The following is a 144,179-nucleotide window of genomic DNA, read 5'->3' on the forward strand; positions in this document are numbered from 1 at the left end:
ATGACCATCACTTTCGCGCGGGTTGCAATTATTCCTGTTATAGAATGTAAAGACTGTTGCATTTTTATTGTATTTTATGCTTCAGGCGTTGACTTCTGAGGCCGTAGCTATTCGAAGTGGTGGAAGAACGCCATAGAGTGAAGCGTAGGTTGCCCGGAACGTAGAAATGTCCATATCTTTCTCACTGTTTGCAATTGTTCATTTTATACGATGGCAAAGCTGTTGTATTTATATTGTATTTTATGCTTCTGGCGTTGACTTCTTAGGCCCTAACTATTCGACCTGGTGGAACAACGCCCTAGGCTGAAGCCTAGGTTGCCCGGAACGTAGAAATGACCATAACTTTTACACTGGTAGCAATTATTCGTTTTATACAATGGAAAAACTGTTGTATTTATATTGTATTTTATGCTTCTGGCGTTGACTTCTTAGGCCCTAACTATTCGATCTGGTGAAGCAATGCCTCAGAGTTAAGTCTAGGATGCTCGAAACGCCCAAATGATCATTACTTTCACGCTTGTTGCAATTATTCCTGTTATACGATGAAAAGACCGTTGAATTTTTATTGTATTTTATGCTTCAGGCGTAGGCTTCTAAGGCCGTAGCTATTCGATATGGTGCAGCACCGCCCTAGAGTGAAGCATAGGTTGCCCGGAACGTAGAAATGACCATCACTTTGAAACTGGTTGCAATTAATCCTGTTATACGATGGAAAAACTGTTGTATTTTTATTGCATTTTATGCTTCGGGCGTTGACTTCTAAGGCCCTAACTATTCAATCTGTTGGTGCAACGCCCTAGAGTGAAGCCTAGGTTGCTCGGAATGCAGATATGACCATTACTTTCACACTGGTCTCAATTATTCGTTTTATACGATGGAAAAACTGTTGTATTTATATTGTATTTTATGCTTCTGGCGTTCACTTGTTAGGCCCTAACTATTCGATCTGGTGGAACAACGCCCTAGGGTGAAGCCTAGGCTGCCCGGAACGTAGAAATGACCATCACTTTCGCGCGGGTTGCAATTATTCCTGTTATAGAATGTAAAGACTGTTGCATTTTTATTGTATTTTATGCTTCAGGCGTTGACTTCTGAGGCCGTAGCTATTCGAAGTGGTGGAAGAACGCCATAGAGTGAAGCGTAGGTTGCCCGGAACGTAGAAATGTCCATATCTTTCTCACTGTTTGCAATTGTTCATTTTATACGATGGCAAAGCTGTTGTATTTATATTGTATTTTATGCTTCTGGCGTTGACTTCTTAGGCCCTAACTATTCGATCTGGTGGAGCAATTCCTCAGAGTTAAGTCTAGGATGCCCGAAACGCCGAAATGATCATTACTTTCACGCTTGATGCAATTATTCCTGTTATACGATGAAAAGACCGTTGTATTTTTATTGTATTTTATGCTTCAGGCGTAGGCTTCAAAGGCCGTAGCTATTCGATATGGTGGAGCACCGCCCTAGATTGAGGCCTAGGTTGCTCGGAACGTAGAAATGACCACTACTTTCACACTGTTTGCAATTATTCATTTTATACGATGGAAAAGCTGTTGTATTTATATCGTATTTTATGCTTCGGGCGTTGACTTCTTAGGCCCTAACATTTCGATCTGGTGGAGCAACGCCCTACAGTGAAGCCTAGGTTGCCCGTAACGTAGATATGACCATAACCTTCACACAGGTTGCAATTATTCGTTTTATACGGTGTAAAGGCTGTTGTACTTATTTTGTATTTTATTCTTCTGCTGTTGACTTCTTAGGCCCTAACATTCCGATCTGGTGTAGCAACGACCTACAGTGAAGCCTAGGTTGCCCGGAACGTAGAAATGACCATAAGTTTCATAATGGTTGCTATTATTCGTTTTATACGATGGAAAAACTGTTATATATATATTGTATTTTATGCTTCAGGCGTTGACTTCTGAGGCAGTAGCTATTCGATGTGGTAGAAGAACGCCATAGAGTGAAGCCTAGGTTGCCCGGAACGTGGAAATGTCCATATCCTTCACACTGTTTGCAATTATTCATTTTATACGGTGGCAAAGCTGTTGAATTTATATTGTATTTTATGCTTCTGGCGTTGACTCCTTAGGCCCTAACTATTCGATCTGGTGGAGCAATGCCTCAGAGTTAAGTCTAGGATGCCCGAAACGCCGAAATGATCATTACTTTCACGCTTGTTGCAATTATTCCTGTTATACGATGAAAAGACCGCTGTATTTTTATTGTATTTTATGCTTCAGGCGTAGGCTTCTAAGGCCATAGCTATTCGATATGGTGGAGCACCGCCCTAGAGTGTAGCCTAGGTTGCCCGGAACGTAGAAATGACCATCACTATCAAACTGGTTGCCATTATTTGTTTTATACGATGGAAAAGCTGTTGTATTTATATCGTATTTTATGCTTCTGGCGTTGACTTCTTAGGCCCTAACTATTCCATCTGGTGGAACAACGCCCTAGGGTGAAGCCTAGGTTGCCCGGGACGTAGAAATGACCATAACTTTTACACTGGCAGCAATTATTCGTTTTATACAATGGAAAAACCGTTCTATTTATTTTGTATTTTATGCTTCGGGCGTTGACTTCTAAGGCGCTAACTGTTTGATCTGGTGGAGCATCGCCGTAGAGTGAAGCCTATGTTGCCCGGAACGTAGAAATGACCATAACTTTCACACTGGTTGCTATTATTCGTTTTATAGGATGGAAAAACTGTTCTATTTATTTTGTACTTTATGCTTCGGGCGTTGACTTCTAAGCCCCTAACTATTCGATCTGGAGGAGCAACGCCCTAGAGTGAAACCTAGGTTGCTCGGAAAGTACAAATGACCATAACTTTCACACTGGTAGCAATTATTCGTTTTATACGATGGAAAAACTGTTGTATTTTTATTGCATTTTATGCTTCGGGCGTTGACTTCTAAGGCCCTAACTATTCAATCTGTTGGAGCAACGCCCTAGAGTGAAGCCTAGGTTGCTCGGAATGTAGAAGTGACCATAACTTTCACACTGGTTGCAATTATTCGTTTTATACGATGGAAAAACTGTTGTATTTATATTGTATTTTATGCTTCTGGCGTTCACTTCTTAGGCCCTAACTATTCAATCTGGTGGAACAACGCCCTAGGGTGAAGCCTAGGTTGACCGGAACGTAGAAATGACCATAACTTTTACACTGGTAGCAATTATTCGTTTGATACAATGGAAAAACTGTTGTATTTATATGGTATTTTATGCTTCTGGCGTTGACTTCTTAGGCCCTAACTATTCGATCTGGTGGAGCAATGCCTCAGAGTTAAGTCTAGGATGCCCGAAACGCCGAAATGATCATTACTTTCACGCTTGTTGCAATTATTCCTGTTATACGATGAAAAGACCGTTGAATTTTTATTGTATTTTATGCTTCAGGCGTAGGCTTCTAAGGCGGTAACTATTCGATATGGTGGAGCACCGCCCTAGAGTGAAGCCTAGGTTGCCCGGAACGTAGAAATGACCATAACTTTTACACTGGTAGCAATTATTCGTTTTATACGATGGAAAAGCTGTTGTATTTATATTGTATTTTATGCTTCTGGCGTTCACTTCTTAGGCCCTAACTATTCGATCTGGTGGAACAACGCCCTAGGGTGAAGCCAAGGTTTCCGGGAACGTAGAAATGACCATCACTTTCAAACTGGTTGCAATTAATCCTGTTATACGATGGAAAAACTGTTGTATTTATATTGTATTTTATGCTACTGGCGTTGACTTCTAAGGACCTAACTATTCGATCTGGTGGAGCAACGCCCTAGAGTGAAGACTAGGTTGCCCGGTACGTAGAAGTGACCATCACTATCAAACTGGTTGCAATTATTTGTTTCATACGATGGAAAAGCTGTTGTATTTATATCGTATTTTATGCTTCTGGCGTTGACTTCTTAGGCCCTAACTATTCCATCTGGTGGAACAACGCCCTAGGGTGAAGCCTAGGTTGCCCGGAAAGTAGAAATGACCATAACTTTCACACTGGTAGCAATTATTCGTTTTATACGATGGAAAAACTGTTGTATTTTTATTGCATTTTATTCTTCGGGCGTTGACTTCTAAGGCCCTAACTATTCAATCTGTTGGAGCAACGCCCTAGAGTGAAGCCTAGGTTGCCCGGAACGTAGAAATGACCATAACTTTTACACTGGTAGCAATTATTCGTTTTATACAATGGAAAAACTGTTGTATTTATATGGTATTTTATGCTTCTGGCGTTGACTTCTTAGGCCCTAACTATTCGATCTGGTGGAGCAATTCCTCAGAGTTAAGTCTAGGATGCCCGAAACGCCGAAATGATCATTACTTTCACGCTTGTTGCAATTATTCCTGTTATACGATGAAAAGACCGTTGTATTTTTATTGTATTTTATGCTTCAGGCGTGGGCTCCTAAGGCCGTAGCTATCCGATATGGTGGAGCACCGCCCTAGAGTGAAGCCTAGGTCGCCCGGAACGTAGAAATGACCATAACTTTTACACTGGTAGCAATTATTCGTTTTATACGATGGAAAAGCTGTTGTATTTATATTGTATTTTATGCTTCTGGCGTTCACTTCTTAGGCCCTAACTGTTTGATCTGGTGGAGCAACGCCCTAGAGTGAAGCCTAGGTTGCCCGGAACGTAGAAATGACCATTACTTTCACACTGTTTGCAATTATTCCTTTTATACGATGGAAATGCTGTTGTACTTTTATTGCATTTTATGCTTCGGGCGATGACTTCTAAGGCCCTAGCTATTCAATCTGTTGGAGCATCGCCGTAGAGTGAAGCCTATGTTGCCCGGAACGTAGAAATGACCATAACTTTCACACTGGTTGCTATTATTCGTTTACTAGGATGGAAAAACTGTTGTATTTATTTTGTACTTTATGCTTCGGGCGTTGACTTCTAAGGCCCTAACTATTCGATCTGGTGGAGCAACGCCCTAGAGTGAAACCTAGGTTGCTCGGAAAGTATAAATGACCATAACTATCACACTGGTAGCAATTATTCGTTTTATACGATGGAAAAACTGTTGTATTTTTATTGCATTTTATGCTTCGGGCGTTGACTTCTAAGGCCCTAACTATTCAAGCTGTTGGAGCAACGCCCTAGAGTGAAGCCTAGGTTGCTCGGAATGTAGAAATGACCATAACTTTCACACTGGTTGCAATTATTCGTTTTATACGATGGAAAAACTGTTGTATTTATATTGTATTTTATGCTTCTGGCGTTCACTTCTTAGGCCCTAACTATTCAATCTGGTGGAACAAGGCCCTAGGGTGAAGCCTAGGTTGACCGGAACGTAGAAATGACCATAAGTTTTACACTGGTAGCAATTATTCGTCTGATACAATGGAAAAACTGTTGTATTTATATGGTATTTTATGTTTCTGGCGTTGACTTCTTAGGCCCTAACTATTCGATCTGGTGGAGCAATGCCTCAGAGTTAAGTCTAGGATGCCCGAAACGCCGAAATGATCATTACTTTCACGCTTGTTGCAATTATTCCTGTTATACGATGAAAAGACCGTTGTATTTTTATTGTATTTTATGCTTCAGGCGTAGGCTTCTAAGGCCGTAGCTATTCGATATGGTGGAGCACCGCCCTAGAGTGAAGCCTAGGTTGCACGGAACGTAGAAATGACCATAACTTTTACACTGGTAGCAATTATTCGTTTTATACCATGGAAAAACTGTTCTATTTATTGTGTGTTTTATGCTTCGGGCGTTGACTTCTAAGGCCCTAACTGTTTGATCTGGTGGAGTAACGCCCTAGAGTGAAGCCTAGGTTGCCCGGAACGTAGAAATGATCATTACTTTGACACTGGGTACAATTATTCCTTTTATGCGGTGGAAAGGCTGTTGTATTTATATTGTATTTTATGCTTCTGGCGTTCACTTCTTAGGCCCTAACTATTCGATTTGGTGGAACAACGCCCTAGGGTGAAGCCTAGGTTGCCCGGAACGTAGAAATGATCATAACTTTTACACTGGTAGCAATTATCCGTTTTATACAATGGAAAAACTGTTCTATTTATTTTGTATTTTATGCTTCGGGCGTTGACTTCTAAGGCCCTAACTGTTTGATCTGGTGGAGCAACGCCCTAGAGTGAAGCCTAGGTTGCCCGGAACGTAGAAATGACCATTACTTTCACACTGTTTGCAATTATTCCTTTTATACGATGGAAATGCTGTTGTATTTATATCGTATTTTATGCTTCTGGCGTCGTCTTCTAAGGCCCTAGCTATTCGATCTAGTGAAGCAACGCCTTAGAGTGAAGCCTAGGCTGCCCGGAACGTAGAAATGACCATTACTTTCACACTGGTTGCAATTATTCGATTTATACGATGGACAAACTGTTGTATTTATATTGTATTTTATGCTTCTGGCGATCACTTGTTAGTCCCTAACTATTCGATCTGGTGGAACAACGCCCTAGGGTGAAGCCTAGGTTACCCGGAACGTAGAAATGACCATCACTCTCACACGGGTTGCAATTATTCCTGTTATAGGATGGAAAAGCTGTTGTATTGATATCGTATTTTATGCTTCTGGCGTTGACTTCTAAGGCCCTAGCTACTCGATCTAGTGGAGCAGCGCCCTAGAGTGAAGCCTAGGTTGCTCGGAATGTAGAAATAACCATAACTTTCACACTGGTTGCAATTATTCGTTTTATACGATGGAAGAACTGTTGTATTTATATTGTATTTTATGCTTCTGGCGTTCACTTCTTAGGCCCTAACTATTCGATCTGGTGGAACAACGCCCTAGGGTGAAGCCTAGGTTGACTGGAACGTAGAAATGACCATAACCTTTACACTGGTAGCAATTATTCGTTTTATACAGTGGAAAAACTGTTCTATTTATTTTGTATTTTATGCTTCTGGCGTTGACTTCTATGGCCCTAACTATTCGATCTAGTGGAGCAACGCCCTAGAGTGAAGCCTAGGTTGCCCGGAACGTAGAAATGACCATCGCTTTCAAACTGGTTGCAATTAATCCTGTTATACGATGGTAAAACTGTTGTAATTTTATTGCATTTTATGCTTCGGGCGTTGACTTCTATGGCCCTAACTATTCAATCTGTTGGAGCAACGACCTAGAGTGAAGCCTAGGTTCCTCGGAATGTAGAAATGTCCATAACTTTCACACTGGTTGCAATTATTAGTTTCATACGATGGAAAAACTGTTGTATTTATATTGTATTTAATGCTTCTGGCGTTGACTTCTTAGGCCCTAACACTTCGATCTGGTGGATCAACGCCCTACAGTGAAGCCTAGGTTGCCCGGAACGTAGGTATGACCATAACCTTCACACAGGTTGCAATTATTCGTTTTATACGGTGTAAAGGCTGTTGTATTTATTTTGTATTTTATTCTTCTGGAGTTGACTTCTTAGGCCCTAGCTATTCGATCTGGTAGAACAACGCCGTAGAGTGAAGCCTAGGTTGCCCGGAACGCAGAAATGACCATTACTTTCACACTGTTTGCAATTATCCCTTTTATACGATCGAAATGCTGCTGTATTTATATCGTATTTTATGCTTCTGGCGTTGACTTCTAAGGACGTAACTATTCGATCTGGTGGAGCAACGACCTAGAGTGAAGCCTAGGTTGCTCGGAATGTAGAAATGACCATAACTTTCACACTGGTTGCAATTATTCGTTTTATACGATGGAAAAGCTGTTGTATATATATTGTATTTTATGCTTCTGGCGTTCACTTCTTAGGCCCTACCTATTCGACCTGGTGGAACAACGCCCTAGGCTGAAGCCTAGGTTGCCCGGAACGTAGAAATGACCATAACTTTTACACTGGTAGCAATTATTCGTTTTATACAATGGAAAAACTGTTGTATTTATATGGTATTTTATGCTCCTGGCGTTGACTTCCTAGGCCCTAACTATTCGATCTGGTGGAGCAATGCCTCAGAGTTAAGCCTAGGATGCCCGAAACGCCGAAATGATCATTACTTTCACGCTTGTTGCAATTATTCCTGTTATACGATGAAAAGACCGTTGTATTTTTATTGTATTTTATGCTTCAGGCGTAGGCTTCTAAGGCCGCAGCTATTCGATATGGTGGAGCACCGCCCTAGAGTGTAGCCTAGGTTGCCCGGAACGTAGAAATGACCGTCACTATCATACTGGTTGCCATTATTTGTTTTATACGATGGAAAAGCTGTTGTATTTATATCGTATTTTATGCTTCTGGCGTTGACTTCTTAGGCCCTAACTATTCCATCTGGTGGAACAACGCCCTAGGGTGAAGCCTAGGTTGCCCGGAACGTAGAAATGACCATAACTTTTACACTGGCAGCAATTATTCGTTTTATACAATGGAAAAGCCGTTCTATTTATTTTGTATTTTATGCTTCGGGCGTTGACTTCTAAGGCGCTAACTGTTTGATCTGGTGGAGCATCGCCGTAGAGTGAAGCCTATGTTGCCCGGAACGTAGAAATGACCATAACTTTCACACTGGTTGCTATTATTCGTTTTATAGGATGGAAAAACTGTTGTATTTATTTTGTACTTTATGCTTCGGGCGTTGACTTCTAAGGCCCTAACTATTCGATCTGGTGGAGCAACGCCCTAGAGTGAAACCTAGGTTGCTCGGAAAGTATAAATGACCATAACTATCACACTGGTAGCAATTATTCGTTTTATACGATGGAAAAACTGTTGTACTTTTATTGCATTTTATGCTTCGGGCGTTGACTTCTAAGGCCCTAACTATTCAAGCTGTTGGAGCAACGCCCTAGAGTGAAGCCTAGGTTGCTCGGAATGTAGAAATGACCATAACTTTCACACTGGTTGCAATTATTCGTTTTATACGATGGAAAAACTGTTGTATTTATATTGTATTTTATGCTTCTGGCGTTCACTTCTTAGGCCCTAACTATTCAATCTGGTGGAACAAGGCCCTAGGGTGAAGCCTAGGTTGACCGGAACGTAGAAATGACCATCACTTTGAAACTGGTTGCAATTAATCCTGTTATACGATGGAAAAACTGTTGTATTTTTATTGCATTTTATGCTTCGGGCGTTGACTTCTAAGGCCCTAACTATTCAATCTGTTGGTGCAACGCCCTAGAGTGAAGCCTAGGTTGCTCGGAATGCAGATATGACCATTACTTTCACACTGGTTGCAATTATTCGTTTTATACGATGGAAAAACTGTTGTATTTATATTGTATTTTATGCTTCTGGCGTTCACTTGTTAGGCCCTAACTATTCGATCTGGTGGAACAACGCCCTAGGGTGAAGCCTAGGCTGCCCGGAACGTAGAAATGACCATCACTTTCGCGCGGGTTGCAATTATTCCTGTTATAGAATGTAAAGACTGTTGCATTTTTATTGTATTTTATGCTTCAGGCGTTGACTTCTGAGGCCGTAGCTATTCGAAGTGGTGGAAGAACGCCATAGAGTGAAGCGTAGGTTGCCCGGAACGTAGAAATGTCCATATCTTTCTCACTGTTTGCAATTGTTCATTTTATACGATGGCAAAGCTGTTGTATTTATATTGTATTTTATGCTTCTGGCGTTGACTTCTTAGGCCCTAACTATTCGATCTGGTGGAGCAATTCCTCAGAGTTAAGTCTAGGATGCCCGAAACGCCGAAATGATCATTACTTTCACGCTTGTTGCAATTATTCCTGTTATACGATGAAAAGACCGTTGTATTTTTATTGTATTTTATGCTTCAGGCGTAGGCTCCTAAGGCCGTAGCTATCCGATATGGTGGATCACCGCCCTAGAGTGAAGCCTAGGTTGCCCGGAACGTAGAAATGACCATAACTTTTACACTGGTAGCAATTATTCGTTTTATACGATGGAAAAGCTGTTGTATTTATATTGTATTTTATGCTTCTGGCGTTCACTTCTTAGGCCCTAACTGTTTGATCTGGTGGAGCAACGCCCTAGAGTGAAGCCTAGGTTGCCCGGAACGTAGAAATGACCATTACTTTCACACTGTTTGCAATTATTCCTTTTATACGATGGAAAAGCTGTTGTATTTTTATTGCATTTTATGCTTCGGGCGATGACTTCTAAGGCCCTAGCTATTCAATCTGTTGGAGCAACGCCCTAGAGTGAAGCCTAGGTTGCTCGGAATGTAGAAATGACCATAACTTTCACACTGGTTGCAATTATTCGTTTTATACGATGGAAAAACTGTTGTATTTATATTGTATTTTATGCTTCTGGCGTTCACTTCTTAGGCCCTAACTATTAAATCTGGTGCAACAACGCCCTAGGGTGAAGCCTAGGTTGCCCGGAACGTAGAAATGACCATAACTTTTACACTGGTAGCAATTATTCGTTTTATACAATGGAAAAACTGTTGTATTTATATGGTATTTTATGCTCCTGGCGTTGACTTCCTAGGCCCTAACTATTCGATCTGGTGGAGCAATGCCTCAGAGTTAAGCCTAGGATGCCCGAAACGCCGAAATGATCATTACTTTCACGCTTGTTGCAATTATTCCTGTTATACGATGAAAAGACCGTTGTATTTTTATTGTATTTTATGCTTCAGGCGTAGGCTTCTAAGGCCGCAGCTATTCGATATGGTGGAGCACCGCCCTAGAGTGTAGCCTAGGTTGCCCGGAACGTAGAAATGACCGTCACTATCATACTGGTTGCCATTATTTGTTTTATACGATGGAAAAGCTGTTGTATTTATATCGTATTTTATGCTTCTGGCGTTGACTTCTTAGGCCCTAACTATTCCATCTGGTGGAACAACGCCCTAGGGTGAAGCCTAGGTTGCCCGGAACGTAGAAATGACCATAACTTTTACACTGGCAGCAATTATTCGTTTTATACAATGGAAAAGCCGTTCTATTTATTTTGTATTTTATGCTTCGGGCGTTGACTTCTAAGGCGCTAACTGTTTGATCTGGTGGAGCATCGCCGTAGAGTGAAGCCTATGTTGCCCGGAACGTAGAAATGACCATAACTTTCACACTGGTTGCTATTATTCGTTTTATAGGATGGAAAAACTGTTGTATTTATTTTGTACTTTATGCTTCGGGCGTTGACTTCTAAGGCCCTAACTATTCGATCTGGTGGAGCAACGCCCTAGAGTGAAACCTAGGTTGCTCGGAAAGTATAAATGACCATAACTATCACACTGGTAGCAATTATTCGTTTTATACGATGGAAAAACTGTTGTACTTTTATTGCATTTTATGCTTCGGGCGTTGACTTCTAAGGCCCTAACTATTCAAGCTGTTGGAGCAACGCCCTAGAGTGAAGCCTAGGTTGCTCGGAATGTAGAAATGACCATAACTTTCACACTGGTTGCAATTATTCGTTTTATACGATGGAAAAACTGTTGTATTTATATTGTATTTTATGCTTCTGGCGTTCACTTCTTAGGCCCTAACTATTCAATCTGGTGGAACAAGGCCCTAGGGTGAAGCCTAGGTTGACCGGAACGTAGAAATGACCATAACTTTTACACTGGTAGCAATTATTCGTCTGATACAATGGAAAAACTGTTGTATTTATATGGTATTTTATGTTTCTGGCGTTGACTTCTTAGGCCCTAACTATTCGATCTGGTAGAGCAATGCCTCAGAGTTAAGTCTAGGATGCCCGAAACGCCGAAATGATCATTACTTTCACGCTTGTTGCAATTATTCCTGTTATACGATGAAAAGACCGTTGTATTTTTATTGTATTTTATACTTCAGGCGTAGGCTTCTAAGGCCGTAACTATTCCATATGGTGGAGCACCGCCCTAGAGTGAAGCCTAGGTTGCCCGGAACGTAGAAATGACCATAACTTTTACACTGGTAGCAATTATTCGTTTTATACGATGGAAAAGCTGTTGTATTTATATTGTATTTTATGCTTCTGGCGTTCACTTCTTAGGCCGTAACTGTTTGATCTGGTGGAGCAACGCCCTAGAGTGAAGCCTAGGTTGCCCGGAACGTAGAAATGACCATTACTTTCACACTGTTTGCAATTATACCTTTTATACGATGGAAAAGCTGTTGTATTTATATTGTATTTTATGCTTCTGGCGTTCACTTCTTAGGCCCTAACTATTCGATCTGGTGGAACAACGCCCTAGGGTGAAGCCAAGGTTTCCCGGAACGTAGAAATGACCATAACTTTTACACTGGTAGCAATTATTCGTTTTATACAATGGAAAAACTGTTGTATTTATATTGTATTTTATGCTTCTGGCGTTGACTTCTTAGGCCCTAACTATTCGATCTGGTGGAGCAATGCCTCAGAGTTAAGTCTAGGATGCTCGAAACGCCCAAATGATCATTACTTTCACGCTTGTTGCAATTATTCCTGTTATACGATGAAAAGACCGTTGAATTTTTATTGTATTTTATGCTTCAGGCGTAGGCTTCTAAGGCCGTAGCTATTCGATATGGTGCAGCACCGCCCTAGAGTGAAGCATAGGTTGCCCGGAACGTAGAAATGACCATCACTTTGAAACTGGTTGCAATTAATCCTGTTATACGATGGAAAAACTGTTGTATTTTTATTGCATTTTATGCTTCGGGCGTTGACTTCTAAGGCCCTAACTATTCAATCTGTTGGTGCAACGCCCTAGAGTGAAGCCTAGGTTGCTCGGAATGCAGATATGACCATTACTTTCACACTGGTCTCAATTATTCGTTTTATACGATGGAAAAACTGTTGTATTTATATTGTATTTTATGCTTCTGGCGTTCACTTGTTAGGCCCTAACTATTCGATCTGGTGGAACAACGCCCTAGGGTGAAGCCTAGGCTGCCCGGAACGTAGAAATGACCATCACTTTCGCGCGGGTTGCAATTATTCCTGTTATAGAATGTAAAGACTGTTGCATTTTTATTGTATTTTATGCTTCAGGCGTTGACTTCTGAGGCCGTAGCTATTCGAAGTGGTGGAAGAACGCCATAGAGTGAAGCGTAGGTTGCCCGGAACGTAGAAATGTCCATATCTTTCTCACTGTTTGCAATTGTTCATTTTATACGATGGCAAAGCTGTTGTATTTATATTGTATTTTATGCTTCTGGCGTTGACTTCTTAGGCCCTAACTATTCGATCTGGTGGAGCAATTCCTCAGAGTTAAGTCTAGGATGCCCGAAACGCCGAAATGATCATTACTTTCACGCTTGATGCAATTATTCCTGTTATACGATGAAAAGACCGTTGTATTTTTATTGTATTTTATGCTTCAGGCGTAGGCTTCAAAGGCCGTAGCTATTCGATATGGTGGAGCACCGCCCTAGATTGAGGCCTAGGTTGCTCGGAACGTAGAAATGACCACTACTTTCACACTGTTTGCAATTATTCATTTTATACGATGGAAAAGCTGTTGTATTTATATCGTATTTTATGCTTCGGGCGTTGACTTCTTAGGCCCTAACATTTCGATCTGGTGGAGCAACGCCCTACAGTGAAGCCTAGGTTGCCCGTAACGTAGATATGACCATAACCTTCACACAGGTTGCAATTATTCGTTTTATACGGTGTAAAGGCTGTTGTACTTATTTTGTATTTTATTCTTCTGCTGTTGACTTCTTAGGCCCTAACATTCCGATCTGGTGTAGCAACGACCTACAGTGAAGCCTAGGTTGCCCGGAACGTAGAAATGACCATAAGTTTCATAATGGTTGCTATTATTCGTTTTATACGATGGAAAAACTGTTATATATATATTGTATTTTATGCTTCAGGCGTTGACTTCTGAGGCAGTAGCTATTCGATGTGGTAGAAGAACGCCATAGAGTGAAGCCTAGGTTGCCCGGAACGTGGAAATGTCCATATCCTTCACACTGTTTGCAATTATTCATTTTATACGGTGGCAAAGCTGTTGAATTTATATTGTATTTTATGCTTCTGGCGTTGACTCCTTAGGCCCTAACTATTCGATCTGGTGGAGCAATGCCTCAGAGTTAAGTCTAGGATGCCCGAAACGCCGAAATGATCATTACTTTCACGCTTGTTGCAATTATTCCTGTTATACGATGAAAAGACGGCTGTATTTTTATTGTATTTTATGCTTCAGGCGTAGGCTTCTAAGGCCATAGCTATTCGATATGGTGGAGCACCGCCCTAGAGTGTAGCCTAGGTTGCCCGGAACGTAGAAATGACCATCACTATCAAACTGGTTGCCATTATTTGTTTTATACGATGGAAAAGCTGTTGTATTTATATCGTATTTTATGCTTCTGGCGTTGACTTCTTAGGCCCTAACTATTCCATCTGGTGGAACAACGCCCTAGGGTGAAGCCTAGGTTGCCCGGGACGTAGAAATGACCATAACTTTTACACTGGCAGCAATTATTCGTTTTATACAATGGAAAAACCGTTCTATTTATTTTGTATTTTATGCTTCGGGCGTTGACTTCTAAGGCGCTAACTGTTTGATCTGGTGGAGCATCGTCGTAGAGTGAAGCCTATGTTGCCCGGAACGTAGAAATGACCATAACTTTCACACTGGTTGCTATTATTCGTTTTATAGGATGGAAAAACTGTTCTATTTATTTTGTACTTTATGCTTCGGGCGTTGACTTCTAAGCCCCTAACTATTCGATCTGGTGGAGCAACGCCCTAGAGTGAAACCTAGGTTGCTCGGAAAGTACAAATGACCATAACTTTCACACTGGTAGCAATTATTCGTTTTATACGATGGAAAAACTGTTGTATTTTTATTGCATTTTATGCTTCGGGCGTTGACTTCTAAGGCCCTAACTATTCAATCTGTTGGAGCAACGCCCTAGAGTGAAGCCTAGGTTGCTCGGAATGTAGAAGTGACCATAACTTTCACACTGGTTGCAATTATTCGTTTTATACGATGGAAAAACTGTTGTATTTATATTGTATTTTATGCTTCTGGCGTTCACTTCTTAGGCCCTAACTATTCAATCTGGTGGAACAACGCCCTAGGGTGAAGCCTAGGTTGACCGGAACGTAGAAATGACCATAACTTTTACACTGGTAGCAATTATTCGTTTGATACAATGGAAAAACTGTTGTATTTATATGGTATTTTATGCTTCTGGCGTTGACTTCTTAGGCCCTAACTATTCGATCTGGTGGAGCAATGCCTCAGAGTTAAGTCTAGGATGCCCGAAACGCCGAAATGATCATTACTTTCACGCTTGTTGCAATTATTCCTGTTATACGATGAAAAGACCGTTGAATTTTTATTGTATTTTATGCTTCAGGCGTAGGCTTCTAAGGCGGTAACTATTCGATATGGTGGAGCACCGCCCTAGAGTGAAGCCTAGGTTGCCCGGAACGTAGAAATGACCATAACTTTTACACTGGTAGCAATTATTCGTTTTATACGATGGAAAAGCTGTTGTATTTATATTGTATTTTATGCTTCTGGCGTTCACTTCTTAGGCCCTAACTATTCGATCTGGTGGAACAACGCCCTAGGGTGAAGCCAAGGTTTCCGGGAACGTAGAAATGACCATCACTTTCAAACTGGTTGCAATTAATCCTGTTATACGATGGAAAAACTGTTGTATTTATATTGTATTTTATGCTACTGGCGTTGACTTCTAAGGACCTAACTATTCGATCTGGTGGAGCAACGCCCTAGAGTGAAGACTAGGTTGCCCGGTACGTAGAAGTGACCATCACTATCAAACTGGTTGCAATTATTTGTTTCATACGATGGAAAAGCTGTTGTATTTATATCGTATTTTATGCTTCTGGCGTTGACTTCTTAGGCCCTAACTATTCCATCTGGTGGAACAACGCCCTAGGGTGAAGCCTAGGTTGCCCGGAAAGTAGAAATGACCATAACTTTCACACTGGTAGCAATTATTCGTTTTATACGATGGAAAAACTGTTGTATTTTTATTGCATTTTATGCTTCGGGCGTTGACTTCTAAGGCCCTAACTATTCAATCTGTTGGAGCAACGCCCTAGAGTGAAGCCTAGGTTGCCCGAAACGTAGAAATGACCATAACTTTTACACTGGTAGCAATTATTCGTTTTATACAATGGAAAAACTGTTGTATTTATATGGTATTTTATGCTTCTGGCGTTGACTTCTTAGGCCCTAACTATTCGATCTGGTGGAGCAATGCCTCAGAGTTAAGTCTAGGATGCCCGAAACGCCGAAATGATCATTACTTTCACGCTTGTTGCAATTATTCCTGTTATACGATGAAAAGACCGTTGTATTTTTATTGTATTTTATGCTTCAGGCGTAGGCTTCTAAGGCCGTAGCTATTCGATATGGTGGAGCACCGCCCTAGAGTGAAGCCTAGGTTGCACGGAACGTAGAAATGACCATAACTTTTACACTGGTAGCAATTATTCGTTTTATACCATGGAAAAACTGTTCTATTTATTGTGTGTTTTATGGTTCGGGCGTTGACTTCTAAGGCCCTAACTGTTTGATCTGGTGGAGTAACGCCCTAGAGTGAAGCCTAGGTTGCCCGGAACGTAGAAATGATCATTACTTTGACACTGGGTACAATTATTCCTTTTATGCGGTGGAAAGGCTGTTGTATTTATATTGTATTTTATGCTTCTGGCGTTCACTTCTTAGGCCCTAACTATTCGATTTGGTGGAACAACGCCCTAGGGTGAAGCCTAGGTTGCCCGGAACGTAGAAATGATCATAACTTTTACACTGGTAGCAATTATCCGTTTTATACAATGGAAAAACTGTTCTATTTATTTTGTATTTTATGCTTCGGGCGTTGACTTCTAAGGCCCTAACTGTTTGATCTGGTGGAGCAACGCCCTAGAGTGAAGCCTAGGTTGCCCGGAACGTAGAAATGACCATTACTTTCACACTGTTTGCAATTATTCCTTTTATACGATGGAAATGCTGTTGTATTTATATCGTATTTTATGCTTCTGGCGTCGTCTTCTAAGGCCCTAGCTATTCGATCTAGTGAGGCAACGCCTTAGAGTGAAGCCTAGGCTGCCCGGAACGTAGAAATGACCATTACTTTCACACTGGTTGCAATTATTCGATTTATACGATGGACAAACTGTTGTATTTATATTGTATTTTATGCTTCTGGCGATCACTTGTTAGTCCCTAACTATTCGATCTGGTGGAACAACGCCCTAGGGTGAAGCCTAGGTTACCCGGAACGTAGAAATGACCATCACTCTCACACGGGTTGCAATTATTCCTGTTATAGGATGGAAAAGCTGTTGTATTGATATCGTATTTTATGCTTCTGGCGTTGACTTCTAAGGCCCTAGCTACTCGATCTAGTGGAGCAGCGCCCTAGAGTGAAGCCTAGGTTGCTCGGAATGTAGAAATAACCATAACTTTCACACTGGTTGCAATTATTCGTTTTATACGATGGAAGAACTGTTGTATTTATATTGTATTTTATGCTTCTGGCGTTCACTTCTTAGGCCCTAACTATTCGATCTGGTGGAACAACGCCCTAGGGTGAAGCCTAGGTTGACTGGAACGTAGAAATGACCATAACCTTTACACTGGTAGCAATTATTCGTTTTATACAGTGGAAAAACTGTTCTATTTATTTTGTATTTTATGCTTCTGGCGTTGACTTCTATGGCCCTAACTATTCGATCTAGTGGAGCAACGCCCTAGAGTGAAGCCTAGGTTGCCCGGAACGTAGAAATGACCATCGCTTTCAAACTGGTTGCAATTAATCCTGTTATACGATGGTAAAACTGTTGTAATTTTATTGCATTTTATGCTTCGGGCGTTGACTTCTATGGCCCTAACTATTCAATCTGTTGGAGCAACGACCTAGAGTGAAGCCTAGGTTCCTCGGAATGTAGAAATGTCCATAACTTTCACACTGGTTGCAATTATTAGTTTCATACGATGGAAAAACTGTTGTATTTATATTGTATTTAATGCTTCTGGCGTTGACTTCTTAGGCCCTAACACTTCGATCTGGTGGATCAACGCCCTACAGTGAAGCCTAGGTTGCCCGGAACGTAGGTATGACCATAACCTTCACACAGGTTGCAATTATTCGTTTTATACGGTGTAAAGGCTGTTGTATTTATTTTGGATTTTATTCTTCTGGAGTTGACTTCTTAGGCCCTAGCTATTCGATCTGGTAGAACAACGCCGTAGAGTGAAGCCTAGGTTGCCCGGAACGCAGAAATGACCATTACTTTCACACTGTTTGCAATTATCCCTTTTATACGATCGAAATGCTGCTGTATTTATATCGTATTTTATGCTTCTGGCGTTGACTTCTAAGGACGTAACTATTCGATCTGGTGGAGCAACGACCTAGAGTGAAGCCTAGGTTGCTCGGAATGTAGAAATGACCATAACTTTCACACTGGTTGCAATTATTCGTTTTATACGATGGAAAAGCTGTTGTATATATATTGTATTTTATGCTTCTGGCGTTCACTTCTTAGGCCCTACCTATTCGACCTGGTGGAACAACGCCCTAGGCTGAAGCCTAGGTTGCCCGGAACGTAGAAATGACCATAACTTTTACACTGGTAGCAATTATTCGTTTTATACAATGGAAAAACTGTTGTATTTATATTGTATTTTATGCTTCTGGCGTTGACTTCTTAGGCCCTAACTATTCGATCTGGTGGAGCAATGCCTCAGAGTTAAGTCTAGGATGCTCGAAACGCCCAGATGATCATTACTTTCACGCTTGTTGCAATTATTCCTGTTATACGATGAAAAGACCGTTGAATTTTTATTGTATTTTATGCTTCAGGCGTAGGCTTCTAACGCCGTAGCTATTCGATATGGTGCAGCACCGCCCTAGAGTGAAGCCTAGGTGGCCCGGAACGTAGAAATGACCATCACTTTGAAACTGGTTGCAATTAATCCTGTTATACGATGGAAAAACTGTTGTATTTTTATTGCATTTTATGCTTCGGGCGTTGACTTCTAAGGCCCTAACTATTCAATCTGTTGGTGCAACGCCCTAGAGTGAAGCCTAGGTTGCTCGGAATGCAGATATGACCATTACTTTCACACTGGTTGCAATTATTCGTTTTATACGATGGAAAAACTGTTGTATTTATATTGTATTTTATGCTTCTGGCGTTCACTTGTTAGGCCCTAACTATTCGATCTGGTGGAACAACGCCCTAGGGTGAAGCCTAGGCTGCCCGGAACGTAGAAATGACCATCACTTTCGCGCGGGTTGCAATTATTCCTGTTATAGAATGTAAAGACTGTTGCATTTTTATTGTATTTTATGCTTCAGGTGTTAACTTCTGAGGCCGTAGCTATTCGAAGTGGTGGAAGAACGCCATAGAGTGAAGCGTAGGTTGCCCGGAACGTAGAAATGTCCATATCTTTCTCACTGTTTGCAATTGTTCATTTTATACGATGGCAAAGCTGTTGTATTTATATTGTATTTTATGCTTCTGGCGTTGACTTCTTAGGCCCTAACTATTCGATCTGGTGGAGCAATTCCTCAGAGTTAAGTCTAGGATGCCCGAAACGCCGAAATGATCATTACTTTCACGCTTGTTGCAATTATTCCTGTTATGCGATGAAAAGACCGTTGTATTTTTATTGTATTTTATGCTTCAGGCGTAGGCTCCTAAGGCCGTAGCTATCCGATATGGTGGATCACCGCCCTAGAGTGAAGCCTAGGTTGCCCGGAACGTAGAAATGACCATAACTTTTACACTGGTAGCAATTATTCGTTTTATACGATGGAAAAGCTGTTGTATTTATATTGTATTTTATGCTTCTGGCGTTCACTTCTTAGGTCCTAACTGTTTGATCTGGTGGAGCAACGCCCTAGAGTGAAGCCTAGGTTGCCCGGAACGTAGAAATGACCATTACTTTCACACTGTTTGCAATTATTCCTTTTATACGATGGAAAAGCTGTTGTATTTTTATTGCATTTTATGCTTCGGGCGATGACTTCTAAGGCCCTAGCTATTCAATCTGTTGGAGCAACGCCCTAGAGTGAAGCCTAGGTTGCTCGGAATGTAGAAATGACCATAACTTTCACACTGGTTGCAATTATTCGTTTTATACGATGGAAAAACTGTTGTATTTATATTGTATTTTATGCTTCTGGCGTTCACTTCTTAGGCCCTAACTATTAAATCTGGTGCAACAACGCCCTAGGGTGAAGCCTAGGTTGCCCGGAACGTAGAAATGACCATAACTTTTACACTGGTAGCAATTATTCGTTTTATACAATGGAAAAACTGTTGTATTTATATGGTATTTTATGCTCCTGGCGTTGACTTCCTAGGCCCTAACTATTCGATCTGGTGGAGCAATGCCTCAGAGTTAAGCCTAGGATGCCCGAAACGCCGAAATGATCATTACTTTCACGCTTGTTGCAATTATTCCTGTTATACGATGAAAAGACCGTTGTATTTTTATTGTATTTTATGCTTCAGGCGTAGGCTTCTAAGGCCGCAGCTATTCGATATGGTGGAGCACCGCCCTAGAGTGTAGCCTAGGTTGCCCGGAACGTAGAAATGACCGTCACTATCATACTGGTTGCCATTATTTGTTTTATACGATGGAAAAGCTGTTGTATTTATATCGTATTTTATGCTTCTGGCGTTGACTTCTTAGGCCCTAACTATTCCATCTGGTGGAACAACGCCCTAGGGTGAAGCCTAGGTTGCCCGGAACGTAGAAATGACCATAACTTTTACACTGGCAGCAATTATTCGTTTTATACAATGGAAAAGCCGTTCTATTTATTTTGTATTTTATGCTTCGGGCGTTGACTTCTAAGGCGCTAACTGTTTGATCTGGTGGAGCATCGCCGTAGAGTGAAGCCTATGTTGCCCGGAACGTAGAAATGACCATAACTTTCACACTGGTTGCTATTATTCGTTTTATAGGATGGAAAAACTGTTGTATTTATTTTGTACTTTATGCTTCGGGCGTTGACTTCTAAGGCCCTAACTATTCGATCTGGTGGAGCAACGCCCTAGAGTGAAACCTAGGTTGCTCGGAAAGTATAAATGACCATAACTATCACACTGGTAGCAATTATTCGTTTTATACGATGGAAAAACTGTTGTACTTTTATTGCATTTTATGCTTCGGGCGTTGACTTCTAAGGCCCTAACTATTCAAGCTGTTGGAGCAACGCCCTAGAGTGAAGCCTAGGTTGCTCGGAATGTAGAAATGACCATAACTTTCACACTGGTTGCAATTATTCGTTTTATACGATGGAAAAACTGTTGTATTTATATTGTATTTTATGCTTCTGGCGTTCACTTCTTAGGCCCTAACTATTCAATCTGGTGGAACAAGGCCCTAGGGTGAAGCCTAGGTTGACCGGAACGTAGAAATGACCATCACTTTGAAACTGGTTGCAATTAATCCTGTTATACGATGGAAAAACTGTTGTATTTTTATTGCATTTTATGCTTCGGGCGTTGACTTCTAAGGCCCTAACTATTCAATCTGTTGGTGCAACGCCCTAGAGTGAAGCCTAGGTTGCTCGGAATGCAGATATGACCATTACTTTCACACTGGTTGCAATTATTCGTTTTATACGATGGAAAAACTGTTGTATTTATATTGTATTTTATGCTTCTGGCGTTCACTTGTTAGGCCCTAACTATTCGATCTGGTGGAACAACGCCCTAGGGTGAAGCCTAGGCTGCCCGGAACGTAGAAATGACCATCACTTTCGCGCGGGTTGCAATTATTCCTGTTATAGAATGTAAAGACTGTTGCATTTTTATTGTATTTTATGCTTCAGGCGTTGACTTCTGAGGCCGTAGCTATTCGAAGTGGTGGAAGAACGCCATAGAGTGAAGCATAGGTTGCCCGGAACGTAGAAATGTCCATATCTTTCTCACTGTTTGCAATTGTTCATTTTATACGATGGCAAAGCTGTTGTATTTATATTGTATTTTATGCTTCTGGCGTTGACTTCTTAGGCCCTAACTATTCGATCTGGTGGAGCAATTCCTCAGAGTTAAGTCTAGGATGCCCGAAACGCCGAAATGATCATTACTTTCACGCTTGTTGCAATTATTCCTGTTATACGATGAAAAGACCGTTGTATTTTTATTGTATTTTATGCTTCAGGCGTAGGCTCCTAAGGCCGTAGCTATCCGATATGGTGGATCACCGCCCTAGAGTGAAGCCTAGGTTGCCCGGAACGTAGAAATGACCATAACTTTTACACTGGTAGCAATTATTCGTTTTATACGATGGAAAAGCTGTTGTATTTATATTGTATTTTATGCTTCTGGCGTTCACTTCTTAGGCCCTAACTGTTTGATCTGGTGGAGCAACGCCCTAGAGTGAAGCCTAGGTTGCCCGGAACGTAGAAATGACCATTACTTTCACACTGTTTGCAATTATTCCTTTTATACGATGGAAAAGCTGTTGTATTTTTATTGCATTTTATGCTTCGGGCGATGACTTCTAAGGCCCTAGCTATTCAATCTGTTGGAGCAACGCCCTAGAGTGAAGCCTAGGTTGCTCGGAATGTAGAAATGACCATAACTTTCACACTGGTTGCAATTATTCGTTTTATACGATGGAAAAACTGTTGTATTTATATTGTATTTTATGCTTCTGGCGTTCACTTCTTAGGCCCTAACTATTAAATCTGGTGCAACAACGCCCTAGGGTGAAGCCTAGGTTGCCCGGAACGTAGAAATGACCATAACTTTTACACTGGTAGCAATTATTCGTTTTATACAATGGAAAAACTGTTGTATTTATATGGTATTTTATGCTCCTGGCGTTGACTTCCTAGGCCCTAACTATTCGATCTGGTGGAGCAATGCCTCAGAGTTAAGCCTAGGATGCCCGAAACGCCGAAATGATCATTGCTTTCACGCTTGTTGCAATTATTCCTGTTATACGATGAAAAGACCGTTGTATTTTTATTGTATTTTATGCTTCAGGCGTAGGCTTCTAAGGCCGCAGCTATTCGATATGGTGGAGCACCGCCCTAGAGTGTAGCCTAGGTTGCCCGGAACGTAGAAATGACCGTCACTATCATACTGGTTGCCATTATTTGTTTTATACGATGGAAAAGCTGTTGGATTTATATCGTATTTTATGCTTCTGGCGTTGACTTCTTAGGCCCTAACTATTCCATCTGGTGGAACAACGCCCTAGGGTGAAGCCTAGGTTGCCCGGAACGTAGAAATGACCATAACTTTTACACTGGCAGCAATTATTCGTTTTATACAATGGAAAAGCCGTTCTATTTATTTTGTATTTTATGCTTCGGGCGTTGACTTCTAAGGCGCTAACTGTTTGATCTGGTGGAGCATCGCCGTAGAGTGAAGCCTATGTTGCCCGGAACGTAGAAATGACCATAACTTTCACACTGGTTGCTATTATTCGTTTTATAGGATGGAAAAACTGTTGTATTTATTTTGTACTTTATGCTTCGGGCGTTGACTTCTAAGGCCCTAACTATTCGATCTGGTGGAGCAACGCCCTAGAGTGAAACCTAGGTTGCTCGGAAAGTATAAATGACCATAACTATCACACTGGTAGCAATTATTCGTTTTATACGATGGAAAAACTGTTGTACTTTTATTGCATTTTATGCTTCGGGCGTTGACTTCTAAGGCCCTAACTATTCAAGCTGTTGGAGCAACGCCCTAGAGTGAAGCCTAGGTTGCTCGGAATGTAGAAATGACCATAACTTTCACACTGGTTGCAATTATTCGTTTTATACGATGGAAAAACTGTTGTATTTATATTGTATTTTATGCTTCTGGCGTTCACTTCTTAGGCCCTAACTATTCAATCTGGTGGAACAAGGCCCTAGGGTGAAGCCTAGGTTGACCGGAACGTAGAAATGACCATAACTTTTACACTGCTAGCAATTATTCGTCTGATACAATGGAATAACTGTTGTATTTATATGGTATTTTATGTTTCTGGCGTTGACTTCTTAGGCCCTAACTATTCGATCTGGTAGAGCAATGCCTCAGAGTTAAGTCTAGGATGCCCGAAACGCCGAAATGATCATTACTTTCACGCTTGTTGCAATTATTCCTGTTATACGATGAAAAGACCGTTGTATTTTTATTGTATTTTATGCTTCAGGCGTAGGCTTCTAAGGCCGTAACTATTCCATATGGTGGAGCACCGCCCTAGAGTGAAGCCTAGGTTGCCCGGAACGTAGAAATGACCATAACTTTTACACTGGTAGCAATTATTCGTTTTATACGATGGAAAAGCTGTTGTATTTATATTGTATTTTATGCTTCTGGCGTTCACTTCTTAGGCCGTAACTGTTTGATCTGGTGGAGCAACGCCCTAGAGTGAAGCCTAGGTTGCCCGGAACGTAGAAATGACCATTACTTTCACACTGTTTGCAATTATACCTTTTATACGATGGAAAAGCTGTTGTATTTATATTGTATTTTATGCTTCTGGCGTTCACTTCTTAGGCCCTAACTATTCGATCTGGTGGAACAACGCCCTAGGGTGAAGCCAAGGTTTCCCGGAACGTAGAAATGACCATCACTTTCAAACTGGTTGCAATTAATCCTGTTATACGATGGAAAAACTGTTGTATTTTTATTGCATTTTATGCTTCGGGCGATGACTTCTAAGGCCCTAGCTATTCAATCTGTTGGAGCAACGCCCTAGAGTGAAGCCTAGGTTGCTCGGAATGTAGAAATGACCATAACTTTCACACTGGTTGCAATTATTCGTTTTATACGATGGAAAAACTGTTGTATTTATATTGTATTTTATGCTTCTGGCGTTCACTTCTTAGGCCCTAACTATTAAATCTGGTGCAACAACGCCCTAGGGTGAAGCCTAGGTTGCCCGGAACGTAGAAATGACCATAACTTTTACACTGGTAGCAATTATTCGTTTTATACAATGGAAAAACTGTTGTATTTATATGGTATTTTATGCTCCTGGCGTTGACTTCCTTGGCCCTAACTATTCGATCTGGTGGAGCAATGCCTCAGAGTTAAGCCTAGGATGCCCGAAACGCCGAAATGATCATTACTTTCACGCTTGTTGCAATTATTCCTGTTATACGATGAAAAGACCGTTGTATTTTTATTGTATTTTATGCTTCAGGCGTAGGCTTCTAAGGCCGCAGCTATTCGATATGGTGGAGCACCGCCCTAGAGTGTAGCCTAGGTTGCCCGGAACGTAGAAATGACCGTCACTATCATACTGGTTGCCATTATTTGTTTTATACGATGGAAAAGCTGTTGTATTTATATCGTATTTTATGCTTCTGGCGTTGACTTCTTAGGCCCTAACTATTCCATCTGGTGGAACAACGCCCTAGGGTGAAGCCTAGGTTGCCCGGAACGTAGAAATGACCATAACTTTTACACTGGCAGCAATTATTCGTTTTATACAATGGAAAAGCCGTTCTATTTATTTTGTATTTTATGCTTCGGGCGTTGACTTCTAAGGCGCTAACTGTTTGATCTGGTGGAGCATCGCCGTAGAGTGAAGCCTATGTTGCCCGGAACGTAGAAATGACCATAACTTTCACACTGGTTGCTATTATTCGTTTTATAGGATGGAAAAACTGTTGTATTTATTTTGTACTTTATGCTTCGGGCGTTGACTTCTAAGGCCCTAACTATTCGATCTGGTGGAGCAACGCCCTAGAGTGAAACCTAGGTTGCTCGGAAAGTATAAATGACCATAACTATCACACTGGTAGCAATTATTCGTTTTATACGATGGAAAAACTGTTGTACTTTTATTGCATTTTATGCTTCGGGCGTTGACTTCTAAGGCCCTAACTATTCAAGCTGTTGGAGCAACGCCCTAGAGTGAAGCCTAGGTTGCTCGGAATGTAGAAATGACCATAACTTTCACACTGGTTGCAATTATTCGTTTTATACGATGGAAAAACTGTTGTATTTATATTGTATTTTATGCTTCTGGCGTTCACTTCTTAGGCCCTAACTATTCAATCTGGTGGAACAAGGCCCTAGGGTGAAGCCTAGGTTGACCGGAACGTAGAAATGACCATAACTTTTACACTGGTAGCAATTATTCGTCTGATACAATGGAAAAACTGTTGTATTTATATGGTATTTTATGTTTCTGGCGTTGACTTCTTAGGCCCTAACTATTCGATCTGGTAGAGCAATGCCTCAGAGTTAAGTCTAGGATGCCCGAAACGCCGAAATGATCATTACTTTCACGCTTGTTGCAATTATTCCTGTTATACGATGAAAAGACCGTTGTATTTTTATTGTATTTTATGCTTCAGGCGTAGGCTTCTAAGGCCGTAACTATTCCATATGGTGGAGCACCGCCCTAGAGTGAAGCCTAGGTTGCCCGGAACGTAGAAATGACCATAACTTTTACACTGGTAGCAATTATTCGTTTTATACGATGGAAAAGCTGTTGTATTTATATTGTATTTTATGCTTCTGGCGTTCACTTCTTAGGCCGTAACTGTTTGATCTGGTGGAGCAACGCCCTAGAGTGAAGCCTAGGTTGCCCGGAACGTAGAAATGACCATTACTTTCACACTGTTTGCAATTATACCTTTTATACGATGGAAAAGCTGTTGTATTTATATTGTATTTTATGCTTCTGGCGTTCACTTCTTAGGCCCTAACTATTCGATCTGGTGGAACAACGCCCTAGGGTGAAGCCAAGGTTTCCCGGAACGTAGAAATGACCATCACTTTCAAACTGGTTGCAATTAATCCTGTTATACGATGGAAAAACTGTTGTATTTATATTGTATTTTATGCTTCTGGCGTTGACTTCTAAGGACCTAACTATTCGATCTGGTGGAGCAACGCCCTACAGTGGTGCCTAGGTTGCTCGGAACGTAGATATGACCATAACTTTCACACTGGTTGCAATTATTCGTTTTATACGATGGAAAAGCTGTTGTATTTATATTGTATTTTACGCTTCTGGCGTTCACTTCTTAGGCCCTAACTATTCGACCTGGTGGAACAACGCCCTAGGCTGAAGCCTAGGTTGCCCGGAACGTAGAAATGACCATAACTTTTACACTGGTAGCAATTATTCGTTTTATACAATGGAAAAACTGTTGTATTTATATTGTATTTTATGCTTCTGGCGTTGACTTCATAGGCCCGAACTATTCGATCTGGTGGAGCAATGCCTCAGAGTTAAGTCTAGGATGCCCGAAACGCCCAAATGTTCATTACTTTCACGCTTGTTGCAATTATTCCTGTTATACGATGAAAAGACCGTTGTATTTTTATTGTATTTTATGCTTCAGGCGTAGGCTTCTAAGGCCGTAGCTATTCGATATGGTGGACCACCGCCCTAGAGTGTAGCCTAGGTTGCCCGGAACGTAGAAATGACCATAACTTTTATACTGGTAGCAATTATTCGTTTTATACAATGGAAAAACTGTTGTATTTATATGGTATTTTATGCTTCTGGCGTTGACTTCTTAGGCCCTAACTATTCGATCTGGTGGAGCAATGCCTCAGAGTTAAGTCTAGGATGCCGGAAACGCCGAAATGATCATTACTTTCACGCTTGTTGCAATTATTCCTGTTATACGATGAAAAGACCGTTGTATTTTTATTGTGTTTTATGCCTCAGGCGTAGGCTTCTAAGGCCGTAGCTATTCGATATGGTGGACCACCGCCCTAGAGTGTAGCCTAGGTTGCCCGGAACGTAGAAATGACCATAACTTTTACACTGGTAGCAATTATTCGTTTTATACGATGGAAAAGCTGTTGTATTTATATTGTATTTTATGCTTCTGGCGTTCACTTCTAAGGCCCTAACTGTTTGATCTGGTGGTGAAACGCCCTAGAGTGAAGCCTAGGTTGCCCGGAACGTAGGTATGACCATAACCTTCACACAGGTTGCAATTATTCGTTTTATACGGTGTAAAGGCTGTTGTATTTATTTTGTATTTTATTCTTCTGGTGTTGACTTCTTAGGCCCTAACTATTCGATCTGGTAGAACAACGCCGTAGAGTGAAGCCTAGGTTGCCCGGAACGTAGAAATGACCATTACTTTCACACTGTTTGCAATTATCCCTTTTATACGATGGAAAAGCTGCTGCATTTATATCGTATTTTATGCTTCTGGCGTTGACTTCTAAGGACCTAACTGTTTGATCTGGTGGAGAAACGCCCCAGAGTGAAGCCTAGGTTGCCCGGAACGTAGAAATGACCATAACTTTCACACTGGCTGCTATTATTCGTTTTATACGATGGAAAAACTGTCATATTTATATTGTATTTTATGCTTCTGTCGTTGACTTCTTGGGCCCTAACTATTCGATCTGGTGGAACAACGCCCTTGAGTGAAGCCTAGGTTGCCCGGAACGCAGAAATGACCTTAACTTTTACACTGGTAGCAATTATTCGTTTTATACAATGGAAAAACTGTTGTATTTATATTGTATTTTATGCTTCTGGCGTTGACTTCATAGGCCCGAATTATTCGATCTGGTGGAGCAATGCCTCAGAGTTAAGTCTAGGATGCCCGAAACGCCCAAATGTTCATTACTTTCACGCTTGTTGCAATTATTCCTGTTATACGATGAAAAGACCGTTGTATTTTTATTGTATTTTATGCTTCAGGCGTAGGCTTCTAAGGCCGTAGCTATTCGATATGGTGGACCGCCGCCCTAGAGTGTAGCCTAGGTTGCCCGAAACGTAGAAATGACCATAACTTTTACACTGGTAGCAATTGTTCGTTTTATACAATGGAAAAACTGTTGTATTTATTTTGCATTTTATGTTTCGGGCGTTGACTTCTAACGCCCTAACTGATTGACCTGGTGGAGCAACGCCCTAGAGTGAAGCCTAGGTTGCCCGGAACGTAGAAATGACCATTACTTTCACACTGTTTGCTATTATTCATCTTGTACGATGGAAAAGCTGTTGTATTTATATTGTATTTTATGCCTCTGGCGTTGACTTCTAAGGCCGTAGCTATTAGATGTGGTGGAGCAACGCCCTAGAGTGACGCCTAGGTTGCCCGGAACGTAGGAATGACCATTACTTTCACAATGTTAGCAACTACTCATTTTATACGATGGAATAACTGTTGTATTTATATTGTATTTTATCCTTCTGGCGTTGAGTTCTAAGTCCCTAGCTATTCGATCTGGTAGAGCAACGCCCTAGAGTGAAACCAAGGTTATCCGGAACGTAGAAGTGACCAGTACATTCACACTGGTTGCAGTTATTCCTGTAAAACGATGGAAAAACGGTTGCATCTTTATTGTATTTTATGCTTCTGGCGATGACTTCTAAGGCCCTAACTATTCGACCTCGTGGAGCCACGCCCTTGGGTGAAGCCTAGGTTGGCCGGAATGTAGAAATGTCCATAACTTTCACACTGGTTGCTATTATTCGTTTTATACGATTGAAAAGCTGTTGTATTTATATTGTATTTTATGCTTCAGGCGCTGACTTCTTAGGCCCTAACTATTCCCTCTGGTGGATCAACGCCCTAAAGTGAAACCTACGTTGACCGGAACGTAGAAATGACCATTACTTTCACACTGGTTGCAATTATTCCTGTTATACGATGGAAAAACTGTTTTATTATAATTGTATTTTATGCTTTTAGCGAAGAATTCTAAGTCACTAGCTATTCGATCTGGTGGAGCAACGCCCTAGAGTGACGCCTAGTTTGCTCGGAACCTAGAAATGACCATCACGTTCAAACTGGTTGCAATTAATCCTGTTATACCATGGAAAAGCTGTTGTATTTATATCGTATTGCATGCTTCTGGCGTCGACATCTAAGGACCTATCTGTTTGATCTGTTGGAGCAACGCCCTAGCGTGAAGCCTAGGTTGCACGGAACGTAGAAATGACCATTACCTTCACACTGGTTGCAGTTATTCGTTTTATACAATGGAAAGACTGTTCTATTTATTTTGCATTTTATGCTTCGGGCGTTGACTTCTAAGGCCCTAGCTATTCCATCTGGTGGAGCAACACCCTAGCGTGAAGCCTAGGTTGCCCGGAACGTAGAAATGACCATTACTACCACACTGTTTGCAAATATACATTATATACCATGGAAAAGCTGTTGTACTTATATTGTAATTTATGCTTCTGGCGTTGACTTCTTAGGCCGTAACTATTTGATCTGGTGGAGCACCGCCCTAGACTGAAGCCTAGGTTGCCCGGAACGTAGAACATACCATTACCTTCACACTGGTTGCAATTATTCCTGTTATACGATGGAAAAACTGTTGCACCTTTATTGTATTTTATGCTTCTGGCGTTGACTTCATAGGCCCTAACTATTCGATCTGGTGGAGCAACGTCCTAGAGTGAAGCCTAGGTTGACCGCAACGTAGAAATGACCATAACTTTCACACTGGTTACCATTATTCGTTTTATATGATGGAAAAACTGTTGTATTTATATTGTATTTTATGCTTCAGGCGTTGAATTCTGAGGCCGTAGCTATTCGATCTGGTGGAGCAACGCCCTACAGTGAAGCCTAGGTTGCCCGGAACGTAGATATGACCATAACCTTCACACAGTTTGCAATTATTCGTTTTATACGGTGTAAAGGCTGTTGTATTTATTTTGTATTTTATTCTTCTGGTGTTGACTTCTTAGGCCCTAACTATTCGATCTGGTGGAACAACGCCGTAGAGTGAAGCATAGGTTGCCCGGAACGTAGAAATGACCATTACATTCACACTGTTTGCAATTACTCATTTTATACCATGGAAAAGCTGTTGTATTTATATCGTATTTTATGCTTCTGGCGTTGACTCCTAAGGACCTAACTATTCGATCTGGTGGAGCAACGCCCTAGAGTGAAGCCTAGGTTGCCCGGAACGTAGAAATGACCATAACTTTTACACTGGTAGCAATTATTCGTTTTATACAATGGAAAAACTGTTCTATTTATTTTGTATTTTATGCTTCGGGCGTTGACTTCTTTGGCCCTAACAATTCGATCTGGTGGAGCAACGCCCTAGAGTGAAGCCTAGGTTCCGTGGAACGTACAAATGACCATCACTTTCACACGGGTTGCAATTATTCCTGTTATAGGATGGAAAGGCTGTTGTATTTTTATTGCATTTTATGCTTCTGGCGTTCACTTCTTAGGCCCTGACTATTCGATCTGGTGGAACAACGCCCTAGGGTGAAGCCTAGGTTGCCCGGAACGTAGAAATGACCGTAACTTTTACACTGGTAGCAATTATTCGTTTTATACAATGGAAGAACTGTTCTATTTATTTTGTATTTTATGCTTCGGGCGTTGACTTCTGAGGCCCTAATAATTCGATCTGGTGGAGCAACGCCCTAGAGTGAAGCATAGGTTGCCCGGAACGTAGAAATGACTATAACTTTTACACTGGTAGCAATTATTCGTTTTATACATTGGGAAAACTGTTCTATTTATTTTGTATTTTATGCTTCGGGCGTTGACTTCTAAGGACCTAACGGTTTGATCTGGTGGAGCAACGCCCTACAGTGAAGCCTAGGTTGCCCGGAACGTAGATATGACCATAACCTTCACACAGGTTGCAATTATTCGTTTTATACGGTGTAAAGGCTGTTGTATTTATTTTGTATTTTATTCTTCTGGCGGTGACTTCTAAGGACCTAACTATACGATCTAGTGGAGCAACGCCCTAGAGTGAAGCCTAGGTTGCCCGGAACGTAGAAATGACCATCACTTTCAAACTGGTTGCAATTAATCCTGTTATACGATGGAAAAAGTGTTGTATTTTTATTGCATTTTATGCTTCGGGCGTTGACATCTAAGGCCCTGACTATTCAATCTGTTGGAGCAACGCCCTAGAGTGAAGCCTAGGTTGCTCGGAATGTACAAATGACCATAGCTTTCACACTGGTTGCAATTATTCGTTTTATACGACGGAAAAACTGTTGTATTTATATTGTATTTTATGCTTCTGGCGTTCACTTCTTAGGCCCTAACTATTCGATCTGGTGGAACAACGCCCTAGGGTGAAGCCTAGGTTGCCCGGAACGTAGAAATGACCATAACTTTTACACTGGTAGCAATTATTCGTTTTATACAATGGAAAAACTGTTCTATTTATTTTGCATTTTATGCTTCGGGCGTTGACTTCTAAGGCCCTAACTGTTTAATCTGGTGGAGCAACGCCCTAGGGTGAACCCTAGGTTGCCCGGAACGTAGAAATGACCATTACTTTCGCACTGTTTGCAATTATTCCTTTTATACGATGGAAAAGCTGTTGTATTTATATCGTATTTTATGCTTCTGGCGTTGACTTCTATGGCCCTAGCTATTCGATCTAGTGGAGCAACGCCCTAGAGTGAAGCCTAGGATGCCCGGAACGTAGAAATGACCAGTACTTTCACACTGGTTGCAGTGATTCGTTTTATACAATGGAATAACTGTTCCATGTATTTTGCATTTTATGCTTCGGGCGTTGACTTCTAAGCACATAACTATTCGATCTGGTGGAGCGACGCCCTAGAGTGAAGCCTAGGTTGCCCGGGAAGTAGAAATGACCATAACTTTCACACTGGTTGCTATTATTCGTTTTATACGATGGAAAAGCTGTTATATTTATATTGCATATTATGCTTCTGGCATTGAGTTCTAAGTCCCTAGCTATTCGATCTGGTGGAGCAACGCCCTACAGTGAAGCCTAGGTTGCCCGGAACGTAGATATGACCATAACCTTCACACAGGTTGCAATTATTCGTTTTATACGGTGTAAAGGCTGTTGTATTTATTTTGTATTTTATTCTTCTGGTGTTGACTTCTTGGGCCCTAACGATTCGATCTGGTGGAATAACGCCGTAGAGTGAAGCCTAGGTTACCCGGAACGTAGAAATGACCATTACTTTCACACTGTTTGCAATTATTCCTTTTATACGATGGAAAAGCTGCTGTATTTATATCGTATTTTATGCTTCTGACGTTGACTTCTAAGGACCTAACTATTCGATCTCGTAGAGCAACTCCCTAGAGTGAAGCCTAGGTTGCTCGGAATGTAGAAATGACCATAACTTTCACACTGGTTGCAATTATTCGTTTTATACGATGGAAAAACTGTTGTATTTATCTTGTATTTTATGCTTCTGACGTTCACTTCTTAGGCCCTAACTATTCGATCTGGTGGAACAACGCCCTAGGGTGAAGCCTAGGTTGCCCGGAACGTAGAAATGACCATAACTTTTACACTGGTAGCAATTATTCGTTTTATACAATGGAAATACTGTTCTATTTATTTTGCATTTTATGCTTCGGGCGTTGACTTCTAAGGCCCTAGCTGTTTAATCTGGTGGAGCAACGCCCTAGGGTGAAGCCTAGGTTGCTCAGAATATAGAAATGACAATTACTTTCACACTGTTTGCAATTATTCCTTTTATACGATGCAAAAGCTGTTGTATTTATAACGTATTTTATGCTTCTGGCGTTGACTTCTAAGGTCCTAACTATTCTATCTGTTGGAGCAACGCCCTAGAGTGAAGCCTAGGTTGCTCGGAATGTAGAAATGACCATAACTTTCACACTGGCTGCAATTATTCGTTTTATACGATGGAAAAGCTGTTGTATTTATATTGTATTATATGCTTCTGACGTTCACTTCTTAGGCCCTAACTATTCGATCTGGTGGAACAACGCCCTAGGGTGAAGCCTAGGTTGCCCGGAACGTAGAAATGACCATAACTTTTACACTGGTAGCAATTATTCGTTTTATACAATGGAAAAACTGTTCTATTTATTTTGCATTTTATGCTTCGGGCGTTGACTTCTAAGGCCCTAACTGTTTAATCTGGTGGAGCAACGCCCTAGGGTGAAGCCTAGTTTGCCCGGAACGTAGAAATGACCATTACTTTCACACTGTTTGCATTTATTCCTTTTATACGATGGAAAAGCTGTTGTATTTATATTGTATTTTATGCTTCTGGCGTTGACTTCTAAGGCCCTAGCTATTCGATCTAGTGGAGCAACGCCCTAGAGTGATGCCTAGGTTGCCCGGAACGTAGAAATGACCTTCACTATCAAACTGGTTGCAATTAATCCTGTTATACGATGGAAAAACTGTTGCATTTTTATTGCATTTTATGCCTCTGGCGTTCACTTCTTAGGCCCTAACTATTCGATCTGGTGGAACAATGCCCTAGGGTGAAGCCTAGGTTGCCCGGAACGTAGAAATGACCATAAGTTTCATAATGGTTGCAATTATTCGTTTTATACGATGGATAAACTGTTGTATTTCTATTGTATTTTATGCTTCGTCCGTTGACTTCTTAGGCCCTAACACTTCGATCTGGTGGAGCAACGCACTACAGTGAAGCCTAGGTTGCCGGGACGTAGATATGACCATAACCTTCACACAGGTTGCAATTATTCGTTTTATACAATGGAAAAACTGTTCTATTTATTTTGTATTTTATGCTTCGGGCGTTGACTTCTTTGGCCCTAATAATTCGATCTGGTGGAGCAACGCCCTAGAGTGAAGCCTAGGTTTCCCGGAACGTAGAAATGACCATAACTTTTACACTGGTAGCAATTATTCGTTTTATACATTGGGAAAACTGTTCTATTTATTTTGTATTTTATGCTTCGGGCGTTGACTTCTAAGGACCTAACGGTTTGATCTGGTGGAGCAACGCCCTACAGTGAAGCCTAGGTTGCCCGGAACGTAGATATGACCATAACCTTCACACAGGTTGCAATTATTCGTTTTATACGGTGTAAAGGCTGTTGTATTTATTTTGTATTTTATTCTTCTGGCGGTGACTTCGAAGGACCTAACTATTCGATCTAGTGGAGCAACGCCCTAGAGTGAAGCCTAGGTTGCCCGGAACGTAGAAATGACCATCACTTTCAAACTGGTTGCAATTAATCCTGTTATACGATGGAAAAACTGTTGTATTTTTATTGCATTTTATGCTTCGGGCGTTGACATCTAAGGCCCTGACTATTCAATCTGTTGGAGCAACGCCCTAGAGTGAAGCCTAGGTTGCTCGAAATGTACAAATGACCATAGCTTTCACACTGGTTGCAATTATTCGTTTTATACGACGGAAAAACTGTTGTATTTATATTGTATTTTATGCTTCTGGCGTTCACTTCTTAGGCCCTAACTATTCGATCTGGTGGAACAACGCCCTAGGGTGAAGCCTAGGTTGCCCGGAACGTAGAAATGACCATAACTTTTACACTGGTAGCAATTATTCGTTTTATACAATGGAAAAACTGTTATATTTATTTTGCATTTTATGCTTCGGGCGTTGACTTCTAAGGCCCTAACTGTTTAATCTGGTGGAGCAACGCCCTAGGGTGAACCCTAGGTTGCCCGGAACGTAGAAATGACCATTACTTTCGCACTGTTTGCAATTATTCCTTTTATACGATGGAAAAGCTGTTGTATTTATATTGTATTTTATGCTTCTGGCGTTCACTTCTTAGGCCCTAACTATTCGATCTGGTGGAACAACGCCCTAGGGTGAAGCCTAGGTTGCCCGGAACGTAGAAATGACCATAACTTTTACACTGGTAGCAATTATTCGTTTTATACAATGGAAAAACTGTTGTATTTATTTTGCATTTTTTGCTTCGGGCGTTGACTTCTAAGGCCCTAACTGTTTAATCTGGTGGAGCAACGCCCTAGGGTGAAGCGTAGGTTGCCCGGAACGTAGAAATGACCATTACTTTCGCACTGTTTGCAATTATTCCTTTTATACATTGGAAAAGCTGTTGTATTTATATCGTATTTTATGCTTCTGGCGTTGACTTCTATGGCCCTAGCTATTCGCTCTAGTGGAGCAACGCCCTAGAGTGAAGCCTAGGATGCCCGAAACGTAGAAATGACCATCACTTTCAAACTGGTTGCAATTAATCCTGTTATACGATGGAAAAACTGTTGTATTTTTATTGCATTTTATGCTTCGGGCGTTTATTTCTAAGGCCCTAACTATTCAATCTGTTGGAGCAACGCCCTAGGGTGAAGCCTAGGTTGCTTGGAATGTAGAAATGACCATGACTTTCACACTGGTTGCAATTATTCGTTTTATACGATGGAAAAACTGTTGTATTTATATTGTGTTTAATGCTTCTGGCGTTCACTTCTTAGGCCCTAACTATTCGATCTGGTGGAGCAATGCCTCAGAGTTAAGTCTAGGATGCCCGAAACGCCGAAATGATCATTACTTTCACGCTTGTTGCAATTACTCCTGTTATACGATGAACAGACCGTTGTATTTTTATTGTATTTTATGCTTCAGGCGTAGGCTTCTAAGGCCGTTGCTATTCGATATGGTGGAGCAACGCCCTAGAGTGAAGCCTAGGTTGCCCGGAACGTAGAAATGACCATAACTTTTACACTGGTAGCAATTATGTGTTTTATACAATGGGAAAACTGTTCTATTTATTTTGTATTTTATGCTTCGGGCGTTGACTTCTAAGGACCTAACGGTTTGATCTGGTGGAGCAACGCCCTACAGTGAAGCCTAGGTTGCCCGGAACGTAGATATGACCATAACCTTCACACAGGTTGCAATTATTCGTTTTATACGGTGTAAAGGCTGTTGTATTTATTTTGTATTTTATTCTTCTGGCGGTGACTTCGAAGGACCTAACTATTCGATCTAGTGGAGCAACGCCCTAGAGTGAAGCCTAGGTTGCCCGGAACGTAGAAATGACCATCACTTTCAAACTGGTTGCAATTAATCCTGTTATACGATGGAAAAACTGTTGTATTTTTATTGCATTTTATGCTTCGGGCGTTGACATCTAAGGCCCTGACTATTCAATCTGTTGGAGCAACGCCCTAGAGTGAAGCCTAGGTTGCTCGAAATGTACAAATGACCATAGCTTTCACACTGGTTGCAATTATTCGTTTTATACGACGGAAAAACTGTTGTATTTATATTGTATTTTATGCTTCTGGCGTTCACTTCTTAGGCCCTAACTATTCGATCTGGTGGAACAACGCCCTAGGGTGAAGCCTAGGTTGCCCGGAACGTAGAAATGACCATAACTTTTACACTGGTAGCAATTATTCGTTTTATACAATGGAAAAACTGTTCTATTTATTTTGCATTTTATGCTTCGGGCGTTGACTTCTAAGGCCCTAACTGTTTAATCTGGTGGAGCAACGCCCTAGGGTGAACCCTAGGTTGCCCGGAACGTAGAAATGACCATTACTTTCGCACTGTTTGCAATTATTCCTTTTATACGATGGAAAAGCTGTTGTATTTATATTGTATTTTATGCTTCTGGCGTTCACTTCTTAGGCCCTAACTATTCGATCTGGTGGAACAACGCCCTAGGGTGAAGCCTAGGTTGCCCGGAACGTAGAAATGACCATAACTTTTACACTGGTAGCAATTATTCGTTTTATACAATGGAAAAACTGTTCTATTTATTTTGCATTTTTTGCTTCGGGCGTTGACTTCTAAGGCCCTAACTGTTTAATCTGGTGGAGCAACGCCCTAGGGTGAAGCGTAGGTTGCCCGGAACGTAGAAATGACCATTACTTTCGCACTGTTTGCAATTATTCCTTTTATACATTGGAGAAGCTGTTGTATTTATATCGTATTTTATGCTTCTGGCGTTGACTTCTATGGCCCTAGCTATTCGCTCTAGTGGAGCAACGCCCTAGAGTGAAGCCTAGGATGCCCGAAACGTAGAAATGACCATCACTTTCAAACTGGTTGCAATTAATCCTGTTATACGATGGAAAAACTGTTGTATTTTTATTGCATTTTATGCTTCGGGCGTTTATTTCTAAGGCCCTAACTATTCAATCTGTTGGAGCAACGCCCTAGGGTGAAGCCTAGGTTGCTTGGAATGTAGAAATGACCATGACTTTCACACTGGTTGCAATTATTCGTTTTATACGATGGAAAAACTGTTGTATTTATATTGTGTTTAATGCTTCTGGCGTTCACTTCTTAGGCCCTAACTATTCGATCTGGTGGAGCAATGCCTCAGAGTTAAGTCTAGGATGCCCGAAACGCCGAAATGATCATTACTTTCACGCTTGTTGCAATTACTCCTGTTATACGATGAAAAGACCGTTGTATTTTTATTGTATTTTATGCTTCAGGCGTAGGCTTCTAAGGCCGTTGCTATTCGATATGGTGGAGCAACGCCCTAGAGTGAAGCCTAGGTTGCCCGGAACGTAGAAATGACCATAACTTTTACACTGGTAGCAATTATGTGTTTTATACAATGGGAAAACTGTTCTATTTATTTTGTATTTTATGCTTCGGGCGTTGACTTCTAAGGACCTAGCTATTCGATCTGGTGGAGCAACGCCCTACAGTGAAGCCTAGGTTGCCCGGAACGTAGATATGACCATAACCTTCACACAGGTTGCAATTATTCGTTTTATACGGTGTAAAGGCTGTTGTATTTATTTTGTATTTTATTCTTCTGGTGTTGACTTCTTGGGCCCTAACGATTCGATCTGGTGGAATAACGCCGTAGAGTGAAGCCTAGGTTACCCGGAACGTAGAAATGACCATTACTTTCACACTGTTTGCAATTATTCCTTTTATACGATGGAAAAGCTGCTGTATTTATATCGTATTTTATGCTTCTGGCGTTGACTTCTAAGGACCTAACTATTCGATCTGGTAGAGCAACTCCCTAGAGTGAAGCCTAGGTTGCTCGGAATGTAGAAATGACCATAACTTTCACACTGGTTGCAATTATTCGTTTTATACGATGGAAAAACTGTTGTATTTATATTGTATTTTATGCTTCTGACGTTCACTTCTTAGGCCCTAACTATTCGATCTGGTGGAACAACGCCCTAGGGTGAAGCCTAGGTTGCCCGGAACGTAGAAATGACCATAACTTTTACACTGGTAGCAATTATTCGTTTTATACAATGGAAAAACTGTTCTATTTATTTTGCATTTTATGCTTCGGGCGTTGACTTCTAAGGCCCTAACTGTTTAATCTGGTGGAGCAACGCCCTAGGGTGAAGCCTAGTTTGCCCGGAACGTAGAAATGACCATTACTTTCACACTGTTTGCATTTATTCCTTTTATACGATGGAAAAACTGTTGCATTTTTATTGCATTTTATGCCTCTGGCGTTCACTTCTTAGGCCCTAACTATTCGATCTGGTGGAACAATGCCCTAGGGTGAAGCCTAGGTTGCCCGGAACGTAGAAATGACCATAAGTTTCATAATGGTTGCAATTATTCGTTTTATACGATGGATAAACTGTTGTATTTCTATTGTATTTTATGCTTCGTGCGTTGACTTCTTAGGCCCTAACACTTCGATCTGGTGGAGCAACGCCCTACAGTGAAGCCTAGGTTGCCGGGACGTAGATATGACCATAACCTTCACACAGGTTGCAATTATTCGTTTTATACAATGGAAAAACTGTTCTATTTATTTTGTATTTTATGCTTCGGGCGTTGACTTCTTTGGCCCTAATAATTCGATCTGGTGGAGCAACGCCCTAGAGTGAAGCCTAGGTTTCCCGGAACGTAGAAATGACCATAACTTTTACACTGGTAGCAATTATTCGTTTTATACAATGGAAAAACTGTTCTATTTATTTTGCATTTTTTGCTTCGGGCGTTGACTTCTAAGGCCCTAACTGTTTAATCTGGTGGAGCAACGCCCTTTTTTTTTTTTTTTTTTTTTTTTTTTTTTACGTGGAGAAATCCTCATAGGACACCCCGAACCCTTGGGGAGGGCTCGGGGTAGTGTCGGACTTTTACCGACTAAAACTCCACGGTGGCCTACCTAAGGCGTTTCGGGGGGCACTGGGAACTCCAAAGAACACTTCCAGTACCCCCCTAGCCGTGCCGAAGCGCATCCCGGGAGGGGTCATACCCCCCGTCCCTTGCGGCACATCTAACTTCGGCGACATGTAGTGGCCACACTACATGTCGCCGCCCCCCCAGGGTCGCTGTGCAATGGCGACTTGGGCCCCCGACCCAAGCCGCCTGCGACCCCGCAATGACCCGCAGCCAACCAGACCCTCGGGGGCCTGAGGCCCCGTCAGTGGGTCGGGCCGGCGTCGGGCCATTGCTCCCCTCCCCGTGACCCGTGTCCAGGGGCTTTACTGCGCCGGGGCGGGCGGAGACCATTGTCTCGCCCGTGGCCCGGCCCTGGCCCTTCCCCTGCGGGCGGGATGGGAGTGCCGCTCCCTATGCCGCTCCGCGGCCTCCTTCTGCAGCATCACATGCTCGCAGAAGGAGGCCATTGCTTTCCACGGCCTCTCGCCAGTCACCATAGCTGCAACTACGGCTTCCAGCGAGAGGTCGTGTCCCACCCCCTGTTTCAGGACACGGCGCTCTGCTGCCCACGCCGGGCAGACTTCCAGCGTGTGCTGCGCCGTGTCCTGTTCCTCCCCACAATGGTGGCATGTCGCTGTCGCTTCCTTCCCAATTCGACACAGGTACTCCCCGAAACAGCCATGTCCGGAGAGCACCTGCGTCATTCTGTAGGTGAGCCTTCCGTATGCTCTGTCCCGCCACTTTTCGAAATGTGGCAGGACAGCCCCGACGGCCCTTTTGGCGGCAGCGCCAGCCTGCAGCTGGCGGGTCCACTCAATGTGTAGGGCACGCCGGGCAAGACGCCTCGTCCGTTCGACCGCTTCTGCCTCTGGTGGCCTCCCACTGTCCCGAAGCTCCCGCAGCCGGACGTATATCGTCCGGTGTTGCTGCGCCAGGAGCTCCAGGGGAGGAAGACCAGCCAGGGCCGTCGCCGCCTCGTAGGAGATGGTGCGGTACCCCCTAATGACTCTGATGGCCAGCCGCCGGTAAAGGCGTCGCAGCATCGCGATGCTGCGTTTGCTGGCCATCAGGTCCGGGGCCCAGACAGGGGCCCCGTAGAGGATCATTGACCGCACCACCCCGACGTAGAGGCGGCGAACACCTTCCTCAGGCCCCCCTAAATTGGGGAGGAGGCGGCCTAATGCGGCCGACGCTCTCTCCACACGGGGGGCCAAGCGGTCGAAATGTTCGACGAAGCGCCATTGGCTGTCGAGGGTCAGGCCCAGATATTTCATCTGTTCCTTCACCTCGACGAAGGCATCACCTACTCTGATCCGCAAGCCGGGCGGGGGCGCCCCACGGCGAGGCCGGTCATAAAACCACATGGCCTCGCATTTGTGGGGCGCTACCTCAAGGCCCGACTCACGGATCGCCGCGACAGCGACAGCCACCGCCATCTCAGCAAGGCGGATGGCCCTCCCATAGCCCACCCCGCCGACCAGCACCAACGTGTCGTCCGCGTAACACGTCAGCCCGACATCGGCGGGGAGGCGGGCCCGCAGCACGTGGTCGTACGCGATGACCCAAAGCAGGGGACCCAACACGGACCCCTGCGGAACACCGCGCACGACCCTCCTTCGGCAAAGTTTTCCATCCCGGCCGGTGTATTGTATCCACCTGTCGTTTAGGTAGGACCGAATAATCCGTCTCAGGTACGGGGGCACTCGCATATAACGGAGCGCCCCCAGTACCCTGCTCCAGGGAAGGGTGTTAAAGGCGTTGACGATATCCAATGATACCGCCAACGCCACCCCATCCCTGGAGACGGCCTCCTCCGAGAGGGACCTGACGCGCATGACTGCGTCCACGGTCGAAAGTCCCTCCCGGAAGCCAAACTGGCTGGAGGCCAATCCCGGTCCCACCGTCGACAGGTGGCTCGAGAGGCGGGCAGCTATGATTGTCTCAAAAAGCTTTCCCGCCTCGTCGAGCAAGCACACCGGCCTATATGCCGAAGGCGTGTCCGCGGGCCGTCCATCCTTTCTTAGGAGGACCATCCGCGCCTGTTTCCATGCGAGGGGGAACTCCCCCATGCGTAGGCAGCCGCTCAGCAGTCGCACGAACCTCGAGCTTAGGACGCCCATTGCCCGGGCCAATACGCGGCAGGGGACACCGTCCGGGCCCGGCGCAACGTTGCGTGACCCGCGACGGCGCAGCGCCCCTGCCAACTCCTCGTGTGTTACCCCCATCTCCATCTCGGACCACTCAACGGGTGGCTCCGAGGTTTCCGAGCGGGCGGTCTCCTGCTCCCGGTCTATCCCGGGAAACAGGGTCCGAACCACCCGCTCCAGGAGTGGGGGATCTAGGGTTTCCGTTATGGGTGGCGCCCATGCTCGTAACTTACCCATCACGAGTTTATATGGGCGCCCCCACGGAACCCTGTTTAATTCCACGAGGAGCTCCTTCCATGCCCGGGCTTTGGCGTCCCGGATGGCGCGCTGGAGTGTTCTGCGCATCGCGCTATACACCTCATACAAGCGCGCCACCTGCTCGGGTTCGGCCTGCCGACGTCGGCGGGCGCGGGTGTACCGGCGCCGCGAGCGGACGTACGCCACGCGCAACTCATCCATTTCTCGCGACCACCAGTACGCCGCGCCCGGACGCGAGGGTGGCCCGGCTCTGGGCATGGCGGTGTCACACACCGCCTTTGTAGCCCTGCTGAGCCAGGCCATTTCTCCCTCGACGTCGCCGACCGGCCCAGCCGGTGTCTCCGGCCAGGCCGCCGCATGAGCGGCCGCCTCCAAGAGGCTGCAATTCAGCTTTTTAATGGACCATCGCGGTGGCGGGCGGGCCCGCCGGCCCCCGTGGCACCGGGGCCCATCCCTCCGGGTGGAGGTAGCAGCGGCGACCCTCACCTCCATTGTTATATAGAGGTGATCGCTGAGGGTCGCCACTTCTGTTGCCACTCTCCACCCAGACACACGCTGCTGGCCGGAGGGGGTTGCCCACGTCAGGTCTATGATGGACACCCCCTGCGGCCCAACGAACGTGTGCTGCCGACCCCGGTTAACCAACCGAAGGTCCAGCCCGGCCGCCCAATCCATTAGGACCTCGCCCCTACGGCTAGTCCTGGGGCTGCCCCATGCCGTAGCATGGGCATTAAAGTCCCCCAGGACAATTACCGGGCGGGGCATGCACTGACCGATGCATGCGGTTACCCCGCCCAGGTATGACTCATAAGAAGCGAGGTCACAGTTGGGCGACACATAGCATCCCACCACCGCGACACTTCCCCACTGAACCGCCACGCAACCCTCCCCCGTCGCTAAGACGTTAACTGGAGGAGATGCGGGCGGCCAGTTCCATGTAATAGCCACCAAGCCGCACCGACTCCCGACCCAGTCTGGGAGGTCGGGGATATTGTACGGCTCGGCGGCGACGGACAGTCCTATTGATCGCTCCCGCATGGTATGGACAAACAGGTCCTGAGCCCTGCGGGAGCGCTTCAAATTGGCCTGGAGGAGGGTAGCCATTTCTACACCGTTTCCATGGCCTCCTCCAGGCCGTTCTTACCGGACCTTGAATAGGTCTGTGGCGCTGCAGATGACCCAGCCTCCTCTGCAGCGACCACCTTTTCCTTCCCTGCCCCGGCGGGGACTTCGGAGGACGTCGGAGGGGCGGCATTAGCGGTGTCCCCGCCGCGCTCCACCTGCCCCGCTGGCATCGCTGAGCGTGCCCTTCCGCGGCGTCGGCCCTTGGAGGGCGGGGCACAGCCCGGTCCCCCCAGTCGGTGGCCTGATGGCCTCCCCAGGTCCGCACACAGCGGACACTTTGGGGAAGACGCGCGGCACTCCGCCGCCCGATGCTCCGTGGCGCCGCAATTATAGCAGCGTCCCCTCCTATCTTCCGCCGCGGTGCACCGCTGCTGGACGTGCCCTGTCTCCAAGCAGCGGTAGCACTGGAGGGGACGAGGCGCCAGGACATCGATACGGGCCATGGTCCAACCCACGCGCAGCTTTCCCGCAGCCGCCAAACTTCGGGCCGCCGTGAGGGGGCACCGCACCCACGCCGTACCAAGCGCCGTAGGCGAGCGGCGGATGGGGCCCACCTTTATGTCCCCCTCCTGACACCCTCCCTGTGTCACAATGGCGGCAGCGACGTCCCGCTGGGTGACGGAGTCATCCAACCCCGCCACCCGCATCTCCGTCGTCTTTTTCGGGCTTGCTACCTTAATCTCCGTAGCCACGAAAAGCTGCCGGAGCCTCTCAGCCAGCTGATCTGCCTTAGGGGCTCCCTCCGGGCCTGGGATTTCCAATATAATCCCGCCCGTGACGGCCCGCTTCGTCCTGATCTCGGCGATGCCCAGGTCGGCCAAATTAATGCTGGCCCTTGCCTGTCTAAGGGCATTACCAAGGTCGGCGCCGGCTCCCTCCATCACGGTCAGCGCTATGGCTGCCGTTTTGGGTGGCTTTGCCGGCGCCCGAGTGGGGCGGGCCGGGGGAGTCCCCTTCTTCGCCGGGCCATTGGCGGCGCTAGCGGGAGGAGCCCCGCCAGCACCCGTCGGCCGTTTCGGGGCTTTCTGCCTCACTGGGCGGGAGCCGTCAGGTTCGTTAGCGGGGGCAGCCTGTCTCGCCGGCTTCCGCTTCCGACCGAGTACCTCCGTCCATTTCGGCTCCCGATTCGGCCCCGTCACGGCTGCCGCCGGATCCACAGCCTTCCTTGCCCGGCTACCGGTCTTATCCACCGCTGTCTTTCTCCCGGCAGCAGCAGGTTTGGGACTGGGAGTGCCTCCCGTGGTTGCTGGTGTGGGCGGGGCTGGCGTCGCTACCGCGACTGTAATAGTGGGGCGCGCCCGTCGCCCATCAACGGTCGCCAGGGCCCTGGCTCTCGCCTCCTTCCTCCTCCTCCTCCTTCTTTGCGTTGGGGTTTCCCCCGACGCAGTCGGCGGCGGCCGTGCCATGACCGCAGCAGCTGGTGCTTTTGGCACCTTCGTTGGTGCCGCCCCGTGTGCACTTGTCTGGGGGGCGGATTTGCCCACGAGGAGGGTTATCTCAGCCCTCAACTCCCTGAACCGTTTCTCCACCAGCGTCTCCATTTTGGACCATAAGGCCTCTACTAATGAGGCCTGGTCCAACGCCGGTTTGGGCGGATTGACGGTGGTGGCTGGCGACGGCAACGGTGGCGGGGGCATAAGCTGCCCATCCGTCAGGGCCTTCTTTCTTTGGCCGCTGGGTGTGGGGTCTCTCCTAACCGCAGGTGCAGACTCTCGCTCCTGCCGCAGCCTTACAATTTCGGCTTTCATAGCCCGCATTTGCTCCGCCAGTCTGATGTTTTGCTCCTCGAGCATTGTCTGGCTGGCGGTAGCTACAGTTCGCTGCTGTATTTCAACAGCAGCGACACTGACGATGCGGGCAGCCATTCGCAGTGTCCTGACGAACGTCCCCTTGAGGTTGCCCGAAGTGTTCGCCACCCTCTCCACCTCTGTCAGCTGGTGACTAATGACACCGCCCAGGGAGCCTGTGTCCTGCCCCATCATCTCTCCCTTAAGAGACTCGATGGGGGGCAGGGTGTCCGTCCTCTTCTTTTTCCTGCTCTGTTCCCTTTGTGCTCCCGCAGTCGTATCTCCGTCGGCATCCGCCGCAGGCAATTGCCTTTTGCGGCCACCGACGGATGTCCCGGATCTTAGGGACCTCGTGGACTGACGGGAAGAAACACTCCCTTCGTCGTCGGAGGCGGTCAAGGACATTTTGTCCCTGTCCTCTTCTCCCAACTTCCCCACGTCACTCCCACCAGCCCCACGGCTATCCCAGCCGGGGCCAAGGTACTGACCGAGCGCCCAGCTGATGCGCTCGTCCCGTGCGTGTTGTGCGGGAGTGATCTCAGCATCGGTGTGTTCTTCAACCGATGCGTCCCTGTCGAACCCTGCCTCGGACATGGGCCTGGAGGATCTAACTTTTTCGACCCATTCCTGTAGGCCCCCGTCCGAGGAAGAACTGCCTCCCTGCTCTTTACTCGCGCAGTCAACCGTCACTGGGATGTTTCCCAATGAGGAACTGCGCTCCTTGCTCAAGTCGCCCTGCGACTTACCCCCCTTCCCCAATGTTTCGTTTAGGTTCGACATTTTGGCAGTTAATGATTCCTCCGGTTCGCCCATCATGGGACCCCCACCGCGGTGGGGGCACTTCCCCGGGTAAGAAGATCCCTAAATATGGATGCCAAAACCGTGAAGCGGTTTGTCGGGTGGTCAACCCTATTGGCACCTAGTGACTCTACAAAAAATATTACGGGATAGGCCCGCGCCATATATGATGCAAAAGGTTTAACGTCACCCCTATCGAGAGGGCGGGTACCCATCCGAAGGGCCCCGTACCCTAACCTCAGGCTAGACGGCGCGACAGTTTACCCCCCGTCGCACGGGGTATGAGGATATACTGACCAGGTAATCCTCCATACCTGCGCCCAGTTAATCTCGCTTCAACCCCGACATAGGCTCCAGTCAGTACCTGGGGAGCGGTTTTTCCACGTTTCGCATGCGGCTTCAGGCGACCTTTGCCATAATTTCAGGACTTACATTTACGCATCTTCCACCGCAGAGGCTAGGTACAGACTTCACCCAGGTACCCCGGTCGGGGGGCTACTACTCCACCCCTTGGTTAGTCTGTCGGGAATATCCACGAGCCACCGGCCGCAGCCCATTCACACACGCACACACACACACACATTCACACACACACTCACGCACTGTGTTTGGTCCGCGGGGGCTTTCGCCCCGACCTCGGTACCGGGACGCGGGAGACACGACCTCTCGGTCATGCCCACCGGCCCGGGCCCGAGGCTTCCCCTATCCGCCACCTGGGGACGCGCCACGTAGGGGTTCACCTCCCCTCCCATCTGGACATCCAGACAGGTCCGTGGTGGTGGAGCAACGCCCTAGGGTGAAGCGTAGGTTGCCCGGAACGTAGAAATGACCATTACTTTCGCACTGTTTGCAATTATTCCTTTTATACATTGGAAAAGCTGTTGTATTTATATCGTATTTTATGCTTCTGGCGTTGACTTCTATGGCCCTAGCTATTCGCTCTAGTGGAGCAACGCCCTAGAGTGAAGCCTAGGATGCCCGAAACGTAGAAATGACCATCACTTTCAAACTGGTTGCAATTAATCCTGTTATACGATGGAAAAACTGTTGTATTTTTATTGCATTTTATGCTTCGGGCGTTTATTTCTAAGGCCCTAACTATTCAATCTGTTGGAGCAACGCCCTAGGGTGAAGCCTAGGTTGCTTGGAATGTAGAAATGACCATGACTTTCACACTGGTTGCAATTATTCGTTTTATACGATGGAAAAACTGTTGTATTTATATTGTGTTTAATGCTTCTGGCGTTCACTTCTTAGGCCCTAACTATTCGATCTGGTGGAGCAATGCCTCAGAGTTAAGTCTAGGATGCCCGAAACGCCGAAATGATCATTACTTTCACGCTTGTTGCAATTACTCCTGTTATACGATGAAAAGACCGTTGTATTTTTATTGTATTTTATGCTTCAGGCGTAGGCTTCTAAGGCCGTTGCTATTCGATATGGTGGAGCAACGCCCTAGAGTGAAGCCTAGGTTGCCCGGAACGTAGAAATGACCATAACTTTTACACTGGTAGCAATTATGTGTTTTATACAATGGGAAAACTGTTCTATTTATTTTGTATTTTATGCTTCGGGCGTTGACTTCTAAGGACCTAACGGTTTGATCTGGTGGAGCAACGCCCTACAGTGAAGCCTAGGTTGCCCGGAACGTAGATATGACCATAACCTTCACACAGGTTGCAATTATTCGTTTTATACGGTGTAAAGGCTGTTGTATTTATTTTGTATTTTATTCTTCTGGCGGTGACTTCTAAGGACCTAACTATTCGATCTAGTGGAGCAACGCCCTAGAGTGAAGCCTAGGTTGCCCGGAACGTAGAAATGACCATCACTTTCAAACTGGTTGCAATTAATCCTGTTATTCGATGGAAAAACTGTTGTATTTATATTGTATTTTATGCTTCTGGCGTTCACTTCTTAGGCCCTAACTATTCGATCTGGTGGAACAACGCCCTAGGGTGAAGCCTAGGTTGCCCGGAACGTAGAAATGACCATAACTTTTACACTGGTAGCAATTATTCGTTTTATACAATGGAAAAACTGTTCTATTTATTTTGTATTTTATGCTTCGGGCGTTGACTTCTAAGGCGCTAACTATTCAATCTGTTGGAGCAACGCCCTAGGGTGTATCCCAGGTTGCCCGGAAAGTAGAAATGACCATAACTTTCATACTGCTTGCAATTATTCGTTTTATATGATGGAAAATCTGTTGTATTTATGTTGTATTTTATGCTTCTGGCGTTCACTTCATAGGCCCTAACTATTCGATCTGGTGGAACAACGGCCTAAGGTGAAGCCTAGGTTGACCGCAACGTAGAAATGGCCATAACTTTTACTCTGGTAGCAATTATTCGTTTTATACAATGGAAAAACTGTTCTAGTTATTTTGTATTTAATGCTTCGGTCGTTGGCTTCTAAGGCCCTAACTGTTTGATCTGGTGGAGCAACGCCCTAGAGTGAAGCCTAGGTTGCCCGGAACGTAGAAATGACCATAACTTTTACACTGGTAGCAATTATTCGTTTTATACAATGGAAAAACTGTTGTATTTATTTTGCATTTTTTGCTTCGGGCGTTGACTTCTAAGGCCCTAACTGTTTAATCTGGTGGAGCAACGCCCTAGGGTGAAGCGTAGGTTGCCCGGAACGTAGAAATGACCATTACTTTCGCACTGTTTGCAATTATTCCTTTTATACATTGGAAAAGCTGTTGTATTTATATCGTATTTTATGCTTCTGGCGTTGACTTCTATGGCCCTAGCTATTCGCTCTAGTGGAGCAACGCCCTAGAGTGAAGCCTAGGATGCCCGAAACGTAGAAATGACCATCACTTTCAAACTGGTTGCAATTAATCCTGTTATACGATGGAAAAACTGTTGTATTTTTATTGCATTTTATGCTTCGGGCGTTTATTTCTAAGGCCCTAACTATTCAATCTGTTGGAGCAACGCCCTAGGGTGAAGCCTAGGTTGCTTGGAATGTAGAAATGACCATGACTTTCACACTGGTTGCAATTATTCGTTTTATACGATGGAAAAACTGTTGTATTTATATTGTGTTTAATGCTTCTGGCGTTCACTTCTTAGGCCCTAACTATTCGATCTGGTGGAGCAATGCCTCAGAGTTAAGTCTAGGATGCCCGAAACGCCGAAATGATCATTACTTTCACGCTTGTTGCAATTACTCCTGTTATACGATGAACAGACCGTTGTATTTTTATTGTATTTTATGCTTCAGGCGTAGGCTTCTAAGGCCGTTGCTATTCGATATGGTGGAGCAACGCCCTAGAGTGAAGCCTAGGTTGCCCGGAACGTAGAAATGACCATAACTTTTACACTGGTAGCAATTATGTGTTTTATACAATGGGAAAACTGTTCTATTTATTTTGTATTTTATGCTTCGGGCGTTGACTTCTAAGGACCTAACGGTTTGATCTGGTGGAGCAACGCCCTACAGTGAAGCCTAGGTTGCCCGGAACGTAGATATGACCATAACCTTCACACAGGTTGCAATTATTCGTTTTATACGGTGTAAAGGCTGTTGTATTTATTTTGTATTTTATTCTTCTGGCGGTGACTTCGAAGGACCTAACTATTCGATCTAGTGGAGCAACGCCCTAGAGTGAAGCCTAGGTTGCCCGGAACGTAGAAATGACCATCACTTTCAAACTGGTTGCAATTAATCCTGTTATACGATGGAAAAACTGTTGTATTTTTATTGCATTTTATGCTTCGGGCGTTGACATCTAAGGCCCTGACTATTCAATCTGTTGGAGCAACGCCCTAGAGTGAAGCCTAGGTTGCTCGAAATGTACAAATGACCATAGCTTTCACACTGGTTGCAATTATTCGTTTTATACGACGGAAAAACTGTTGTATTTATATTGTATTTTATGCTTCTGGCGTTCACTTCTTAGGCCCTAACTATTCGATCTGGTGGAACAACGCCCTAGGGTGAAGCCTAGGTTGCCCGGAACGTAGAAATGACCATAACTTTTACACTGGTAGCAATTATTCGTTTTATACAATGGAAAAACTGTTCTATTTATTTTGCATTTTATGCTTCGGGCGTTGACTTCTAAGGCCCTAACTGTTTAATCTGGTGGAGCAACGCCCTAGGGTGAACCCTAGGTTGCCCGGAACGTAGAAATGACCATTACTTTCGCACTGTTTGCAATTATTCCTTTTATACGATGGAAAAGCTGTTGTATTTATATTGTATTTTATGCTTCTGGCGTTCACTTCTTAGGCCCTAACTATTCGATCTGGTGGAACAACGCCCTAGGGTGAAGCCTAGGTTGCCCGGAACGTAGAAATGACCATAACTTTTACACTGGTAGCAATTATTCGTTTTATACAATGGAAAAACTGTTCTATTTATTTTGCATTTTTTGCTTCGGGCGTTGACTTCTAAGGCCCTAACTGTTTAATCTGGTGGAGCAACGCCCTAGGGTGAAGCGTAGGTTGCCCGGAACGTAGAAATGACCATTACTTTCGCACTGTTTGCAATTATTCCTTTTATACATTGGAGAAGCTGTTGTATTTATATCGTATTTTATGCTTCTGGCGTTGACTTCTATGGCCCTAGCTATTCGGTCTAGTGGAGCAACGCCCTAGAGTGAAGCCTAGGATGCCCGAAACGTAGAAATGACCATCACTTTCAAACTGGTTGCAATTAATCCTGTTATACGATGGAAAAACTGTTGTATTTTTATTGCATTTTATGCTTCGGGCGTTTATTTCTAAGGCCCTAACTATTCAATCTGTTGGAGCAACGCCCTAGGGTGAAGCCTAGGTTGCTTGGAATGTAGAAATGACCATGACTTTCACACTGGTTGCAATTATTCGTTTTATACGATGGAAAAACTGTTGTATTTATATTGTGTTTAATGCTTCTGGCGTTCACTTCTTAGGCCCTAACTATTCGATCTGGTGGAGCAATGCCTCAGAGTTAAGTCTAGGATGCCCGAAACGCCGAAATGATCATTACTTTCACGCTTGTTGCAATTACTCCTGTTATACGATGAAAAGACCGTTGTATTTTTATTGTATTTTATGCTTCAGGCGTAGGCTTCTAAGGCCGTTGCTATTCGATATGGTGGAGCAACGCCCTAGAGTGAAGCCTAGGTTGCCCGGAACGTAGAAATGACCATAACTTTTACACTGGTAGCAATTATGTGTTTTATACAATGGGAAAACTGTTCTATTTATTTTGTATTTTATGCTTCGGGCGTTGACTTCTAAGGACCTAGCTATTCGATCTGGTGGAGCAACGCCCTACAGTGAAGCCTAGGTTGCCCGGAACGTAGATATGACCATAACCTTCACACAGGTTGCAATTATTCGTTTTATACGGTGTAAAGGCTGTTGTATTTATTTTGTATTTTATTCTTCTGGTGTTGACTTCTTGGGCCCTAACGATTCGATCTGGTGGAATAACGCCGTAGAGTGAAGCCTAGGTTACCCGGAACGTAGAAATGACCATTACTTTCACACTGTTTGCAATTATTCCTTTTATACGATGGAAAAGCTGCTGTATTTATATCGTATTTTATGCTTCTGGCGTTGACTTCTAAGGACCTAACTATTCGATCTGGTAGAGCAACTCCCTAGAGTGAAGCCTAGGTTGCTCGGAATGTAGAAATGACCATAACTTTCACACTGGTTGCAATTATTCGTTTTATACGATGGAAAAACTGTTGTATTTATATTGTATTTTATGCTTCTGACGTTCACTTCTTAGGCCCTAACTATTCGATCTGGTGGAACAACGCCCTAGGGTGAAGCCTAGGTTGCCCGGAACGTAGAAATGACCATAACTTTTACACTGGTAGCAATTATTCGTTTTATACAATGGAAAAACTGTTCTATTTATTTTGCATTTTATGCTTCGGGCGTTGACTTCTAAGGCCCTAACTGTTTAATCTGGTGGAGCAACGCCCTAGGGTGAAGCCTAGTTTGCCCGGAACGTAGAAATGACCATTACTTTCACACTGTTTGCATTTATTCCTTTTATACGATGGAAAAACTGTTGCATTTTTATTGCATTTTATGCCTCTGGCGTTCACTTCTTAGGCCCTAACTATTCGATCTGGTGGAACAATGCCCTAGGGTGAAGCCTAGGTTGCCCGGAACGTAGAAATGACCATAAGTTTCATAATGGTTGCAATTATTCGTTTTATACGATGGATAAACTGTTGTATTTCTATTGTATTTTATGCTTCGTGCGTTGACTTCTTAGGCCCTAACACTTCGATCTGGTGGAGCAACGCCCTACAGTGAAGCCTAGGTTGCCGGGACGTAGATATGACCATAACCTTCACACAGGTTGCAATTATTCGTTTTATACAATGGAAAAACTGTTCTATTTATTTTGTATTTTATGCTTCGGGCGTTGACTTCTTTGGCCCTAATAATTCGATCTGGTGGAGCAACGCCCTAGAGTGAAGCCTAGGTTTCCCGGAACGTAGAAATGACCATAACTTTTACACTGGTAGCAATTATTCGTTTTATACAATGGAAAAACTGTTCTATTTATTTTGCATTTTTTGCTTCGGGCGTTGACTTCTAAGGCCCTAACTGTTTAATCTGGTGGAGCAACGCCCTAGGGTGAAGCGTAGGTTGCCCGGAACGTAGAAATGACCATTACTTTCGCACTGTTTGCAATTATTCCTTTTATACATTGGAAAAGCTGTTGTATTTATATCGTATTTTATGCTTCTGGCGTTGACTTCTATGGCCCTAGCTATTCGCTCTAGTGGAGCAACGCCCTAGAGTGAAGCCTAGGATGCCCGAAACGTAGAAATGACCATCACTTTCAAACTGGTTGCAATTAATCCTGTTATACGATGGAAAAACTGTTGTATTTTTATTGCATTTTATGCTTCGGGCGTTTATTTCTAAGGCCCTAACTATTCAATCTGTTGGAGCAACGCCCTAGGGTGAAGCCTAGGTTGCTTGGAATGTAGAAATGACCATGACTTTCACACTGGTTGCAATTATTCGTTTTATACGATGGAAAAACTGTTGTATTTATATTGTGTTTAATGCTTCTGGCGTTCACTTCTTAGGCCCTAACTATTCGATCTGGTGGAGCAATGCCTCAGAGTTAAGTCTAGGATGCCCGAAACGCCGAAATGATCATTACTTTCACGCTTGTTGCAATTACTCCTGTTATACGATGAAAAGACCGTTGTATTTTTATTGTATTTTATGCTTCAGGCGTAGGCTTCTAAGGCCGTTGCTATTCGATATGGTGGAGCAACGCCCTAGAGTGAAGCCTAGGTTGCCCGGAACGTAGAAATGACCATAACTTTTACACTGGTAGCAATTATGTGTTTTATACAATGGGAAAACTGTTCTATTTATTTTGTATTTTATGCTTCGGGCGTTGACTTCTAAGGACCTAACGGTTTGATCTGGTGGAGCAACGCCCTACAGTGAAGCCTAGGTTGCCCGGAACGTAGATATGACCATAACCTTCACACAGGTTGCAATTATTCGTTTTATACGGTGTAAAGGCTGTTGTATTTATTTTGTATTTTATTCTTCTGGCGGTGACTTCTAAGGACCTAACTATTCGATCTAGTGGAGCAACGCCCTAGAGTGAAGCCTAGGTTGCCCGGAACGTAGAAATGACCATCACTTTCAAACTGGTTGCAATTAATCCTGTTATTCGATGGAAAAACTGTTGTATTTATATTGTATTTTATGCTTCTGGCGTTCACTTCTTAGGCCCTAACTATTCGATCTGGTGGAACAACGCCCTAGGGTGAAGCCTAGGTTGCCCGGAACGTAGAAATGACCATAACTTTTACACTGGTAGCAATTATTCGTTTTATACAATGGAAAAACTGTTCTATTTATTTTGTATTTTATGCTTCGGGCGTTGACTTCTAAGGCCCTAACTGTTTGATCTGGTGGAGCAACGCCCTAGAGTGAAGCCTAGGTTGCCCGGAACGTAGAAATGACAATTACTTTCACACTGTTTGCAATTATTCCTTTTATACGATGCAAAAGCTGTTGTATTTATATCGTATTTTATGCTTCTGGCGTTGACTTCTAAGGACCTAACCATTTCGATCTGGTGGAGCAACGCCCTAGAGTGAAGCCTAGGTTGCTCGGAATGTAGAAATAACCATAACTTTCACACTGGTTGCAATTATTCGTTCTTTACGATGGAAAAACTGTTCTATTTATTTTGCATTTTATGCTTCCGGCGTTGACTTCTAAGGCGCTAACTATTCAATCTGTTGGAGCAACGCCCTAGGGTGTATCCCAGGTTGCCCGGAAAGTAGAAATGACCATAACTTTCATACTGCTTGCAATTATTCGTTTTATATGATGGAAAATCTGTTGTATTTATGTTGTATTTTATGCTTCTGGCGTTCACTTCATAGGCCCTAACTATTCGATCTGGTGGAACAACGGCCTAAGGTGAAGCCTAGGTTGACCGCAACGTAGAAATGGCCATAACTTTTACTCTGGTAGCAATTATTCGTTTTATACAATGGAAAAACTGTTCTAGTTATTTTGTATTTAATGCTTCGGTCGTTGGCTTCTAAGGCCCTAACTGTTTGATCTGGTGGAGCAACGCCCTAGAGTGAAGCCTAGGTTGCCCGGAACGTAGAAATGACCATAACTATCACACTGGTTGCAATTATTCGCTCTTTACGATGGAAAAGCTGTTGTATTTATATTGTATTTTATGCCTCTGGCGTTGACTTCTAAGGCCCTAGCTATTCGATCTAGTGGAGCAACGCCCTAGAGTGAAGCCTTGGTTGCCCGGAACGTAGAAATGACCATCACTTTCAAACTAGTTGCAATTAATCCTGTTATACGTTGGAAAAACTGTTGTATTTTTATTGCATTCTATGCTTCGGGCGTTGACTTATAAGGCCCTGACTATTCAATCTGTTGGAGCAACGCCCTAGAGTGAAGCCTAGGTTGCTCGGAATGTAGAAATGACCATAGCTTTCACACTGGTTGCAATTATTCGTTTTATACGATAGAAAAACTGTTGTATTTATATTGTATTTTATGCTCCTGGCGTTCACTTCTTAGGCCCTAACTATTCGATCTGGTGGAACAACGCCCTAGGGTGAAGCCTAGGTTGCCCGGAACGTAGAAATGACCATAACTTTACACTGGTAGCAACTATTCGTTTTATACAATGGAAAAACTGTTCTATTTATTTTGTATTTTTAGCTTCGGGCGTTGACTTCTAAGGCCCTAACTGTTTCATCTGGTGGAGCATCGCCCTAGGGTTAAGCCTAGGTTGCCCGGAACGTAGAAATGACCATTACTTTCACACTGTTTGCAATTATTCCTTTTATAAGATGGAAAAGCTGTTGTATTTATATCGTATTTTATGCTTCTGGCTTTGACTTCTAATGCCCTAGCTATTCGATCTAGTGGAGCAACGCCCTAGAGTGAAGCCTAGGTTTCCCGGAACGTAGAAATGACCTTCACTTTCAAACTGGTTGCAATTAATCCTGTTATACGATGGAAAAACTGTTGCATTTTTATTGCATTTTATGCCTCTGGCGTTCACTTCTTAGGCCCTAACTATTCGATCTGGTGGAACAATGCCCTAGGGTGAAGCCTAGGTTGCCCGGAACGTAGAAATGACCATAAGTTTCATAATGGTTGCAATTATTCGTTTTATACGATGGATAAACTGTTGTATTTCTATTGTATTTTATGCTTCGTGCGTTGACTTCTTAGGCCCTAACACTTCGATGTGGTGGAGCAACGCCCTACAGTGAAGCCTAGGTTGCCGGGACGTAGATATGACCATAACCTTCACACAGGTTGCAATTATTCGTTTTATACAATGGAAAAACTGTTCTATTTATTTTGTATTTTATGCTTCGGGCGTTGACTTCTTTGGCCCTAATAATTCGATCTGGTGGAGCAACGCCCTAGAGTGAAGCCTAGGTTTCCCGGAACGTAGAAATGACCATAACTTTTACACTGGTAGCAATTATTCGTTTTATACAATGGAAAAACTGTTCTATTTATTTTGCATTTTTTGCTTCGGGCGTTGACTTCTAAGGCCCTAACTGTTTAATCTGGTGGAGCAACGCCCTAGGGTGAAGCGTAGGTTGCCCGGAACGTAGAAATGACCATTACTTTCGCACTGTTTGCAATTATTCCTTTTATACATTGGAAAAGCTGTTGTATTTATATCGTATTTTATGCTTCTGGCGTTGACTTCTATGGCCCTAGCTATTCGCTCTAGTGGAGCAACGCCCTAGAGTGAAGCCTAGGATGCCCGAAACGTAGAAATGACCATCACTTTCAAACTGGTTGCAATTAATCCTGTTATACGATGGAAAAACTGTTGTATTTTTATTGCATTTTATGCTTCGGGCGTTTATTTCTAAGGCCCTAACTATTCAATCTGTTGGAGCGACGCCCTAGGGTGAAGCCTAGGTTGCTTGGAATGTAGAAATGACCATGACTTTCACACTGGTTGCAATTATTCGTTTTATACGATGGAAAAACTGTTGTATTTATATTGTGTTTAATGCTTCTGGCGTTCACTTCTTAGGCCCTAACTATTCGATCTGGTGGAGCAATGCCTCAGAGTTAAGTCTAGGATGCCCGAAACGCCGAAATGATCATTACTTTCACGCTTGTTGCAATTACTCCTGTTATACGATGAAAAGACCGTTGTATTTTTATTGTATTTTATGCTTCAGGCGTAGGCTTCTAAGGCCGTTGCTATTCGATATGGTGGAGCAACGCCCTAGAGTGAAGCCTAGGTTGCCCGGAACGTAGAAATGACCATCACTTTCAAACTGGTTGCAATTAATCCTGTTATACGATGGAAAAACTGTTGTATTTTTATTGCATTTTATGCTTCGGGCGTTGACATCTAAGGCCCTGACTATTCAATCTGTTGGAGCAACGCCCTAGAGTGAAGCCTAGGTTGCTCGAAATGTACAAATGACCATAGCTTTCACACTGGTTGCAATTATTCGTTTTATACGACGGAAAAACTGTTGTATTTATATTGTATTTTATGCTTCTGGCGTTCACTTCTTAGGCCCTAACTATTCGATCTGGTGGAACAACGCCCTAGGGTGAAGCCTAGGTTGCCCGGAACGTAGAAATGACCATAACTTTTACACTGGTAGCAATTATTCGTTTTATACAATGGAAAAACTGTTCTATTTATTTTGCATTTTATGCTTCGGGCGTTGACTTCTAAGGCCCTAACTGTTTAATCTGGTGGAGCAACGCCCTAGGGTGAACCCTAGGTTGCCCGGAACGTAGAAATGACCATTACTTTCGCACTGTTTGCAATTATTCCTTTTATACGATGGAAAAGCTGTTGTATTTATATTGTATTTTATGCTTCTGGCGTTCACTTCTTAGGCCCTAACTATTCGATCTGGTGGAACAACGCCCTAGGGTGAAGCCTAGGTTGCCCGGAACGTAGAAATGACCATAACTTTTACACTGGTAGCAATTATTCGTTTTATACAATGGAAAAACTGTTCTATTTATTTTGCATTTTTTGCTTCGGGCGTTGACTTCTAAGGCCCTAACTGTTTAATCTGGTGGAGCAACGCCCTAGGGTGAAGCGTAGGTTGCCCGGAACGTAGAAATGACCATTACTTTCGCACTGTTTGCAATTATTCCTTTTATACATTGGAGAAGCTGTTGTATTTATATCGTATTTTATGCTTCTGGCGTTGACTTCTATGGCCCTAGCTATTCGCTCTAGTGGAGCAACGCCCTAGAGTGAAGCCTAGGATGCCCGAAACGTAGAAATGACCATCACTTTCAAACTGGTTGCAATTAATCCTGTTATACGATGGAAAAACTGTTGTATTTTTATTGCATTTTATGCTTCGGGCGTTTATTTCTAAGGCCCTAACTATTCAATCTGTTGGAGCAACGCCCTAGGGTGAAGCCTAGGTTGCTTGGAATGTAGAAATGACCATGACTTTCACACTGGTTGCAATTATTCGTTTTATACGATGGAAAAACTGTTGTATTTATATTGTGTTTAATGCTTCTGGCGTTCACTTCTTAGGCCCTAACTATTCGATCTGGTGGAGCAATGCCTCAGAGTTAAGTCTAGGATGCCCGAAACGCCGAAATGATCATTACTTTCACGCTTGTTGCAATTACTCCTGTTATACGATGAAAAGACCGTTGTATTTTTATTGTATTTTATGCTTCAGGCGTAGGCTTCTAAGGCCGTTGCTATTCGATATGGTGGAGCAACGCCCTAGAGTGAAGCCTAGGTTGCCCGGAACGTAGAAATGACCATAACTTTTACACTGGTAGCAATTATGTGTTTTATACAATGGGAAAACTGTTCTATTTATTTTGTATTTTATGCTTCGGGCGTTGACTTCTAAGGACCTAGCTATTCGATCTGGTGGAGCAACGCCCTACAGTGAAGCCTAGGTTGCCCGGAACGTAGATATGACCATAACCTTCACACAGGTTGCAATTATTCGTTTTATACGGTGTAAAGGCTGTTGTATTTATTTTGTATTTTATTCTTCTGGTGTTGACTTCTTGGGCCCTAACGATTCGATCTGGTGGAATAACGCCGTAGAGTGAAGCCTAGGTTACCCGGAACGTAGAAATGACCATTACTTTCACACTGTTTGCAATTATTCCTTTTATACGATGGAAAAGCTGCTGTATTTATATCGTATTTTATGCTTCTGGCGTTGACTTCTAAGGACCTAACTATTCGATCTGGTAGAGCAACTCCCTAGAGTGAAGCCTAGGTTGCTCGGAATGTAGAAATGACCATAACTTTCACACTGGTTGCAATTATTCGTTTTATACGATGGAAAAACTGTTGTATTTATCTTGTATTTTATGCTTCTGACGTTCACTTCTTAGGCCCTAACTATTGGATCTGGTGGAACAACGCCCTAGGGTGAAGCCTAGGTTGCCCGGAACGTAGAAATGACCATAACTTTTACACTGGTAGCAATTATTCGTTTTATACAATGGAAATACTGTTCTATTTATTTTGCATTTTATGCTTCGGGCGTTGACTTCTAAGGCCCTAGCTGTTTAATCTGGTGGAGCAACGCCCTAGGGTGAAGCCTAGGTTGCTCAGAATATAGAAATGACAATTACTTTCACACTGTTTGCAATTATTCCTTTTATACGATGCAAAAGCTGTTGTATTTATAACGTATTTTATGCTTCTGGCGTTGACTTCTAAGGTCCTAACTATTCAATCTGTTGGAGCAACGCCCTAGAGTGAAGCCTAGGTTGCTCGGAATGTAGAAATGACCATAACTTTCACACTGGCTGCAATTATTCGTTTTATACGATGGAAAAGCTGTTGTATTTATATTGTATTTTATGCTTCTGACGTTCACTTCTTAGGCCCTAACTATTCGATCTGGTGGAACAACGCCCTAGGGTGAAGCCTAGGTTGCCCGGAACGTAGAAATGACCATAACTTTTACACTGGTAGCAATTATTCGTTTTATACAATGGAAAAACTGTTCTATTTATTTTGCATTTTATGCTTCGGGCGTTGACTTCTAAGGCCCTAACTGTTTAATCTGGTGGAGCAACGCCCTAGGGTGAAGCCTAGTTTGCCCGGAACGTAGAAATGACCATTACTTTCACACTGTTTGCATTTATTCCTTTTATAAGATGGAAAAGCTGTTGTATTTATATCGTATTTTATGCTTCTGGCTTTGACTTCTAATGCCCTAGCTATTCGATCTAGTGGAGCAACGCCCTAGAGTGAAGCCTAGGTTTCCCGGAACGTAGAAATGACCTTCACTTTCAAACTGGTTGCAATTAATCCTGTTATACGATGGAAAAACTGTTGCATTTTTATTGCATTTTATGCCTCTGGCGTTCACTTCTTAGGCCCTAACTATTCGATCTGGTGGAACAATGCCCTAGGGTGAAGCCTAGGTTGCCCGGAACGTAGAAATGACCATAAGTTTCATAATGGTTGCAATTATTCGTTTTATACGATGGATAAACTGTTGTATTTCTATTGTATTTTATGCTTCGTGCGTTGACTTCTTAGGCCCTAACACTTCGATGTGGTGGAGCAACGCCCTACAGTGAAGCCTAGGTTGCCGGGACGTAGATATGACCATAACCTTCACACAGGTTGCAATTATTCGTTTTATACAATGGAAAAACTGTTCTATTTATTTTGTATTTTATGCTTCGGGCGTTGACTTCTTTGGCCCTAATAATTCGATCTGGTGGAGCAACGCCCTAGAGTGAAGCCTAGGTTTCCCGGAACGTAGAAATGACCATAACTTTTACACTGGTAGCAATTATTCGTTTTATACAATGGAAAAACTGTTCTATTTATTTTGCATTTTTTGCTTCGGGCGTTGACTTCTAAGGCCCTAACTGTTTAATCTGGTGGAGCAACGCCCTAGGGTGAAGCGTAGGTTGCCCGGAACGTAGAAATGACCATTACTTTCGCACTGTTTGCAATTATTCCTTTTATACATTGGAAAAGCTGTTGTATTTATATCGTATTTTATGCTTCTGGCGTTGACTTCTATGGCCCTAGCTATTCGCTCTAGTGGAGCAACGCCCTAGAGTGAAGCCTAGGATGCCCGAAACGTAGAAATGACCATCACTTTCAAACTGGTTGCAATTAATCCTGTTATACGATGGAAAAACTGTTGTATTTTTATTGCATTTTATGCTTCGGGCGTTTATTTCTAAGGCCCTAACTATTCAATCTGTTGGAGCAACGCCCTAGGGTGAAGCCTAGGTTGCTTGGAATGTAGAAATGACCATGACTTTCACACTGGTTGCAATTATTCGTTTTATACGATGGAAAAACTGTTGTATTTATATTGTGTTTAATGCTTCTGGCGTTCACTTCTTAGGCCCTAACTATTCGATCTGGTGGAGCAATGCCTCAGAGTTAAGTCTAGGATGCCCGAAACGCCGAAATGATCATTACTTTCACGCTTGTTGCAATTACTCCTGTTATACGATGAAAAGACCGTTGTATTTTTATTGTATTTTATGCTTCAGGCGTAGGCTTCTAAGGCCGTTGCTATTCGATATGGTGGAGCAACGCCCTAGAGTGAAGCCTAGGTTGCCCGGAACGTAGAAATGACCATAACTTTTACACTGGTAGCAATTATGTGTTTTATACAATGGGAAAACTGTTCTATTTATTTTGTATTTTATGCTTCGGGCGTTGACTTCTAAGGACCTAACGGTTTGATCTGGTGGAGCAACGCCCTACAGTGAAGCCTAGGTTGCCCGGAACGTAGATATGACCATAACCTTCACACAGGTTGCAATTATTCGTTTTATACGGTGTAAAGGCTGTTGTATTTATTTTGTATTTTATTCTTCTGGCGGTGACTTCGAAGGACCTAACTATTCGATCTAGTGGAGCAACGCCCTAGAGTGAAGCCTAGGTTGCCCGGAACGTAGAAATGACCATCACTTTCAAACTGGTTGCAATTAATCCTGTTATACGATGGAAAAACTGTTGTATTTTTATTGCATTTTATGCTTCGGGCGTTGACATCTAAGGCCCTGACTATTCAATCTGTTGGAGCAACGCCCTAGAGTGAAGCCTAGGTTGCTCGAAATGTACAAATGACCATAGCTTTCACACTGGTTGCAATTATTCGTTTTATACGACGGAAAAACTGTTGTATTTATATTGTATTTTATGCTTCTGGCGTTCACTTCTTAGGCCCTAACTATTCGATCTGGTGGAACAACGCCCTAGGGTGAAGCCTAGGTTGCCCGGAACGTAGAAATGACCATAACTTTTACACTGGTAGCAATTATTCGTTTTATACAATGGAAAAACTGTTCTATTTATTTTGCATTTTATGCTTCGGGCGTTGACTTCTAAGGCCCTAACTGTTTAATCTGGTGGAGTAACGCCCTAGGGTGAACCCTAGGTTGCCCGGAACGTAGAAATGACCATTACTTTCGCACTGTTTGCAATTATTCCTTTTATACGATGGAAAAGCTGTTGTATTTATATTGTATTTTATGCTTCTGGCGTTCACTTCTTAGGCCCTAACTATTCGATCTGGTGGAACAACGCCCTAGGGTGAAGCCTAGGTTGCCCGGAACGTAGAAATGACCATAACTTTTACACTGGTAGCAATTATTCGTTTTATACAATGGAAAAACTGTTCTATTTATTTTGCATTTTTTGCTTCGGGCGTTGACTTCTAAGGCCCTAACTGTTTAATCTGGTGGAGCAACGCCCTAGGGTGAAGCGTAGGTTGCCCGGAACGTAGAAATGACCATTACTTTCGCACTGTTTGCAATTATTCCTTTTATACATTGGAGAAGCTGTTGTATTTATATCGTATTTTATGCTTCTGGCGTTGACTTCTATGGCCCTAGCTATTCGCTCTAGTGGAGCAACGCCCTAGAGTGAAGCCTAGGATGCCCGAAACGTAGAAATGACCATCACTTTCAAACTGGTTGCAATTAATCCTGTTATACGATGGAAAAACTGTTGTATTTTTATTGCATTTTATGCTTCGGGCGTTTATTTCTAAGGCCCTAACTATTCAATCTGTTGGAGCAACGCCCTAGGGTGAAGCCTAGGTTGCTTGGAATGTAGAAATGACCATGACTTTCACACTGGTTGCAATTATTCGTTTTATACGATGGAAAAACTGTTGTATTTATATTGTGTTTAATGCTTCTGGCGTTCACTTCTTAGGCCCTAACTATTCGATCTGGTGGAGCAATGCCTCAGAGTTAAGTCTAGGATGCCCGAAACGCCGAAATGATCATTACTTTCACGCTTGTTGCAATTACTCCTGTTATACGATGAAAAGACCGTTGTATTTTTATTGTATTTTATGCTTCAGGCGTAGGCTTCTAAGGCCGTTGCTATTCGATATGGTGGAGCAACGCCCTAGAGTGAAGCCTAGGTTGCCCGGAACGTAGAAATGACCATAACTTTTACACTGGTAGCAATTATGTGTTTTATACAATGGGAAAACTGTTCTATTTATTTTGTATTTTATGCTTCGGGCGTTGACTTCTAAGGACCTAGCTATTCGATCTGGTGGAGCAACGCCCTACAGTGAAGCCTAGGTTGCCCGGAACGTAGATATGACCATAACCTTCACACAGGTTGCAATTATTCGTTTTATACGGTGTAAAGGCTGTTGTATTTATTTTGTATTTTATTCTTCTGGTGTTGACTTCTTGGGCCCTAACGATTCGATCTGGTGGAATAACGCCGTAGAGTGAAGCCTAGGTTACCCGGAACGTAGAAATGACCATTACTTTCACACTGTTTGCAATTATTCCTTTTATACGATGGAAAAGCTGCTGTATTTATATCGTATTTTATGCTTCTGGCGTTGACTTCTAAGGACCTAACTATTCGATCTGGTAGAGCAACTCCCTAGAGTGAAGCCTAGGTTGCTCGGCATGTAGAAATGACCATAACTTTCACACTGGTTGCAATTATTCGTTTTATACGATGGAAATACTGTTGTATTTATCTTGTATTTTATGCTTCTGACGTTCACTTCTTAGGCCCTAACTATTCGATCTGGTGGAACAACGCCCTAGGGTGAAGCCTAGGTTGCCCGGAACGTAGAAATGACCATAACTTTTACACTGGTAGCAATTATTCGTTTTATACAATGGAAATACTGTTCTATTTATTTTGCATTTTATGCTTCGGGCGTTGACTTCTAAGGCCCTAGCTGTTTAATCTGGTGGAGCAACGCCCTAGGGTGAAGCCTAGGTTGCTCAGAATATAGAAATGACAATTACTTTCACACTGTTTGCAATTATTCCTTTTATACGATGCAAAAGCTGTTGTATTTATAACGTATTTTATGCTTCTGGCGTTGACTTCTAAGGTCCTAACTATTCAATCTGTTGGAGCAACGCCCTAGAGTGAAGCCTAGGTTGCTCGGAATGTAGAAATGACCATAACTTTCACACTGGCTGCAATTATTCGTTTTATACGATGGAAAAGCTGTTGTATTTATATTGTATTTTATGCTTCTGACGTTCACTTCTTAGGCCCTAACTATTCGATCTGGTGGAACAACGCCCTAGGGTGAAGCCTAGGTTGCCCGGAACGTAGAAATGACCATAACTTTTACACTGGTAGCAATTATTCGTTTTATACAATGGAAAAACTGTTCTATTTATTTTGCATTTTATGCTTCGGGCGTTGACTTCTAAGGCCCTAACTGTTTAATCTGGTGGAGCAACGCCCTAGGGTGAAGCCTAGTTTGCCCGGAACGTAGAAATGACCATTACTTTCACACTGTTTGCATTTATTCCTTTTATACGATGGAAAAGCTGTTGTATTTATATTGTATTTTATGCTTCTGGCGTTGACTTCTAAGGCCCTAGCTATTCGATCTAGTGGAGCAACGCCCTAGAGTGATGCCTAGGTTGCCCGGAACGTAGAAATGACCTTCACTATCAAACTGGTTGCAATTAATCCTGTTATACGATGGAAAAACTGTTGCATTTTTATTGCATTTTATGCCTCTGGCGTTCACTTCTTAGGCCCTAACTATTCGATCTGGTGGAACAATGCCCTAGGGTGAAGCCTAGGTTGCCCGGAACGTAGAAATGACCATAAGTTTCATAATGGTTGCAATTATTCGTTTTATACGATGGATAAACTGTTGTATTTCTATTGTATTTTATGCTTCGTGCGTTGACTTCTTAGGCCCTAACACTTCGATCTGGTGGAGCAACGCCCTACAGTGAAGCCTAGGTTGCCGGGACGTAGATATGACCATAACCTTCACACAGGTTGCAATTATTCGTTTTATACAATGGAAAAACTGTTCTATTTATTTTGTATTTTATGCTTCGGGCGTTGACTTCTTTGGCCCTAATAATTCGATCTGGTGGAGCGACGCCCTAGAGTGAAGCCTAGGTTTCCCGGAACGTAGAAATGACCATAACTTTTACACTGGTAGCAATTATTCGTTTTATACAATGGAAAAACTGTTCTATTTATTTTGCATTTTTTGCTTCGGGCGTTGACTTCTAAGGCCCTAACTGTTTAATCTGGTGGAGCAACGCCCTAGGGTGAAGCGTAGGTTGCCCGGAACGTAGAAATGACCATTACTTTCGCACTGTTTGCAATTATTCCTTTTATACATTGGAAAAGCTGTTGTATTTATATCGTATTTTATGCTTCTGGCGTTGACTTCTATGGCCCTAGCTATTCGCTCTAGTGGAGCAACGCCCTAGAGTGAAGCCTAGGATGCCCGAAACGTAGAAATGACCATCACTTTCAAACTGGTTGCAATTAATCCTGTTATACGATGGAAAAACTGTTGTATTTTTATTGCATTTTATGCTTCGGGCGTTTATTTCTAAGGCCCTAACTATTCAATCTGTTGGAGCAACGCCCTAGGGTGAAGCCTAGGTTGCTTGGAATGTAGAAATGACCATGACTTTCACACTGGTTGCAATTATTCGTTTTATACGATGGAAAAACTGTTGTATTTATATTGTGTTTAATGCTTCTGGCGTTCACTTCTTAGGCCCTAACTATTCGATCTGGTGGAGCAATGCCTCAGAGTTAAGTCTAGGATGCCCGAAACGCCGAAATGATCATTACTTTCACGCTTGTTGCAATTACTCCTGTTATACGATGAAAAGACCGTTGTATTTTTATTGTATTTTATGCTTCAGGCGTAGGCTTCTAAGGCCGTTGCTATTCGATATGGTGGAGCAACGCCCTAGAGTGAAGCCTAGGTTGCCCGGAACGTAGAAATGACCATAACTTTTACACTGGTAGCAATTATGTGTTTTATACAATGGGAAAACTGTTCTATTTATTTTGTATTTTATGCTTCGGGCGTTGACTTCTAAGGACCTAACGGTTTGATCTGGTGGAGCAACGCCCTACAGTGAAGCCTAGGTTGCCCGGAACGTAGATATGACCATAACCTTCACACAGGTTGCAATTATTCGTTTTATACGGTGTAAAGGCTGTTGTATTTATTTTGTATTTTATTCTTCTGGCGGTGACTTCTAAGGACCTAACTATTCGATCTAGTGGAGCAACGCCCTAGAGTAAGCCTAGGTTGCCCGGAACGTAGAAATGACCATCACTTTCAAACTGGTTGCAATTAATCCTGTTATTCGATGGAAAAACTGTTGTATTTATATTGTATTTTATGCTTCTGGCGTTCACTTCTTAGGCCCTAACTATTCGATCTGGTGGAACAACGCCCTAGGGTGAAGCCTAGGTTGCCCGGAACGTAGAAATGACCATAACTTTTACACTGGTAGCAATTATTCGTTTTATACAATGGAAAAACTGTTCTATTTATTTTGCATTTTATGCTTCGGGCGTTGACTTCTAAGGCCCTAACTGCTTAATCTGGTGGAGCAACGCCCTAGAGTGAAGCCTAGGTTGCCCGGAACGAAGAAATGACAATTACTTTCACACTGTTTGCAATTATTCGTTTTTTACGATGGAAATCTGTTGTATTTATATTGTATTTTATGCCTCTGGCGTTGACTTCTAAGGCCCTAGCTATTCGACCTAGTGGAACAACGCCCTAGGTTGAAGCCTAGGTTGAGCGGAACGTAGAAATGACCATAACTTTTACACTGGTAGCAATTATTCGTTTTATACAATGGAAAAACTGTTCTATTTATTTTGTATTTTATGCTTCGGGCGTTGACTTCTAAGGCCCTAACTATTCGATCTGGTGGAGCAACGCCCTAGAGTGAAGCCTAGGTTGCCCGGAACGTAGAAATGACAATTACTTTCACACTGTTTGCAATTATTCCTTTTATACGATGCAAAAGCTGTTGTATTTATATCGTATTTTATGCTTCTGGCGTTGACTTCTAAGGACCTAACCATTCGATCTGGTGGAGCAACGCCCTAGAGTGAAGCCTAAGTTGCTCGGAATGTAGAAATAACCATAACTTTCACACTGGTTGCAATTATTCGTTCTTTACGATGGGAAAACTGTTCTATTTATGTTGTATTTTATGCTTCTGGCGTTCACTTCATAGGCCCTAACTATTCGATCTGGTGGAACAACGGCCTAAGGTGAAGCCTAGGTTGACCGCAACGTAGAAATGGCCATAACTTTTACTCTGGTAGCAATTATTCGTTTTATACAATGGAAAAACTGTTCTAGTTATTTTGTATTTAATGCTTCGGGCGTTGGCTTCTAAGGCCCTAACTGTTTGATCTGGTGGAGCAACGCCCTAGAGTGAAGCCTAGGTTGCCCGGAACGTAGAAATGACCATAACTATCACACTGGTTGCAATTATTCGCTCTTTACGATGGAAAAGCTGTTGTATTTATATTGTATTTTATGCCTCTGGCGTTGACTTCTAAGGCCCTAGCTATTCGATCTAGTGGAGCAACGCCCTAGAGTGAAGCCTAGGTTGCCCGGAACGTAGAAATGACCATCACTTTCAAACTAGTTGCAATTAATCCTGTTATACGATGGAAAAACTGTTGTATTTTTATTGCATTCTATGCTTCGGGCGTTGACTTATAAGGCCCTGACTATTCAATCTGTTGGAGCAACGTCCTAGAGTGAAGCCTAGGTTGCTCGGAATGTAGAAATGACCATAGCTTTCACACTGGTTGCAATTATTCGTTTTATACGATAGAAAAACTGTTGTATTTATATTGTATTTTATGCTCCTGGCGTTCACTTCTTAGGCCCTAACTATTCGATCTGGTGGAACAACGCCCTAGGGTGAAGCCTAGGTTGCCCAGAACGTAGAAATGACCATAACTTTACACTGGTAGCAACTATTCGTTTTATACAATGGAAAAACTGTTCTATTTATTTTGTATTTTTAGCTTCGGGCGTTGACTTCTAAGGCCCTAACTGTTTCATCTGGTGGAGCATCGCCCTAGGGTTAAGCCTAGGTTGCCCGGAACGTAGAAATGACCATTACTTTCACACTGTTTGCAATTATTCCTTTTATAAGATGGAAAAGCTGTTGTATTTATATCGTATTTTATGCTTCTGGCTTTGACTTCTAATGCCCTAGCTATTCGATCTAGTGGAGCAACGCCCTAGAGTGAAGCCTAGGTTTCCCGGAACGTAGAAATGACCTTCACTTTCAAACTGGTTGCAATTAATCCTGTTATACGATGGAAAAACTGATGTATTTTTATTGCATTGTATGCTTCGGGCGTTGACTTCTGAGGCCGTAGCTATTCGATGTGGTGGAAGAACGCCGTAGAGAGAAGCCTAGGTTGTCCGGAACGAAGAAATGATCATAACTTTTACACTGGTAGCAATTATTCGTTTTATACAATGGAAAAACTGTTCTATTTATTTTGTACTTTATGCTTCGGGCGTTGACTTCTTTGGCCCTAATAATTCAATCTGGTGGAGCAACGCCCTAGAGTGAAGCCTAGGTTGCCCGGAACGTAGAAATGAACATAACTTTTACACTGGTAGCAATTATTCGTTTTATACATTGGGAAAACTGCTCTATTTATTTTGTATTTTATGCTTCGGGCGTTGACTTCTAAGGACCTAACGGTTTGATCTGGTGGAGCAACGCCCTACAGTGAAGCCTAGGTTGCCCGGAACGTAGATATGACCATAACCTTCACACAGGTTGCAATTATTCGTTTTATACGGTGTAAAGGCTGTTGTATTTATTTTGTATTTTATTCTTCTGGCGGTGACTTCTAAGGACCTAACTATTCGATCTAGTGGAGCAACGCCCTAGAGTGAAGCCTAGGTTGCCCGGAACGTAGAAATGACCATCACTTTCAAACTGGTTGCAATTAATCCTGTTATACGATGGAAAAACTGTTGTATTTTTATTGCATTTTATGCTTCGGGCGTTGACATCTAAGGCCCTGACTATTCAATCTGTTGGAGCAACGCCCTAGAGTGAAGCCTAGGTTGCTCGGAATGTACAAATGACCATAGCTTTCACACTGGTTGCAATTATTCGTTTTATACGACGGAAAAACTGTTGTATTGATATTGTATTTTGTGCTTCTGGCGTTCACTTCTTAGGCCCTAACTATTCGATCTGGTGGAACAACGCCCTAGGGTGAAGCCTAGGTTGCACGGAACGTAGAAATGACCATAACTTTTACACTGGTAGCAATTATTCGTTTTATACAATGGAAAAACTGTTCTATTTATTTTGCATCGTATGCTTCGGGCGTTGACTTCTAAGGCCCTAACTGTTTAATCTGGTGGAGCAACGCCCTAGAGTGAAGCCTAGGTTGCCCGGAACGTAGAAATGACCATAACTATCACACTGGTTGCAATTATTCGCTCTTTACGATGGAAAAGCTGTTGTATTTATATTGTATTTTATGCCTCTGGCGTTGACTTCTAAGGCCCTAGCTATTCGATCTAGTGGAGCAACGCCCTAGAGTGAAGCCTAGGTTGCCCGGAACGTAGAAATGACCATCACTTTCAAACTAGTTGCAATTAATCCTGTTATACGATGGAAAAACTGTTGTATTTTTATTGCATTCTATGCTTCGGGCGTTGACTTATAAGGCCCTGACTATTCAATCTGTTTTAGCAACGCCCTAGAGTGAAGCCTAGGTTGCTCGGAATGTAGAAATGACCATAGCTTTCACACTGGTTGCAATTATTCGTTTTATACGATAGAAAGCTGTTGTATTTATATTGTATTTTATGCTCCTGGCGTTCACTTCTTAGGCCCTAACTATTCGATCTGGTGGAACAACGCCCTAGGGTGAAGCCTAGGTTGCCCGGAACGTAGAAATGACCATAACTTTTACACTGGTAGCAACTATTCGTTTTATACAATGGAAAAACTGTTCTATTTATTTTGTATTTTTAGCTTCGGGCGTTGACTTCTAAGGCCCTAACTGTTTCATCTGGTGGAGCATCGCCCTAGGGTGAAGCCTAGGTTGCCCGGAACGTAGAAATGACCATTACTTTCACACTGTTTGCAATTATTCCTTTTATACGATGGAAAAGCTGTTGTATTTATATCGTATTTTATGCTTCTGGCTTTGACTTCTAATGCCCTAGCTATTCGATCTAGTGGAGCAACGCCCTAGAGTGAAGCCTAGGTTTCCCGGAACGTAGAAATGACCTTCACTTTCAAACTGGTTGCAATTAATCCTGTTATACGATGGAAAAACTGTTGTATTTTTATTGCATTGTATGCTTCGGGCGTTGACTTCTGAGGCCGTAGCTATTCGATGTGGTGGAAGAACGCCGTAGAGAGAAGCCTAGGTTGCCCGGAACGAAGAAATGATCATAACTTTTACACTGGTAGCAATTATTCGTTTTATACAATGGAAAAACTGTTGTATTTATATTGTATTTTATGCTTCTGGCGTTGACTTCTTAGGCCCTAACTATTCGATCTGGTGGAGCAATGCGTCAGAGTTAAGTCTAGGGTGCCCGAAACGCCGAAATGATCATTACCTTCACGCTGGTTGCAATTATTCCTGTTATACGATGAAAAGACCGTTGTATTTTTGTTGTATTTTATGCTTCAGGCGTAGGCTTCTAAGGCCGTAGCTATTCGATATGGTGGAGCACCGCCCTAGAGTGAAGCCTAGGTTGCCCGGAACGTAGAAATGGCCGTAACTTTCACACTGGTTGCCATTATTCGTTTTATACGATGGAAAAGCTGTTGTATTTATATCGTATTTTATGCTTCTGGCGTTGACTTCTTAGGCCCTAACTATTCCATCTGGTGGAACAACGCCCTAGCGTGAAGCCTAGGTTGCTCGGAATGTAGAAATGACCATAGCTTTCACACTGGTTGCAATTATTCGTTTTATACGATAGAAAAACTGTTGTATTTATATTGTATTTTATGCTCCTGGCGTTCACTTCTTAGGCCCTAACTATTCGATCTGGTGGAACAACGCCCTAGGGTGAAGCCTAGGTTGCCCGGAACGTAGAAATGACCATAACTTTACACTGGTAGCAACTATTCGTTTTATACAATGGAAAAACTGTTCTATTTATTTTGTATTTTTAGCTTCGGGCGTTGACTTCTAAGGCCCTAACTGTTTCATCTGGTGGAGCATCGCCCTAGGGTTAAGCCTAGGTTGCCCGGAACGTAGAAATGACCATTACTTTCACACTGTTTGCAATTATTCCTTTTATAAGATGGAAAAGCTGTTGTATTTATATCGTATTTTATGCTTCTGGCTTTGACTTCTAATGCCCTAGCTATTCGATCTAGTGGAGCAACGCCCTAGAGTGAAGCCTAGGTTTCCCGGAACGTAGAAATGACCTTCACTTTCAAACTGGTTGCAATTAATCCTGTTATACGATGGAAAAACTGATGTATTTTTATTGCATTGTATGCTTCGGGCGTTGACTTCTGAGGCCGTAGCTATTCGATGTGGTGGAAGAACGCCGTAGAGAGAAGCCTAGGTTGCCCGGAACGAAGAAATGATCATAACTTTTACACTGGTAGCAATTATTCGTTTTATACAATGGAAAAACTGTTCTATTTATTTTGTATTTTATGCTTCGGGCGCTGACTTCTTTGGCCCTAATAATTCGATCTGGTGGAGCAACGCCCTAGAGTGAAGCCTAGGTTGCCCGGAACGTAGAAATGAACATAACTTTTACACTGGTAGCAATTATTCGTTTTATACATTGGGAAAACTGCTCTATTTATTTTGTATTTTATGCTTCGGGCGTTGACTTCTAAGGACCTAACGGTTTGATCTGGTGGAGCAACGCCCTACAGTGAAGCCTAGGTTGCCCGGAACGTAGATATGACCATAACCTTCACACGGGTTGCAATTATTCGTTTTATACGGTGTAAAGGCTGTTGTATTTATTTTGTATTTTATTCTTCTGGCGGTGACTTCTAAGGACCTAACTATTCGATCTAGTGGAGCAACGCCCTAGAGTGAAGCCTAGGTTGCCCGGAACGTAGAAATGACCATCACTTTCAAACTGGTTGCAATTAATCCTGTTATACGATGGAAAAACTGTTGTATTTTTATTGCATTTTATGCTTCGGGCGTTGACATCTAAGGCCCTGACTATTCAATCTGTTGGAGCAACGCCCTAGAGTGAAGCCTAGGTTGCTCGGAATGTACAAATGACCATAGCTTTCACACTGGTTGCAATTATTCGTTTTATACGACGGAAAAACTGTTGTATTGATATTGTATTTTATGCTTCTGGCGTTCACTTCTTAGGCCCTAACTATTCGATCTGGTGGAACAACGCCCTAGGGTGAAGCCTAGGCTGCACGGAACGTAGAAATGACCATAACTTTTACACTGGTAGCAATTATTCGTTTTATACAATGGAAAAACTGTTCTATTTATTTTGCATCGTATGCTTCGGGCGTTGACTTCTAAGGCCCTAACTGTTTAATCTGGTGGAGCAACGCCCTAGAGTGAAGCCTAGGTTGCCCGGAACGTAGAAATGACCATAACTATCACACTGGTTGCAATTATTCGCTCTTTACGATGGAAAAGCTGTTGTATTTATATTGTATTTTATGCCTCTGGCGTTGACTTCTAAGGCCCTAGCTATTCGATCTAGTGGAGCAACGACCTAGAGTGAAGCCTAGGTTGCCCGGAACGTAGAAATGACCATCACTTTCAAACTAGTTGCAATTAATCCTGTTATACGATGGAAAAACTGTTGTATTTTTATTGCATTCTATGCTTCGGGCGTTGACTTATAAGGCCCTGACTATTCAATCTGTTTTAGCAACGCCCTAGAGTGAAGCCTAGGTTGCCCGGAACGTAGAAATGGCCGTAACTTTCACACTGGTTGCCATTATTCGTTTTATACGATGGAAAAGCTGTTGTATTTATATCGTATTTTATGCTTCTGGCGTTGACTTCTTAGGCCCTAACTATTCCATCTGGTGGAACAACGCCCTAGCGTGAAGACTAGGTTGCACGGAACGCGGAAATGACCATAACTCTCACACTGGTAGCAATTATTCGTTTTATACATGGAAAAACTGTTCTATTTATTTTGTATTTTATGCTTCGGGCGTTGACTTCTAAGGCCCTAACTATTCGATCTGGTGGAGCAACGCCCTAGAGTGAAGCCTAGGTTGACCGAAACGTAGAAATGGTCTATACTTTCACACTGGCTGCAATTAGTCATGCTATACGATGAAAAATCAGTTGCATTTTTATTGTATTTTATGCTTCTGGCGTTGACTTCTAAGGCCGTAGCTATTAGCTGTGGTGGAGCAATGCCCTAGAGTGACGCCTAGGTTGCCCGGAACGTGGAAATGACCATTACTTTCACAATGTTTGCAATTATTCATTTCATACGATGGAAAAACTGTTTTACTTATATTGTATTTTATTCATCTGGCGTTGACTTCTTAGGCCCTAGCTATTCGATCTGGTGGAGCACCGCCCTAGAGTGAAGCCTAGGTTGCCCGGAACGTAGAACATACCATTACCTTCACACTGGTTGCAATTATTCCTGTTATACGATGGAAAAACTGTTGCATCTTTATTGTATTTTATGCTTCTGGCGTTGACTTCTTAGGCCCTAACCATTCGATCTGGTGGAGCAAGGCCCTAGAGTGAAGCCTAGGTTGCCCGGAGCGTAGAAATGACCATAACTTTCACACTGGTTGCCATTATTCATTTTATACGATGGAAAAGCTGTTGTATTTATATCGTATTTTATGCTTCTGGCGTTGAATTCTTAGGCCCTAACTATTCCATCTGGTGGAACAACGCCCTAGCGTGAAGACTAGGTTGCACGGAACGTAGAAATGACATTAACTCTCACACTGGTAGCAATTATTCGTTTTATACATGGAAAAACTGTTCTATTTATTTCGTATTTTATGCTTCGGGCGTTGACTTCTAAGGCCCTAACTATTCGATCTGGTGGAGCAACGTCCTAGAGTGAAGCCTAGGTTGCCTGGAGCGTAGAAATGACCATAACTTTTACACTGGTAGCAATTATTCGTTTTATACAATGGAAAAACTGTTCTATTTATTTTGCATTTTATGCTTCGGGCGTTGACTTCTAAGGCCCTAACTGTTTAATCTGGTGGAGCAACGCCCTAGGGTGAACCCTAGGTTGCCCGGAACGTAGAAATGACCATTACTTTCGCACTGTTTGCAATTATTCCTTTTATACGATGGAAAAGCTGTTGTATTTATATTGTATTTTATGCTTCTGGCGTTCACTTCTTAGGCCCTAACTATTCGATCTGGTGGAACAACGCCCTAGGGTGAAGCCTAGGTTGCCCGGAACGTAGAAATGACCATAACTTTTACACTGGTAGCAATTATTCGTTTTATACAATGGAAAAACTGTTCTATTTATTTTGCATTTTTTGCTTCGGGCGTTGACTTCTAAGGCCCTAACTGTTTAATCTGGTGGAGCAACGCCCTAGGGTGAAGCGTAGGTTGCCCGGAACGTAGAAATGACCATTACTTTCGCACTGTTTGCAATTATTCCTTTTATACATTGGAGAAGCTGTTGTATTTATATCGTATTTTATGCTTCTGGCGTTGACTTCTATGGCCCTAGCTATTCGCTCTAGTGGAGCAACGCCCTAGAGTGAAGCCTAGGATGCCCGAAACGTAGAAATGACCATCACTTTCAAACTGGTTGCAATTAATCCTGTTATACGATGGAAAAACTGTTGTATTTTTATTGCATTTTATGCTTCGGGCGTTTATTTCTAAGGCCCTAACTATTCAATCTGTTGGAGCAACGCCCTAGGGTGAAGCCTAGGTTGCTTGGAATGTAGAAATGACCATGACTTTCACACTGGTTGCAATTATTCGTTTTATACGATGGAAAAACTGTTGTATTTATATTGTGTTTAATGCTTCTGGCGTTCACTTCTTAGGCCCTAACTATTCGATCTGGTGGAGCAATGCCTCAGAGTTAAGTCTAGGATGCCCGAAACGCCGAAATGATCATTACTTTCACGCTTGTTGCAATTACTCCTGTTATACGATGAAAAGACCGTTGTATTTTTATTGTATTTTATGCTTCAGGCGTAGGCTTCTAAGGCCGTTGCTATTCGATATGGTGGAGCAACGCCCTAGAGTGAAGCCTAGGTTGCCCGGAACGTAGAAATGACCATAACTTTTACACTGGTAGCAATTATGTGTTTTATACAATGGGAAAACTGTTCTATTTATTTTGTATTTTATGCTTCGGGCGTTGACTTCTAAGGACCTAGCTATTCGATCTGGTGGAGCAACGCCCTACAGTGAAGCCTAGGTTGCCCGGAACGTAGATATGACCATAACCTTCACACAGGTTGCAATTATTCGTTTTATACGGTGTAAAGGCTGTTGTATTTATTTTGTATTTTATTCTTCTGGTGTTGACTTCTTGGGCCCTAACGATTCGATCTGGTGGAATAACGCCGTAGAGTGAAGCCTAGGTTACCCGGAACGTAGAAATGACCATTACTTTCACACTGTTTGCAATTATTCCTTTTATACGATGGAAAAGCTGCTGTATTTATATCGTATTTTATGCTTCTGGCGTTGACTTCTAAGGACCTAACTATTCGATCTGGTAGAGCAACTCCCTAGAGTGAAGCCTAGGTTGCTCGGAATGTAGAAATGACCATAACTTTCACACTGGTTGCAATTATTCGTTTTATACGATGGAAAAACTGTTGTATTTATATTGTATTTTATGCTTCTGACGTTCACTTCTTAGGCCCTAACTATTCGATCTGTTGGAACAACGCCCTAGGGTGAAGCCTAGGTTGCCCGGAACGTAGAAATGACCATAACTTTTACACTGGTAGCAATTATTCGTTTTATACAATGGAAAAACTGTTCTATTTATTTTGCATTTTATGCTTCGGGCGTTGACTTCTAAGGCCCTAACTGTTTAATCTGGTGGAGCAACGCCCTAGGGTGAAGCCTAGTTTGCCCGGAACGTAGAAATGACCATTACTTTCACACTGTTTGCATTTATTCCTTTTATACGATGGAAAAACTGTTGCATTTTTATTGCATTTTATGCCTCTGGCGTTCACTTCTTAGGCCCTAACTATTCGATCTGGTGGAACAATGCCCTAGGGTGAAGCCTAGGTTGCCCGGAACGTAGAAATGACCATAAGTTTCATAATGGTTGCAATTATTCGTTTTATACGATGGATAAACTGTTGTATTTCTATTGTATTTTATGCTTCGTGCGTTGACTTCTTAGGCCCTAACACTTCGATCTGGTGGAGCAACGCCCTACAGTGAAGCCTAGGTTGCCGGGACGTAGATATGACCATAACCTTCACACAGGTTGCAATTATTCGTTTTATACAATGGAAAAACTGTTCTATTTATTTTGTATTTTATGCTTCGGGCGTTGACTTCTTTGGCCCTAATAATTCGATCTGGTGGAGCAACGCCCTAGAGTGAAGCCTAGGTTTCCCGGAACGTAGAAATGACCATAACTTTTACACTGGTAGCAATTATTCGTTTTATACAATGGAAAAACTGTTCTATTTATTTTGCATTTTTTGCTTCGGGCGTTGACTTCTAAGGCCCTAACTGTTTAATCTGGTGGAGCAACGCCCTAGGGTGAAGCGTAGGTTGCCCGGAACGTAGAAATGACCATTACTTTCGCACTGTTTGCAATTATTCCTTTTATACATTGGAAAAGCTGTTGTATTTATATCGTATTTTATGCTTCTGGCGTTGACTTCTTAGGCCCTAACTATTCCATCTGGTGGAAGAACGATCTAGGGTGAAGCCTAGCTTGCCCACAACGTAGAAATGACCGTTACCTTCACACTGGTAGCAATTATTCGTTTTATACATGAAAAAACTGTTATACTTATATTGCTTTTTATGCTCGTGGCGTTGAATTCTAAGTCCCTAGCTATTCGATCTGGTGGAGCAACGCCCTAGAGTGAAGCCTAGATTGCCCGGAACGTAGAAATGACCATTACTTTCACACTGTTTGCAATTATTCATTTTAAACGATTGATAAGCTGTTGTATTTATATTGTATTTTATGCTTCTGGCGTTGACTTCTTAGGCCCTAACTTTTCGATCTGGTGGAACGACGCCATAGAGCGACGCCCAGGCTGCCAGGAACGCAGAAATGACCATAACTTTCACACTGGTTGCAATTATTCGTTTTATACGATGGAAAAGCTGTTGTATTTATATTGTATTTCATTCTTCTGGCTTCGACTCCTTAGGCCCTAACTATGAGATCTGATGGAGCAACGCCCTAGATTGAAGCCAAGGTTGCCCGGAACGTAGAAATGACCATGACTTTCACACTGGTAGCAATTATTCGTTTTATACCTGGAAAAACTGTTATATTTATATTGCTTTTTATGCTTCTGGCGTTGAATTCTAAGTCCCTAGCTATTCGATCTGGTGGAGCAATGCCCTAGAGATAAGCCTAGCTTGCCCGGAACGTAGAAATGACCATTACTTTCACACTGTTTGCAATTATTCCTGCTATACGATGGAAAACCGGTTGGATTTTTATTGTATTTTATGCTTCGGGCGTTGACTTCTAAGGCCCTATCTATTCGGTCTGGTGGAACAACGCCCTAGAGTGAGGCCTAGGTTGCCCGGGACGTAGAAATGACCTTAACTGTCATACTGGTTGCAATTATTTGTTTTATACGATGGAAAAACTGTTGTATTTATATTGTATTATATGCTTCTGGCGATGACTTCTTAGGCCCTAACTATTCGGTCTGGTGTAGCAACGCCCTAGAGTGATGCCTAGGTTGCCCGGAACGTAGGAATGTCCATTACTTTCACAATGTTTGCAACTATTCATTTCATACGATGGAAAAACTGTTGTACTTATATTGTATTTTATTCATCTGGCGCTGACTTCTTAGGCCCTAGCTATTCGATCTGGTGGAGCACCGCTCTAGAGTGAAGCCTAGGTTGCCCGGAACGTAGAACATACCATTAACTTCACACTGGTTGCAATTATTACTGTTATACGATGGAAAAACTGTTGCATCTTTATTGTATTTTATGCTTCTGGCGTTGACTTCTTAGGCCCTAACCATTCGATCTGGTGGAGCAAGGCCCTAGTGTGAAGCCTAGGTTGCTCGGAACGTAGTGAATGACCGTTACCTTCACACTGTTTGCAAATATTCATTTTATACGATGGCCAAGCTGTTGTATTTCTATTGTATTTTATGCTTCCGGCGTTGACTTCTAAGGCCGTAGCTATCAGATGTGGTGCAGCAACGCCCGAGAGTGACGCCTAGGCTGCCAGGAACGCAGAAATGACCATAACTTTCACACTGGTTACCATTATTCGTTTTATACGAGGGACAAACTGTTTTAATTATATTGTATTTTATGCTTCTGGAGTTGACTTCTAAGGCCGTAGCTGTTAGCTGCGGTGGAGCAACGCGCTAGAGTGACGCCTAGGTTGCCCGGAACGTGGAAATGTCCATTACTTTCACAATGTTTGCAATTATTCATTTCATACGATGGAAAAACTGTTGTACTTATATTGTATTTTATTCATCTGGCGCTGACTTCTTAGGCCCTAGCTATTCGATCTGGTGGAGCACCGCTCTAGAGTGAAGCCTAGGTTGCCCGGAACGTAGAACATACCATTACCTTTACACTGGTTGGAATTATTCCTGTTACACGATGGAAGAACTGTAGTATTTATATTGCTTTTTCTGCCTCTGGCGTCGACTTCTAAGGCCCTAACTATTTGATCTAGTGGAGCAACGCCCTAGAGTGAAGCCTAGGTTGCTCGGAATGTAGAAATCACCATTACCTTCACGCTTGTTGCAATTATTCCTGTTATACGATGAAAAAACTGTTGTATTTTTATTGCATTTTATGCTTCAGGCGTTGACTTCTAAGGCCGGAGGTATTCCATGTGGTGGACCTACGCCCTAGAGTGAAGCCTAGGTTGCCCGGAACGTAGAAATGACCATTACTTTCACACTGTTTGCAATTAGACATTATATACGAGGTAAAAGCTGTTGTATTTATATTGTATTTTATGCTTCTGGCGTTGACTTCTTAGGCCCTAGCTATTCGATCTGGTGGAGCACCGCCCTAGAGTGAAGCCTAGGTTGCCCGGAACTTAGAACATACCATTACCTTCACACTGGTTGCAATTATTCCTGTTATACGATGGAAATACTGTTGCATCTTTATTGTATTTTATGCTTCTGGCGTTGACTTCTAAGGCCCTAACTATTCAATCTGTTGGAACAATGCCCTAGGGTGAAGCCTAGGTTGCCCGGAACGTAGAAATGACCATAACTTTCACAGTGGTTGCAATTATTCGTTTTATACGATGGAAAAGCTGTTGTATTTATATCGTACTTTATGCTTCTGGCGTTGACTTCTTAGGCCCTAACTATTCGATCTGGTGGAACAACGCCCTAGAGTGAAGCCTAGGTTGCCTGGAACGTAGAAATGACCATAACTTTCACACTGGTTGCTATTATTCGTTTTATGCGATGGAAAAGCTGTTCTATTTATTTTGTATTTTATGCTTCAGGTGTTGACTTCTAAGGCCCTAACTATTCAATCTGTTGGTGCAACGCCCAAGGGTGAAGCCTGTGCTGCCCGGAAAGTAGAAATGACGTTAACTTTCATACTGGTTGCAATTATTCGTTTTATACGATGGAAAAACTGTTTTAGTTATTTTGTATTTTGTGCTTCGGGCGTTGACTTCAAAGGCCCTAACTATTCGATCTGGTGGCGCAACGCCCTAGAGTGAAGCCTAGGTTGCCCGGAACGCAGAAATGACCATAACTTTCACACTGGTAGCAATTATTCGTTTTATACAATGGAAAAACTGTTATATTTATATTGTATCGTATGCTTCTGGCGTTGACTTCTTAGGCCCTAACAATTCGATCTGGTGGAGCAACGCCCTAGAGTGAAGCCTAGGTTGCCTGGAACGTACAAATGACCATCACTTTCACACGGGTTGCAATTATTCCTGTTATAGTATGGAAAGACTGATGTATTTTTATTGTATTTTATGCTTCAGGCGTTGACTTCTGAGACCGTAGCTATTCGATGTGGAGGAAGAACGCCATACAGTGAAGCCTAGGTTGCCCGGAACGTAGAAATGACCAACACTTTCACACGGGTTGCAATTATACCTGTTATAGGATGGAAAGTCTGTTGTATTTTTATTGTATTTTATGCTTCAGGCGTTGACATCTGAGGCCGTAGCTATTCGATGTGTTGGAAGAACGCCATAGAGTGAAGCCTAGGTTGCCCGGAACGTAGAAATGACCATAACTTTCATACTGGTTGCAATTATTCGTTTTATATGATGGAAAAACTGTTGTATTTATATTGTTTGTTATGCTGCTGGCGTTCACTTCTTAGGCCCTAGCTATTCGATCTGGTTAAACAACGCCCTTGGGTGAAGCCTAGGTTGCCCGGTACGTAGAAATGACCATAACTTTTACACTGGTTGCTATTATTCGTTTTATACGATGGAAAAACTGTTATATTTATATTGTATTTTATGGCGTTGACTTCTAAGGCCGTAGCTATCAGATGTGGTGCAGCAACGCCCGAGAGTGACGCCTAGGCTGCCAGGAACGCAGAAATGACCATAACTTTCACACTGGTTACCATTATTCGTTTTATACGAGGGACAAACTGTTTTAATTATATTGTATTTTATGCTTCTGGAGTTGACTTCTTAGGCCCTAGCTATTCGATCTGGTGGAGCACCGCTCTAGAGTGAAGCCTAGGTTGCCCGGAACGTAGAACATACCATTACCTTTACACTGGTTGGAATTATTCCTGTTATACGATGGAAAAACTGTAGTATTTATATTGCTTTTTCTGCCTCTGGCGTCGACTTCTAAGGCCCTAACTATTTGATCTAGTGGAGCAACGCCCTAGAGTGAAGCCTAGGTTGCTCGGAATGTAGAAATAACCATTACCTTCACGCTTGTTGCAATTATTCCTGTTATACGATGAAAAAACTGTTGTATTTTTATTGCATTTTATGCTTCAGGCGTTGACTTCTAAGGCCGGAGCTATTCCATGTGGTGGACCTACGCCCTAGAGTGAAGCCTAGGTTGCCCGGAACGTAGAAATGACCATTACTTTCACACTGTTTGCAATTAGACATTATATACGAGGTAAAAGCTGTTGTATTTATATTGTATTTGATGCTTCTGGCGTTGACTTCTTAGGCCCTAGCTATTCGATCTGGTGGAGCACCGCCCTAGAGTGAAGCCTAGGTTGCCCGGAACTTAGAACATACCATTACCTTCACACTGGTTGCAATTATTCCTGTTATACGATGGAAATACTGTTGCATCTTTATTGTATTTTATGCTTCTGGCGTTGACTTCTAAGGCCCTAACTATTCAATCTGTTGGAGCAATGCCCTAGGGTGAAGCCTAGGTTGCCCGGAACGTAGAAATGACCATAACTTTCACAGTGGTTGCAATTATTCGTTTTATACGATGGAAAAGCTGTTGTATTTATATCGTACTTTATGCTTCTGGCGTTGACTTCTTAGGCCCTAACTATTCGATCTGGTGGAACAACGCCCTAGAGTGAAGCCTAGGTTGCCTGGAACGTAGAAATGACCATAACTTTCACACGGGTTGCAATTATTCCTGTTATAGTATGGAAAGACTGTTGTATTTTTATTGTATTTTATGCTTCAGGCGTTGACTTCTGAGACCGTAGCTATTCGATGTGGAGGAAGAACGCCATACAGTGAAGCCTAGGTTGCCCGGAACGTAGAAATGACCATCACCTTCACACGGGTTGCAATTATGCCTGTTATAGGATGGAAAGACTGTTGTATTTTTATTGTATTTTATGCTTCAGGCGTTGACATCTGAGGCCGTAGCTATTCGATGTGTTGGAAGAACGCCATAGAGTGAAGCCTAGGTTGCCCGGAACGTAGAAATGACCATAACTTTCATACTGGTTGCAATTATTCGTTTTATATGATGGAAAAACTGTTGTATTTATATTGTTTGTTATGCTGCTGGCGTTCACTTCTTAGGCCCTAGCTATTCGATCTGGTTAAACAACGCCCTTGGGTGAAGCCTAGGTTGCCCGGAACGTAGAAATGACCATAACTTTTACACTGGTTGCTATTATTCGTTTTATACGATGGAAAAACTGTTATATTTATATTGTATTTTATGCTTCTGGCGTTGCCTTCTTAGGCCCTAACAGATCGATCTGGTGGAGCAACGCCCTAGAGTGAAGCCTAGGTTGCCCGGAACGTAGAATCGGCCATCACTTTCAAACTGGTTGCAATTATTCCTGTTATATGATGGAAACACTGTTGTACTTTTATTGCATTTTATGCTTCGGGCGTTGACTTCTGAGGCCGTAGCTATTCGATGTGGTGGAACAACGCCCTCGGGTGTAGCCTAGGTTGCCCGGAACGTAGAAATGACCATAACTTTTACACTGGTAGCAATTATTCGTTTTATACAATGGAAGAACTGTTCTATTTATTTTGTATTTAATGCTTCGGGCGTTGACTTCTAAGGCCCTAACGGTTTGATCTGGTGGAGCAACGCCCTAGAGTGAAGCCTAGGTTGCCCGGAACGTAGAAATGACCATAACTTTCACACTGGTTGCTATTATTCGTTTTATACGATGGAAAAGCTGTTGTATTTATATCGTATCTTATGCTTCTGGCGTTGACTTCTTAGGCCCTAACTATTCCATCTGGTGGAACAACGCCCTTGGGTGAAACCTAGGTTGCGCGGAACGTAGAAATGACCATTACTTTCACACTGTTTGCAATTAGACATTATATACGAGGTAAAAGCTGTTGTATTTATATTGTATTTGATGCTTCTGGCGTTGACTTCTTAGGCCCTAGCTATTCGATCTGGTGGAGCACCGCCCTAGAGTGAAGCCTAGGTTGCCCGGAACTTAGAACATACCATTACCTTCACACTGGTTGCAATTATTCCTGTTATACGATGGAAATACTGTTGCATCTTTATTGTATTTTATGCTTCTGGCGTTGACTTCTAAGGCCCTAACTATTCAATCTGTTGGAGCAATGCCCTAGGGTGAAGCCTAGGTTGCCCGGAACGTAGAAATGACCATAACTTTCACAGTGGTTGCAATTATTCGTTTTATACGATGGAAAAGCTGTTGTATTTATATCGTACTTTATGCTTCTGGCGTTGACTTCTTAGGCCCTAACTATTCGATCTGGTGGAACAACGCCCTAGAGTGAAGCCTAGGTTGCCTGGAACGTAGAAATGACCATAACTTTCACACGGGTTGCAATTATTCCTGTTATAGTATGGAAAGACTGTTGTATTTTTATTGTATTTTATGCTTCAGGCGTTGACTTCTGAGACCGTAGCTATTCGATGTGGAGGAAGAACGCCATACAGTGAAGCCTAGGTTGCCCGGAACGTAGAAATGACCATCACCATCACACGGGTTGCAATTATGCCTGTTATAGGATGGAAAGACTGTTGTATTTTTATTGTATTTTATGCTTCAGGCGTTGACATCTGAGGCCGTAGCTATTCGATGTGTTGGAAGAACGCCATAGAGTGAAGCCTAGGTTGCCCGGAACGTAGAAATGACCATAACTTTCATACTGGTTGCAATTATTCGTTTTATATGATGGAAAAACTGTTGTATTTATATTGTTTGTTATGCTGCTGGCGTTCACTTCTTAGGCCCTAGCTATTCGATCTGGTTAAACAACGCCCTTGGGTGAAGCCTAGGTTGCCCGGAACGTAGAAATGACCATAACTTTTACACTGGTTGCTATTATTCGTTTTATACGATGGAAAAACTGTTATATTTATATTGTATTTTATGCTTCTGGCGTTGCCTTCTTAGGCCCTAACAGATCGATCTGGTGGAGCAACGCCCTAGAGTGAAGCCTAGGTTGCCCGGAACGTAGAATCGGCCATCACTTTCAAACTGGTTGCAATTATTCCTGTTATATGATGGAAACACTGTTGTACTTTTATTGCATTTTATGCTTCGGGCGTTGACTTCTGAGGCCGTAGCTATTCGATGTGGTGGAACAACGCCCTCGGGTGTAGCCTAGGTTGCCCGGAACGTAGAAATGACCATAACTTTTACACTGGTAGCAATTATTCGTTTTATACAATGGAAGAACTGTTCTATTTATTTTGTATTTAATGCTTCGGGCGTTGACTTCTAAGGCCCTAACGGTTTGATCTGGTGGAGCAACGCCCTAGAGTGAAGCCTAGGTTGCCCGGAACGTAGAAATGACCATAACTTTCACACTGGTTGCTATTATTCGTTTTATACGATGGAAAAGCTGTTGTATTTATATCGTATCTTATGCTTCTGGCGTTGACTTCTTAGGCCCTAACTATTCCATCTGGTGGAACAACGCCCTTGGGTGAAACCTAGGTTGCGCGGAACGTAGCAATGAATATACTTTCACACTGGTAGCAATTATTAGTTTTATACGATGGAAAAACTGTTGTATTTATATTGTTTTTTATGCTTCTGGCGTTCACTTCTTGGCCCTAACTATTCGATATGGTGGAAGAACGACCTAGGGTGAAGCCTAGGTTACCCGGAACGTAGAAATGACCAGTACATTCACACTGTTTGCAGTTATTCCTGTTATACGATGGAAAAACTGTTGCACCTTTATTGTATTTTACGCTTCTGGCGTTGACTTCTAAGGCCCTAACTATTCGATCTGGTGGATCAACGCCCTAGTGTGAAGCCTAGGTTGCCCGGAACGTAGTGAATGACCGTTACCTTCACACTGTTTGCAAATATTCATTTTATACGATGGCCAAGCTGTTGTATTTATATTGTATTTTATGCTTCCGGCGTTGACTTCTAAGGCCGTAGTTATCAGATGTGGTGCAGCAGCGCCCGAGAGTGACGCCTAGGCTGCCAGGAACGCAGAAATGACCATAACTTTCACACTGGTTACCATTATTCGTTTTATACGAGGGACAAACTGTTTTAATTATATTGTATTTTATGCTTCTGGAGTTGACTTCTAAGGCCGTAGCTGTTAGCTGCGGTGGAGCAACGCCCTAGAGTGACGCCTAGGTTGCCCGGAACGTGGAAATGTCCATTACTTTCACAATGTTTGCAATTATTCATTTCATACGATGGAAAAACTGTTGTACTTATATTGTATTTTATTCATCTGGCGCTGACTTCTTAGGCCCTAGCTATTCGATCTGGTGGAGCACCGCTCTAGAGTGAAGCCTAGGTTGCCCGGAACGTAGAACATACCATTACCTTTACACTGGTTGGAATTATTCCTGTTATACGATGGAAAAACTGTTGTATTTATATTGCTTTTTCTGCCTCTGGCGTCGACTTCTAAGGCCCTAACTATTTCATCTAGTGGAGCAACGCCCTAGAGTGAAGCCTAGGTTGCTCGGAATGTAGAAATAACCGTTACCTTCACGCGTGTTGCAATTATTCCTGTTATACGATGAAAAAACTGTTGTATTTTTATTGCATTTTATGCTTCAGGCGTTGACTTCTAAGGCCGGAGCTATTCCATGTGGTGGACCTACGCCCTAGAGTGAAGCCTAGGTTGCCCGGAACGTAGAAATGACCATTACTTTCACACTGTTTGCAATTAGACATTATATACGAGGTAAAAGCTGTTGTATTTATATTGTATTTTATGCTTCTGGCGTTGACTTCTTAGGCCCTAGCTATTCGATCTGGTGGAGCACCGCCCTAGAGTGAAGCCTAGGTTGCCCGGAACTTAGAACATACCATTACCTTCACACTGGTTGCAATTATTCCTGTTATACGATGGAAATACTGTTGCATCTTTATTGTATTTTATGCTTCTGGCGTTGACTTCTAAGGCCCTAACTATTCAATCTGTTGGAGCAATGCCCTAGGGTGAAGCCTAGGTTGCCCGGAACGTAGAAATGACCATAACTTTCACAGTGGTTGTAATTATTCGTTTTATACGATGGAAAAGCTGTTGTATTTATATCGTATTTTATGCTTCTGGCGTTGACTTCTTAGGCCCTAACTATTCGATCTGGTGGAACAACGCCCTGGAGTGAAGCCTAGGTTGCCTGGAACGTAGAAATGACCATAACTTTCACACTGGTTGCTATTATTCGTTTTGTGCGATGGAAAAGCTGTTCTATTTATTTTGTATTTTATGCTTCGGGTGTTGACTTCTAAGGCCCTAACTATTCAATCTCTTGGTGCAACGCCCAAGGGTGAAGCCTATGCTGCCAGGAAAGTAGAAATGACGTTAACTTTCATACAGGTTGCAATTATTCGTTTTATACGATGGAAAAACTGTTGTAGTTATTTTGTATTTTGCGCTTCGGGCGTTGACTTCTAAGGCCCTAACTATTCGATCTGGTGGCGCAACGCCCTAGAGTGAAGCCTAGGTTGCCCGGAACGCAGAAATGACGATAACTTTCACACTGGTTGCAATTATTCCTGTTCTACGATGGACAAGCTGTTGTATTTATATCGTATTTTATGCTTCTGGCGTTGACTTCTAAGGACCTAACAATTCGATCTGGTGGAGCAACGCTCTAGAGTGAAGTCTAGGTTGCTCGGAATGGAGGAATGACCATAAATTTCGCACTGGCTGCAATTATTCATTTTATACGATGGAATAACTGTGGTACTTATATTGTATTTTATCCTTCTGGCGTTGAATTCTTAGGCCCTAACTATTCCCTTTGGCGGATCAACGCCGTAGAGTGAAACCTACGTTGCCCGGAACGCATAAATGACCATAACTTTTACACTGGTAGCAATTATTCGTTTTATACAATGGAAAAACTGTTATATTTATATTGTATCGTATGCTTCTGGCGTTGACTTCTTAGGCCCTAACAATTCGATCTGGTGGAGCAACGCCCTAGAGTGTAGCCTAGGTTGCCTGGAGCGTACAAATGACCATCACTTTCACACGGGTTGCAATTATTCCTGTTATAGTATGGAAAGACTGTTGTATTTTTATTGTATTTTATGCTTCAGGCGTTGACTTCTGAGGCCGTAGCTATTCGATGTGGAGGAAGAACGCCATACAGTGAAGCCTAGGTTGCCCGGTACGTAGAAATGACCATCACTTTCAAACTGGTTGCAATTATTCCTGTTATAGGATGTATAAACAGTTGTATTTTTATTGCATTTTATGCGTCGGGCATTGACTTCTAATGCCCTAGCTATTCCACCGGTTGGAGCAACGCCCTAGGGTGAAGCCTAGGTCGCCCGGAAAGTAGAAATGACCATAACTTTCATACTGGTTGCAATTATTCGTTTTATATGATGGAAAAACTGTTGTATTTATATTGTATTTTATGCTTCTGGCGTTCACTTCTTAGGCCCTAACTGTTCGATCTGGTGGAACAACGTCCTGGGGTGAAGCCTAGGTTGCCCGGAACGTCGAAATGACCATAACTTTCACACTGGTTGCTATTATTCGTTTTATACGATGGAAAAACTGTTATATTTATATTGTATTTTATGCTTCTGACGTTGACTTCTTAGGCCCTAACTATTCGATCTGGTGGAACAACGCCCTAGAGTGAAGCCTAGGTTGCCTGGAACGTAGAAATGACAATTACTTTCACACTGTTTGCAGTTATTCCTGTTATATGATGGAAAAACTGTTGCATCTTTATTGTATTTTATGCTTCTGGCGTTGATTTGAAAGGTCCTAACAATTCGATCTGGTGGAGCAACGCCCTAGAGTGAAGCCTAGGTTGCCCGGAACGTAGAAATGACCATTACATTCACACTGGTTGCAATTATTCTTTTTATACGATGGAAAATCTGTTGTATTTATATCGTATTTTATGCTTCTGGCGTTGACTTCTTAGGCCCTAACCATTCGATCTTGTGGAGCAACGCCCTACAGTGAAGCCTAGGTTGCCCGGAACGTAGAAATGACCAGTACTTTCACACTGGTTACAGTTATTCGTTATATACAATGGAAAAACTGTCATATTTATTTTGCATGTTATGCTTCGGGCGTTGACTTCTAAGGCCCTAGCTATTCCATCTGTTGGAGCAACACCCTAGAGTGCAGCCTAGGTTGCCCGGAACGTAGAAATGACCATTACATTGACAATGATCGCAATCATTCATTTTATACGATGGAAAAACTGTTGTACTTATATTGTATTTTATGCTTCGGGCGTTGACTTCTAAGGCCCTAACTATTCGATTTGGTGGAGCAACGCCCTACAGTGAAGCCTAGGCTGCCCGGAACGTAGAAATGACCAGTACTTTCACACTGGTTACAGTTATTCGTTTTATACAATGGAAAAACTGTTCTACTTATTTTGCATATTATGCTTCGGGCGTTGACTTCTAAGGCCCTAACTATTCGAACAGGTGGAGCAACGCCCTAGAGTGATGCCTAGGTTGCCCGGAACGTGGAAATGACCATAACTTTCACACTGGTTGCTATTATTCATTTTATACGATGGAAAAGCTGTTGTATTTATATTGTATTTTATGCTCCTGGCGTTGACTTCTAAGTCCCTAGCTATTCGATCTGGTGGAGCAACGCCCTAGTGTGAAACCTAGGTTACCCGGAACGTAGAAATGTCCAGTACTTTCAGACTGGTTGCTGTTATCCGTTTCATACGATGGAAAAGCTGTTATATTTATTTTGCATTTTATGCTTCGGGCGTTGACTTCTAAGGCCCTAACTGTTTGGTCTGGTGGAGACACGCCCTAGAGTGAAGCCTAGGTTGCCCGGAACGTAGAAATGATCATTACTTTCGCACTGGTTGCAATTAGTCATGCTATAAGATGGAAAAACTGTTGCATTTTTATTGTGTTTTATGCTTCTGGCGTTGACTTCTATGGCTCTACCTATTCGATCTGGTGGAGCAACGCCCTAGAGTGCAGCCTAGGTAGCCCGGAACGTAGAAATGACCACAACTTTCACACTGATTGCTATTATTCGTTTTATACGATCGAAAAACTGTTATATTTATGTTGTATATTATGCTTCTGTCGTTGCCTTCTAAGGCACTACCTATTCGATCTTGTGGAGCCTCACTCTACAGTGAAGCCTAGGTTGCCCGGGACGTAGAAATGACCATAACTTTCACACTGGTAGCAATTACTCATTGTATATGATGGAAAAGCTGATGTACTCATATTGCATTTTATTCTTCTGGCGTTGAATTCTTAGTCCCTAGCTACTCGATCTGGTGGAGCAGCGCCCTAGCGTGAAGCCTAGATTAACCGGAACGTAGTAATGACCAGTACTATCACACTGTTTGCTGTTATTCCTGTTATACGAAGGAAAGCTGTTGCATCTTTATGGTATTTTATGTTTCTGGCGTTGATTTCTAAGGCCCTAACTGTTCGATCTGGTGGAGGAAGGCCCTAGACTGAAGCCTAGGTTGCCCGGAACGTAGAAATGACCATTACCTTCACACTGTTTGCAATTATTCATTTTATAAGATGGCAAAGCTGTAGTATTTATATTGTATTTTATGCTTCCGGCGTTAAGTCCTAAGGCCGTAGCTATCAGATGTGGAGCAGCAACGCCCTAGAGTGACACGTAGGTTGCCAGGCACGTAGAAATGACCATTACTTTCACAATGTTCGCAATCATTCATTTTATACGATGGAAAAACTGTTGTACTTATATTGTATTTTATGCTTCGGGCGTTGACTTCTAAGGCCATAACTATTCGATTTGGTGGAGCAACGCCCTACAGTGAAGCCTAGGTTGCCCGGAACGTAGAAATGACCAGTACTTTCACACTGGTTACAGTTATTCGTTTTATACAATGGAAAAACTGTTCTATTTATTTTGCATTTTATGCTTCGGGCGTTGACTTCCAAGGCCCTAACTATTCGATCTGGTGGAGCAACGCCCTAGAGTGAAGCCTAGGTTGCCCGGAACGTAGAAATGACCGTAACTTTCACACTGGTTGCTATTATTCGTTTTATACGATGGAAAAGCTGTTATATTTATATAGCATTTTATGCTTCTGGCATTGAATTCTAAGTCCCTATCTATTCCATCTGGTGGAGCAATACCCTAGAGTGCAGCCTAGGTTGCCCGGAACGTAGAAATGACCATTACTTTCACAATGTCTGCAATTATTCATTTCATACGATGGAAAAACTGTTGTACTTATATTGTATTTTATCCTTCTGGCGTTGAATTCTAAGACCCTAGCTATTCGGTCTGGTGGAGCAACGACCTAGTGTGAAACCTAGGTTACCCGGAACGTAGAAATGACCATTACTTTCACAATGTCTGCAATTATTCATTTCATACGATGGAAAAACTGTGGACTTATATTGTATTTTATCCTTCTGGCGTTGAATTCTAAGTCCCTGGCTATTCGGTCTGGTGGAGCAACGCCCTAGTGTGAAACCTAGGTTACCCGGAACGTAGAAATGACCAGTACTTTCAGACTGGTTGCTGTTATTCGTTTCGTACGACGGAAAAGCTGTTATATTTATTTTGCATTTTATGCTTCGGGCGTTGACTTCTAAGGCCCTAGCTATTCCATCTGGTGGAGCAACACCCTAGAGTGCAGCCTAGGTTGCCCGGAACGTAGAAATGACCATTACTTTCACACTGTTTGCAATTATTCATTTTATACGATGGAAAAGCTGTTGTATTTATATTGTATTTTATGCTCCTGGCGTTGACTTCTAAAGCCGTAGCTATTAGCTGTGGTGGAGCAACGCCCTAGAGTGAAGCCGAAGTTACCCGGAACGTAGAAATGACCATCACTTTCACACGGGTTGCAATTATTCCTGTTAAAGAATGGAAAGACTGTTGTATTTTTATTGTATTTTATGCTTCAGGCGTTGACTTCTGAGGCCGTAGCTATTGGATTTGGTGGAAGAACGCCATAGAGTGAAGCCTAGGTTGCCAGGAACGTAGAAATGACCAGAACTTTCATACTGGTTGCAATTATTCGTTTTATATGATGGAAAAACTGTTGTATTTATATTGTATTTTATGCTGCTGGCGTTCACTTCTTAGGCCCTAACTATTCGATCTGGTGGAACAACGCCCTGGGGTGAAGCCTAGGTTGCCCGAAACGTAGAAATGACCATAACATTCACGCTGGTTGCTATTATTCGTTTTATACGATGGAAAAACTGTTATATTTATATTGTATTTTATGCTTCTGACGTTGACTTCTTAGGCCCTAACTATTCGATCTGGTGGAACAACGCCCTAGAGTGAAGCCTAGGTTGCCTGGAACGTAGAAATGACAATTACTTTCACACTGTTTGCAGTTATTCCTGTTATATGATGGAAAAACTGTTGCATCTTTATTGTATTTTATGCTTCTGGCGTTGATTTGAAAGGTCCTAACAATTCGATCTGGTGGAGCAACGCTCTAGAGTGAAGACTAGGTTGCCCGGAACGTAGAAATGACCATTACATTCACACTGGTTGCAATTATTCTTTTTATACGATGGAAAAGCTGTTGTATTTATATCGTATTTTATGCTTCTGGCGTTGACTTCTAAGGCCCTATCTATTCGATCTGGTGGAGGAAGGCCCTAGACTGAAGCCTAGGTTGCCCGGAACGTAGAAATGACCATAACATTCACACTGGTTGCCATTAATCGTTTTCTACGATGGAAAAGCTGTTGTATTTATATCGTATTTTATGCTTCTGGCGTTGACTTCTTAGGCCCTAACTATTCGATCTGGTGGAGCAACGCCCTACAGTGAAGCCTAGGTTGCCCGGAACGTAGAAATGACCAGTACTTTCACACTGGTTACAGTTATTCGTTATATACAATGGAAAAACTGTCATATTTATTTTGCATGTTATGCTTCGGGCGTTGACTTCTAAGGCCCTAACTATTCGATCTGGTGGAGCAACGCCCTAGAGTGAAGCCCAGGTTGCCCGGAACGTAGAAATGACCAGTACTTTCAGACTGGCTGCTGTTATTCGTTTCATACGATGGAAAAGCTGTTATATTTATTTTGTATTTTATGCTTCGGGCGTTGACTTCTAAGGCCCTAGCTATTCCATCTGTTGGAGCAACACCCTAGAGTGCAGCCTAGGTTGCCCGGAACGTAGAAATGACCATTACTTTGACAATGATCGCAATCATTCATTTTATACGATGGAAAAACTGTTGTACTTATATTGTATTTTATGCTTCGGGCGTTGACTTCTAAGGCCCTAACTATTCGATTTGGTGGAGCAACGCCCTACAGTGAAGCCTAGGCTGCCCGGAACGTAGAAATGACCAGTACTTTCACACTGGTTACAGTTATTCGTTTTATACAATGGAAAAACTGTTCTACTTATTTTGCATATTGTTTAAAAAGCGGTTATATAACGGGCATTTGGCTCGTCCGCGAGATTCGTAATTTGTTGGTATACGTGACCGACCGAAGGTGGCCTTCGGTCGGAGCATACGTTGTCCTAGCAGCAAAACACGATCAGCTGTCGTATGACTTGTTTTTGTCGTCAAAATTAAAGTTCAAACAAAGTAAGCGTTGTCGAGCAACGGTTTTGAACTCCAGGCTCGATGTCGAGTGGGGACATCGGAGCCTGAAGGAGGGAGAGAGTACATCGTACTACATTAGCACGAGACAAAAGATAATTTGTGAGCGCCGCGTAGTGGTAAAATTTGGCACGTCTTCCGCTTCGCGGAGACACGCGCGGCTCTCGCCCCAGTCGTCTTTCGACAATCAAGCTTGACGCAGTCAGTGCGACCGTACGTCAAGCGCCTCTCAGCTCGCCAGTTTTCAGATTTCAAGTAGTTTGGTTACCAGACACTTGAAATCTCACTAGCTCTAAAAAGCTGAACCTCTGTCGCCGACAGACTAGGAAACTCTGCTCGATTCGTACGTATAATACGTACGAAAGAGCACCTGGTTTGTTTTAGGAGACAATTGATCGAGATTTGCACTCTTGGAATCGGGGCCTGCCCTGATTCTCTGAGTCTCGTTTCGTCTCGGAGCAACAAAGGCCGCTGCCTGTTGGATCCCTGAGAGACGGGTTACAACAGAGAGAGATAACGTACGTGCCTATCACCTCTGCGTTACTCGTGCTCTGCCACCCCGTTTAGTAGCAACCCCCGTGTGACGAATAGAAGCACACGGTAAGGTGAACGGAGTCGCCGAGCCTCTGGCCGTCCTCAGCCTCCAGGACCAGCAATTCGCTGGTTATAGCGTGTCCCTCCGCTCACGAATCCCTAAATTACTTGGATTCGTACGGAACGAACCTTTCCAAAAGGTGCAAGGCGAAGAGAAGAGGTCCCTCCTCCTCTCAAGCCACTCGTTCATCGACTTCTTCTTCGCGCCAGAAGAAGAGTCGATAATACAGTCCACTGCATTACCTTTGCGTTACAGGCAAGGTTTTGCTATCCCCTCCAAATAGGCTCGCGAGCGCAGCCTGGAGTTGGGAATCTTTGGTATAGCCAGATTTACACTCTTGCTTACCGCCGCGGTTCCGCCGCTATCTCTCTTTTTCAGACGTCAACGTCGCTAAGGGGAGCCGGCGTCACCACCAGCCAAGGCCCTCCGATCCGCCGCCGTCCATTCCAGCCGACGAGGACCGGAGCCAGCGCCCAGCCCCCTACACAGAAGCTAAATAAACGTCGTTTCCAAGCCCTTTTCAGGGCCGACAAAATATAAAACTCGTGTCTTCGTTTTCTTTCGTATCCCCTCAATCTCACCTCATCCGGACCTCCGTTGGATCCCTTATTTTAAGCGATTCCAACATAAGGTCCTTCGAGCCGGATAGAAAGGTTGAGAAAGGGTGAAAGAAACGATCACTTCAGGTTGACCTTCGAGCAGTGTTTACCTCTCGAAGTATATCACCATGTCGAACCCCGTAAAGGAGCAGTTGACTCTTCCTGCCCTGGAGGTCGAGATGGAGGATATTCAGTCACGAATTCGGGGAATGACCCGACTCGTGACTAATCTGAAGAAAAAGGGGCGAAATAATTATACCATCTCTCTCCTCAAGCAGAAGTTGGAGTATGTAACTGACGTTTGGAGGGACATCCAAGAGCGAGTTAAACAGCTCAAAAAGGAGGTCCCTGACAGCAAACGGAAGGTCATACCCTTCTTCGGCGAGAGCACGATGGATGATGCAGAAGATGCGTTCCATGAAGCTCAGAACTTCCTGATGACGGAATTGGACAGCCTCATACAGGAAAAGGAATCGGCTGGATTCGGCAACCCCGGGAATACCGCGGGTGCCGGAGCAACCGGCCAGCCTAGTACGCTTGAGCTTCCCAAGCAGAATTTACCGAGATTTAGCGGAGATCCGCGAAAGTGGTGTCACTTTGCGGATCTGTTCACCGCCAGCATAATCAAAGATCAACGGTTGTCAGATGCGCAACGTTTGCAATATCTGAACGGCTGCTTGGAAGGAGAGGCACTCGCATCGATTGCCACGCTTGAAATTGCGGATCGCAATTTCAAGCCGGCGTGGGATACCCTGACCGAACAATTCGGGAACCCACGTCGCATGGTGCTTCAGCTTCTCGCAACATTCACGAAGCTGAAGCCGATCAGGACGGGCGACATAGAAAGCCTGCAACAGGTCACCGTCGGCTGGAAACAAACGCTCGCCGCGCTCCAGAAGCTGGGGCGCAAGGTAGAGCATTACAGCGACGTGTTGGTCATCCTGATAAAATCTAAGTTGGACCAATCCCTAGAATGGGAATGGGAGGGCACGCAAAAGCTCAACCAAGAAATCCCCTCATTTAATGAGATGTTGGATTTTCTCAGGGAGCAAGAGCACAGACTGCACGTGCTGATCAACCCGGTACAAAAACAAGCGGTTGACCCCACGTCAAAACCTCGCATACGGCAACATAACGCCGTAGTCGAAAGCTCTCCCGGTCCAACCTTGGAGTGTACATTCTGCGGACTGACGCACGGAATTACAACGTGCAAAAAGTTCAAGCTGCTCACGCCTGAATTGCGCTTCCATTATATTAAAGCGAATCAGTCGTGTATAAACTGTCTCGCTTCGACTCACACAGTCGCGCGCTGCCCTAAGAACGCAGCGTGTACAAAGTGCAGTAAGAAGCATCACACTATTCTGCACTTTGACGCACCACAAGTCGGCACAGGCAATCGTCGGTCGACGAAAAAGCCACAGCAGGGCCAGCGGGAAGCGGGACGGAGTAACGTCTCCGCACGTGAGCCCGCGAATGTAAACACGAAATCTCGTGCTTCTACATCAAGCGCCGACGTGACGTCGCACTGTAGTGCGACGGAGAGCGGAACACCAGCTGTGTTTCTGGCGACGGCAAATGTGCGAGTCACAGGAAAGGGAGGCACGACGCGCATCGCGCGTGCACTCATAGACCAGGGCTCGGAAGCCTCCTTCATTTCCGCGAACCTCGCAAATGACTTGCGACTCGCGAGAAGGAAAACCCCAGCCACAGTTACGGGCTTGGGGGGCGGAAAAGCCCAGGATATAAAATATAGCGTGGATATCGAGTTCGGTTCGACACGTTGCACTGAGGAGGCGTTCCGCACCAGTGCATACGTGGTGTCCCGAATCACCTCGTATGCCCCGCCGTCGGTTCACGTGCCGGAATACACCGCGTTGCGTGAACTGACACTCGCGGATCCTGACCCCGCTTCAGACCGCCCAATAGAGGTGCTGATCGGAGCTGGGACATATGCGAGTATCATTCGACCAGGGCTTCGGCGATTCGGTAAGCGAGGGCCGATCGCGCAGGAAACAGCTTTAGGCTGGATACTGTCAGGCCCGGTCGACGCAGCCACCTCTTCCCCAAACCCCGTGAGGACGCTGCATTGCACCGTCCTCGAATCGCTCGACAAAGCGATACGAAGGTTCTGGGAGATAGAGGAGATTCCCTCGAAATTGGTGAATACCAAGGCCGAGGACGAATGCGAAGAATACTTCGCAAAAACCGTCGCGCGAGACGCGACGGGACGATTCATCGTTCGGTTGCCCTTCAACCACGAAAACCCGGACGAGCTGTTGGGAGAATCTCTTCCAATAGCTCTCTCCGCGTTGACTAGGTTAAGGAAAAAACTGGACCTGGATCCAACCCTCATGAGGGAATACAGTGAGTTTCTCACTGAATATGAGTCGTTGAGTCATATGACTCGCCTAGAGTTCCTCGACAAGACACGACTCTACATTCCACATAGAGCGGTTGTTCGAACGGAAAGCGCTACGACGAAGCTGCGCGTCGTGTTTAACGTTTCCAGTAAAACAGCGGGCGGACGCTCGCTGAACGACATCCTCCACGTAGGACCGAAGCTACAGAACGATATCACCGCTGTATTAACGCGGTGGCGTCTGTATCAATACGTGCTAGTAGCAGATATAGAGAAAATGTTTCGACAAATTCTCGTAGCTGCAGAGGATCGTCGATTCCAATGCATCGTGTGGCGCACGCCAGAAACCGAACGAAATATAGCGTTCGAGTTAAAAACCGTGACCTACGGTACGGCGTGTGCCCCATATTTATCGATGCGAACGCTTCTCGAGCTGAAAAAACAGGACGGCGACCGCTTCCCGCTCGCCGCTCCTATCCTCGAGAAGGACGTCTATGTTGACGACGTGTTTATGGGAGCTCCGGACAAACTATTGTTGGAGCAAATCCGTAAACAAACGTGCGAGCTCTTACAGCAAGGTGGATTTAACCTTCGTAAGTGGGCTGGAAATTCGCCAGATTTATTAGGCAATATTCCACATAGCTCGCACTCCCACGCAGTCGACCTTGATTTGTTTGATAATTCCGAATTAAAGGTACTCGGTCTGCGATGGATTCCATCAGGAGATTTTTTCTACTTTAATCTGCAACGCTTCCAACCGTCTGCAACACCGATCACAAAGCGTACTTTGTTTTCGGAAATTGCAAAATTATACGACCCTCTCGGCTGGCTTTCGCCAGTCGTGATTCGCGCGAAAACTTTAATGCAGTCCCAATGGCTGGAGAAAATCCAGTGGGACGAGCAAGTTTCCGCAGAAACGCTCAAAATGTGGAACACATTTTGTGCGGATTGGAGCAGATTGAACCAGTGGAAACTTCCCCGATGGATCCGTTATGGAGCCGACACGACTTCTGTGGAACTGCACGGATTTTGTGACGCATCGCTCGCAGCCTATTCGGCCGTCACTTATTTAAGAGTGACGACGATAGACAACGGTGTGTTTACATCGCTGTTGATGGCAAAAACGCGAGTGGCTCCAATAAAAACACAGTCGATCCCAGTTCTTGAATTGAACGGGGCCGTACTGCTAGCCGAGCTAATCTTGCACGTGAGAGACTCACTTGCAATGAAAATAGATCGTGTAGTCTGCTGGACAGACTCAACGATCGCTCTAGCTTGGCTGAAAAAACACCCATCGACCTGGAAGGTTATAGTGGCCAACCGAGTGTCGAAAATCCAAACGGCCCTCCCGAACGCGGAATGGCGTTACGTGCCGACCCGTTCGAACCCCGCGGATTTAAATTCGCGCGGGATCGACGCGGCAGAATTTCTGCAGTCGAACCTATGGACGTTTGGACCGACATGGCTGAGCGAAGCGGAAGCGCAATGGCCCGCCATACCCGCTTCCGTTGAGACCGATGAAAGCAAGCGCGTAGCGCATGCACACGTAGCAACTCCGAAGCCGGAATGGGATTTTCTGTTCCGTTTTCAATCATGGAGAAAACTGTTACGTGTAACGGCGTACTGTCTTCGTTGGCGAAGACCGTCGCGCGTCAATCAAAGGTCAAACGCCGGTCAAGTAATCGAGGCGGCAGAAATGCGTAACGCAGCTGAGCGCCTCGCACGCCATATACAGGGCTCGCATTTCGCAGAGGAATACCGATGCTTAAAAAATCATCGCAGTATCCCTGTGAAATCTCCCTTAAAAAGTCTCAACCCGTTCCTCGACGATAAGGACGTCCTGCGAGTCGGTGGAAGACTGGAGAATGCGACACTTGCATGGGAAACCAAGCACCCGATAATACTGCCTAAGCATTATGTTTCGACATTAATAATTAGGCAGTGCCACGTAGATACGTTGCATGGGGGCTTGCAGTTGACCTTGCACACTGTCAGGCAAAATTATTGGATTCTCGGTTGTCGAAATGCAGCGAAAACCGTGGTCAACAAATGCATGCGATGCGTAAGGTGGCGAGGCAACACGTCCACGCAAATAATGCAGCATCTGACCCCGGAGCGCTGTCGCCCGTCAAGAGCATTCGACAATTGCGGAGTGGATTACGCGGGACCTTACCGTGTCCGCGACTCCGCGGGCCGAGGCAAAACAGCTCACAAAGCGTACATCGCGGTGTTTGTTTGTTACGCTACGAGGGCTGTCCATATCGAACTCGTCCATGACTACACGACGAGCGCGTTCTTAGCCGCACTCGATCGGTTTGTTGCACGACGAGGAATCCCGTCCTGCATTTTCAGTGACAATGGAACCAATTTCGTCGGTGCCGATCGAGAATTACAACAGCACTGTCGTGCAGTATTTTCTGCAACGGACACGCATAATAAATGCGGTGCTATCGGCATTCAGTGGCGGTTTAATCCACCCAGTGCCCCACACTTCGGTGGAATGCAGGAGGCCGGCGTGAAATCGGTGAAACACCATTTGAAACGCACGTTGGGAGAGTTCACACCAACGGGAGAGGAAATGCAGACGCTGCTCTGCAAGATCGAAGCGAGTCTTAACTCGCGACCGATCGCTCCCCTGAGTGACGACCCAGACGACTATGCGTCTCTTACGCCCGGTCACTTCCTGACAGGCGGACCACTAAATGCGATTCCGCTGCAGTCCGTGGAAAATGAAAAACTCTCGCGATTGTCGCGTTGGAGAGCGATTCAGAAATTCCACGAGCAACTGTGGAGGCATTGGACGCGCGATTACCTCACGCACCTCCAAAATCGCTACAAGTGGCGCGCCACCCAACTGCAACTGCAACCAGGAGACCTGGTGCTAGTGCAGAATCCTCTTCTTCCCCCCAACCAGTGGGAGATGGGAAGAATTGAGGAGGTGTTCCCGGGGAAAGACGGAAATGTACGTGTGGTAAAAGTACGTACCGCAAAGTCAACTTACACACGCCCCATCACAAGGATGTGTAGGTTACCCGTGGATGAGCCCGCTACGACGACCGGCGCCGAGGTCGAGCGGGCAAAATAAACACCTGTAAAGAATTTTCGGAAAAAACCAGGGAGACACCAAGGTGAGACCGATTGTTCTAGAAGAAAATCGAACGATCGGGACCCCCTCTTCCTTGACCCCCAATCCCCTTGGGAGGGGAGACGAAGTATTTCCGTCTCTATCTCTCCAAGGGAAAAAGCGCCCCCGCGAAATCGCGGGCGCTACCGAAATCGCTTAGGAGCGTCGCGGTGGCGTAATCAGTACTGAGTAAACCATGGCGGACGAAACCACAGTGGTAAACCCAGAAAATCACGCCGGCCTGAACGCCGAAATTTCGGCCACGTTCAACCGCTGCATGAAACTGGGGGAACAGGCGCTGCAGGCCGACATTCCCCCAGACAGCGCGGAGGAACCAACGGGGCAAAAACAGCAGGATTGGATCCTGCTAATCGGGGCCCAGGATTCGCAGGCGCCGGTGGCCCAGGAGTTGCGGGCGTCGGGGGCCCAGGAGTTGCGGGTGCCGGGACACATCCCCCGCACTACCAGGCGGTATAGATGTACCGTCCCCGGAGGCCGCTACGTCCTCCGCTGGGACAAGGAGCAGCGACTGACGTCGCTGCTCTGGAAGCCGGCGGTCGCGCCGAAGTCGACGACACCGAGGCCGGCGACTCCGAAGACCACATCCCGAGACACCCCTGCTGGGGAAGGAACGCAGGGCAGGAGGCCCTCCAAGCAACCGGAACCGAGGGTGCGGGAGGAAAGACGGCGCCGCACTCCCGCGTCGCCGAGGGAAAAATCAAAACACCAGGCCTCTGGTAGCGGCCGCCCCCGGCAACCACCAGGACCCACGGGGCCGACTTTGGAGGAGCTGACGCGCGCAGCAGTCGGCATCGCGGTGGAAACTTCGATGCGGCTGCTGCAGCAGCAGCAGCAGCTCCAACAGCAGCTGAGCACGGCTCCACCTGCTAATAAGTAAGTTCAATTGAATTTATATTTTGATTGAATATACGACAACGCTGCGAGTGAGTTCACTTCAATTGAACTTCACTTGCAGCACCTCTCTCTCTCATTCGCGAAGAAAGTATTAGTCTTTCGAGTCTCGCGTTACGATGTGCATACGACAGAGCATTACCGATTCTCCGTTGCACGGACCGTGCAAGGGGGGCGGTATGTTTAAAAAGCGGTTATATAACGGGCATTTGGCTCGTCCGCGAGATTCGTAATTTGTTGGTATACGTGACCGACCGAAGGTGGCCTTCGGTCGGAGCATACGTTGTCCTAGCAGCAAAACACGATCAGCTGTCGTATGACTTGTTTTTGTCGTCAAAATTAAAGTTCAAACAAAGTAAGCGTTGTCGAGCAACGGTTTTGAACTCCAGGCTCGATGTCGAGTGGGGACATCGGAGCCTGAAGGAGGGAGAGAGTACATCGTACTACATTAGCACGAGACAAAAGATAATTTGTGAGCGCCGCGTAGTGGTAAAATTTGGCACGTCTTCCGCTTCGCGGAGACACGCGCGGCTCTCGCCCCAGTCGTCTTTCGACAATCAAGCTTGACGCAGTCAGTGCGACCGTACGTCAAGCGCCTCTCAGCTCGCCAGTTTTCAGATTTCAAGTAGTTTGGTTACCAGACACTTGAAATCTCACTAGCTCTAAAAAGCTGAACCTCTGTCGCCGACAGACTAGGAAACTCTGCTCGATTCGTACGTATAATACGTACGAAAGAGCACCTGGTTTGTTTTAGGAGACAATTGATCGAGATTTGCACTCTTGGAATCGGGGCCTGCCCTGATTCTCTGAGTCTCGTTTCGTCTCGGAGCAACAAAGGCCGCTGCCTGTTGGATCCCTGAGAGACGGGTTACAACAGAGAGAGATAACGTACGTGCCTATCACCTCTGCGTTACTCGTGCTCTGCCACCCCGTTTAGTAGCAACCCCCGTGTGACGAATAGAAGCACACGGTAAGGTGAACGGAGTCGCCGAGCCTCTGGCCGTCCTCAGCCTCCAGGACCAGCAATTCGCTGGTTATAGCGTGTCCCTCCGCTCACGAATCCCTAAATTACTTGGATTCGTACGGAACGAACCTTTCCAAAAGGTGCAAGGCGAAGAGAAGAGGTCCCTCCTCCTCTCAAGCCACTCGTTCATCGACTTCTTCTTCGCGCCAGAAGAAGAGTCGATAATACAGTCCACTGCATTACCTTTGCGTTACAGGCAAGGTTTTGCTATCCCCTCCAAATAGGCTCGCGAGCGCAGCCTGGAGTTGGGAATCTTTGGTATAGCCAGATTTACACTCTTGCTTACCGCCGCGGTTCCGCCGCTATCTCTCTTTTTCAGACGTCAACGTCGCTAAGGGGAGCCGGCGTCACCACCAGCCAAGGCCCTCCGATCCGCCGCCGTCCATTCCAGCCGACGAGGACCGGAGCCAGCGCCCAGCCCCCTACACAGAAGCTAAATAAACGTCGTTTCCAAGCCCTTTTCAGGGCCGACAAAATATAAAACTCGTGTCTTCGTTTTCTTTCGTATCCCCTCAATCTCACCTCATCCGGACCTCCGTTGGATCCCTTATTTTAAGCGATTCCAACACATATTATGCTTCGGGCGTTGACTTCTAAGGCCCTAACTATTCGAACAGGTGGAGCAACGCCCTAGAGTGATGCCTAGGTTGCCCGGAACGTGGAAATGACCATAACTTTCACACTGGTTGCTATTATTCATTTTATACGATGGAAAAGCTGTTGTATTTATATTGTATTTTATGCTCCTGGCGTTGACTTCTAAGTCCCTAGCTATTCGATCTGGTGGAGCAACGCCCTAGTGTGAAACCTAGGTTACCCGGAACGTAGAAATGTCCAGTACTTTCAGACTGGTTGCTGTTATCCGTTTCATACGATGGAAAAGCTGTTATATTTATTTTGCATTTTATGCTTCGGGCGTTGACTTCTAAGGCCCTAACTGTTTGGTCTGGTGGAGACACGCCCTAGAGTGAAGCCTAGGTTGCCCGGAACGTAGAAATGATCATTACTTTCGCACTGGTTGCAATTAGTCATGCTATAAGATGGAAAAACTGTTGCATTTTTATTGTATTTTATGCTTCGGGCGTTGACATCTAAGGCCCTAACTATTCGATTTGGTGGAGCAACGCCCTACAGTGAAGCCTAGGTTGCCCGGAACGTATAAATGACCATTACGTTCACACTGTGTGCAATTATTCATTTTATACGATGGAAAAGCTGTTGTATTTATATTGTATTTTATGCTCCTGGCGTTGACTTCTAAGGCCGTAGCTATTAGATGTGGTGGAGCAACGCCCTAGAGTGACACCTAGGTTGACCGGAACGTAGAAATGACCATTACTTTCACACTGTTTGCAATTATTCATTTTATACGATGGCAAAGCTGTTGTACTTATATTGTATTTTATGCTTCGGGCGTTGACTTCTAAGGCCCTAACTATTCGATTTGGTGGAGCAACGCCCTACAGTAAAGCCTAGGTTGCCCGGAACGTATAAATGACCATTACTTTCACACTGTGTGCAATTATTCATTTTATACGATGGAAAAGCTGTTGTATTTATATTGTATTTTATGCTCCTGGCGTTGACTTCTAAGGCCGTAGCTATTAGATGTGGTGGAGCAACGCCCTAGAGTGACACCTAGGTTGACCGGAACGTAGAAATGACCATTACTTTCACAATGTCTGCAATTATTCATTTTATACGATGGAAAAGCTGTTGTACTTATATTGTATTTTATCCTTCTGGCGTTGAATTCTAAGTCCCTAGCTATTCGATCTGGTGGAGCAACGCCCTAGTGTGAAACCTAGGGTACCCGGAACGTAGTAAGGACCAGTACTATCACACTGTTTGCAGTTATTCCTGTTATACTATGAAAAGCTGTTGCATCTTTATCGTATTTTATGCTTCTGGCGTTGACTTCTAAGGCCCTATCTATTCGATCTGGTGGAGGAAGGCCCTAGACTGAAGCCTAGGTTGCCCGGAACGTAGAAATGACCATAACATTCACACTGGTTGCCATTAATCGTTTTCTACGATGGAAAAGCTGTTGTATTTATATCGTATTTTACGCTTCGGGCGTTGACTTCCAAGGCCCTAACTATTCGATCTGGTGGAGCAACGCCCTAGAGTGAAGCCTAGGTTGCCCGGAACGTAGAAATGACCGTAACTTTCACACTGGTTGCTATTATTCGTTTTATACGATGGAAAAGCTGTTATATTTATATAGCATTTTATGCTTCTGGCATTGAATTCTAAGTCCCTATCTATTCCATCTGGTGGAGCAATACCCTAGAGTGCAGCCTAGGTTGCCCGGAACGTAGAAATGACCATTACTTTCACAATGTCTGCAATTATTCATTTCATACGATGGAAAAACTGTTGTACTTATATTGTATTTTATCCTTCTGGCGTTGAATTCTAAGACCCTAGCTATTCGGTCTGGTGGAGCAACGACCTAGTGTGAAACCTAGGTTACCCGGAACGTAGAAATGACCATTACTTTCACAATGTCTGCAATTATTCATTTCATACGATGGAAAAACTGTGGAATTATATTGTATTTTATCCTTCTGGCGTTGAATTCTAAGTCCCTGGCTATTCGGTCTGGTGGACCAACGCCCTAGTGTGAAACCTAGGTTACCCGGAACGTAGAAATGACCAGTACTTTCAGACTGGTTGCTGTTATTCGTTTCGTACGACGGAAAAGCTGTTATATTTATTTTGCATTTTATGCTTCGGGCGTTGACTTCTAAGGCCCTAGCTATTCCATCTGGTGGAGCAACACCCTAGAGTGCAGCCTAGGTTGCCCGGAACGTAGAAATGACCATTACTTTCACACTGTTTGCAATTATTCATTTTATACGATGGAAAAGCTGTTGTATTTATATTGTATTTTATGCTCCTGGCGTTGACTTCTAAAGCCGTAGCTATTAGCTGTGGTGGAGCAACGCCCTAGAGTGAAGCCGAAGTTGCCCGGAACGTAGAAATGACCATCACTTTCACACGGGTTGCAATTATTCCTGTTAAAGAATGGAAAGACTGTTGTATTTTTATTGTATTTTATGCTTCAGGCGTTGACTTCTGAGGCCGTAGCTATTGGATTTGGTGGAAGAACGCCATAGAGTGAAGCCTAGGTTGTCAGGAACGTAGAAATGACCAGAACTTTCATACTGGTTGCAATTATTCGTTTTATATGATGGAAAAACTGTTGTATTTATATTGTATTTTATGCTGCTGGCGTTCACTTCTTAGGCCCTAACTATTCGATCTGGTGGAACAACGCCCTGGGGTGAAGCCTAGGTTGCCCGAAACGTAGAAATGACCATAACATTCACGCTGGTTGCTATTATTCGTTTTATACGATGGAAAAACTGTTATATTTATATTGTATTTTATGCTTCTGGCGTTGATTTCTTAGGCCCTAACTATTCAATCTGGTGGAACAACACCCTAGAGTGAAGCCTAGATTACCCGGAACGTAGTAATGACCAGTACTATCACACTGTTTGCAGTTATTCCTGTTATACGATGGAAAGCTGTTGCATCTTTATCGTATTTTATGCTTCTGGCGTTGACTTCTAAGGCCCTAACTATTCGATCTGGTGGACCAAGGCCCTAGACTGAAGCCTAGGTTGCCCGGAACGTAGCAATCGCCATTACCATCACACTGTTTGCAATTATTCATTTTATACGATGGCAAAGCTGTTGTACTTATATTGTATTTTATGCTTCGGGCGTTGACATCTAAGGCCCTAACTATTCGATTTGGTGGAGCAACGCCCTACAGTGAAGCCTAGGTTGCCCGGAACGTATAAATGACCATTACGTTCACACTGTGTGCAATTATTCATTTTATACGATGGAAAAGCTGTTGTATTTATATTGTATTTTATGCTCCTGGCGTTGACTTCTAAGGCCGTAGCTATTAGATGTGGTGGAGCAACGCCCTAGAGTGACACCTAGGTTGACCGGAACGTAGAAATGACCATTACTTTCACACTGTTTGCAATTATTCATTTTATACGATGGCAAAGCTGTTGTACTTATATTGTATTTTATGCTTCGGGCGTTGACTTCTAAGGCCCTAACTATTCGATTTGGTGGAGCAACGCCCTACAGTAAAGCCTAGGTTGCCCGGAACGTATAAATGACCATTACTTTCACACTGTGTGCAATTATTCATTTTATACGATGGAAAAGCTGTTGTATTTATATTGTATTTTATGCTCCTGGCGTTGACTTCTAAGGCCGTAGCTATTAGATGTGGTGGAGCAACGCCCTAGAGTGACACCTAGGTTGACCGGAACGTAGAAATGACCATTACTTTCACAATGTCTGCAATTATTCATTTTATACGATGGAAAAGCTGTTGTACTTATATTGTATTTTATCCTTCTGGCGTTGAATTCTAAGTCCCTAGCTATTCGATCTGGTGGAGCAACGCCCTAGTGTGAAACCTAGGGTACCCGGAACGTAGTAATGACCAGTACTATCACACTGTTTGCAGTTATTCCTGTTATACTATGAAAAGCTGTTGCATCTTTATCGTATTTTATGCTTCTGGCGTTGACTTCTAAGGCCCTATCTATTCGATCTGGTGGAGGAAGGCCCTAGACTGAAGCCTAGGTTGCCCGGAACGTAGAAATGACCATAACATTCACACTGGTTGCCATTAATCGTTTTCTACGATGGAAAAGCTGTTGTATTTATATCGTATTTTATGCTTCTGGCGTTGACTTCTTAGGCCCTAACTATTCGATCTGGTGGAGCAACGCCCTACAGTGAAGCCTAGGTTGCCCGGAACGTAGAAATGACCAGTACTTTCACACTGGTTACAGTTATTCGTTATATACAATGGAAAAACTGTTCTATTCATTTTGCATTTTTTGCTTCGGGCGTTGACTTCTAAGGCCCTAACTATTCGATCTGGTGGAGCAACGCCCTAGAGTGAAGCCTAGGTTGCCCGGAACGTAGAAATGACCATAACTTTCACACTGGTTGCTATTATTCGTTTTATACGATGGAAAAGCTGTTATATTTATATTGCATTTTATGCTTCTGGCATTGAATTCTAAGTCCCTATCTTTTCCATCTGGTGGAGCAACACCCTAGAGTGCAGCCTAGGTTGCCCGGAACGTAGAAATGACCATTACTTTCACAATGTCTGCAATTATTCATTTCATACGATGGAAAAACTATTGTACTTATATTGTATTTTATCCTTCTGGCGTTGAATTCTAAGTCCCTAGCTATTCGGTCTGGTGGAGCAACGCCCTAGTGTGAAACCTAGGTTACCCGGAACGTAGAAATGACCATTACTTTCACAATGTCTGCAATTATTCATTTCATACGATGGAAAAACTGTGGCCTTATATTGTATTTTATCCTTCTGGCGCTGAATTCTAAATCCCTAGCTATTCGGTCTGGTGGAGCAACGCCCTAGTGTGAAACCTAGGTTACCCGGAACGTAGAAATGACCAGTACTTTCAGACTGGTTGCTGTTATTCGTTTCATACGATGGAAAAGCTGTTATATTTATTTTGCATTTTATGCTTCGGGCGTTGACTTCTAAGGCCCTAGCTATTCCATCTGTTGGAGCAACACCCTAGAGTGCAGCCTAGGTTGCCCGGAACGTAGAAATGACCATTACTTTCACAATGATCGCAATCATTCATTTTATACGATGGAAAAACTGTTGTACTTATATTGTACTTTATGCTTTGGGCGCTGACTTCTAAGGCCCTAACTATTCGATCTGGTGGAACAACGCCCTAGAGTGAGGCCTAGGTTGCTCGGAATGTAGAAATGACCATAACTTTCACACTGGTTGCAATTATTCGTTTTATACGATGGAAAAACTGTTGCATCTTTCTCGTATTTTATGCTTCTGGCGTTGACTGCTTAGGCCGTAACTATTCGATCTGGAGGAGCAAGGCGCTGGAGTGAAACCTAGGTTGCCCGGAACGTAGAAATGACAATAAATTTTACACTGGTAGCAATTATTCGTTATATACAATGGAAAAGCTGTTCTATTTATTTTGAATTTAATGCTTCGGGCGTTGACTTCTAAGGCCCTAACTGTTTGAACTGGTGGAGCAACGCCCTAGTGTGAAGCCTAGGCTGCCCGGAACGTAGGAATGACCATAACTTTTACACTGGTAGCAATTATTCGTTTTATGCAATGGAAAAACTGTTCTACTTATTTTGTATTTAATGCTTCGGGCGTTGGCTTCTAAGACCCTAACTGTTTGATCTGGTGGAGCAACGCCCTAGAGTGAAACCTAGGTTACCCGGAACGTAGAAATGACCATAACTTTCACACTGCTTGCAATTATTCGTTTTATACGATGGAAACGCTGTTGTATTTATATCGTATTTTATGCTTCTGGCGTTGACTTCTTAGGCCCTAACTATTCCATCTGGTGGAACAACGCCCTAGGGTGAAGCCTAGGTTGCCCGGAAAGTAGAAATGACCATAACTTTCATACTAGCTGCAATTATTCGTTTTATATGATGGAAAAACTGTTGTACTTATAATGTATTTTATGCTTCGGGCATTGACTTCTAAGGCCCTAACTATTCAATCTGTTGGAGGAACGCCCTAGGGTGAAGCCTAGGTTACCCGGAACGTAGAAATGACCATAACTTTCACACTGCTTGCAATTATTCGTGTTATACGATGGAAACGCTGTTGTATTTATATCGTATTTTATGCTTCTGGCGTTGACTTCTTAGGCCCTAACTATTCCATCTGGTGGAACAACGCCCTAGCGTGAAACCTAGGTTACCCGGAACGTAGAAATGACCAGAACTTTCACACTGTTTGCAGTTATTCCTGTTATACGATGGAAAAACTTTGGTTCTTTACTGTATTTTATGCTTCTGGCGTTGACTTCTAAGGACCTAGCTATTCGATTTGGTGGAGCAACGCCCTTGAGTGGAGCCTAGGTTGCTCGGTACGTAGAAATGACCATAACTTTCACACTGGTAGCAATTATTCGTTTTATACGTTGGAAAAACTGTTTTATTTATTTTGTATTTTATGCTTCGGACTTTGACTTCTAAGGCACTAACCATTCGATCTGGTGGAGCAACGCCCTAGAGTGAAGCCTAGGTTGCCCGGAACGTAGAAATGACCATAACTATCACACTGGTTGCTATCATTCGTTTTATATGATGGAAAAACTGTTGTATTTATATTGTATTTTATGCTTCTGGCGTTTACTTCTTAGGCCGTAACTATTCGATCTGGTGGAACAACGGCCTAGGGTGAAGCCTAGGTTGCCCGGAACGTAGAAATGACCATAACCTTTACACTTGTAGCAATTATTAGTTTTATACAATGGAAAAACTGTTCTATTTGTTTTGTATTTAATGCTTCGGGCGTAGACTTCTAAGGCTCTAACTGTTTGATCTGGTGGAGCATCGCCCTAGAGTGAAGCCTATGTTGCCCGGAACGTAGAAATGACCATAACTTTCACACTGGTTGCTATTATTCGTTTTAGACGATGGAAAAACTGTTGTACTTGTATTGTATTTTATTCTTATGGCGTTGAATTCTAAGTCCCTAGCGATTCGATCTGGTGGAGCAACGCCCCAGAGTGCAACCTATGTTACCCGGAACGTAGAAATGACCACTACTATCACACTGGTTACAAATTATTCCTGTTATACGATGGAAAAACTGCAGAATTTTTATTGCATTTTATGCTACGGGCATTGACTTCTAAGGACCTAACTATTCAATCTGTTGGTGCAACGCCCTAGGGTGAAGCCTAGGTTGCCCGGAACGTAGAAATGACCATAACTTTCACACTGGTTGCAATTATTCGTTTTATACGATGGAAAAGCTGTTGCATCTTTATTGTATTTTATTCATCTGGGGTTGACTTCTATGGCCGTAGCTATTAGATGTGGTGGAGCAACGCCCTAGACTGACGCCTAGGTTGCCCGGAACGTAGAAATGACCATTACTTTAACAATGTTTGCAATTATTCATTTTATACGATGGAAAAACTGTTGTACTTATATTGTATTTTATTCTTCTGGCGTTGACTTCTTAGGCCCTAAGTATTGGATCTGGTGGAACAACGCCCTAGGGTGAAGCCTGGGTTGCCCGGAACATGGAAATGACCATTACTTTCGCACTGTCTGCAAATATACATTATATACGATGGAAAAGCTGTTGTATTTATATTGTATTTTATGCTTCTGGCGTTGACTTCTTACGCCCTAACTATTTAATCTGGTAGAGCACCGCCCTAGAGAGAAGCATAGGTTGCCCGGGACGTAGAACATACCATTACCTTCACACTGGTTGCAATTATTCCAGTTATACAATGGAAAAACTGTTGCATCTTTATTGTATTTTATGCTCCTGGCATTGACTTCTAAGGCCCTAACTATTCGATCTGGTGGAGCAACGCCCTAGAGTGAAGCCTAGGTTGCCCAGAACGTAGATATGACCATAACTTTCACACCGGTAGCAACTATTCGTTTTATACGATGGAAAAACTGTTCTATTTATTTTGTATTTTATGCTACGCGCGTTGACTTCAAAGGCCCTAACTATTCAATCTGTTGGTGCAACGCCCTAGAGTGAAGCCTAGGTTGCCTGGAACGTAGAAATGAACATAACTTTCACACTGATTGCTATTATTCGTTTTATACGATGGTAAACTGTTACATTTATATTGTATTTTATTCATCTGGGGTTGACTTCTAAGGCCATAACTATTCGATCTGGTGGAACAACGCCCTGGGGTGAAGCCCAGGTTGCCCGGAACGTAGAAATGACCATAACTTTGACACTGGTTGCTATTATTCGTTTTATACGATGGAAAAACTGTTCTATTAATTTTGTATTTTATGCTTCAGGCGTTGACTTCTAAGGCCCTAACTATTCAATCTGTTGGAGCAACGCCCTAGGGTGTAGCCTAGGTTGCCCGGAAAGTAGAAATGTCCACAACTTTCATACTGGTTGCAATTACTCGTTTTATATGATGGAAAAACTGTTGTATTCATATTGTATTTTATGCTTCTGGCGTTCACTTCTTAGGCCCTAACTATTCGATCAGGCGGAACAACGCCCTAGGGTGAAGCCTAGGTTGCCCGGAACGTAGAAATGACCATAACTTTTACACTGGTAGCAATTATTCGTTTTATACAATCGAAAGACTGTTCTATTTATTTTTCATTTTATGCTTCGGGAGTTGACTTGTAAGGGCCTAACTGATTGACCTGGTGGAGCATCGCCCTAGAGTGAATCCTAGATTGACCGGAACGTTGAAATGACCATTACATTCACACTGTTTGCAAATACACATTATATACGATGGAAAATCTGTTGTATTTATGTTGTATTTTATGCTTCTGGCGTTGACTTCTTAGGCCCTAACTATTTTATCTGGTGGAGCACCGCCCTAGGGTGAAGCCTAGGCTGCCCGGAAAGTAGAAATGACCATAACTTTCATACTAGTTGCAATTATTCGTTTTATATGATGGAACAACTGTTGTACTTATAATGTATTTTATGCCTCGGGCATTGACTTCTAAGGCCCTAAATATTCAATCTGTAGGAGCAACGCCCTAGGGTGAAGCCTAGGTCGCCCGAAAAGTTGAAATGACCATATCTTTCACACTGGTTGCAATTATTCATTTTATACGATGGTAAAACTCTTGTACTTATATTGTATTTTATTCTTAAGGCGTTGAATTCTAAGGCCCTAACTATTCGATCTGGTGGAGCAACGCCCTCGAGTGAAGCCTAGGTTGCCCGGTACGTGGAAATGACCATCACTTTCACACTGGTTGCTATTATTCGTTTTATACGATGGAAAAACTGTTATATTTATATTGTATTTTATTCTTATGGCGCTGAATTCTAAGTCCCTAGCTATTCGATCTGGTGGAGCAACGCCCTAGAGTGAAACCTAGGTTACCCGGGACGTAGAAATGACCAGTACTTTCACACTGTTTGCAGTTATTCCTGTTATACGATGGAAAAACTTTTGCACCTTTATTGTATTTTATGCTTCTGGCGTTGACTTCTAAGGCCCTAGCTATGCGGTTTGGTGGAGCAACGCCCTAGAGTGGAGTCTAGGTTGCCCGGTACGTAGAAATGACCATTACATTCACACTGTTTGCAAATACACATTATATACGATGGATAATCTGTTGTATTTATGTTGTATTTTATGCTTCTGGCGTTGACTTCTTAGGCCCTAACTATTTGATCTGGTGGAGCACCGCCCTACAGTAAAGCCCAGGTTGCCCGGAACGTAGAAATGACCATAACTTCCACACTGGTAGCAATTATTCGTTTTATACGATGGAAAAAGTGTTTTACTTAATTTGTATTTTATGCTTCGGGCGTTGACTTCTAAGGCCCTAACTATTCGATCTGGTGGTGCAACAACCTAGAGTGAAGTCTAGGTTGCCCGGAACATGGAAATGACCATTACTTTCACACTGTTTGCAAATATACATTATATACGATGGAAAAGCTGTTGTATTTATATTGTGTTTTATGCTTCTGGCGTTGACTTCTTAGGCCCTAACTATTCGATCTGGTGGAACAACGCCCTGGAGTGAAGACTAGATTGCCCGGATCATGGAAATGACCATTACTTTCACGCTGTTTGCAAATATACATTATATACGATGGAAAAGCTGTTGTATTTATATTGTGTTTTATGCTTCTGGCGTTGACTTCTTAGGCCCTAACTATTTAATCTGGCAGAGCACCGCCCTAGAGTGAAGCATAGGTTGCCCGGAACATGGAAATGACCATTACTTTCACACTGTTTGCAAATATACATTATATACAATGGAAAAACTGTTCTATTTATTTTGTATTTTATGCTTCTGGGGTTCACTTCTTAGGCCCTAACTATTTGATCTGGCGGTACAACGCCCTAGGGTGAAGCCTAGTTTGCCCGGAACGTAGAAATGAACATAACTTTTACACTGGTTGCTATCATTCGTTTTATACGATAGAAAAACTGCTATATTTATATTGTATTTTATGCTTCTGGCGTTGACTTCTTAGGCCCTAACTGTTCGATCTGGTGGAACAACGCCGTACAGTGAAGCCTAGGTTGCCCGGAAAGTAGAAATGACCATAACTTTCACACTGGTTGCAATTACTCGTTTTATACGATGGAAAAGCTGTGGCACCTTTATTGTATTTTATTCATCTGGGGTTGACTTCTAAGGCCGTGGCTATTAGGTGTGGTGGAGCAACGCCCTAGAGTGACGCCTAGGTTGCCCGGAACGTAGAAATGACCAATACTTTCACAATGTTTGCAATTATTCATTTTATACGATGGAAAAGCCTTTGTACTTATATTGCATTTTATTCTTCTGGCGCTGACTTCGTAGGCCCTAACTATTCGATCTGGTGGAACAACGCCCTAGAGTGAAGACTAGGTTGCCCGGAACATGGAAATAACCACAACTTTCACACTGGTTGCTATTATTCGTTTTATACGGTTGAAAAACTGTTACGTTTATATTGTATTTTATGCTTCTGGCGTTGACCTCTGAGGCCGTTGCTATTCGATGTGGTGGAAGAACGCCATAGAGTGAAGCCTAGGTAGCCCGGAACGTAGAAATGACCATTACTTTCACAATGTTTGCAATTATTCATTTTATACGATGGAAAAACTGTTGTATTCATATTGTATTTTATGCTTCTGGCGTTGACTTCTAAGGTACTAACTATTCGATCTGGTGGAGCAACGCGCTAGCGTGAAGCCTAGGTTGGCCGGAATGTAGAAATATCCATAACTTTCACACTGGTTGCAATTATTCCTGTTATACGATGGAAAAACTGTTGTATTTTAATTGTATTTTATGCTTTTAGCGATGAATTATAAGTGCCTAGCTATTCGATCTGGTGGAGCAACGCCCTAGAGTGACGCCTAGGTTGCTCGGAACGTAGAAATGACCATTACTTTCACACTGGTTGCAATTATTCCTGTTATACGATGGAAAAACTGTTGTATTTTAATTGTATTTTATGCTTTTAGCGATGAATTATAAGTCCCTAGCTATTCGATCTCGTGGAGCAACGCCCTAGAGTGAAGACTATGTTGCCCGGAACATGGAAATGACCATTACTTTCACACTGTTTGCAAATATATATTGTATACGATGGAAAAGCTGTTGTACTTATATTGTGTTTTATGCTTCTGGCGTTGACTTCCTAGGCCCTAACTATTTAATTTGGTAGAGCACCGCGCTAGAGTGAAGCACAGGTTGCCCGGAACGTAGAACATACTATTACCTTCACCCTGGTTGCAATTATTCCTGTTATACGATGCAAAAACTGTTGCATCTTTATTGTATTTTATGCTTCTGGCGTTGACTTCTAAGGCCCTAACTATTCCATCTGGTGGAGCAACGCCCCAGAGTGAAGCCTAGGCTGCCCGGAACGTAGAAATGACCATAACTTTCACACTGGTTGCTATTATTCGTTTTATACGATGGAAAAACTGTTTTATTTATTTTGTATTTTATGCTTCGGGTATTGACTTTTAAGGCCCTAACTATTCAATCTGTTGGAGCAACGCCCTAGAGTGAATCCTAGGTTGCCCGGAACGTAGAAATGACCATTACATTCACACTGTTTGCTATTATTCCTGTTATACGGTGGAAAAACTGTTGCATTTTTATTGTATTCTATGCTTCTGGCGTTTAATTCTAAGTCACTAGCTATTTGATCTGGTGGAGCAACGACCTAGAGTGAAGCCTAGGTTGCCCGGAACGTAGAAATGACCATTACTTTCACAATGTTTGCAATTATTCATTTTATACGATGGAAAAACTGTTGTATTCATATTGTATTTTATGCTTCTGGCGTTGACTTCTAAGGTACTAACTATTCGATCTGGTGCAGCAATGCCTCAGAGATAAGTCTAGGATGCCCGAAACGCTGAAATGATCATTACTATCACGCTTATTGCAATTATTCCTGTTATACGATGAAAAGACTGTTGTATTTATATTGTATTTAGTGCTTCTGGCGTTGATTTCTAAGTCCCTAGCTATTCGATCTGGTAGAGCATCGCCCTAGAGTGAAACCTAGGTTATCCGGAACGTAGAAATGTCCAGTACATTCACACTGGTTGCAGTTATTCCTGTTAAACGATGGAAAAACTGTTGCATCATTATTGTATTTTATGCTTCTGGTGTTGAGTTCTGAGGCCCTAACTATTCGATCTGGTGGAGCAACGCCCTAGAGTGAAGCCTAGGTTGGCCGGAATGTAGAAATGTCCATAACTTTCACACTGGTTGCAATTATTCCTGTTATAGGATGGAAAAACTGTTGTATTTTAATTGTATTTTATGCTTTTAGCGATGAATTATAAGTCCCTAGCTATTCGATCTGGTGGAGCAACGCCCTAGAGTGACGCCTAGGTTGCTCGGAACGTAGAAATGACCATTACTTTCACACTGGTTGCAATTATTCATGTTATAGGATGGAAAAACTGTTGTATTTTAATTCTATTTTATGCTTTTAGCGATGAATTATAAGTCCCTAGCTATTCGATCTGGTGGAGCAACGCCCTAGAGTGACGCCTAGGTTGCTCGGAACGTAGAAATGACCATTACTTTCACACTGGTTGCATTTATTCGTTTTATACGATGGAAAAGCTGTTATATTTATATTGTATTTTATGCTTCTGGCGTTGACTTCTTAGGCGCTAACTATTCGATCTGGTGGAGCAATGCCTCAGAGATAAGTCTAGGATGCCCGAAACGCCGAAATGACCATTACTATCACGCTTGTTGCAATTATTCCTGTTATACGATGAAAAGACTGTTGTATTTTTATTGTATTTTATGCTTCAGTCGTAGACTTCTAAGGCCCTAGCTATTCGATATGTTGGAGCACCGCCCTAGAGTGAAGCCTAGGTTGCTCGGAACGTAGAAATGACCACTACTATCACACAGTTTGCAATTATTCATTTAATACGATGGAAATGCTGTTGTATTTATATCGTATTTTATGCTTCTGGCGTTGACTTCTAAGGACCTAACCATTCGATGTGGTGGAGCAACGCCCTAGAGTCAAGCCTAGGTTGCTCGGAATGTATAAATGACCATAACTTTCACACTGGTAGCAATTATTCGTTTTATACGATGGAAAAACTTTTTTATTTATTTTGTATTTTATGCTTCGGGCATTGACTTTTAAGGCCCTAACTATTCAATCTGTTGGAGCAACGCCGTAGACTGAATCCTAGGCTGCCCGGAACGTAGAAATGGCCAGTACTTTCACACTGTTTGCAGTTATTCCTGTTATACGATGGAAAAACTGTTGCATTTTTATTGTATTCTATGCTTCTGGCGTTTAATTCTAAGTCACTAGCTATTTTATCTGGTGGAGCAACGACCTAGAGTGAAGCCTAGGTTGCCCGTAACGTAGAAATGACCATTACTTTCACACTGTTTGCTATTATTCATTTTGTACGATGGAAAAGCTGTTGTATTTATATTGTATTTTATGCCTCTGTCGTTGACTTCTAAGGCCGTAGCTATTAGATGTGGTGGAGCAACGCCCTAGAGTGACGCCTAGGTTGCCCGGAACGTAGAAATGCCCATTACTTTCACAATGTTTGCAACTACTCATTTTATACGATAGAATAACTGTTGTACTTATGTTGTGTTTTATCGTTCTGGCGTTGAATTCTAAGTCCCTAGCTACTCGATCTGGTAGAGCAACGACCTAGGGTGAAGCCTAGGTTGCCCGGAAAGTAGAAATGACCACAACTTTCACACTGGTTGCAATTATTCGTTTTATACGATTGAAAAGGTGTTGGAACTTTATTGTATTTTATTCTTCTGGCGTTGACTTCTAAGGCCGTAGCTATTAGATGTGGTGGAGCAACGCCCTAGAGTGATGCCTAGGTTGCCCGGAACGTAGAAATGACCATTACTTTCACAATGTTTGCAATTATTCATTTTATACGATGGAAAAACTGTTGTATTCATATTGTATTTTATGCTTCTGGCGTTGACTTCTAAGGTACTAACTATTCGATCTGGTGGAGCAACGCGCTAGCGTGAAGCCTAGGTTGGCCGGAATGTAGAAATATCCATAACTTTCACACTGGTTGCAATTATTCCTGTTATACGATGGAAAAACTGTTGTATTTTAATTGTATTTTATGCTTTTAGCGATGAATTATAAGTGCCTAGCTATTCGATCTGGTGGAGCAACGCCCTAGAGTGACGCCTAGGTTGCTCGGAACGTAGAAATGACCATTACTTTCACACTGGTTGCAATTATTCCTGTTATACGATGGAAAAACTGTTGTATTTTAATTGTATTTTATGCTTTTAGCGATGAATTATAAGTCCCTAGCTATTCGATCTCGTGGAGCAACGCCCTAGAGTGAAGACTAGGTTGCCCGGAACATGGAAATGACCATTACTTTCACACTGTTTGCAAATATATATTATATACGATGGAAAAGCTGTTGTACTTATATTGTGTTTTATGCTTCTGGCGTTGACTTCCTAGGCCCTAACTGTTTAATCTGGTAGAGCACCGCCCTAGAGTGAAGCACAGGTTGCCCGGAACGTAGAACATACCATTACCTTCACACTGGTTGCAATTATTCCTGTTATACGATGCAAAAACTGTTGCATCTTTATTGTATTTTATGCTTCTGGCGTTGACTTCTAAGGCCCTAACTATTCCATCTGGTGGAGCAACGCCCTAGAGTGAAGACTAGGCTGCCCGGAACGTAGAAATGACCATAACTTTCACACTGGTTGCTATTATTCGTTTTATACGATGGAAAAACTGTTTTATTTATTTTGTATTTTATGCTTCGGGTATTGACTTTTAAGGCCCTAACTATTCAATCTGTTGGAGCAACGCCCTAGAGTGAATCCTAGGTTGCCCGGAACGTAGAAATGACCATTACATTCACACTGTTTGCTATTATTCCTGTTATACGGTGGAAAAACTGTTTCATTTTTATTGTATTCTATGCTTCTGGCGTTTAATTCTAAGTCACTAGCTATTTGATCTGGTGGAGCGACGACCTAGAGTGAAGCCTAGGTTGCCCGGAACGTAGAAATGACCATTACTTTCACAATGTTTGCAATTATTCATTTTATACGATGGAAAAACTGTTGTATTCATATTGTATTTTATGCTTCTGGCGTTGACTTCTAAGGTACTAACTATTCGATCTGGTGCAGCAATGCCTCAGAGATAAGTCTAGGACGCCCGAAACGCTGAAATGATCATTACTATCACGCTTATTGCAATTATTCCTGTTATACGATGAAAAGACTGTTGTATTTATATTGTATTTTGTGCTTCTGGCGTTGATTTCTAAGTCCCTAGCTATTCGATCTGGTAGAGCATCGCCCTAGAGTGAAACCTAGGTTATCCGGAACGTAGAAATGTCCAGTACATTCACACTGGTTGCAGTTATTCCTGTTAAACGATGGAAAAACTGTTGCATCATTATTGTATTTTATGCTTCTGGTGTTGACTTCTGAGGCCCTAACTATTCGATCTGGTGGAGCAACGCCCTAGAGTGAAGCCTAGGTTGGCCGGAATGTGGAAATGTCCATAACTTTCACACTGGTTGCAATTATTCCTGTTATAGGATGGAAAAACTGTTGTATTTTAATTGTATTTTATGCTTTTAGCGATGAATTATAAGTCCCTAGGTATTCGATCTGGTGGAGCAACGCCCTAGAGTGACGCCTAGGTTGCTCGGAACGTAGAAATGACCATTACTTTCACACTGGTTGCAATTATTCCTGTTATACGATGGAAAAACTGTTGTATTTTAATTGTATTTTATGCTTTTAGCGATGAATTATAAGTCCCTAGCTATTCGATCTGGTGGAGCAACGCCCTAGAGTGACGCCTAGGTTGCTCGGAACGTAGAAATGACCATTACTTTCACACTGGTTGCAATTATTCGTTTTATACGATGGAAAAGCTGTTATATTTATATTGTATTTTATGCTTCTGGCGTGGACTTCTTAGGCCCTAACTATTCGATCTGGTGGAGCAATGCCTCAGAGATAAGTCTAGGATGCCCGAAACGCCGATATGACCATTACTATCACGCTTGTTGCAATTATTCCTGTTATACGATGAAAAGACTGTTGTATTTTTATTGTATTTTATGCTTCAGTCGTAGACTTCTAAGGCCCTAGCTATTCGATATGTTGGAGCACCGCCCTAGAGTGAAGCCTAGGTTGCTCGGAACGTAGAAATGACCACTACTATCACACAGTTTGCAATTATTCATTTAATACGATGGAAATGCTGTTGTATTTATATCGTATTTTATGCTTCTGGCGTTGACTTCTAAGGACCTAACCATTCGATCTGGTGGAGCAACGCCCTAGAGTGAAGCCTAGGTTGCTCGGAATGTAGAAATGACCATAACTTTCACACTGGTTGCAATTATTCGTTTTATACGATGGAAAAACTGTTGCATCTTTATCGTATTTTATGCTTCTGGCGTTGACTTCTTAGGCTTTAACTATTCGATCTGGTGGAGCACCGCCCTAGAGTGAAGCATAGGTTGCCCGGAACGTAGAACATACCATTACCTTCACACTGGTTGCAATTATTCCTGTTATACGATGCAAAAACTGTTGCATCTTTATTGTATTTTATGCTTCTGGCGTTGACTTCTAAGGACCTAACTATTCCATCTGGTGGAGCAACGCCCTAGAGTGAAGCCTAGGCTGCCCCGAACGTAGAAATGACCATAACTTTCACACTGGTTGCTATTATTCGTTCTGTACGATGGAAAAACTGTTATATTTATATTGTATTTCATGCCTCTGGCGTTGACTTCTCAGGCCCTAACTATTAGATCTGGTGGAACAACGCCCTAGGGTGAAGCCTAGGTTGCCCGGAACGTAGAAATGACCATAACTTTCACACTGGTTGCTATCATTCGTTTTATACGATAGAAAAACTGTTATATTTATATTGTATTTCATACTTCTGGCGTTGACTTCTTAGGCCCTAGCTATTCGATCTGGTGGAGCAATGCCTCAGAGATAAGTCTAGGATGCCCGAAACGCCGAAATGGTCATTACTATCACGCTTGTTGCAATGATTCCTGTTATACGATGAAAAGACTGTTGTATTTTTATTGTGTTTTATGCTTCAGTCGTAGACTTCTAAGGCCGTAGCTACTTGATATGTTGGAGCACCGCCCTACAGTGAAGCCTAGGTTGCTCTGAACGTAGAATTGACCGGTACTTTCACACTGTTTGCAGTTATTCCTGTTATACGATGGAAAAACTGTTGCATCTTTATTGTATTTTATGCTTCTGGCGTTGACTTCTAAGGCCCTAACTACTCGATCAGGTGGAGCAACGCCCTAGAGTGAAGCCTACGATCCTCGGAATGTAGAAATGACCATAACTTTCACACTGGTTGCAATTATTCATTTTATACGATGGAAAAAGTGTTGTACTTATTTTGTATTTTATTCTTATGGCGTTGAATTCTAAGTCCCTAGCTATTCGATCTGGTGGAGCAACACCCTAGAGTGAAACCTAGGTTACCTGTAACGGAGAAATGACCATTACTTTCACACTGGTTGCAATTATTCCTGTTATACGATGGAAAAACTGTTGTATTTTAATTGTATTTTATGCTTTTAGCGATGAATTATAAGTCCCTAGCTATTCGATCTGGTGGAGCAACGCCCTAGAGTGACGCCTAGGTTGCTCGGAACGTAGAAATGACCATTACTTTCACACTGGTTGCAATTATTCGTTTTATACGATGGAATAGCTGTTATATTTATATTGTATTTTATGCTTCTGGCGTGGACTTGTTAGGCCCTAACTATTCGATCTGGTGGAGCAATGCCTCAGAGATAAGTCTAGGATGCCCGAAACGCCGAAATGACCATAACTATCACGCTTGTTGCAATTATTCCTGTTATACGATGAAAAGACTGTTGTATTTTTATTGTATTTTATGCTTCAGTCGTAGACTTCTAAGGCCGTAGCTATTCGATATGTTGGAGCACTGCCCTAGCGTGAAGCCTAGGTTGCTCGGAACGTAGAAATGACCACTACTCTCACACTGTTTGCAATTATTCATTTAATACGATGGAAATGCTGTTGTATTTATATCGTATTTTATGCCTCGGGCGTTGACTTCTTAGGCCCTAACATTTCGATCTGGTGGAGCAACGCCCTACAGTGAAGCCTAGGTTGCCCGGTACGTAGATATGACCATAACCTTCACACAGGTTGCAATTATTCGTTTTATACGGTGTAAAGGCTGTTGTATTTATTTTGTACTTTATTTTTCTGGTGTTGACTTCTTAGGCCCTAACTATTCGATCTGGTGGAGCAACGCCCTAGGGTGAAGCCTAGGTTGCCCGGAAAGTAGAAATGACCATAACTTTCACACTGGTTGCAATTATTCGTTTTATACAATGGAAATACTGTTCTATTTATATTGTATTTTATTCTTCTGGCGTTCACTTCTTAGGCCCGAACTATTCGATCTGGTGGAACAACGCCCTAGGGTGAAGCCTAGGTTGCTCGGAAAGTAGAAATGACCATAGGTTTCATACTGGTTGCAATTATTCCTGTAATATGATGGAAAAACGGTTGTATTTTTATTGCATTTTATGCTTCGGGCATTGACTTCTAAGGTACTAACTATTCGATCTAGTGGAGCAACGCCCTAGAGTGAAGCCTAGGTTGCCCGGAACGTCGAAATAACCATCACTTTCAAACTGGTTGCAATTATTCCTGTTATATGATGGAAAAACTGTTGTATTTTTATTGCATTTTATGCTTCGGGCATTGACTTCTAAGGCCCTAACTATTCAATCTATTGGAGCAACGCGATAGGGTGAAGCCTAGGTTGCCCGGAACGTAGAAATGACCATTACATTCACACTGTTTGCTATTATTCCTGTTATACGATGGAAAAACTGTTGTATTTTTATTGTATTCTATGCTTCTGGCGTTTAATTCTAAGTCACTAGCTATTTGATCTGGTAGAGCACCGCCCTAGAGTGAAGCATAGGTTGCCCGGAACGTAGAACATACCATTACCTTCACACTGGTTGCAATTATTCCTGTTATACGATGCAAAAACTGTTGCATCTTTATTGTATTTTATGCTTCTGGCGTTGACTTCTAAGGCCCTAACTATTCCTTCTGGTGGAGCAACGCCCTAGAGTGAAGCCTAGGCTGCCCGGAACGTAGAAATGACCATAACTTTCACACTGGTTGCTATTATTCGTTTTATACGATGGAAAAACTGTTTTATTTATTTTGTATTTTATGCTTCGGGTATTGAGTTTTAAGGCCCTAACTATTCAATCTGTTGGAGCAACGCCCTAGAGTGAATCCTAGGTTGCCCGGAACGTAGAAATGACCACAGCTTCAATACTGGTTGCAATTATTCGTTTTATACGATGAAAAAACTGTTGTATTTATATTGTATTTTATGCTTCTGGCGTTCACTTCTTAGGCCCTAACTATTCGATCTGGTGGAACAACGACCTAGAGTGAAGCCTAGGTTGCCCGGAACGTAGAAATGACCATTACTTTCACAATGTTTGCAATTATTCATTTTATACGATGGAAAAACTGTTGTATTCATATTGTATTTTATGCTTCTGGCGTTGACTTCTAAGGTACTAACTATTCGATCTGGTGCAGCAATGCCTCAGGGATAAGTCTAGGATGCCCGAAAGGCTGAAATGATCATTACTATCACGCTTATTGCAATTATTCCTGTTATACGATGAAAAGACTGTTGTATTTATATTGTATTTTGTGCTTCTGGCGTTGATTTCTAAGTCCCTAGCTATTCGATCTGGTAGAGCATCGCCCTAGCGTGAAACCTAGGTTATCCGGAACGTAGAAATGTCCAGTACATTCACACTGGTTGCAGTTATTCCTGTTAAACGATGGAAAAACTGTTGCATCATTATTGTATTTTATGCCTCTGGTGTTGACTTCTGAGGCCCTAACTATTCGATCTGGTGGAGCAACGCCCTAAAGTGAAGCCTAGGTTGGCCGGAATGTAGAAATGTCCATAACTGTCACACAGGTTGCAATTATTCCTGTTATAGGATGGAAAAACTGTTGTATTTTAATGGTATTTTATGCTTTTAGCGATGAATTATAAGTCCCTAGGTATTCGATCTGGTGGAGCAACGCCCTAGAGTGACGCCTAGGTTGCTCGGAACGTAGAAATGACCATTACTTTCACACTGGTTGCAATTATTCCTGTTATACGATGGAAAAACTGTTGTATTTTAATTGTATTTTATGCTTTTAGCGATGAATTATAAGTCCCTAGCTATTCGATCTGGTGGAGCAACGCCCTAGAGTGACGCTTAGGTTGCTCGGAACGTAGAAATGACCATTACTTTCACAGTGGTTGCAATTATTCGTTTTATACGATGGAAAAGCTGTTATATTTATATTGTATTTTATGCTTCTGGCGTGGACTTCTTAGGCCCTAACTATTCGATCTGGTGGAGCAATGCCTCAGAGATAAGTCTAGGATGCCCGAAACGCCGAAATGACCATTACTATCACCCTTGTTGCAATTATTCCTGTTATACGATGAAAAGACTGTTGTATTTTTATTGTATTTTATGCTTCAGTCGTAGACTTCTAAGGCCCTAGCTATTCGATATGTTGGAGCACCGCCCTAGAGTGAAGCCTAGGTTGCTCGGAACGTAGAAATGACCACTACTATCACACAGTTTGCAATTATTCATTTAATACGATGGAAATGCTGTTGTATTTATATCGTATTTTATGCTTCTGGCGTTGACTTCTGAGGACCTAACCATTCGATCTGGTGGAGCAACGCCCTAGAGTGAAGCCTAGGTTGCTCGGAATGTAGAAATGACCATAACTTTCACACTGGTTGCAATTATTCGTTTTATACGATGGAAAAACTGTTGCATCTTTATCGTATTTTATGCTTCTGGCGTTGACTTCTTAGGCCTTAACTATTCGATCTGGTGGAGCACCGCCCTAGAGTGAAGCATAGGTTGCCCGGAACGTAGAACATACCATTACCTTCACACTGGTTGCAATTATTCGTGTTATACGATGCAAAAACTGTTGCATCTTTATTGTATTTTATGCTTCTGGCGTTGACTTCTAAGGACCTAACTATTCCATCTGGTGGAGCAACGCCCTAGAGTGAAGCCTAGGCTGCCCCGAACGTAGAAATGACCATAACTTTCACACTGGTTGCAATTATTCGTTTTATACGATGGAAAAACTGTTGCATCTTTATCGTATTTCATGCCTCTGGCGTTGACTTCTCAGGCCCTAACTATTAGATCTGGTGGAACAACGCCCTAGGGTGAAGCCTAGGTTGCCCGGAACGTAGAAATGACCATAACTTTCACACTGGTTGCTATCATTCGTTTTATACGATAGAAAAACTGTTTTATTTATATTGTATTTCATACTTCTGGCGTTGACTTCTTAGGCCCTAGCTATTCGATCTGGTGGAGCAATGCCTCAGAGATAAGTCTAGGATGCCCGAAACGCCGAAATGGTCATTACTATTACGCTTGTTGCAATGATTCCTGTTATATGATGAAAAGACTGTTGTATTTTTATTGTGTTTTATGCTTCAGTCGTAGACTTCTAAGGCCGTAGCTACTCGATATGTTGGAGCACCGCCCTACAGTGAAGCCTAGGTTGCTCTGAACGTAGAATTGACCGGTACTTTCACACTGTTTGCAGTTATTCCTGTTATACGATGGAAAAACTGTTGCATCTTTATTGTATTTTATGCTTCTGGCGTTGACTTCTAAGGCCCTAACTACTCGATCAGGTGGAGCAACGCCCTAGAGTGAAGCCTACGATCCTCGGAATGTAGAAATGACCATAACTTTCACACTGGTTGCAATTATTCATTTTATACGATGGAAAAACTGTTGTACTTATTTTGTATTTTATTCTTATGGCGTTGTATTCTAAGTCCCTAGCTATTCGATCTGGTGGAGCAACACCCTAGAGTGAAACCTAGGTTACCTGTAACGGAGAAATGACCATTACTTTCACACTGGTTGCAATTATTCCTGTTATACGATGGAAAAACTGTTGTATTTTAATTGTATTTTATGCTTTTAGCGATGAATTATAAGTCCCTAGCTATTCGATCTGGTGGAGCAACGCCCTAGAGTGACGCCTAGGTTGCTCGGAACGTAGAAATGACCATTACTTTCACACTGGTTGCAATTATTCGTTTTATACGATGGAAAAGCTGTTATATTTATATTGTATTTTATGCTTCTGGCGTGGACTTCTTAGGCCCTAACTATTCGATCTGGTGGAGCAATGCCTCAGAGATAAGTCTAGGATGCCCGAAACGCCGAAATGACCATTACTATCACGCTTGTTGCAATTATTCCTGTTATACGATGAAAAGACTGTTGTATTTTTATTGTATTTTATGCTTCAGTCGTAGACTTCTAAGGCCCTAGCTATTCGATATGTTGGAGCACCGCCCTAGAGTGAAGCCTAGGTTGCTCGGAACGTAGAAATGACCACTACTATCACACAGTTTGCAATTATTCATTTAATACGATGGAAATGCTGTTGTATTTATATCGTATTTTATGCTTCTGGCGTTGACTTCTAAGGACCTAACCATTCGATCTGGTGGAGCAAGGCCCTAGAGTGAAGCCTAGGTTGCTCGGAATGTAGAAATGACCATAACTTTCACACTGGTTGCAATTATTCGTTTTATACGATGGAAAAACTGTTGCATCTTTATTGTATTTTATGCTTCTGGCGTTGACTTCTAAGGACCTAGCTATTCCATCTGGTGGAGCAACGCCCTAGAGTGAAGCCTAGGCTGCCCCGAACGTAGAAATGACCATAACTTTCACACTGGTTGCTATTATTCGTTTTATACGATGGAAAAACTGTTTTATTTATTTTGTATTTTATGCTCCTGGTATTGACTTTTAAGGCCCTAACTATTCAATCTGTTGGAGAAACGCCCTAGAGTGAATCCTAGGTTGCCCGGAACGTAGAAATGACCATTACATTCACACTGTTTGCTACTATTCCTGTTATACGGTGGAAAAACTGTTGCATTTTTATTGTATTCTATGCTTCTGGCGTTTAATTCTAAGTCACTAGCTATTTGATCTGGTGGAGCAACGACCTAGAGTGAAGCCTAGGTTGCCCGGAACGTAGAAATGACCATTACTTTCACAATGTTTGCAATTATTCATTTTATACGATGGAAAAACAATTGCATTCATATTGTATTTTATGCTTCTGGCGTTGACTTCTAAGGTACTAACTATTCGATCTGGTCGAGCAATGCCTCAGAGATAAGTCTAGGATGCCCGGAACGCTGAAATGATCATTACTATCACGCTTATTGCAATTATTCCTGTTATACGATGAAAAGACTGTTGTATTTTTATTGTATTTTATGCTTCAGTCGTAGACTTCTAAGGCCGTAGCTATTCGATATGTTGGAGCACTGCCCTTGCGTGAAGCCTAGGTTGCTCGGAACGTAGAAATGACCACTACTCTCACACTGTTTGCAATTATTCATTTAATACGATGGAAATGCTGTTGTATTTATATCGTATTTTATGCTTCGGGCGTTGACTTCTTAGGCCCTAACATTTCGATCTGGTGGAGCAACGCCCTACAGTGAAGCCTAGGTTGCCCGGTACGTAGATATGACCATAACCTTCACACAGGTTGCAATTATTCGTTTTATACGGTGTAAAGGCTGTTGTATTTATTTTGTACTTTATTTTTCTGGTGTTGACTTCTTAGGCCCTAACTATTCGATCTGGTGGAACAACGCCGCAGAGTGAAGCCTAGGTTGCCCGGAACGTAGATATGACCATTACTTTCACCCTGTTTGCAATTATTCCTTTTATACGATGGAAAAGCTGTTGTATTTATATCGTATTTTATGCTTCTTGCGTTGACTTCTAAGTCACTAGCTATTTGATCTGGTGGAGCAACGACATAGAGTGAAGCCTAGGTTGCCCGGAACGTAGAAATGACCATTACATTCACAATGTTTGCTATTATTCATCTTGTACGATCGAAAAGCTGTTGTATTTATATTGTATTTTATGCCTCTGGCGTTGACTTCTAAGGCCGTAGCTATTAGATGTGGTGGAGCAACGCCCTAGAGTGACGCCTAGGTTGCACGGAACGTAGAAATGACCATTACTTTCACAATGTTTGCAACTACTCATTTTATGCGATGGAATAACTGTTGTACTTATGTTGTGTTTTATCGTTCTGACGTTGAATTCTAAGTCCCTAGCTACTCGATCTGGTAGAGCAAGGCCCTAGAGTGATACCTAGGTTATCCGGAACGTAGAAATGATCAGTACATTCACACTGGTTGCTATTATTCGTTTTATACAATGGAAAAACTGTTATATTTATATTGTATTTTATGCTTCTGGCGTTGACTTCTTTGGCCCTAACTGTTCGATATAGTGGAACAACGCCCTAGAGTGAAGCCTAGGTTGCCCGGAACGAAGAAATGACCATCACTTTCAAACTGCTTGCAATTATTCCTGTTATATGATGAAAAAACTGTTGTATTTTTATTGCATTTTATGCTTCGGGCATTGACTTCTAAGGTCCTAACTATTCAATCTATTGGAGCAGCGACCTAGGGTGAAGCCTAGGTTGCCCGGAAAGTATAAATGACCACAACTTTCACACTGGTTGCAATTATTCGTTTTATACGATTGAAAAGCTGTTGAAACTTTATTGTATTTTATTCTTCTGGCGTTGACTTCTAAGGCCGTAGCTATTAAATGTGCTGGAGCAACGCCCTAGAGTGATGCCTAGGTTGCCCGGAACGTAGAAATGACCATTACTTTCACAAAGTTTGCAATTATTCATTTTATACGATGGAAAAACTGTTGTATTCATATTGTATTTTATGCTTCTGGCGTTGACTTCTAAGGTACTAACTATTCGATCTGGTGGAGCAACGCGCTAGAGTGAAGCCTAGGTTGGCCGGAATGTAGAAATGTCCATAACTTTCACACTGGTTGCAATTATTCCAGTTATACGGTGGAAAAACTGTTGTACTTATATTGTGTTTTATTCTTATGGCGTTGACTTCTAAGGCCCTAACTGTTCGATCTGGTGGAGCAACTCTCTAGAGTGAAGCCTAGGTTGCCCGGAACGTAGAAATGACCATAACTTTCACACTGGTTGCTATCATTCGTTTTATACGATGGAAAAACTGTTATATTTATATTGTATTTTATGCTTCTGGCGTTGACTTCTTAGGGCCTAACTTTTCGATCTGGTGGAACAACGCCCTAGAGTGAAGCCTAGGTTACCCGGAACGTAGAAATGGCCATCACTTTCAAACTGTTTGCAGCTATTCCTGTTATATGATGGAAAAACTGTTGTGTTTTTATTGCATTTCATGCTTGGGTCATTGACTTTTAAGGACCTAACTATTCAATATGTTGGAGCAACGCTCTAGAGTGAATCCTAGGTTGCTGGGAACGTAGAAATGACCATTACATTCACACTGTTTGCTATTATTCCTGTTATACGATGGAAAAACTGTTGTATTTTTATTGTATTCTATGCTTCGGGCGTTGACTTCTAAGGCCCTAACTATTCAATCTGTTGGAGCAACGCCCTAGGGCGAAGCCTAGGTTACCCGGAACGTAGAAATGACCATAACTTTAACACTGGTTTCTATTATTCGTTTTATAAGATGGAAAAACTGTTATATTTATATTGTATTTTATGCTTCTGGCGTTCACTTCTTAGGCCCTAACTATTCGATCTGGTGGAACAACACCGTAGAGTGAAGCCTAGGTTGCCCGGAACGTAGAAATGACCATCACTTTCACACTGTTTGCAATTATTCCTTTTATACAATGGAGAAGCTGTTGTATTGTTATCGTATTTTATGCTTCTGGCGTTGACATCTAAGGACCTAACTATTCGATCTGGTGGAGCAGCGCCCTAGAGTGAAGCCTAGGTTGCTCGGAATGTAGAAATGACCATTACTTTCACACTGGTTGCAATCATTCGTTTTATACGATGGAAAAGCTGTTGTACTTATATTGTATTTTGTGCCTCTGGCGTTGACTTCTAAGGCCGTATCTATTAGATGTGGTGGAGCAACGCCCTAGAGTGACGCCTAGGGTGCTCGGAACGTAGAAATGACCATTACTTTCACAAAGTTTGCAATTATTCATTTTATACGATGGAAAAACTGTTGTATTCATATTGTATTTTATGCTTCTGGCGTTGACTTCTAAGGTACTAACTATTCGATCTGGTGGAGCAACGCGCTAGAGTGAAGCCTAGGTTGGCCGGAATGTAGAAATGTCCATAACTTTCACACTGGTTGCAATTATTCCAGTTATACGGTGGAAAAACTGTTGTACTTATATTGTGTTTTATTCTTATGGCGATGACTTCTAAGGCCCTAACTGTTCGATCTGGTGGAGCAACTCTCTAGAGTGAAGCCTAGGTTGCCCGGAGCGTAGAAATGACCATAACTTTCACACTGGTTGCTATCATTCGTTTTATACGATGGAAAAACTGTTATATTTATATTGTATTTTATGCTTCTGGCGTTGACTTCTTAGGGCCTAACTTTTCGATCTGGTGGAACAACGCCCTAGAGTGAAGCCTAGGTTACCCGGAACGTAGAAATGGCCATCACTTTCAAACTGTTTGCAGCTATTCCTGTTATATGATGGAAAAACTGTTGTGTTTTTATTGCATTTCATGCTTGGGTCATTGACTTTTAAGGACCTAACTATTCAATATGTTGGAGCAACGCTCTATAGTGAATCCTAGGTTGCTGGGAACGTAGAAATGACCATTACATTCACACTGTTTGCTATTATTCCTGTTATACGATGGAAAAACTGTTGTATTTTTATTGTATTCTATGCTTCGGGCGTTGACTTCTAAGGCCCTAACTATTCAATCTGTTGGAGCAACGCCCTAGGGCGAAGCCTAGGTTACCCGGAACGTAGAAATGACCATAACTTTAACACTGGTTTCTATTATTCGTTTTATAAGATGGAAAAACTGTTATATTTATATTGTATTTTATGCTTCTGGCGTTCACTTCTTAGGCCCTAACTATTCGATCTGGTGGAACAACACCGTAGAGTGAAGCCTAGGTTGCCCGGAACGTAGAAATGACCATCACTTTCACACTGTTTGCAATTATTCCTTTTATACAATGGAGAAGCTGTTGTATTGTTATCGTATTTTATGCTTCTGGCGTTGACATCTAAGGACCTAACTATTCGATCTGGTGGAGCAGCGCCCTAGAGTGAAGCCTAGGTTGCTCGGAATGTAGAAATGACCATTACTTTCACACTGGTTGCAATCATTCGTTTTATACGATGGAAAAGCTGTTGTACTTATATTGTATTTTGTGCCTCTGGCGTTGACTTCTAAGGCCGTATCTATTAGATGTGGTGGAGCAACGCCCTAGAGTGACGCCTAGGGTGCTCGGAACGTAGAAATGACCATTACTTTCACACCGGTTGCAATTATTCGTTTTATACGATGGAAAAGCTGTTGTATTTATATCGTATTTTATGCTTCTGGCGTTGACTTCATAGGCCCTAACTATTCCATCAGGTGGAACAACGCCCTAGGGTGAAGCCTAGGTTGCCCGGCAAGTAGAAATGACCATAACTTTCACACTGGCAGCAATTATTCGTTTTATACGATGGAATAACTGTTCTATTTATCTTGTATTTTATTCTTCGGGCGTTGACTTCTAAGGCCCTAACTATTCGATCTGGTGGAGCAACACCCTCGAGTGAAGCGTAGGTTGCCCGGTACGTAGAAATGACCATCACTTTCAAACTGGTTGCAATTATTCCTGTTATATGATGGAGAAACTGTTGTATTTTTATTGCATTTTATGCTTCGGGCATTGACTTCTAAGGCCCTAACAATTCAATCTGTAGGAGCAACGCCCTAGGGTGAAGCCTAGGTTGCCCGGCAAGTAGAAATGACCATAACCTTCATACTGGTTGCAATTATTCGTCTTATATGATGGAAAAACTGTTGTATTTATATTGTATTTTATGCTTCGGGCATTGACTTCTAAGGCCCTAACTATTCAATCTGTTGGAGCAACGCCCTAGGGTGAAGCCTAGGTTGCCCGGAAAGTAGAAATGACCGTAACTTTCACACTGGTTGCAATTATTCGTTTTATACAATGGAAATACTGTTCTATTTATATTGTATTTTATTCTTCTGGCGTTCACTTCTTAGGCCCGAACTATTCGATCTGGTGGAACAACGCCCTATGGTGAAGCCTAGGTTGCTCGGAAAGTAGAAATGACCATAGGTTTCATACTGGTTGCAATTATTCCTGTAATATGATGGAAAAACGGTTGTATTTTTATTGCATTTTATGCTTCGGGCATTGACTTCTAAGGTACTAACTATTCGATCTAGTGGAGCAACGCCCTAGAGTGAAGCCTAGGTTGCCCGGAACGTCGAAATAACCATCACTTTCAAACTGGTTGCAATTATTCCTGTTATATGATGGAAAAACTGTTGTATTTTTATTGCATTTTATGCTTCGGGCATTGACTTCTAAGGCCCTAACTATTCAATCTGTTGGAGCAACGCGATAGGGTGAAGCCTAGGTTGCCCGGAACGTAGAAATGACCATAACTTTAACACTGGTTTCTATTATTCGTTTTATACGATGGAAAAACTGTTATATTTATATTGTATTTTATGCTTCTGGCGTTCACTTCTTAGGCCCTAACTATTCGATGGTGGAACTACACCGTAGAGTGAAGCCTAGGTTGCCCGGAACGTAGAAATGACCATTACGTTCACACTGTTTGCAATTATTCCTTTTATACAATGGAAAAGCTGTTGTATTTTTATCGTATTTTATGCTTCTGGCGTTGACATCTAAGGACCTAACTATTCGATCTGGTGGAGCAGCGCCCTAGAGTGAAGCCTAGGTTGCTCGGAATGTAGAAATGACCATTACTTTCACACTGGCTGCAATCATTCGTTTTATACGATGGAAAAGCTGTTGTATTTATATTATATTTTATGCCTCTGGCGTTGACTTCTAAGGCCCTAGCTATTAGATGTGGTGGAGCAACGCCCTAGAGTGACGCCTAGGGTGCTCGGAACGTATAAATGACCATTACCTTCAGACTGGTTGCAATTATTCGTTTTATACGATGGAAAAGCTGTTGTATTTATATTGTATTTTGTGCTTCTGGCGTTGACTTCTAAGGCCCTAGCTATTCGATCTAGTGGAGCAACGCCCTAGAGTGAAGCCTAGGTTGCCCGGAAAGGAGAAATGACCATCACTTTCAAACTGGTTGCAATTATTCCTTTTATATGATGGAAACACTGTTGTATTTTTTTTGTATTTTATGGTTCGGGCGTTGACTTCTAAGGCCCTAACTGTTTGATCTGGTGGAGCAACGCCCTAGAGTGAAGCCTAGCTTGCCCGGAACGTAGAAATGACCATAACATTAACACTGGTTGCTATTATTCGTTTTATACGATGGAAAAACTGTTATATTTATATTGTATTTTATGCTTCTGGCGTTCACTTCTTAGGCCCTAGCTATTCGATCTGGTGGCAGAACACCGTAGAGTGAAGCCTAGGTTGCCCGGAACGTAGACATGACCATTACTTTCACACTGTTTGCAATTATTCCTTTTATACAATGGAAAAGCTGTTGTATTTATATCGTATTTTATGCTTCTGCCGTTGACATCTAAGGACCTAACTATTCGATCTGGTGGAGCAGCGCCCTAGAGTGAAGCCTAGGTTGCTCGGAATGTAGAAATAACCATTACTTTCACACTGGTTGCAATCATTCGTTTTATACGATGGAAAAGCTGTTGTACTTATATTGTATTTTGTGCCTCTGGCGTTGACTTCTAAGGCCGTAGCTATTAGATGTGGTGGAGCAACGCCCTAGAGTGACGCCTAGGGCGCTCGGAACGTAGAAATGACCATTACTTTCACACTGGTTGCAATTATTCGTTTTATACGATGGAAAAACTTTTGCATTTATATTGTATTTTATGCTTCTGGCGTTCACTGCTTAGGCCCTAACTATTCGATCTGGAGGAGCAACGCCCTAGAGCGAAGCCTAGGTGTTTCGGAACGTAGAAATGACCATCACTTTCAAACTGGTTGCAATTAACCCTGTTATACGATGGAAAAACTGTTGTCTTTTTATTGCATTTTATGCTTCGGGCGTTGACTTCTAAGGCCCTAACTGTTTGATCTGGTGGAGCAACGCCCTAGAGTGAAGCCTAGCTTGCCCGGAACGTAGAAATGACCATAACATTAACACTGGTTGCTATTATTCGTTTTATACGATGGAAAAACTGTTATATTTATATTGTATTTTATGCTTCTGGCGTTCACTTCTTAGGCCCTAGCTATTCGATCTGGTGGCAGAACACCGTAGAGTGAAGCCTAGGTTGCCCGGAACGTAGACATGACCATTACTTTCACACTGTTTGCAATTATTCCTTTTATACAATGGAAAAGCTGTTGTATATATATCGTATTTTATGCTTCTGCCGTTGACATCTAAGGACCTAACTATTCGATCTGGTGGAGCAGCGCCCTAGAGTGAAGCCTAGGTTGCTCGGAATGTAGAAATAACCATTACTTTCACACTGGTTGCAATCATTCGTTTTATACGATGGAAAAGCTGTTGTACTTATATTGTATTTTGTGCCTCTGGCGTTGACTTCTAAGGCCGTAGCTATTAGATGTGGTGGAGCAACGCCCTAGAGTGACGCCTATGGTGCTCGGAACGTAGAAATGACCATTACTTTCACACTGGTTGCAATTATTCGTTTTATACGATGGAAAAACTTTTGCATTTATATTGTATTTTATGCTTCTGGCGTTCACTTCTTAGGCCCTAACTATTCGATCTGGTGGAGCAACGCCCTAGAGCGAAGCCTAGGTGTTTCGGAGCGTAGAAATGACCATCACTTTCAAACTGGTTGCAATTAACCCTGTTATACGATGGAAAAACTGTTGTATTTTTATTGCATTTTATGCTTCGGGCGTCGACTTCTAAGGCCCTAACTATTCAATCTGTTGGAGCAACGCCCTAGGGCGAAGCCTAGGTTGCCCGGAACGTAGAAATGACCATAACTTTAACACTGGTTTCTATTATTCGTTTTATACGATGGAAAAACTGTTATATTTATATTGTATTTTATGCTTCTGGCGTTCACTTCTTAGGCCCTAACTATTCGATGGTGGAACTACACCGTAGAGTGAAGCCTAGGTTGCCCGGAACGTAGAAATGACCATTACTGTCACACTGTTTGCAATTATTCCTTTTATACAATGGAAAAGCTGTTGTATTTTTATCGTATTTTATGCTTCTGGCGTTGACATCTAAGGACCTAACTATTCGATCTGGTGGAGCAGCGCCCTAGAGTGAAGCCTAGGTTGCTCGGAATGTAGAAATGACCATTACTTTCACACTGGCTGCAATCATTCGTTTTATACGATGGAAAAGCTGTTGTATTTATATTGTATTTTATGCCTCTGGCGTTGACTTCTAAGGCCCTAGCTATTAGATGTGGTGGAGCAACGCCCTAGAGTGACGCCTAGGGTGCTCGGAACGTTTAAATGACCATTACCTACAGACTGGTTGCAATTATTCGTTTTATACGATGGAAAAGCTGTTGTATTTATACTGTATTTTGTGCTTCTGGCGTTGACTTCTAAGGCCCTAGCTATTAGATCTAGTGGAGCAACGCCCTAGAGTGAAGCCTAGGTTGCCCGGAAAGGAGAAATGACCATCACTTTCAAACTGGTTGCAATTATTCCTTTTATATGATGGAAACACTGTTGTATTTTTTTTGTATTTTATGGTTCGGGCGTTGACTTCTAAGGCCCTAACTGTTTGATCTGGTGGAGCAACGCCCTAGAGTGAAGCCTAGCTTGCCCGGAACGTAGAAATGACCATAACATTAACACTGGTTGCTATTATTCGTTTTATACGATGGAAAAACTGTTATATTTATATTGTATTTTATGCTTCTGGCGTTCACTTCTTAGGCCCTAGCTATTCGATCTGGTGGCAGAACACCGTAGAGTGAAGCCTAGGTTGCCCGGAACGTAGACATGACCATTACTTTCACACTGTTTGCAATTATTCCTTTTATACAATGGAAAAGCTGTTGTATTTATGTCGTATTTTATGCTTCTGCCGTTGACATCTAAGGACCTAACTATTCGATCTGGTGGAGCAGCGCCCTAGAGTGAAGCCTAGGTTGCTCGGAATGTAGAAATAACCATTACTTTCACACTGGTTGCAATCATTCGTTTTATACGATGGAAAAGCTGTTGTACTTATATTGTATTTTGTGCCTCTGGCGTTGACTTCTAAGGCCGTAGCTATTAGATGTGGTGGTGCAACGCCCTAGAGTGACGCCTAGGGTGCTCGGAACGTAGAAATGACCATTACTTTCACACTGGTTGCAATTATTCGTTTTATACGATGGAAAAACTTTTGCATTTATATTGTATTTTATGCTTCTGGCGTTCACTTCTTAGGCCCTAACTATTCGATCTGGTGGAGCAACGCCCTAGAGCGAAGCCTAGGTGTTTCGGAACGTAGAAATGACCATCACTTTCAAACTGGTTGCAATTAACCCTGTTATACGATGGAAAAACTGTTGTATTTTTATTGCATTTTATGCTTCGGGCGTCGACTTCTAAGGCCCTAACTATTCAATCTGTTGGAACAACACCGTAGAGTGAAGCCTAGGTTGCCCGGAACGTAGAAATTACCATTACTTTCACACTGTTTGCAATTATTCCTTTTATACAACGGAAAAACTGTTGTATTTTTATTGCATTTTATGCTTCGGGCATTGACTTCTAAGGCCCTAACTATTCAATCTGTTGGAGCAACGCGCTAGGGTGAAGCCTAGGTTGCCCGGAACGTAGAAATGACCATAACTTTCAAACTGGTGGCAATTAATCCTGTTATACGATGAAAAACTATTCTATTTATTTTGTATTTAATGCTTCTGGCGTTGACTTCTAAGGCCCTAGCTATTCGATCTAGTGGAGCAACGCCCAAGAGCGAAGCCTAGGTGTTTCGGAACGTAGAAATGACCATCACTTTCAAACTGGTTGCAATTAACCCTGTTATACGATGGAAAAACTGTTGTATTTTTATTGCATTTTATGCTTCGGGCGTTGACTTCTAAGGCCCTAACTATTCAATCTGTTGGAGCAACGCCCCAGGGCGAAGCCTAGGTTGCCCGGAACGTAGAAATGACCATAACTTTAACACTGGTTTCTATTATTCGTTTTATACGATGGAAAAACTGTTCTATTTATTTTGTATTTAATGCTCCGGGCGTTGGCTTCTAAGGCCCTAACTGTTTGATCTGGTGGAGCAACGCCCTAGAGTGAAACCTAGATTGCCCGGTACGTAGAAATGACCATCACCTGCAAACTGGTTGCAATTATTCGTTTTATACGATGGAAAAGTTGTTGTATTTATATCGTATTTTATGCTTCTGGCGTTGACTTCTTAGGCCCTAACTATTCGATCTGGTGGAACGACGCGCTGGAGTGAAGCCTAGGTTGCCTGGAACGCAGAAATGACCATCACCTTCACACGGGTTGCAATTATTCCTGTTATAGGATGGAAAGACTGTTGTATTTTTATTTTATTTTAGACTTCAGGTGTTGACTTCTGAGGCCGTAGCTATTCGATGTGGTGGAAGAACGCCATAGAGTGAAGCCTAGGTTGCCCGGAACGTAGAAATGCGCACAAGTTTCATAGTGGTTGCAATTATTCGTTTTATACGATGGAAAAACTGTTGTATTTATATTGTATTTTATGCTTCTGGCGATCACTTCTTAGGCCCGAACTATTCGATCTGGTGGAGCAACGCCCCAGGGTGAAGCCTAGGTTGCCCGGAAAGTAGAAATGACCATAACTTTCATACTAGTTGCAATTATTCGTTTTATATGATGGATAAACTGTTGTATTTATAATGTATTTTATGCTTCGGGCATTGACTTCTAAGGCCCTAACTATTCGATCTGGTGGAGCAACGCCCTAGAGTGAGGACTAGGTTGCCCGTAACGTAGAATTGGCCATCACTTTCAAACTGGTTGCAATTATTCCTGTTATATGATGGAGACACTGTTGTATTTTTATTGCATTTTATGCTTCGGGCATTGACTTCTAAGGCCCTAACTATTCGATCTGGTGGAGCAACGCCCTAGAGTGAAGACTAGTTTGCCCGGAACATGGAAATGACCATTACTTTCACACTGTTTGCAAATATACATTATATACGGTGGAAAAGCTGTTGTATTTATATTGTGTTTTATGCTTCTGGCGTTGACTTCTTAGGCCCTAACTATTTAATCTGGTAGAGCACCTCCCTAGAGTGAAGCATAGGTTGCCCTGTACATGGAAATGACCATTACTTTCACACTGTTTGCAAATAGACATTATATACAATGGAAAAACCGTTCTATTTATTTTGTGTTTAATGCTTCGGGCGTTGACTTCAAAGGCCCCAACTGTTTGATATGGTGGAGCAACGCCCTAGAGTGAAGCCTATGTTGTCCGGAACGTAGAAATGACCATCACCTTCACACGGGTTGCAATTATTCCTGTTATAGGATGGAAAGACTGTTGTATTTTTATTGTATTTTATGCTTCTGGAGTTGCCTTCTTAGGCCCTAACTATTCGACCTTGTGAATCAACGCCCTAGAGTGAAGCCTAGGTTGCCTGGGACGTAGAAATGACTATAACTTTCACACTGGTTGCTATTACTCGTTTTATACGATGGAAAAACTGTTATATTTATATTGTATTTTATGCTTCAGTCGTAGACTTCTAAGGCCGTAGCTATTCGATATGGTGGAGCACCGCCCTAGAGTGAAGCCTAGGTTGCTCGGAACGTAGAAATGTCCATATCTTTCGCACTGTTTGCAATTATTCATTTTATACGGTGGCAAAGCTGTTGTATTTATATTGTATTTTATGCTTCTGGCGTTGACTTCTTAGGCCCTAACTATTCGATCTGGTGGAGCAATGCCTCAGAGATATGTCTAGGATGCCCGAAACGCCGAAATGATCATTACTGTCACGCTTGTTGCAATTATTCCTGTTATACGATGAAAAGACTGTTTTATTTTTATTGTATTTTATGCTTCAGTCGTAGACTTCTAAGGCCGTAGCTATTCGATATGGTGGAGCACCGCCCTAGAGTGAAGCCTAGGTTGCTCGGAACGTAGAAACGACCGTTACTTTCACACTGGTAGCAATTATTCGTTTTATACGATGGAAAAACTGTTCTATTTATTTTGCAATTTATGCTTCCGGAATTGACTTCTAAGGCCCTAACTATTCAATCTGTTGGAGCAACGCCCTAGGGTGAAGTCAAGGTTGCCCGGAAAGTAGAAATGACCATACCTTTCATACTGGTTGCAATTATTCGTTTTATACGATAAAAAAACTGTTGTATTTATATTTTATTTTATGCTTCTGGCGTTCACTTCTTAGGCCCTAGCCATTCGATCTGGTGGTGCAACGCCCTAGAGTGAAGCCTAGGTTGCCTGGAACGCCGAAATGACCATCACGTTCACACTGGTTGCAATTATTCCTGTTATACGGTGGAAAAACTGTTGTATTTTTATTGCATTTTATGCTTCGGGCATTGACTTTTAAGGCCCTAACTATTCAATCTGTTGGAGCAACGCCCTAGGGTGATGCCTAGGTTGCCCGGTACGTAGAAATGAGCGTAACTATGACGCTGGTTGCAATTATTCGTTTTATACGATGGAAAAGCTGCTGTATTTATATCGTATTTTATGCTTCTGGCGTTGACTTCTTAGGCCCAAACTATTCCATCTGGTGGAACAACGCCCTAGAGTGAAGCCTAGGTTGCCCGGAACGTAGAAATGACCATAGCATTCACACTGGTTGCTATTATTCGTCTTATACGATGGAAAAACTGTTATATTTATAATGTATTTTATGCTTCTGGCGTTGACTTCTGAGACCGTTGCTATTCGATCTGGTGGAGCAACGCCCTACAGTGAAGCCTAGGTTGCCCGGAACGTAGATATTACCCTAACCTTCACACAGGTTGCAATTATTCGTCTTATACGATGGAAAAGCTGTTGTATTTATATCGTATTTTATGCTTGTGGCGTTGACTTCTTAGGCCCTCACTATTCGAACTGGTGGAACAACGGCCTAGGGTGAAGCCTAGGTTGCCCGGAATGTAGAAATGACCATAACTTTCACACTGGTTTCAATTATTCATTTTATACGATGGAAAAACTGTTGTACTTATATTGTGTTTTATTCTTATGGCGTTGAATTCTAAATCCCTAGCTATTCGATCCGGTGGAGCAACGCCCTGGAGTGACGCCTAGGTTGCCCGGAACGTAGAAATGACCATTACTTTCACAATGTTTGCAACTACTCATTTTATACGATGGAATAACTGTTGTACGTATGTTGTGTTTTATCGTTCTGGCGTTGAATTCTAAGTCCCTAGCTACTCGATCTGGTAGAGCAACGCCCTAGAGTGACGCCTAGGTTGCTCGGAACGTAGAAATGACCATCACTTTCAAACTGGTTGCAATTATTCCTGTTATACGATGGAAAAACTGTTGTATTTTAATTGTATTTTATGCTTTTAGCGATGAATTATAAGTCCCTAGCTATTCGATCTGGTGGAGCAACGCCCTAGAGTGACGCCTAGGTTGCTCGGAACGCAGAAATGACCATTACTTTCACACTGGTTGCAATTATTCCTGTTATACGGTGGAAAAACTGTTGTATTTTTATTGCATTTTATGCTTCGGGCATTGACTTTTAAGGCCCTAACTATTCAATCTGTTGGAGCAACGCCCTAGGGTGATGCCTAGGTTGCCCAGTACGTAGAAATGAGCGTAACTATCACGCTGGTTGCAATTATTCGTTTTATACGATGGAAAAGCTGCTGTATTTATATCGTATTTTATGCTTCTGGCGTTGACTTCTTAGGCCCAAACAATTCCATCTGGTGGAACAACGCCCTAGAGTGAAGCCTAGGTTGCCCGGAACGTAGAAATGACCATAGCATTCACACTGGTTGCTATTATTCGTCTTATACGATGGAAAAACTGTTATATTTATAATGTATTTTATGCTTCTGGCGTTGACTTCTGAGACCGTTGCTATTCGATCTGGTGGAGCAACGCCCTACAGTGAAGCCTAGGTTGCCCGGAACGTAGATATTACCCTAACCTTCACACAGGTTGCAATTATTCGTCTTATACGATGGAAAAGCTGTTGTATTTATATCGTATTTTATGCTTGTGGCGTTGACTTCTTAGGCCCTCACTATTCGAACTGGTGGAACAACGGCCTAGGGTGAAGCCTAGGTTGCCCGGAATGTAGAAATGACCATAACTTTCACACTGGTTTCAATTATTCATTTTATACGATGGAAAAACTGTTGTACTTATATTGTGTTTTATTCTTATGGCGTTGAATTCTAAATCCCTAGCTATTCGATCCGGTGGAGCAACGCCCTGGAGTGACGCCTAGGTTGCCCGGAACGTAGAAATGACCATTACTTTCACAATGTTTGCAACTACTCATTTTATACGATGGAATAACTGTTGTACGTATGTTGTGATTTATCGTTCTGGCGTTGAATTCTAAGTCCCTAGCTACTCGATCTGGTAGAGCAACGCCCTAGAGTGAAAGCTAGGTTATCCGGAACGTAGAAATGACCAGTACATTCACACTGGTTGCTATTATTCGTTTTATACGATGGAAAAACTGTTATATTTATATTGTATTTTATGCTTCTGGCGTTGACTTCTGAGGCCGTTGTTATTCGATGTGGTGGAAGAACGCCATAGAGCGAAGCCTAGGTAGCCCGGAACGTAGAAATGTCCATATCTTTCGCACTGTTTGCAATTATTCATTTTATACGGTGGCAAAGCTGTTGTATTTATATTGTATTTTATGCTTCTGGCGTTGACTTCTTAGGCCCTAACTATTCGATCTGGTGGAGCAATGCCTCAGAGATATGTCTAGGATGCCCGAAACGCCGAAATGATCATTACTGTCACGCTTGTTGCAATTATTCCTGTTATACGATGGAAAGACTGTTGTATTTTTATTGTATTTTATGCTTCAGTCGTAGACTTCTAAGGCCGTAGCTATTCAATCTGTTGGAGCAACGCCCTAGGGTGAAGTCAAGGTTGCCCGGAAAGTAGAAATGACCATACCTTTCATACTGGTTGCAATTATTCGTTTTATACGATAAAAAAACTGTTGTATTTATATTTTATTTTATGCTTCTGGCGTTCACTTCTTAGGTCCTAACCATTCGATCTGGTGGTGCAACGCCCTAGAGTGAAGCCTAGGTTGCCTGGAACGCAGAAATGACCATCACATTCACACGGGTTCCAATTATTCCTGTTATAGGATGGAAAGACTGTTGTATTTTTATTGCATTTTATGCTTCGGGCATTGACTTCTAAGGCCCTAACTATTCAATCTGTTGGAGCAACGCCCTAGACTGAATCCTAGGTTGCCCGGAAGGTAGAAATGACCATTACATTCACACTGTTTGCTATTATTCCTGTTATACGATGGAAAAACTGTTGTATTTATATCGTATTTTATGCTTCTGGCGTTGACTTCTTAGGCCCTAACTATTCCATCTGGTGGAGCAACGCCCTTGGGTGAAGCCTAGGTAGCGCGGAACGTAGAAATGACCAGTACCTTCACACTGTTTGCAGTTATTCCTGTTATACGATGGAAAAACTTTTGCATCTTTATTGCATTTTATTCATCTGGGGTTGACTTCTAAGGCCGTAGCTATAAGGTGTGGTGGAGCAACGTCCTAGAGTGACGCCTAGGTTGGCCGGAACGTAGAAATGACCATTACTTTCACAATGTTTGCAGTTATTCATTTTATACGATGGAAAAACATTTGTACTTATATTGTATTTTATTCTTCTGGCGTTGACTTCTTAGGCCCTAACTATTCGATCTGGTGGAACAACGCCGTAGAGTGAAGACTGGGTTGCCCGGAACACGGAAATGACCATTACTTTCACACTGTTTGCAAATATACATTATGTACGATGGAAAATCTGTTGTATTTATGTTGTATTTTATGCTTCTGGCGTTGGCATCTTAGGCCCTAACTATTTGATCTGGTGGAGCACCGCCCTAGAGTAAAGCCTAGGTTACCCGGAACGTAGAAATGTCCATAACTTCCACACTGGTAGCAATTATTCGTTTTATACGATTTAAAAAGTGTTTTATTTATTTTGTATTTTATGCTTCGGGCGTTGTCATCTAAGGCCCTAACTATTCTATCTGGTGGAGCAACGCCCTAGAGTCAAGTCTAGGTTGCCCGGAACGTAAAAGTGACCATAACTTTCACACTGGTTGCTATCATTCGTTTTATACGATAGAAAAACTGTTATATTTATATTGTATTTTATGCTTCTGGCGTTGACTTCTTAGTCCGTAACTGTTCGATCTGGTGGAACAACGCCCTAGGGTGAAGCCTAGGTTGCCCGGAAAGTAGAAATGACCATAACTTTCACACTGGTGCAATTATTCGTTTTATACGATGGAGAAGCTATGGCATTTTTATTGTATTTTATTCATCTGGGGTTGACTTCTAAGGCCGTAGCTATTAGGTGTGGTGGAGCAACGCCCTAGAGTGACGCCTAGGTTGCCCGGAACGTAGAAATGACCATTACTTTCACAATGTTTGCAATTATTCATTTTATACGATGGAGAAACTTTTGTACTTATATTGTATTTTATTCTTCTGGCGTTGACTTCTTAGGCCCTAACTATTCGATCTGGTGGAACAACGCCCTAGAGTGAAGCCTAGGCTGCCCGGAAAGTAGAAATGACCATAACTTTCACACTGGTTGCTATTACTCGTTTTGTACGATGGAAAAACTGTTATATCCATATTGTATTTTATGCTTCTGGCGTTGACTTCTTAGGCCCTAACTATTCGATCTGGTGGTACAACGACCTAGAGTGAAGCCTAGGTTGCCTGGAACGTAGAAATGACCATTACTTTCACACTGTTTACAGTTATTCCTGTTATACGATGGAAAAACTTTTGCATCTTTATTGTATTTTATGCCTCTGACGTTGACTTCTAAGACCCTAACTACTCGATCTGGTGGAGCAACGCCCTAGAGTGAAGCCTAGGTTCCCCGGAACGAAGAAATGACCATTACATTCACACTGGCTGCAATTATTCGTCTTATACGATGGAAAAGCTGTTGTATTTATATCGTATTTTATGCTTCTGGCGTTGACTTCTTAGGCCCTAACTATTCCATCTGGTGGAACAACGCCCTTGGGTGAAGTCTAGGTTGCCCGGAACGTAGAAGTGACCATAAATTTCACACTGGTTGCTATCATTCGTTTTATACGATAGAAAAGCTGTTATATTTATACTGTATTTTATGCTTCTGGCGTTGACTTCTTAGGCCCTAACTGTTCGATCTGGTGGAACGACGCCCTAGGGTGAAGCCTAGGTTGCCCGGAAAGTAGAAATGACCATAACTTTCACACTGGTTGCAATTAGTCGTTTTATACGATGGAAAAGCTGTGGCTTTTTTATTGTATTTTATTCATCTGGGGTTGACTTCTAAGGCCGTAGCTATTAGGTGTGGTGGAGCAACGCCCTAGAGTGAGGCCTAGGTTGCCCGGAACGTAGAAATGTCCATTACTTTCACAATGTTTGCAATTATTCATTTTATACGATGGAAAAACTTTTTTACTTATATTGCATTTTATTCTTCTGGCGTTGACTTCATAGGCCCTAACTATTAGATCTGGTGGAAGAACGCCCCAGAGTGAAGACTAGGTTGCCCGGAATATGGAAATGAAAATTACATTCACACTGTTTGCAAATATACATTATATACGATGGAAAAGCTGTTGTATTTATATTGTATTTTATGCTTCTGGCGTTGACTTCTTAGGCCCTAACTATTTAATCTGGTGGAGCACCGCCCTAGAGTGAAGCATAGGTTGCCCGGAACGTAGAACATACCATTACCCTCACACTGGTTGCAATTATTCCTGTTATACGATGGAAAAACTGTTGCATTTTTATTGTATTTTATGCTTCTGGCGTTGACTGCTAAGGCCCTAACTATTCCATCTGGTGGAGCAACGACCTAGAGTGAAGCCTAGGCTGCCCGGAACGTAGAAATGACCATAACATTCACACTGGTTGCTACTACTCGTTTTGTACGATGGAAAAACTGTTATATCTATATTGTATTTTATGCTTCTGGCGTTGACTTCTTAGGCCCTAACTATTCGATCTGGTGGAACAACGACCTAGAGTGAAGCCTAGGTTGCCTGGAACGTAGAAATGACCATTACTTTCACACTGTTTACAGTTATACCTGTTATACGATGGAAAAACTTTTGCATCTTTATTGTATTTTATGCTTCTGACGTTGACTTCTAAGGCCCTACCTACTCGATCTGGTGGAGCAACGCCCTAGAGTGAAGCCTAGGTTGCCCGGAACGTAGAAATGACCATTACATTCACACTGGCTGCAATTATTCGTTTTAGACGATGGAAATACGGTTATATTTATATTGTATTTTATGCTTCTGGCGTTGCCTTCTGAGGCCCTAACTATTCTATCTTGTGGAACAACGCCCTAGAGTGAAGCCTATGTTGCCTGGAACGTAGAAATGACCATCACTTTCACACTGGTTGCAATTATTCGTTTAATACGATGGAAAAGCTGTGGCATCTTTATTGTATTTTATTCTTCTGGCGTTGACTTCTTAGGCCCTAACTATTCGATCTGGTGGAACAACGCCCTAGAGTGAAAACTAGGTTGCCGGGAAGATGGAAATGACCATTACTTTCACACTGTTTGCAAATATACATTATATACGATGGAAAGCTGTTGTACTTATATTGTGTTTTATGCTTCTGGCGTTGACTTCTTAGGCCCTAACTATTTAAACTGGTAGAGCAACGCCCTAGAGTGAAGCGTGGGCTGCCCGGACCGTAGAAATGACCATAACTTTCACACTGGTTGCTATTATTCGTTTTATACGATGGAAAAACTGTTATATTTATATTGTATTTTATGCTTTTGGCGTTGACCTCTTCGGCCCTAACTATTCGATCTGGTGGAACAGCGACCTAGAGTGAAGCCTAGGTTGCCTGGAACGTAGAAATGACCATTACTTTCACACTGTTTACAGTTATTCCTGTTATGCGATTGAAAAGCTTTCGCATCTTTATTGTATTTTATGCTTCTGGCGTTGACTTCTAAGGCCCTAACTACTCGATCTGGTGGAGCAACGCCCTAGAGTGAAGCCTAGGTTCCCCGGAAC

The 144,179-nt window shown here is 43.0% G+C and overlaps 1 protein-coding gene across 1 annotated transcript; it reads left to right on the forward strand.

Annotated features, from left to right (window-relative positions):
- The first annotated feature begins 45,700 nt into the window (after window positions 1–45,700).
- LOC143187443 (uncharacterized) lies at window positions 45,701–98,930 on the forward strand. The gene is made up of 8 exons (XM_076391661.1): window positions 45,701–45,799; window positions 45,861–45,986; window positions 46,058–46,067; window positions 46,133–46,475; window positions 93,330–93,405; window positions 93,440–98,368; window positions 98,561–98,713; window positions 98,763–98,930. The coding sequence occupies exons 1-8, from the start codon at window positions 45,701–45,703 to the stop codon at window positions 98,928–98,930; spliced, it is 5,904 nt and encodes a 1,967-aa protein (XP_076247776.1).
- The last annotated feature ends 45,249 nt before the right edge of the window (window positions 98,931–144,179 follow it).

The sequence above is a fragment of the Calliopsis andreniformis genome, unplaced genomic scaffold (genome assembly GCF_051401765.1).
Source record: "Calliopsis andreniformis isolate RMS-2024a unplaced genomic scaffold, iyCalAndr_principal scaffold0026, whole genome shotgun sequence".
NCBI lineage: Eukaryota > Metazoa > Arthropoda > Insecta > Hymenoptera > Andrenidae > Calliopsis > Calliopsis andreniformis.

What these genes read in the sequence shown, in the direction of transcription:
- LOC143187443 (XM_076391661.1), top strand. Translation starts at nt 45,701, where the DNA reads ATGATTCCTCCGGTTCGCCCATCATGGGACCCCCACCGCGGTGGGGGC. An exon ending in CCATCTGGACATCCAGACAG is followed by an intron (nt 46,476 to 93,329) that starts GTCCGTGGTGGT and finishes AGGTCCTTCGAG; the next exon opens with CCGGATAGAAAGGTTGAGAA. An exon ending in AGCAGTGTTTACCTCTCGAA is followed by an intron (nt 93,406 to 93,439) that starts GTATATCACCAT and finishes GTAAAGGAGCAG; the next exon opens with TTGACTCTTCCTGCCCTGGA.